This window comes from Rhopalosiphum padi, chromosome 4 (assembly GCF_020882245.1).
Source record: "Rhopalosiphum padi isolate XX-2018 chromosome 4, ASM2088224v1, whole genome shotgun sequence".
Classification (NCBI taxonomy): domain Eukaryota; kingdom Metazoa; phylum Arthropoda; class Insecta; order Hemiptera; family Aphididae; genus Rhopalosiphum; species Rhopalosiphum padi.
Window position 1 is genome coordinate 28,204,300 of NC_083600.1, and position 144,179 is coordinate 28,348,478.

Genomic DNA, 144,179 nt, shown 5'->3' on the forward strand with positions numbered 1-144,179 from the left:
ACCACATTTTTGAAAAAAACTCGTATGCACATTTTTGGGGTGGAGGATTTGGTTTTGGACTCTGAAACTTTTCAGGCGTTGTTAGTAGTGTAGTCGAAACACATTGCGAGCAAAAAATCGTGGAACTTTTGATATTTTTTTTTTATTTTATATGTCTTCGTTACCTTTTTTGTCGATTTTCGTCACTTTTTCATTTTTTTTGCCGTAAAAACTAGTTTTACGTCTTTTGAAGTACTTATACCGTACAGAAAGTTTCTGCAAACGATGTAGCGTGCACGAGGGACCATCAGCCTAAGTAGTTATAACAAAAAATTTGCGAAAATCCAAATTTAACATACTTAAAATCACTAAACACCACATTTTTGAAAAAAACTCGTATGCACATTTTTGGGGTGGAGGATTTGGTTTTGGACTCTGAAACTTTTCAGGCGTTGTTAGTAGTGTAGTTGAAACACATTGCGAGCAAAAAATCGCGGAACTTTTGATATTTTTTTTTTATTTTATATGCCTTCGTCACTTTTTTGTCGATTTTCGTTACTTTTTCATTTTTTTTGCCGTAAAAACTAGTTTTACGTATTTTGAAGTACTTATACCGTACAGAAAGTTTCTACAAACGATGTAGCGTGAACGAGGGACCATCAGCCTAAGTAGTTATAACAAAAAATTTGCGAAAATCCAAATTTAACATACTTAAAATCACTAAACACCACATTTTTGAAAAAAACTCGTATGCACATTTTTGGGGTGGAGGATTTGGTTTTGGACTCTGAAACTTTTCAGGCGATGTTAGTAGTGTAGTCGCAACACATTGCGAGCAAAAAATCGCGGAACTTTTGATATTTTTTTTTATTTTATATGCCTTCGTCACTTTTTTGTCGATTTTCGTTACTTTTTCATTTTTTTTGCCGTAAAAACTAGTTTTACGTCTTTTGAAGTGCTTATACCGTACAGAAAGTTTCTGCAAACGATGTAGCGTGATCGAGGGACCATCAGCCTAAGTAGTTATAACAAAAAATTTGCGAAAATCCAAATTTAACATACTTAAAATCACTAAACACCACATTTTTGAAAAAAACTCGTATGCACATTTTTGGGGTGGAGGATTTGGTTTTGGACTCTGAAACTTTTCAGGCGTTGTTAGTAGTGTAGTCGAAACACATTGCGAGCAAAAAATCGTGGAACTTTTGATATTTTTTTTTTATTTTATATGTCTTCGTTACCTTTTTTGTCGATTTTCGTCACTTTTTCATTTTTTTGCCGTAAAAACTAGTTTTACGTCTTTTGAAGTACTTATACCGTACAGAAAGTTTCTGCAAACGATGTAGCGTGCACGAGGGACCATCAGCCTAAGTAGTTATAACAAAAAATTTGCGAAAATCCAAATTTAACATACTTAAAATCACTAAACACCACATTTTTGAAAAAAACTCGTATGCACATTTTTGGGGTGGAGGATTTGGTTTTGGACTCTGAAACTTTTCAGGCGTTGTTAGTAGTGTAGTTGAAACACATTGCTAGCAAAAAATCGCGGAACTTTTGATATTTTTTTTTATTTTATATGCCTTCGTCACTTTTTTGTCGATTTTCGTTACTTTTTCATTTTTTTGCCGTAAAAACTAGTTTTACGTATTTTGAAGTACTTATACCGTACAGAAAGTTTCTACAAACGATGTAGCGTGAACGAGGGACCATCAGCCTAAGTAGTTATAACAAAAAATTTGCGAAAATCCAAATTTAACATACTTAAAATCACTAAACACCACATTTTTGAAAAAAACTCGTATGCACATTTTTGGGGTGGAGGATTTGGTTTTGGACTCTGAAACTTTTCAGGCGTTGTTAGTAGTGTAGTCGAAACACATTGCGAGCAAAAAATCGCGGAACTTTTGATATTTTTTTTTTATTTTATATGCCTTCGTTACCTTTTTTGTCGATTTTCGTCACTTTTTCATTTTTTTGCCGTAAAAACTAGTTTTACGTCTTTTGAAGTGCTTATACCGTACAGAAAGTTTCTGCAAACGATGTAACGTGAACGAGGGGCCATCAGCCTAAGTAGTTATAACAAAAAATTTGCGAAAATCCAAATTTAACATACTTAAAATCACTAAACACCACATTTTTGAAAAAAACTCGTATGCACATTTTTGGGGTGGAGGATTTGGTTTTGGACTCTGAAACTTTTCAGGCGTTGTAAGTAATGTAGTCGAAACACATTGCGAGCAAAAAATCGCGGAACTTTTGATATTTTTTTTTTATTTTATTTGCCTTCGTCACTTTTTTGTCGATTTTCGTTACTTTTTCATTTTTTTGCCGTAAAACTAGTTTTACGTCTTTTGAAGTGCTTATACCGTACAGAAAGTTTCTGCAAACGATGTAGCGTGATCGAGGGACCATCAGCCTAAGTAGTTATAACAAAAAATTTGCGAAAATCCAAATTTAACATACTTAAAATCACTAAACACCACATTTTTGAAAAAAACTCGTATGCACATTTTTGGGGTGGAGGATTTGGTTTTGGACTCTGAAACTTTTCAGGCGTTGTTAGTAGTGTAGTCGAAACACATTGCGAGCAAAAAATCGCGGAACTTTTGATATTTTTTTTTTATTTTATATGCCTTCGTTACCTTTTTTGTCGATTTTCGTCACTTTTTCATTTTTTTGCCGTAAAAACTAGTTTTACGTCTTTTGAAGTGCTTATACCGTACAGAAAGTTTCTGCAAACGATGTAACGTGAACGAGGGGGCCATCAGCCTAAGTAGTTATAACAAAAAATTTGCGAAAATCCAAATTTAACATACTTAAAATCACTAAACACCACATTTTTGAAAAAAACTCGTATGCACATTTTTGGGGTGGAGGATTTGGTTTTGGACTCTGAAACTTTTCAGGCGTTGTAAGTAATGTAGTCGAAACACATTGCGAGCAAAAAATCGCGGAACTTTTGATATTTTTTTTTTATTTTATTTGCCTTCGTCACTTTTTTGTCGATTTTCGTTACTTTTTCATTTTTTTTGCCGTAAAACTAGTTTTACGTCTTTTGAAGTGCTTATACCGTACAGAAAGTTTCTGCAAACGATGTAGCGTGATCGAGGGACCATCAGCCTAAGTAGTTATAACAAAAAATTTGCGAAAATCCAAATTTAACATACTTAAAATCACTAAACACCACATTTTTGAAAAAAACTCGTATGCACATTTTTGGGGTGGAGGATTTGGTTTTGGACTCTGAAACTTTTCAGGCGATGTTAGTAGTGTAGTCGCAACACATTGCGAGCAAAAAATCGCGGAACTTTTGATATTTTTTTTTATTTTATTTGCCTTCGTCACTTTTTTGTCGATTTTCGTTACTTTTTCATTTTTTTTGCCGTTAAAACTAATTTAACGTCTTTTGAAGTGCTTATACCGTACAGAAAGTTTCTGCAAACGATGTAGCGTGAACGAGGGACCATCAGCCTAAGTAGTTATAACAAAAAATTTGCGAAAATCAAAATTTAACATACTTTTTTTTTTTTTTTTTTTTTCCGTTTGAACCGACAGCAGAGGAGGATCTGTGTGAACACTACTACTCCTCTGCTGCCATCGTTTATTAATATTTAATAAAAACATTAATACATGCACATTCTTAACATATAACTAATTATGGTTGCTTCACCTTAAAAATAACATTAATACAATAGGTACAATACAATGTAATACAATGCGATACAATAATAAAGTCAGTCAGTTGGAGCGGCTGCCACTGGATTCGCTCTTCGTTCGGCCTCAGCTACCCTTTCATCACGCTCCTTGCAGCTTAAAATGTTGTCAACCATGTCATAAAAGGACTGAGTGGCACGTTGGGAGGCAGCCCGTAGCCGGTCGTTCTCGCTGAACGGGACATCAGAGGGGCCGCACAGCAAATCCTGAACGTCTCCCGGAGTTATATTTCGGTTACCAACAAACATCTTCACTGGCAGCCGAAGCGGATCCCAGTAAGCACAATCAAATATCGTGTGTTCCACAGTGTCCTCAGGGTGTTGGCAGTACAGACAAGCCGCATCAGGAGCGCGCTTCATCCTGTGTAGGTAATACCTGAAACACCCGTGTCCAGTAAGAGCCTGTGTTACATGAAACGTGAGGTCTTTGGGGCATCTTTTCGTCCATCTCATCAGGTCCGGAAGAATCGTGCGCGTCCAGGCGCCTCCAACGCCCCGACTCCATCTGTTCGACCAGGCAGCAAGCAAGATGTCTCGCTCTGCTCTCCGGATTTCATCCTTAGAATCAGCTCTGTCCGGGTCGTCAAGTTTACTTCGGACTCTTTTGCGTTCCAAAGCAAGAAGATCACCCGGAGGAGTTCCCGCCAGAAATAAGGCTGCCTCAGCCGAGACTGTGCGGTAGGCCCTCGTGACTCTGAGAGCCGCAATCCTCTGTGCCCGGATCATAAGGTTTCGACAGATAGCGTACTTGCATGCTCTTTCCGCCCACGTTGGACAGGCGTACAGCAGCCTGCTGTTCACCACAGACATTAGCAGCGTTCTCTTAGCCTGTGAGGGTCCTCCAAGGTTGGGCATGAGCCGTCCTATAGCCAGCGCTGCCTGGGACGCCTTCCCCGAAACAGTAGTGAAGTGTCCACTGAAAGTAAGGTGCGAGTCCAGATGGAGTCCCAGGTATCGCAATTTCCTTAACAAAGGAACTGTGTGACCCCCTACAACGAAAACCGGATCCCGATACGCCCACTTCTTAGTCAGCATGATGGCCTCTGTCTTGTGCCGTGCTAGTTGAAGTCCGTGAGCGCCCATCCAGCCATCAATAGCGTCTAATGTGGGGTTGACCACCTCTTCCAAGGTGTCTGAAGTCTCTCCAACTGCGAGTAGGGCTAGATCATCTGCGAAGCCGACAAGCTGAACCCCCTCCGGAACGTCCATCCTGAGAATGTCATCATAGAATACATTCCACAATGTGGGGCCGAGGACCGACCCCTGCGGAACACCCCCTGTGACCGGCCTGTCAATGCTGTTCCCATCGGTTGTTCTAATGGTAATTGTACGATCCTCCATGTATGACCGTAAAATTTTTAGGAGGTATCGGGGGACTCCTCTGCGTCGAAGAGCCTCATCCACGTGCTTCCATGGCGCAGAGTTGAAGGCATTCTGAACGTCGAGTGCCACTAGGACGCATAGTTCCTGATTTCTTGAGGGTCCATGATTGGCCCACTTAGCCAGGTCAAGAACCTTTTTGATGGCGTCCTCGGTGGAGCAACCCCTTCGGAAGCCAAACTGGTTGATACTGAGTCCACCAGCCCTCTCTAAGTGATCGTTAAGCCTGAGTAGGAGGATCCTCTCAAATAATTTCCCAGTGGTGTCTAGCATGCAGAGAGGCCGAAAGCTAGATGGATTAGATACTGGCTTGTCCGGTCCTTTATGAAGAAGTAGGAGTCTGGCCCTTTTCCACCTAACAGGAAAAACTGACTCACTTAAACATCTATTGTACATTTTAACAAATATATCGGGGGACCTATTGGCAATCAGCGAAAGCATCTCATTAGGAATCCCATCCAGCCCGGTCGCTTTACCCCTTGACAGTCGTGAGACTGTTAGCCTGGACTCCTCTGTGGTTATAGGTGGGCACTCATTACCATGATTTAAGTTGTAACCTTCGGCAGTGGTGGTTGGAAAGCTAGGATCTACTTGGCTATCCATCGGCACACATTGCCAATTGATAATTGGCATAGTGGGAAATAGGTGATCAGCAATCTCGTTTTCGCGTCCTATTGCAGCTAAACCTGGTGGCTGTCTGCCCAGCCGCCCCGAAACAATTCTGTATGGCACACCCCAGGGATCGTTATCTACCGATGCGCAAAGAGCAGCCCAGCTAAGCTTCTGTGACTTACGGATGGAAACGCGTAAAGCCTTGCGTGCCTCTCTGAAGGCAATTCTTTCCGCTGTACTGCCATCAGGGCCTTGTCTCTTAACCACTCTGAGATATATGCGCCTATTCCTTATGCATTTGGCTCTAAGGTCGGCAATCTCATGGTTCCACCAATGAACTGCTTTCCGTTTGTGGGCTCCGTAGACTCTTCTGGGCATACAAGAATCGCAGGCATTAACCAGATAGTTGTTGAGAACCTCTGCTGCGTCATCCACCGAAGCAGGCTCCTCCAAAACCGGTGGTCCCTCATCCAACTTTCGAGAGAGCGCAGCATAATCGAGCTTACGTGTGGCCCATCCTAGATGTACACCCCGTCCCATGGGTACGTTATCGTTAAGTGTTCGCGAGTAGGGAATGAGGTTGAATGTGATGTAGTTGTGGTCGCTACCGGAATAGTCATCGAGGACCTCCCAGTCCACTACCTCGTAGGGGCCCGGGCCCGAGAAGGTTACATCAATGACCGAAGAAGACGCCCCTCTCTGGAAGGTAGGGTGGCTTCCAACGTTGTTGGCCCAGAGTCCAAGACTTGCGGCAAAGGATTCAAGAGCTTCTCCTTTACTATCATCTACACTAGAGCCCCAGTACGTGGACTTAGCATTAAAGTCACCAGCAACCAGGAGAGTTTCATTCTCTCTTTCCCCCTGTCTTATAGCTTGTTCAAGACCATCCAGGAATCCCTTAAAGGCATTCAGGCGGTCCTCTGCAGAGTCGCCGTTGGGGGTCCAGTAGCAGCTGAATGCTCTAACATTCCCAAATCGGAGCCATGCAAAGCCCGGGCCAGAACCAGTCTCCTCCGCCACAATGCCCGCAATGGTGGTCAGTGCTATTGAGCACCTCCCGTCTGAACTAGAAGCCCAGCTGGGGTGGTTACATGGGGATCTGTTGTGCTCACTGAGGATGAGGAGGCCAATGTCCATGTTCAGCACGGTTCGGGAAAGTAGCTGTTGGGCAGCCCAGTCGGTGTGGAGGTTGATTTGCAAGCAGTGAATCATTGCTTAGAGCGTGATCCATCTCCGCTGGCTTCCCGCCGAGACTGCGCTTGCGAATTGTGCCCAGCAAGTATCTTGAGCGCCTCCTTCCTGGCTTTGCACATACCTGAACCTGGCTTATGTTCAAAACGTTCAATGCCTGCTCTCTCACATGCAACACATCGGTCCTTTTCCGCCAAACAGTCTTTAAGTTCGTGTCCTGGTTCTCCACAGCGTCTGCAATTCAACGATAAGTCGGGCCCGGAACAATTATCACTCCGATGACCGAATCCGTGACATCTAAAGCACTTTTCGGGTTCAGGACGCCTAGGACGAACGCGGCACATTGTCCATCCAATAGGGACGCGAGTTACAATAGCGGCAGAAGCTCTAGTCATTCTGGCGGTAGCAATTTGCTGGCCGGACATGGTGGACCAAAGGCCAGTGATTTGAACTGCCTGTCGTTCGCAAATTGCAGCTTGGTCATCTTCGGATCCGGGTATTGCCGCCCGCAATGCCGAAAGAACCTCACCCTCGGTCGTCACTGCGTCGAGGTCAACAATCTCAACAACAGTAAACTGGCTAAGCTGTGACACTCCTCCAACCGCATCACCCAGCCTGGTGGCTATGGCCGACGACAATTTCTGGGCTGCTACTACAGATCCCGCACCTTTGGCTAACTCAACCAGCAAGTGCCCATCCCTGGTTTTGCGCATGCCAGTAACCTGAGCTCCCAGCTCAACCAAGTTCACCTCGCTGTTATTCCTTACTGCACGAACGGTGTCAGCGTACGACGAGCCGGCAGCCACCTTGACTAAAACCGCCGGAGGCTTAGCCCTGAACTTCGCCCCAGTCCTCATAGGTATAGGAAGGCCCATTGCTCTTCCACTGTGCGGAGCTGCAGTTGCTTTCCTGCCAACAACTTCCCTCCACCCTTCGCCATCCGTCTCCATCGCCGAATCAGCTCCAGTATCGGCATGATTTTCCACTGCTGATGGCCCCCGTGCACCTGCCTTGGCTGCGCGACGTCTTGACGACTCCTTCTTCCGGCGCTCCTGCTCACTCTCCCACCAATTAGGAGTCAGAACGGTGTCAGTTCCGACGTCCACCATCTCCGGCCTGCTGAGGCCCTTGTCCACTGAGCCGGTCACTAGTACATCTCTCAATTTCTTAGCTGGGGGGAGAAGTGGTGATCTCAATTTACCCTTTTTTGTTAGCATCGGAGCCACGGTGTCATAGATATCTTCAAGCAACTTCATGAGTCGGTTGGACGCCGATTTATCGCCCCCTGATCTCACTTCGTTCATTGCTGTTTTTAGCGAAGATTTTATGTACGCCAGTCCAGCCTCAATCTGGTTCTCACTGCCCCCCACAGTGGAGGTGAGTGTGGGGATTGTGCACTTTCTTTTAATACCCATCACTGGTGTCGTTTCCCCGTCGGTACACGATCTAGCGCCCACCAGTCCGGGACTTGGTGGCCCAGCCATCCCGGCACCCGAGACACCAGATTCAATTTCCATGACGACATCATCGACCTCGAGGTTGCCGTGATTCATGCTCCTGCGGCTCAGAGCTTTCTAACTACGCGTCACCCTGTATAATATACAGTGTGCAGGTAGTCTGAGCGGTTCCGTGTGCTATTTGTTTATATAGCTGTTTCAGCTGCGCGCCGCCCGAAATCGCGATAACGAGCTCGGCGATAGCGGCGACGACCGTTCGCCGGTTGACCTTTGGCCGACCGCGGGCCGATAAGAAAAGTAGTAAATGTTACTCTTACCTTAATCAGTAGTCGTACAAACCTAACTTAAAACTGCCCTTATGGGGAAAGTTCTTATAGGACCGACTCAAAATCGACACCGATCCTCGCGCGCACTTTTCAGGCACCTCTAGGTACAAAAATCACAAAAAACTGTTAACAATTGTCAGCTGGAGGCGCAATAATATTAGAACAGTGCTATTACGCATGCTACCACTAAGACAGCCACCGCTGAACTGAAATTTAACATACTTAAAATCACTAAACACCACATTTTTGAAAAAAACTCGTATGCACATTTTTGCGGTGGAGGATTTGGTTTTGGACTCTGAAACTTTTCAGGCGATGTTAGTAGTGTAGTCGCAACACATTGCGAGCAAAAAATCGCGGAACTTTTGATATTTTTTTTTATTTTATATGCCTTCATCACTTTTTTGTCGATTTTCGTTACTTTTTCATTTTTTTGCCGTAAAAACTAGTTTTACGTATTTTGAAGTACTTATACCGTACAGAAAGTTTCTGCAAACGATGTAGCGTGAACGAGGGACCATCAGCCTAAGTAGTTATAACAAAAAATTTGCGAAAATCCAAATTTAACATACTTAAAATCACTAAACACCACATTTTTGAAAAAAACTCGTATGCACATTTTTGGGGTGGAGGATTTGGTTTTGGACTCTGAAACTTTTCAGGCGATGTTAGTAGTGTAGTCGCAACACATTGCGAGCAAAAAATCGCGGAACTTTTGATATTTTTTTTTATTTTATATGCCTTCGTCACTTTTTTGTCGATTTTCGTTACTTTTTCATTTTTTTGCCGTAAAAACTAGTTTTACGTATTTTGAAGTACTTATACCGTACAGAAAGTTTCTGCAAACGATGTAGCGTGAACGAGGGACCATCAGCCTAAGTAGTAATAACAAAAAATTTGCGAAAATCTAAATTTAACATACTTAAAATCACTAAACACCACATTTTTGAAAAAAACTCGTATGCACATTTTTGGGGTGGAGGATTTGGTTTTGGACTCTGAAACTTTTCAGGCGTTGTTAGTAGTGTAGTCGAAACACATTGCGAGCAAAAAATCGTGGAACTTTTGATATTTTTTTTTTATTTTATATGTCTTCGTTACCTTTTTTGTCGATTTTCGTCACTTTTTCATTTTTTTGCCGTAAAAACTAGTTTTACGTCTTTTGAAGTACTTATACCGTACAGAAAGTTTCTACAAACGATGTAGCGTGAACGAGGGACCATCAGCCTAAGTAGTTATAACAAAAAATTTGCGAAAATCCAAATTTAACATACTTAAAATCACTAAACACCACATTTTTGAAAAAAACTCGTATGCACATTTTTGGGGTGGAGGATTTGGTTTTGGACTCTGAAACTTTTCAGGCGTTGTTAGTAGTGTAGTCGAAACACATTGCGAGCAAAAAATCGCGGAACTTTTGATATTTTTTTTTTATTTTATATGCCTTCGTTACCTTTTTTGTCGATTTTCGTCACTTTTTCATTTTTTTGCCGTAAAAACTAGTTTTACGTCTTTTGAAGTGCTTATACCGTACAGAAAGTTTCTGCAAACGATGTAACGTGAACGAGGGGCCATCAGCCTAAGTAGTTATAACAAAAAATTTGCGAAAATCCAAATTTAACATACTTAAAATCACTAAACACCACATTTTTGAAAAAAACTCGTATGCACATTTTTGGGGTGGAGGATTTGGTTTTGGACTCTGAAACTTTTCAGGCGTTGTTAGTAGTGTAGTCGAAACACATTGCGAGCAAAAAATCGTGGAACTTTTGATATTTTTTTTTTATTTTATATGTCTTCGTTACCTTTTTTGTCGATTTTCGTCACTTTTTCATTTTTTTGCCGTAAAAACTAGTTTTACGTATTTTGAAGTACTTATACCGTACAGAAAGTTTCTGCAAACGATGTAGCGTGAACGAGGGACCATCAGCCTAAGTAGTTATAACAAAAAATTTGCGAAAATCCAAATTTAACATACTTAAAATCACTAAACACCACATTTTTGAAAAAAACTCGTATGCACATTTTTGGGGTGGAGGATTTGGTTTTGGACTCTGAAACTTTTCAGGCGATGTTAGTAGTGTAGTCGCAACACATTGCGAGCAAAAAATCGCGGAACTTTTGATATTTTTTTTTATTTTATATGCCTTCGTCACTTTTTTGTCGATTTTCGTTACTTTTTCATTTTTTTGCCGTAGAAACTAGTTTTACGTATTTTGAAGTACTTATACCGTACAGAAAGTTTCTGCAAACGATGTAGCGTGAACGAGGGACCATCAGCCTAAGTAGTTATAACAAAAAATTTGCGAAAATCAAAATTTAACATACTTAAAATCACTAAACACCACATTTTTGAAAAAAACTCGTATGCACATTTTTGGAGTGACGGATTTGGTTTTGGACTCTGAAACTTTTCAGGCGTTGTTAGTAGTGTAGTCGAAACACATTGCGAGCAAAAAATCGCGGAACTTTTGATATTTTTTTTTTTTTATATGCCTTCGTTACCTTTTTTGTCGATTTTCGTCACTTTTTCATTTTTTTGCCGTAAAAACTAGTTTTACGTCTTTTGAAGTACTTATACTGTACAGAAAGTTTCTGCAAACGATGTAGCGTGAACGAGGGACCATCAGCCTAAGTAGTTATAACAAAAAATATATTTTAAGACAGACGTGAGTCATACCACACCGTATGTATATACACACGGCAATAGTGTGGACAAGATAAACGCGCACATACAACTATACTGGTACACATTTTACATCTACTTAAGTTCAGATGACGACAGACGCGCTATATTGGTATTGTCTGCACTCCACTGTTCGCGCTGGATGCATGGAGGACAAATATAAATTTCAATCACGAGTTGCTAAAGGTCCGCGATTTAAATATCGGTCCGGTATCCTGCAGTGGAGGTTAAATTACTTCTTTCATGTGCCGCCCGCACTTGCAACAACGTCTGGTCCTTAACGGCGAGAATATAAACAAAAAAAATGGCAGTAGTTCTGAACAGTACATCTGCAATATAAAATGTTTTGGTCGGATCCACTTCGGTTGGAGCGAAACACAGCGAACGCAACGATAATCACAACCACGCTGGATGAACACGTCGTGATTGTGTGTGTATATTGTGTATGTATAGATCGTACGTATGATTATGTTATATATAATATTATGTGGATCATAACCATATATAAACCGTTTTGTTTGCTTACTCTTCGAATATACCTATTAGAGATGGTAACAATAATATATTTTGGAAATGTGTTGGTCTGTTGCCATCACATTGTTACATCATTGTTAAGTAACAATGTGTCAATAATCAAACAAATATCATTCACAAATCAAGATTAAATAATATATAGTAATAATAAGAAGAAGAACCTTTGCCATTGTGGATAAACAAACGAAATAAAAAGGCCCATAAATATACAATATTATTAATAAATATATTATAGTCATATAGATATATACAAAATATAGATAAATAAAACACGGATAGCGCGTAGTGTTTTCCGGTCCAAAGCTGTTGCCTATTAAAATCCAGATAAATTATTCGTTAAAAATATGATACCATTATAATATTACGACTTCACAACATTTGTCTGGTCGGTCATCGTGCCGTACTCATGTCTGTATCCGGTCGCCACCGATTCCGTGCACTCACACTGTACCCGGAATCGGAAACCAAGCTGCAGGATTGTCACTGCACGATACTTTTATTCCTTTAGAAAATCACCCGTAAAGTCTCTGCCATCAATAAATCACTATCACCATCGGTCATCGCTGAAATTTGTGAAATAGCAGGTTTGTGTTGTTGATGGCCTCGTCGGTACCGCTTTCGACTTTATTGCTGCTGTCTATCACGCCAGTAACATTATAGACGTTATTACTCTATCGGCCATTATATCATATAATCACGTGACAAAAGATGTCGAGCCATGGAAGTCTCTCACAGACCACAGTGATAAATGTACGTAACATTACGATCAGATTAATGCTTAATTTATTGTTTTTTAAATTATTATTATTAATATTTTAGTTAGTTTTGTATGCGTTGCACAACGAATCAATCGTTGCCTTCTCCGGTACAGGCTAAACGCGCGCCCTGTCGTCGTCGTCGTCGTCAGTCGTCAATCGTTCCTCCAAAGCTGCCGGGGCCCGTCGTGCCGCCAGAGGGTAAATCGCATCGACCACCGAACATTCGACTCCAGCAAACCCCCGTCGCGAGTGGTCGGAGAACGCGCGCAGGTGACTTACCGCCGCGCACCGTTCGTGCTCTTTCCAGTATCTTCCCTATCCATCATACGTCGCCGTCTTCCTATCCGACGTCTTCGGTAAGAGGGTGTAGCCGGTGTAGGGTTGGATGCCTGCTAATCGCCCCGGATGTAACACACGAACCGCAAAGCTCGCGGGACTCGTTTCCGCTCTGTCGAAAATCTTCGACGACAAGGAGCGATGAGTGGCATGCCGACCATGCCGGTCACACCCGGTTGAAGCTACCCGACCAAATTCCCAAGTGTTTCGGGCTTCTTCTCTCCTGCAGACCGGCATCGTGTCCATATCCTTCACGGCTTCACCTGCTCGTCAACACCAGCCAGTAAGTCGTCGGGCAACGAATTTTGTACTTTCGCCTGCTCGTCACCGCCAGCCAGTGAGTCTTCGGGCAACGCATCTTCTACTTTTGCCGGCACAATATCGGTATCCATATCCATCGCCTGCTCGTCACCGCCAGCCAGCTCATCGTCGGAAACGAAGATAGTCGTTTTTCGATCGAGTGTCAACTCGACCGACTGCACTGCCATTTCCGACGACGGCTCGTCTCCGCTGGACAACGGATGCAACAACAGATCATTCATCAAGCCTTGTACATTGTCATTAACGAAAGCTTTCAGTTCTTTTATGAATTCATCGATGTCTATATTTTGTGATGCAATTTTATCGTTGTACTGTTATGTCGTATTGTAATGTGATTGAAAGTGTGGAATGTGAACGGATAGTCCGGACTTAGAATCATAAATGAAATTTTATAATATTGTCCGATAAAGAGAAAATTGAAATCTTTTTTTAAATATAATATATTTCTTTCGATTTAACTCTAATAAATGACATATTGATATTTTTCCGATAAACAAAGTTTTTTTCAATTATTTTGTAATTTAATTTAAATAATGTATTGCTATATGTATAAAACATATATTATATTACGACTCTACAAGTCCAAACCATTTTACCATTTTTCTTAAATTCCGTTGTGGCATAAATAGCTCATAGCTGGAAGATGGAAAGATAAATGACAATCCATACACTCCTCATTACATCAAAAATATTTGAAAAAATTTCTAAATACATGACGAGATACGTCAGCAATTAGATGTATTACAATTTAATTTAAAATTGTATGGTTTTTATATTACTATTATTTTTTTTTTGTCTTCGCGCATCTTTTAATTACCAGTGAAAATTTTATAATATTACGTTTAAACTGTTTAAAGTATTGCAGGCATTGAATTAATTAATGTTGGTTTAGCCGTCAACTTTTCTGAAAATTAAAATTATTAAAGTAATAATATTTAGTTTAGTATTAATTTAATTTTAGTTATTAAATAATTTTTTTCTCAAATTATGTAGGTACTAGGTATAACTTGTTTTAACGTTTTAAAGTAATTATTAGACTTTTAATTGCTTCACCTTGTATACTTTTAAATGTCTTGTTTAAATTTATATTATGTGTATCAAAATAAAATTACATGCCTAAAATTGAACTGCAAAGAACCGAAAACCCTTTAAAACTAAAATTGGTCTTTTTTGATAGAAGTTTTATGACACTTTTAACACTTAACAGGTTCTTATTGATTTTAATAAATTTAATAAAACAGATTAATTTTATTAATTGCTTTTCGTAATCTCAAGCTGAGTTTACACTTAGGCCCGCCAACTAATATGTGCATAAGTATATAGAGTATAGACATTTAGGTACGATAGAGGCATAGAACTACCATTTCTATACAATAAGATATAGATAACTTAAATTTTATTTTTCGACTGATCAAATTATGAATCTTACAATTTTTTATAACACATAACCTACCCGGAATTTTGGCCAACTATTGAACATTAACATCTAGATCTAATAACAATTGGTATATGATAATTCCAACAAAGTATAGGTTGTGTTCTTATACACCATTAGTTCTGAAAGTTCTTATAATAATAATAATAATTTAATTCGGTCAAACAATATTGTTAAACAATCTGTAGAAATCCAAATGCAGAACTTAAATACAGTGGGTCAGAATAATTCACATGTGGCGCTGCACGCGGTATACATCAACCAACTGTGTATTGACATTGGTTAAAATGTAAAGCAATCACTAATCAGTATTGAAGAAGTAATTTTCTTGAAATGTATGTTATGACTTATAAGTTATAAGGTTATAACTATTTAAGTTTAATATAGGACATACAAATGTATTAAAATTAATTCCAGTCAAGTAACAATATTAATGAATATTTTCCATTTATTTTCTTCACCAAATTATCAAAGTTCTTTATATTTTATGTTATTTTCATTTTTTCTGTAATAACAACATTGATAATAATACATAACTTGTATGGATTGTACAGTTTTTAAGTAATGGAAGGTAGATGGACTACATAGTGAACATGTATTCATATACTTGTTTTACATCAACATAGGATAATGGTTTATATTTTGATAATAAATAAAATAAATAATTACTCAGTTAAATTTTTCAAAAAATATTTGTTTATAATCTGAAACTTATTTTATAATATTAAATACACAAAACATTATTTATTTTTGAACACAATATATTAGAACAATAAACGTTCACTTAATTTAAAAATAAGTTAAATTTTTTTTACAATAATATCGGAGTTATTTAAAACATATAATATGTATACTATTTACAGTTTAAAAATATAATTTTTCTTCTATTATTAATTGAATATAACATATTTTCATAAAACTTATTAAAATAATATATTAATTTTATTTGTATGCAATATTTTGAAAAAATAATTTAAAGAAAAAACTTTACAAGTTGGTAATTTACACATTAATTAGTATAGTGATTAAATTCATAAGGAAAGGACTTGATAATTTAAAATTAACCAATTTGAATTTACCAAATAAAATAAAATGTACATAAAATCAGTATTAACTACTTAATAGTATAGATTAATACTATAGATATATAACATAATGTCAATGTTATCATTTATCACTCATAATATTTATATATATTTGGATTTAACTCAGTAGTGATGCATGAAAGTAGGAGACAAGTAAATACTTATTTACCACTTCCTTCTACCACAATTATTGAGGAGAATCAAAATTAAAATAATGAGTGAAAAATAATTGTATAGGTGTAGTGTATCTAAAGTGTTATTTACTTCAATCTATGTAAATAGCAAATAGTTAGAATGTAATGATAATATTGTTGAACATTAATAGATACTAACCTATGGTACAATTAAAATATATATACACATTTTTTAGTAAACTAAAGACTTTCTTACACTTAGTATCATATTTACCTTAAAGCCGTTGTAGGTAACTAAAACTGGATTTAAATATATAAATACTCACGCTTTTCTATAAAATGATTTTTCAACTCCAAAAAAGCTCAATGTGGGATGACATTTTTATTTTTAGGCTAATTATGTTTATGGTATTTTAGAAACTAATGATTGTTATTTTAAAATAAATTTATATTCTTAAATCTCAATGTATAAATAAACAGATATTTATAGATATCTGCTAACTCCGTAAGCAAAATAAATAAGATAGGCATACAAATATACTATAATAAATTATTTACTTGAAGCATTTGGTTTTTTTTTTAATCTGTAAAAAAGAATAACATGAGAATTGTACATTTATAAAATTAATTTTATAATAATATAACTTACTTATGAGCTAATCTTGACTTGAGTGCACATGTAAATTTATTTGCAACTTTTTTATCTAATGTTGTTTTGTCTTCTAATACTTTTTTGCAATTTATAATTGTCATTGCCATTTCTTTACAGGTCATCTTAGGTGGGTCACGCTTCTTCTAAAATGATTAAAAATTTTTATTAGATATTTCATATAATAATCAAATTTTATTTTATTCAAACATATATAAATATATTTTTAATTACAGGAGGTGGAGTATTATCTGCATCAAAATCATCAATTAAATCAGATTCAGAAAGATCTTCCTCTTTTAGTATTTTCATGTTTAAGTGACCACCTAATATTTGAAGTAAAATTTTACTGTTATTCAAAACACAAAAATTCTAATAGTATACTCTGTCCAGCGAGAGAACGCGCCGCAGACCGACCAAAATCAGTTTTTCTGCGCATTCCCCAATGATACCCAGCCATAAGCAAACTAGTTTTGATAGCATGGTGACGTGGGGGGTTGCGCAGAATCGGCAAATTTTAACGCTGAACAGACTATAGATATCTGATAAATCTGTTAAATATTCATAAGTAAGTTAGTACATACTTTTATCATCTTTAATTTGATTAACCAATCCACCTCTTTTTTTACCATTAGTTTTTCGAAGCTTTGCATCTTGATCATGTAATCTAAATAAATTAAAGAAAATTAAAATATTAGGTATATAAGATATAACTTATTAAAATATTTTCTTTTTTCATATTAATATATCTAAGTAAGAAATGAAACTGTATCATATAACTAGTCTACAATTAACACTCAAATCTTCTCCCATTTAAATATTTTATAATTGTTTATTTTCTCAAATAAGTGATGAAATAGAGCTATAGTACGCCTGTCAACATTTTTAAGAGCAAATTACATTATAAAATTATTATGTACTCTCTCTCTCTCTCTCTCTTACTTTTTACAATGATTCTTTTCTTTTGCATATTTTAACAGTAAGTTTGTAGTAATATTCTGCACCCGAAACTTAAAAATTGAATTGGTTTATCAATAAATAAAAATGTTTGTCAGTTTCAAATCTACCAGTTTATTATCCTCTATTTACATATCTATAAAGAATAATATGGGTGCATTTATTACAATATTTATCTTATTACATTTTTTTGTACATTCAACTTTACTCTAATAAACAAAATGTGAAAATACATCAACCATTAAACACTAATTAATTGGGTAATTGAAGTATAAATAAAGCAATAAAAGGATAACATAAAACCCTCAAGCATTTTTAGTCAGTAATCTTAAACAACCGACAGAGGCAACTAAGCAACAATGGTCCCAATAACCAACATATTCTATATATTGTTATTAATAGACTTCAAAGGAAGTTCTTTAAATATTCAAATTTAATATTTAAATATGTATATTGCTAAACACTATTTTGCTTACTTTTTAATTAGTTTTCTAGCTAATTGATTAGCAAATTCTGTCCGTTCACCAGTACGTCGATTAGCCAAACGTTCTTGAATCAAGTTAGTTAACTCATCATTAGTGACAATTTGAGATGTCATGATCTTTTTTAAAAACCAATAATTAATTTTTTGTGTAAATTTAAATATATTGTAAATTATAAAAACATTAGTAGGTTACTTTTTTCTTTGATGGTCTGATGTATACGCCATCGACTAATTCGTCTTTCACTTTTGCTAAACTCATAGCCTTTTTTGAAGCCATTTAAAATATATTTTGAATTTTGATATATAAAATTTAAACTAGACCGTAGTTATTAAAGTTAAATTATTAACGTATATTATTAGTATTATAGTTGATAAAAATTGTTATTTGTTTTATGTTTAGAAATTTAAATATTTGTTAATAATTCTTTAATCTTTATCATGTCAATTTAATATTTATTTGTATGACATTATTGCATTGATTATACTTTATTGTGATAATATAATGGCCAATGAAATAACTTATTATTCATTTTGGAACATTAAATACCTATGAAAATATGAAATAGTTACAGCCCACAAAATATAATATAATCAGATTATAGATAATATTATATAATAGAATAAATAGATCAATAAATATTTTAATAATTATTAAAATAATTTTTTAATAAATAATAATATTATCTATAAATTGTTTGTGTATTGTTTATCTATTTGAATGTATTATAAATATATTTTTTACAGTGTGTCTCCACCGCAGATTTGACTATATATAGTTTAGTTTTAATAATAAAAAAATGTAAATACGTTATTAAACACAAATGGAATAAAAGTAAAAGAAAATCTAACTTTCAAATTATTATTTATTTTTACTTGGTTACTCTTAATATTAGTTTTTTGGTACACATAATTAGATGGGAAGCGAATACTCATTATTCGCCATTTTTTTTTATGAAGCAGCAGCTGCAACTGCTGCAAGCTTGCAACGTTATATACAATGCAATATGCATTATGCATCAGTTATACCACAGGATAATATGCAATTATGCAAAGTATAATATATTAAAAAATATCTAATAATTAATATGCCATATGACCACAATAGCAATAGCGCATAAACTAAAGTAATTTATTAAACTTTGAAGACCCTACTGCCCACTGATCTGCAAATAAGTAGCACGATTTAAGATTTATCTTTAAATTTTTCTTGAATATATCAGCTGTAATCGTAAGAACAATATGTGAACACTCACAAACTATATTTCTTGTTATTTTTTTATCGTTTGGTATATTTTTTTCTGTTAGGTATGATCGGAACAAAATACAAATTGAATATTAATCGTTCGCGCGCATTAGAGGATGGGATCTGTTGGTTGGAGACTTCCACGTACTTTGATCGGCTTATTTCATGATCTGAGGTTATACTTATAACCTAAATGTATATAGTAGAAATATCATACCACAATATCAACAACTAATGAAACGTAACGCGGCTGACTCCCACCATTTTTCAGTTCTTCCAGGTATTGCACTATTGCGTATCACAGCGAGCAGGCTGTGAAGATGTAATTTGTGTCAATTTTGTGATCATACCTCATGCCTATTAATTTTATCATGTTTAAAACCGCGTTATAAATTATAATTTTAAAACTTAAAACTGTTTATGACAATGACAGCAATAAGTTGAATTAAAGAATAATATAATAGACTTATTGGTGTTTGCCGTAGTTGGTGTTTTGGTGATACAAATTTCTTTATTCGATTAGTCGTCTTTGACATTGTACAATGTTAAACGCTCATAGTGTTTAGTGTTTACATTTTGTATTTTTGTATACAATTTCTTTCCAATTATGAATGACACGTCGTAGGTAGTAGCAAAATATGTTTGTATAGATGGTGCAGCTGCATGCCAGTATAGTGTATATACGTTGCCAAAGACAAACGTGTTTTAATTTTTAAAACAATAGTGATCTACAAAATTTGATACCTGAAACCTGATAAGGTTTATTATATTATTTTGAATATTTTACTGTTGCCTAAATATTAAATTAAATAAGAAACAACGTATTATTAATTTTTTTTTTATCGACTCTTTGGACATTGATTATTCATATCTGATGTTATTTTTTGTTATACCTTAACTGTAAGTTAAAACACGATTTCACTGGTTTGTCTTATAATCATACTTCATATCTTGTATTTTATAGATTGAGGAATTTCAATTCGTCAACTATCAATAGATTATTTCCTGAAGAGTCATAAACTCATAAGTCAAAGTAAGTTTGAAATTTAAATGTTCATATTGTATTTATTTCAAATTTGATATGAATATATGATATTGAATTAAATTATTCATTAAACTGTGTTTTTAGTTGACTGTTGAGAGTAAAACACTTAAATTGTCTTGTGATGGATTTTGCTGATGATGTTACCAATAATGACGAAATTGAAAAAAGGGTTAGAACCCTTTGGGTGGGTAATCTTCATCCGAAAGTGTCCAGCAGAGATATAGCCGAACTGTTTTACCAGGTAATTATAAAACATGTAAATTAACTTATAATTATACAGATTTAATTAAATCTTATTAATTGTTAGATTGGGAACAATTAAATAAAATTGTAACATTATACAAGATAAAATATTACTATAATATACACTTGTAGCTGGAAACAAGAGATAATTCAACTAACATAATCTTAATCAAATTTTAATTATGATATTTATCTACATATATTTATTTATTTTTGTGGCTTTGTTGTGATGATTGTATAATTTTTATTATTATCATGTATTTAAATAAATAAATCGATTATTTAATATCTGTAAAATTATAATTAACAAACTAATTTGTTCTTTACATTTCATTTATGATATGTGTTATGGCTAAAAATTAAATATCGGGTAGGTAATATACTATTACTAAAAATTATCTAACTTCCAACTACAAGAGGAATGTAAAATAATAGTTATCTTGTTTTTAATGTAACCTATTTAGGTATTAAGGTATATGCTAATATGGCAATATTATATTATCACGTTGTTATTTTAATATTATATTAGTTTTATGATTTTTTGTTAATTTTTCTATTTATAAACAAATATGTTGTTTTATTTTCTGTATGTTTAAATATTTAAAATTAAGTAAATGAATATGCACTTAAATATTAATTAGATTTTTTCTTTTGGTTGTTTTTAAGGTAGGGCCAGTTGAATATGTAGAATTTGCATATGACGAAAATGAAATATGTGAAAACTTTGCTTTGGTTGTGTTCAAATATTCAAGTTCAGTGGAAGATAGTTTAAAAATTTTTAAAGGCACTAAGTTGTATGGGTTGCCAATAATAACAAAAAATTACTCAAATCACTTTGAAGATCCAGTTTTTAATGAACAACTTAATTATTTTAAACAGTTAATTAAAGTCGAACAAAACTGTCAACCAAATAGTCCTACTGAATGTAAATGGATTGATCAAAGTTTAGATGAGAAAAACATTCCAGAAAGTCTGCCTCAACCACCTATGCATGAAGATCATAGTCATAGTAAAAATCATGATAATTATGATCGTAGAAGTAGTTCTAAAGTTAATTCAAGTAAATATAGACATCATACCCGTAATTCTAAACGCCAAAATTCAGTAAATAGTGGTGAATATTATCCAATCGATAAATCTCACCACAGTCAAAAACATTATAAAAATTCTGAACACAACAGCAGCTCTGGTTCAATGGAGATGTTTAACTATGAACGGGATTCATATTATAATAATCCAAATAATGATCGTAAACACCATGATCATACATCATTTAATCGAAAAGAAAGTGCATACCACAATCAGGAACCTATGTCTACGCATGAAAAACATTCTGGTAAAGATAATAATATGCTAGTGCGTGACCTAAGAGATACTATGTTTAGGAAACGTAATCGCTTAGATTCTAATTTTCATATTGATATGAATACTAATGCTGGATGTACGTCATTATTAGATCTCAGAGATACTATGTACAAAAATAAGAACAGTAGGGATCTTGGACAACAGAATTATGAATCAGATTCTAATAATCGATGGTCAGAAAGAAATCAGAACATACATGGTAATAGTTACTTAAACAAAGAACCTCGCAAAAATAACTATAATTCGGAGCGTTACAGTGAATCAAGTACTAAATATCAAAATAATTATGCTGATAGAAGTTATAACCAAGATAAATCAAACAATGGTATTCAAGAATATGGCAGTGAATTTCCTAATAATTATAATGATGGTTATAGACGCGACAAAAACTGGCGTAACAATAATAAGTACAACAATCCTCAGAACATGGAATCTAGCAGTCGTCAGCACAATTCTTACCATCCTTATAAACGAAACAATGAACACAGTGGTCATAACCGCAATAAAAGTCACAACAGAGGGGGTTCTGACCGATCAAGACATAATTATTATTCATAAAATTAATAAATTATTAATGTAATTTTATGAATAAGCTCATTGTACAATTTTGAAGTTAACTGTTAAGTATATATTTTTTTTTAAATTAAAATTACATTATATAAATATTTTTATATTTATCAAAATAATCAATTTGTACATTAATGTACCTGTTAGAAAAAGATCTCGAAACAGATTTATGATTATTCTATGTTCATTTAAAGTATATGCATCACATATATTATTATTTAGTAAATATTTAAACTTAAGTACAAAATCAATTTTTCAAAGTTAAAACTTGAACGATTGTTATAGTTCTTATTTTAAATTTTATTATAATAAAAAAATTCCGTGTAATGGAATATTTTTTTTTAAGTATATTTCTATAAAGTATATATAAAAAATTGTATTTTGTTTAATTTAACATTGTTGGTTAAAAATCTTACGATTTAATATAGAATATAAAAATAATAACCTAACATTTTATTTTAACATGTTTAGGTTTGATTAATTTTTAAAAAAATGAGTGAAGGTATTGGGTCACTTATCTTAGCCAGTATTGGGCATATTATAAGACTTTCATCTTAAATATAATTATAAATATTTTGTTTAAATGTATAAAACAGATATTATTTTTTTAAGCAATTTATATGTTTATTTGATTAAATTTTTAAAATAATTACTATTTGTTGGTTATAAATAACTAATTTAAAATCTTTCATCTTAAATAATTTTTTTATCACACAGTTATCACAAAATATACAGTTTCAAAAAGATCATAACTTACTTAAAAATAATAATATCAATAAAAGGCTACATGGGGCCCTGGATAATTATCTTACCTTTAAATTTTATAATAGGTCAGTTCACTCTAATATCAAAACTAACAGCATAATATTGAAAATGGTGAATGAAAATTTGGTATGTTGCACGTGTGTAAGACTGAGATAACACATGTGGGTTCTACGTCCTCTTAAGTATAACAAGGATTCATTGCCTACTTCTTTTCAATAAATTACTTAGGTCAATGTAAGTAAAGGCATGGAAAATTCCAGATTTTCTTTGTGAAAATGTTTTTTAGAGTTGATCTATTTATATTACTTTGTCTTGCAGATTACAATAAGTTTAAAAAAATATTTAACGCAGTGCTGACCTGTTGTTATCTCTAGATACAATAACAGAATTGAATTCTCAATAATTTCCGATAACCAATAAGTAGCAAATATTTGGTAAATATAAAAATAAAACAATTTCATTACATAGACCCTGAGGTGTCATATATTTTAATATTTATAAGTTATAAACATTCAATTTTAAACAAATAAGCCACTTGCTTAAATTAATAAATGGTAAATAAATATCTTTATATTATATAGCATTACTGCATTTTATTACTCTTTATTTTTCCAATCACAATTATAAAAAAATCATTTTATATATTATACAAAAAAAAAAAAAATTGATCAATTCATTATTAAAGCACAATCTTAAATACAATATATTTATTTAAACATGTATTTCTCTGAAAAGTAATTCATAAAAATAAGATTTGAAAAATAAATTAACATTTTTTATTCATTATTGATTTGAAGCAATTTTCACACATGAATTGTATTTACTAAAAATATTTAAAAACAGCTTAATAATATAAAAATATATATTTAAATTATATTTATATTTATTTACAAGTTAAACCATTAATCAAATAGTTTCACAAAGTATTAAAAAAAAATAAACTTTATAAAATAATAGTTACCAATTCAATGGTCATAGGAATCATCAAATGAAATTTTAAAAACATATCTTAATATTAAGAGTGTGATGTTATAGCATCATGAGGTTTTCCCATTTGTGTCAATACCTTATCAAGCCATTGTAAAGGTCCATGTAAATGTATCTCAATCCAACATGGTGTACTTGTTACATCTTGACGATGATAATCTGCCCCCCAGCCTTTTACAAATGACATACGTATTGTACACATTTTGGTTAATTCAAAAACTGCCTCAAACCCATGATTAACTGACTGTGATAAAAGTCCAGCAAATTCTTGATTGTTAAATATACGCAATGAACAACCTGGTGGTATTTTACATACTGTAGATGGATGAAAACCATGGTGTTGGTTACAATTACGTGATTGAACAAATATAGCAGAGTCAGATAAACATTCAGCAAAGACTTCACCTCCAACATAATACAGTTGAACACCTAAAACAAAATTAATTATAAATACTGAAATAGATTTATTTTGATAAACTAGAATAAAATATAGTAATACCTTTGCCTATATGTCGTCTAGTATTTTCAATAGTTGAATTGCGATTTACATTAGATAACTGACCAAGGCAAAATCGATTTAAATCATTTCTAGGGTTTGTAAAACCATCCACAACCACATGAGGTGAATGACATTGGTACACTTCACCTACTCTAGAATTGAGTTCGTAATATGCTATACTAGCCCAACAAGGTTGTTCCTGAAAAAAAAAGTAATAAGTATTAAACAATTTGTTATTATTCTTATAAGCAGTTTTAAATTATAGAATTACTGTTTAATACAATTTCTTGATTATTTATTTTAATAATGAATAATTTATAATAAGCATTTTACATTCATGACCAGGGAATAAATAAAAACTAAATAGGTTATATGTTCAATTTGTTATAATATTTAATTGTTATACTTATTTACTATTTATTTGTTTTTATAGTCAAATGGTTCAAATGTAATTAAATAATTTACTAACAAAAAATATATCTATTTATATTTCAAATTTTTAATCAATAATATTTGTTTTTATTTTAATATTAATAACTAAAACTATCATAGCTTAAAATATTTATACATAGCCTCTAAATAATAATAATTAATTAATAATAAAAAAACATATATTACTTGATAGACTATTGGAATACCATCAAGATCTTCTAAATTGGTATTTTTATCGATATTATTTATTTTGTTTGGATCATCTGCTGAAGAAAATGAAGTATTCTCTGAAATATTTATAAGTTAAAATAAGGTCTATATAATCATTTAGCTTTTGTTCTAAAATACTCTACCAATTAGAGAAGTATCCGAAAAAGGATTAATGTTATTTGTAGAAGAAATTTGATTAGAAACATTAGTTGTAGTTTGATTAGTAGTTAATACACTTTCAGGGAATCCATCAGTATTCATTGATACATTAATTGGCATTCCAACATCAATTGGTGGCTGATATTGCTGCAATGTCTGTTGTGGAGCATACTCACTTTGACGAGGAACTAGTACTGGCGGTAAAACTATCAAATAAAAAATGTTTATAAATTCATTAATAAATATTGTGTACTTTATGATTTTACCCGGACTTTCAACTCTTTGATAGTGGTATGGATTTATGCAAACATCTTTTTGTTTAGCAGAGAATGGAAATTGACAGTGATCAACTGCTTTAAGCTCATGGTGTGACTGAAGATCAGGCCATCGCCATACTCTGCAGTATATAACATGAGGTAAACCTTTTCTGTGAGATACCTAAGATTACAAGCTTTTAATACAAGTTTATGATTGTAAATAAACATAAAATAATATGTTCTTACTTGCAATCTACCATCAAGACTTCTAGGTATAGTAACACATTTACTTGGTTGTCCAGGTGAACTTAGAGCTTTTTGTAAATCTTCAGTTGCCCCTTTCGTTTTTTTTAACTTTTTCATCAGTGCATCCACAGCTTTTTCAGCCCATTTTTCTTCTTCATCTCCTTGTTTCCACCCTAGTAGTTTTTTTACAGATGGGCTGGTAAATGAAAATAAACTATTCAAAGCACCTCCTGTTGTATCCATTTCTTCAACCATTATTACTACCTATTTAAGCAGTAAAATACACATATTATACATATTAAATTCTATGTGCACTATTTGCTTGTCATACATTTAAATATTTAATAAATTATAAATTTAATATATATCTATATGTAAATAGGTAAGTTATAAGTAATTAGTATAAAATAACAAATACAAATAATTAATTGCATATAAAGTTCCTAACAATACTTACTAAGTTTAATAGGTACTTGGTTTATAAATCTACAATGTATAATATTAGTTTATGTACTCCTAAACGTGTATAAATAATTTATATATTTATGTTTTTTATTTATTTATTATACATATTACTGTGTAAATAAATAAATTACAAATAAGTTAATACACTTCACTATTTATATACCTATATGTTTTAGCTTTAAAAGTGAATATTATTCATTGAGCAAATATTCAAAAAACAATAGTTTGAAATCCGGCATTGAATATTGTAATAGTTTTCAAGTTTTACAGTGTAGAATGACGGAATTAGCGCGTGCGCATTTTTTAAATATTATAAAATCGATAATTATATGCACTATAACATCGATAATGTATTGATTTTTTACTACACGCATGCGCAGTACAGGACAGGATAGCTGATAAAAATTATAATTATAAACATGTATATATCTATAATATACATGTGTTAACTGTTAAGGAGTACTGTTCAGAATGTTCCGTCGTTTTGGGATGCCGATAACAGCAACACTTTTAAACAGAAAATAGTTTTTTTTTCTACTTATAGGCTTTAACCAATATAAGTACACTATAGGTACCTATTTTAAAACACATAATTGTATTTTGTATGATTTGTAATAATTTTTTTTAACATTAATTATTATATTACGTATAAATCTGTATTAGTTAACAGTAGAGAGCTATAATTATAGAGCCTTAGTTAACAGTAAATTTAAGTGAAGTGCCATTGGGAGACATGCATAGGATGATGACTTGTCAAAGAGGCCTTCCATTGATAAAACTTCAGATAGTAGTTATAGTCATAAATTGAATATTTATTCAATTAATAAATCTTGGCATCAATTAAATTTTAGACACCTTCAGAAGGTTATTTTGCAGTAACTTAAAGATTTTAATGACTAAGAAGTGTGAAGATTTCAGCTGTGAAGACTAATACAATTTTGGACAGTTTGATAGAGTACTTGATGAAGTGATCTTATTGATATAGACCTTAAGAAATGGTGATCTTAAGTATTTAATGGAGATATTCTATCTAAAAAGTTTGGATACAAATTTGCTATTAGAATATGAAGATTTGGTTAAGTCTTAAGTTGAATTCTGTTAGTCAATATGAGTTTCTGTAGTAGTGTGCAGAAGGCAATATTATTATAAATACGTAGATGTTTGAATATGAAAAAAAATTTTTATCAAATTTGAATACTTTTCGTTTTTTATTAATATATTATGCATTAAAACATAATTTTTATCATAACCTATCTATTTTAGAAATCTCTAATCTGCATTTTTTATATGATTGCAAGGTATTAATTAATTATAAAATGAATATAAATATATATAAAGTATTAATGATTATTTAATTAGATTTTTTCTTTTTATTCCTGGCAATTATAATTAAATAACTTCTTACAAAATATAAATATGTACATTTATTTTAATATGTATTTAACTAGTTAATAAATGTTTTAATTAAATTTATTTGTAATTTTAGTATAGGACTGAAATAATAAATATGGATATTCAATCAGTAGATTCTAGTCGTAGTCGATCAACTAATCGGAATGAAACCATTTCATATCAACATTTTCTTGATATGGAAACCCTATGTGATCGATTAATACTGTTAGATTATGAAACTTATGTGGTGAAGTCATTGAAAATGAGACCAATTAATAGGTAAATTAAATGAGTTTTAATTAATAAATATTCATCTTTAATTAAATAATTACTAATATAATTAATAATGTATTAGACATTATTTTGCTTTACAAACTAGTTCTGGAGAACAGTTTTACATGTTTGTATCTTTAGCCATATGGCTGTTAAGCAAACTTGGTAAAGATTTAAAACAGCCGCAAGAATATGATGACCCGAATTCAACAGTTAACAGTATACTAGAATCGTCTGCACAATTAGTATGACATTTATTGAACTATTGGAAAATATTCATAAAAATAAACATTTTTTTTTTTAGGAATTATCTGTTGATTTTCCCGTCAATCAATTAAAACAAGGTTTTGGAAAGCATGTCATTGACATTTTAAATGGACTTGCAAATTTAGCTTTAAAAAAAAATGAATTCACCTACAAAAAGTAAAAAAATAATATTTTAAAATGAAAAAATTACTTGAATAGTAACTTTATTTTTTAGGCCAATATTTCCAGTTGAAAAAGAAGAAATAGAAGAATTACCTGAAAATAATGCAGAACTTTTATTGGAACATGTTGAAGAAGAAATGGTCTGGACTGACTCTGATTCTGATGAAGAAAATATGCCTAATGTTAATGATTTAACTGTTTTAAATAGGGTAAATAATAAATATTTTGAAACTTAATATAAATTACTACGAAAATATTGATTCCAGAATAAAAGACCAACCTCTTTTAAAACAAATGAAAATTTAAAAATTTCATCTACTAATAAAGAAGAATGGAACCTAGAATTAGAACAAGTACTTCCTTCATTACGAGTAACAATCAAACTAGGTATTTAATTAGATCCTAACAAATAAATAACTTTAGTTGTATCTCATTAAATGTTAAAAAATGTAACTTAAGAATATTTAGTTTAATTTTAATTTTCATAGTATTTAAATTATTATAAATTCTTAATTTATATTTTTTTAAATAGTCTTTTAATATTTGCTTAAATGCTTAAAATAATTTTTACTTTAAAAAGTACATGTCATCAATTATAATAAATAATAATAAGTTTAGTAATCGTCAATGTTCTCGTATTTTTATTTTTTGATTCTAATTGAACGATGAATGTAGTGTATGTGATAAGTTGTCGATAAAATGCTTTTATTTTCAACTTTGAGGGTGGTTTTGGATACAAAATTATATCTAATCGAAATAAAAAAATCCAAGTACTTTTTTTCATAATTGGGGAATACAAATTAATTAAAAATAAAAATGTTTATACTTAAGTGACCGCTATACCAGCATTTGTTTTCTCCATCTATTTCCCACATAATATAGAAACACAAATACTCTGTATTTCCACGATTACGAGTCCCTAGTTTAGTTTAGGGCAAAAGCACTTATTATATATTTTATAATAAAGAGTATTTCCTGTGCATTGACCGGATAGATTTTTAATATTTACATTTTTTATAAATATAAGTATGTTTTAATTTAAAATAATTTCGATTATTTTTAACCAATGATAACTTATTCAAAAATGTAAATATTACAAATCTATCCAGTCAATGCACAGGAAATACTCTTCTTTATAAAATATATAATAGGTGCTTTTTCCTTAAATTGAACCAGAGATTCGTAATCGTGGAAATACGGAGTATCTTAATTCCTATATTATGTGGGAGATAGATAGAGAAAACAAATGCAGGTGTAGTGGCCCCTTAACCAAATTTTGACTAAATTGATTTCTTTATTTTGTTGGAATTTAAGAACCGTTTTTCGTGTTTAATAATATTTCATTGTCATTAGTAGTGATCTACTCGACACCTAACGTACAGTAAAGCAGTACCACTTGTTTACTTTTTTTATTAAATCTAAACAATTAATTATTTATTCCATTTAAAATCAGCTTAGAAAGTTATAATTTATATTTAGATTGTTCAATGATAAATTTTATATTATGTTTGAATTGATTCTTGAATTTGTATTTGTTAAATTTAATATTTTAAATAAAATTAGATTATAAAGATTGGCGAACAAGTTTGAAACAAATGAAGGAACATAAACTTATGATGAATGCATCCATAGAAAAAGTCAAACCTCTTTTGACCAATCTTTGTAGTACACTAGGAGAAACTATGGAGAAAGTTTATAGTAGAGAACAATATTTGAATAGTTCTTTAGACAACCTTTTAATAGAATACCGTAATTCTCAGGTATAAATTTAAAAAAAGATATCTTAGTAAACTTAATTTGTAATAACTGAAAGTATAATTTTATTCTTTTACTATTTAGGATGAACTGGCTCGAGTTAATGAACATTATAAACTTTTAAGTAATGGTATTGTAGAACGACAAGATACATTATTAAAAATAACTGAACAATTAGATATTGTAAAACAAGAAATGGACGAAAGAGGATCAAGTATGACAGATGGAAGTAAGTATACTAACTACTACCTACCATAGGGCATAGACTATGATAAATTCATGTTATTTTAATACATAATTATAATATTCAATGATAGCACCACTAATCAATATCAAAAAAGCAATAGCAACTATTAAGTCAGATATTATGGAAATGGATGTTCGTATTGGTGTATTGCAACATGGATATTTTATGTCTAAAGTACACGAAAAATCTGTTATTCAAGATCCTATGATAAGGCCAATATTTCCTAGAACTGTGTTGTAATAATATTACATACCTACATTTATTCCTTGTTTTACTTTTAAATTAATTCGTAAATATTTAAATTTTATGTCTTTATAATACATACATTTTGTAAATTATGTTTACATTAATATTTTTTTATTTCATAATTAAGCAAGATGTTTTATACACCTATTATAAATTAAGTGCAATAAAACACATTTCTATATAATAAAAATATAATATAATATAGTAATATTGTGAGATTTATACTTATGTTAACTCCTTACAAAAGATCTGCAAATTATCACTGGATAAGGAATTAACTCAAATCTGAGTCTCACATCTCATGCATATATAAAATTGATAGGATCTTATTATATGTTATATACTTATATAAAATAATGTGGTGAAAGGAGATTCTTTTAAAACAATAAAATTCATAATATTTACATGTAAATGCTTTTAGAGTCCATAAATAATATTTTTTTGAATTATAACAAAATAATTAACATTGTTATTTATCATATAAATATGCAATTTCATACAAATTTTAACTTCAAATGTCTAAAAAAAATTGTTTTTTTTTTTATTTTAATTTCAGTATGATCTTCTTGTCTTAAAAGGGACATTGTATTCATTTTTCAAACTTTAGTTATAAAATTTGAAAATGTTATATATTTTTTACTACAAAATACTCATAGTTCATAAAATGTAGTGATTTTGATAAATTTCGTCAAAATTTGAACTTCAAATGTTTGTAAAAAAAGAATTGTACTTATGTATTTTTAATATTTTTATACATATACCTAGGTATTATAATAACTTTTGTGGAATCTTGTACTGTTGTCAAGAATTTTGACTAAGCAAATTTTTTTATTAAATTTAAAAAAAACGAAACTAAAAAAAGTTGAATAATTTAATTGTTTATAAATAGTTCAAGTAAGTCAAAATATTTTGAAAACTTTGCCATGTATATTGTATAGTAAATAATTATTCATTTATTATTATTTTATGCCATATTGCCATACGTCTTTTACAATATAGTAATAATGAATACAGGTAAATATATTTATAGATAGGTAAATATATATATAAAATAGATAACAAAAAAAAAAATAGTTTTTAAATTAAAATATATAATATTAAATAACAAGCTCTTAATTGTTAACATTGATATTAATGTTGATAATAAGAAGGAGAAAAACAAAGTAAATAATTTAATAATGTTTATGTATATGTATATATTTATATTATAAAAATACAACAAAATAGAAACCTATATGAGAGGTCTATTATAACTTATTGCTTGACTGTTAACAAGAAACATAGCTTTCCTCAAAGGGTCATCTTCTAAACAATTTTTTCTGACTGGAATTAAGTAATAGGGGCAAACATTTGGTGAACATTTCTAATATCGACCATTATTCGTTTTGAATGACAATAAAGTATAAAATATTATTTGATGAGAAATAGTTATTTTATATTTCAGTAAATATTTATCTAAATTAAGATATAGAAAAAAAACTAAACGAAATTTCAAATTTCAAATGTCTATCAATAGCTCAAATAGAGTCAAAATATTTAAATAATTATATTATGTGTATGAAATGGTAACATATTAACATGAATATTTGGTAAAAGCATTGATTTTACTATTTTAGAATATAATATATATACCTATTATATAATAGTATATTATAAAATCAATGGTAAAAGGTTCAAGTATCTATAGTTAACATTTTTGGGTTACAAAAAAAAAATCGATATTTGATTCTATATTATATGTAAAATAGTAAAATACTATAGGTATAGGCTATACCTGGTATAGGTAGATATATGTCTGTTTTAGTGCCTGAATTTTAACTGCAGTGCGTCAGTAATAATGTATACCTAAGCATTTTGTATTTGTATTTACGACGATTGAAATCAAAAAAAATAGTAGATAGATTAGTATTTATGTTAATTTTGTTTTATATATATAATGCATATATATAACAATCAGGTCTAGTGTTAGTGGTTGGGGGGGGGGGGGGGGTAGTCACAAGTGGGGCAAATGTCCAGGGCCTCGCGCTTATGGAAGAACATTAAAAATGCATATTGGCAGGAAATAACTAAAATGTATACTTGTACTACCCATCTATGTATATTTTCGTTACCTAAATAATAATCGTATATTCGCGCGCGTTATTTATCATTTATCATTTACAATAATTTAATCTAGTGGATATTTAAGCGTATTTACAATTTTAAAATTTTGAATTTTACTACTATAAGTTCTGATGATTTAAGTGATAATGTATTAATGTCGAAAATAATTTCTAGATGTCTTATTTAAATGTAATGGCACCGATAGCTGCAGATGAGGCATTTATCTGCAATTAATCAAAAATTTACGCAAGTTAAAATCTCTAACGACGATTTTGGCTTTTTGTATAAGTATAACATTAGTACACTTATTATCGAATTTTGGTTTAAAAAATACTATTATTAACACTTATTATTAAAAAAACTGATTTAAGGGCTATCTGAAAAACAGAAAACAAATAGTTAAAATTAATGACATCATGGGTGAGGATATGAGAATTAATTGTGGAGTACCACAGGGACAGGGTAGGTAGTGTGTTAGGTCCATTATTGTTTATCTTATACATTAATTCTATATGATATATACTGATATACAAATTGATGGTCAAATAGTAACATACGCGGATGACACGTCACACGTGTCTACTGTTTTCATATGATACGTGGTATGAAGTTCGTACAATAGCTATATCTACAAGATTTAAAAAATGTAATAAACTAAGTACTTAAATCACAGAAAACTAACAATCAATTACAAAAAAACAAACTTTATAAATTTTACAATAAATAAGGATGATAAAAGTTTTGATAAATTAGAATTTAATATTTATGATAATTTTGATTCTTATAATGTTCTAATATATCAAAAAATATATAGAGTTTCTAGTATTAGATACTTATTACTTATTAGGTTTAACATTTGATAAAAACATGAAATGGAACTCAATAACTCATGTAAATAATATTGTGATGCGTATGCGTTTATTATCGTTCAGCTTTTAGTGCTTTTACAAACTACATTACTACTGCCATTTCTAGTTTCTAACAATACAAACTATATTCGTGTAATTTATTTATCACTATTTCAGGCAATTTTCCAATATGGTTTATTAGTTTGGGGGGGGGGGCTGAACCAAAATGCGTCTAGACCACTACAACTTTTACAAAGAAAAATTGTTAGGATATGTTTAAGTAAAAATACGTTAATTGGTTCAACTAAAAAATATTTTAAGTTATTAGATGTGTTACCATTTGAATCTGTTTATAAGAAAATAGTTATTGTATATATATACAATTAAAAACTTTAAACCGTATCTGGATATGAAAAAGGTAATAATAATTAAAAGAGAAAATAGAGCATTTGATGTGAGAATGGAGTATTCTAGAAAAGCGTTTGGTCAAAAATTCATAGACTAGGTCCAAAAAACTCCAACTTAATGCCACTAAATATAAAAAGGGAAATATTTTTTACAGAAGGAAATCGTATAATTAGGAATGAAAAAAAAATTCAGATTTGGTTATTTTTAATACTTGATTAAATAATAAGGAACTATATTTAACTGTTGTAATTTATGATTAGTTATAACTTTATAAGTATTCAAATTGTATGTATTACTACTTTTATTTTATTCTATTTATATATATTTTATATATATATATACATAGGTATTACATTTGTAACATTTGTTCTTTGTATTAGGTACTCAATTCTTGTCAGTTTTTTCTACTTATAAATAAATTATTCACAATATGTTATATCTTATATATAACTCTCTACCACCACCAGAAGCATATGCTTAAAGGTGGTAGATATTTTATTTAAATATTATTTAAATAAAATTACTTACTAAACAAAAACTTCAAACAATAGCCAATGAAGATATGAAACTAAAAAAAACAGCTTAAATTTGCAAAATTATATGAAAAGTAAGTATTTTGAAATGCAATTGATAAATATCGGTAGCCGGTAGGTATTAAACTACTAATATAGACATATACCTATAGTACACACACTATACGAATACTAACTTTTTTAAAAACGATTTAGGTACATTTCTTAATATTGAAATATCTCTACGAATATTATTAACATTTAATAACATCACATCAGTAACTTCAGCGTATGTCTGTAGAGTATAGACTATAAACTATAGAGAAGTTTTTCCAAACTCAAAATAATTAAAAACTACCTAATACCTTAGAAACACAAAAAAGACTAACTGCTTTGGTTACAATAGCCATATAAAAAGAATAGTAGCAAACATATTGGATTTTAAAAATATTACAGAATTGGTCGCGTCCCAAGAAGTCAAGGAAGACAATTTTTTCTTTGTTTAATTTAAAATTTGAAATTATTATATTAATAATGAGTAATAGATAATAATCAAATAGGTAACAAGGTAACAAATTTATACATTTATATAAATATAAAATATTGTTCTGATGTGTTTATATATGTATAATATTGTATGCGTATATGATCATAACTAATTGAAGAACCATTTTATAAAACATTAATCATAATATTGTATAGAATTTGTAGAGTATGTTCTACCCAAAATAAATCAAGAAAAATTGGACAAGAATTTAGAGTAAAAAGTAAAAAAAATAAAGGTCAGCACCTATACAAAAAATTATTTTAAAAAACGGGGTAAGACCGTAAGGGCTTATAGCATTTATAATTTGCACGCAAGGGCGAATCCAGGGGGGACACTGGGTGCAAGTGCCACCCCCGTTGGAAAAAAATAATACATATTAACAAACATAAATTTGTATCATATTGTTTTTTTTGTGGGGGGGCTATATCTATATTATATAATTTTTCTTATAAAGTGCCCTGACCGTAAATACATGCTGGATCCGCCCTTGTTTGCACGAGACTCGCACTACGTAACATCGGCTCTGAACACAACGAAATTCCGTTTTTTAATATTATAAATCGTACTAGGTAATCAATATTATATACACTCCAGTGAAGCGTTTAAAAAAATTATTGTTTTTCTAATATCAGTGACAGTTTAATTAGTATAATAGGTACACTACAATATAATCAACAAGAATGGATGGATAGGTAACTACCGAATAGGCACGTTTTTACGTGATATGTAGGTCGTATTACTATATACACAATATACAGGTACCTATTAAAAGTAAACAACGTATTGTAATAATAATAAAACAATATAGGTGTACTGTGTGTAGGTATAATAGTCATGCATTCAGGTAAGCTATTATTTCCAGTAAACTAGTTACTACCCAATATGTACCTATATAGAATATTAAAATCTTCTGTTATAATATTATATTATACTGGTTTGCATTCAATCGAGTAGACAGCACGACACGTACACAACCTGTTCATATAAGTATGTCGTACGATTACTTAGCATTTAATTACAGGTATGTACGAGCGACTCGGGTAAAACGAAAAAAAAAAATGAAAAAAACCAGAGCTTTAGTAGAGGGAAGAAATAATTATCCAAATGAAATAACCGCGTGTCGGGACACATAATATGATATTGATTTCTTTCCGTCAGCTATAGAGCCCGGCCCGTGCGAAAACGCCGCCACCGAGTGATTCAATTACACCGGCGGCTATGACCTTGGGACACGATACCAATGTTACGTATATGTATACAAATACACGATAGATAATACATAAACATATAAATATAGTATTATGTATCACGGATATGCGCGTTGTCCACTCGGCACTCGCGCTGTGGCTGATCGCCGATGTCAGCGGTGGCGACGACGCCGTCAGCTGATCGCCGTTCAACCCGTGTTAAACGAATTGTGGTGGATATATATATCGATACCGAGCGCGGCCGACGGACCACGGACGCCCACACACACGCTCCGAGCGAATGCGCGTCTACACTTCTACCTCTACCACAGTACCACCACGTCTGGTCACAGGTATTACCCTCCGGCTCCATCCCCGCCACCGAGGCTATACCATGTCTTCGGGTCGTGATTCGTGACGTCGTACGGCACGTCTTCGGCTCTCTCCGACGATGATCGACGACGTCGACGAGTGACGACTGTCAGTTTGCACGATTGCACGGGGAGCAGTAGGAATAACCATAACGGCGATCATCCAATACCCAAGTCCCAAATAATAATAATAACAAAAACACAGATCACTAGATCGGTCGACAGTCACTCAGTGCAGTGTCTTAGCGTTGCGTGAGGGCGAATCGTCGTTTTTTTTTTAATCGTCACTATAATATTAAATAGTGTATTTCGTTTCTGCGTCCAATACCGCTCAAACACCACCACCATGTCTACACACGCGTCTGGCAAGCTCATCATAGTGTCTAACAGGCTTCCGTTCGTTCTCAAAAAAAACGAACAGACGAAAAAATGGGAAAGAAAAGCCAGGTATGATTGGGTTTAAGTACTATTTTAGAAATCATAAAAATATTTACCCGCTACGGATAGTACCGTTTGTTTTATCTCAGTTTTTGTTAAGCAACCACAAAAATGATAAGAACCTTGTGTGTATGCCATTGAGTAAATAATCCTCTATGGCGCGAGTGTTATCAACATTGACAATATTTATCATATCGTTACCCGCTGTGTGCAGCTCATCGCACTCGCGTCTCGCATTGGTGTATTTTAACTATTTTTAAGACTACGCGCTGGATCACGTTTCTTATTCCGTTTTAAATTTTTTCATTTTGTTTCCAATATTTGATGATGCTTAAGAGATTTACAGCGAGCGCGCTATATGCGATCCGCCTGCCGATTAACTGGCAACCGACGTCTAACGTTTGTGTTTGTCGGACTTTGGAATTCAAGAAAAATAGATTGGAGATTGACAACGAAGAACCTCTAAAAAAGATTAGACCCAAAACGGTGCCGCAACCAAAAATTACATTGTTGGGATTAGAAAAGGATGTATCTGTAGTAACAATTGATGTAGCATCCAAGATGTGTGAAAGACGAGGCCTGAAATTGGTAAAAATTGTTGATATTGACACTAAAACACAGCGACCTGTATACCAAATGATGACAGCCAATCAGTTCCTCAAAGAGGATCTTAAAAATCATCAAAATAAGGATGAGAAAAATCCTAATCAACTCAAAAAGGAAAAAACAGTTCTGATAAATTGTCGTATTGGCCAAAGTGATTTAGAATCAAAAGTAAATAATATTCATAAATGGCTATCTAAAATGCATGAAGTAAGAATGACAATCACTGGTGATACAGCTAACGAGGTTGCTGATGAACTCATCAAAATGACTCAAGATTATTCAAGAGTTGTTCAAAGACGACAAAAAGGAGATACTGTCAAGTTTCAATTATTACCTCCAAAAATATCTTGATTCTTAATGTTTTAGTTATATGTGCCTATTTTTAAATAATAATTTTTTTTTTTTAATTTGAGATTACTTTTAAATTAATTTTAATTGTTATATTTAGATTATAAATGTATATAAATAAAAACTATTTTACATAATATTATTTTTATAATTTTTATAACGTTTATGGTATAGTTTCTAAACAAAGGCAAGTATTTTTTGGCTCAATATGTTGGATGATTTTCAAATATGCAGAATAAAAAAAATCAGGAATGACTTGCCAAATAAACAAAATGTGTTATGGTACAGTTTATTTATATGGAAATAGAGTAGGTTGCTAAACATATTTTATCATTGTTTATTATATTTTGGATATGCAATTAAAAATATGACGAAGAAAACTAATGATCTAATTAAACATTTAAATTATATTATTAAATAATTGATATGTCTTAAATTTGTTTTTTTAGTTAAGATTCATTCTAGACTGAAATATTTAATTATAGGTACCTCATCAGTAAATAATCAACTTATAAATATTATTACAAGTACCTACATATATACATTATGTAAGTTGAGTACAATAATAATAATTATTAAATTTAATAAGAAATAGCTGCTATTTATTATGTTAATAATTACAGTTTATTTTGAATAAGTCATTTATAGAATAAGTATTAAATTGTATTAAGTTGGTATACAATTGAAGTAATAAATAAGTTACTAAAAACTGTTAAAAATAAAAAAATGTTATTATCATTAATGAAAATAAAATATGGTTGTGAATTATTATTTATATACATATATTGGTTAAATAATAATTAACAATATACCTTACTTAATTTTGTTTGTGTAAAGGTTAAAACCGGTTCATTAATTTAAATTCTGAAAAGTCATTAAATTTAGTCCTTGAATCAAGAGTAATATAATGTTTATTTTTTTTTTTCTATAATTTAATGTTAATAAAAATTAACAAAATTAAGTTAAAGATTTAAAATACCAATTTTCACTCATTATATTTTTTAAAAATCAATATTTAGGTACTTAATATGCAGTTATACTTGTAGACTAGATGAAATAAATAATACACAACAGGCGTGTGCAGACCTGAATTTCGGGGGGTGCCTACAATTTTTTCGGGCCCTCTCTTAACAAGACATATACATATTTTAATAAATTATATAATGTACGAATAAACATTACTTACATTATATCACATATTAATCAGTAGTATTACTAGTAGCAAGTTATATAATATTTCATTAGATAGTTGGATCTAAAATCTATTTTCAAGATAATTGCAATATATTTTATTTATTATTTTTACTTTTGTAGTCAATAAAATCTAGCTGTTATAATCATAATAAGTTTTACCGCGCAAATTTAAAATATTTCAAGTTGTATTGTTTTTTTTTATCCCAAAACATAATTTTTATTCTAGTAACATTAGTTAAAATACGGACCCATATATATGCTATAGGACTTAAATTTTAGCGCCTCAATTACATGTCGGGGGGTGCCCAGGCACACCCGGAACCCCCCGTGCATACGCCTATGATACACAACATGAATGGCTTATTGGCTTTAGAGATTTTATGTTTATTAATATAGTATCAATACATAGTTCTTATAAAATTCCATAAGAATTACAATTTTAACTCGGAAATCACCGATATTTTAACAAACAATTATTTTTGCTAGTTATTAAATTTTACTTTTTTAAATTACAACTAAAAAAATTTCAAACGGATAATTAATTCATGAATTCAAAATTCAATTTTTAAACATTATTCATCAATGATCTTACGAAAGTATAAATTTAATGTATAATATTTCAGGAAAAACTAATAGTTTTTGAAATAGTGAATCTTAAAAAAATCACCAAGTATACATTAATTGTTACTGTTGCAATATGCCAATATAGTAGTTTGGTTCTGAATTTCTTACATAGCTAATCAATTTATGTGAAGAATTTTGATACAATTGATTAAATGTTTTATATACATTTAACTATATATTTTTTTTTATAAATTATAATTATAAAACGAATGTACATTTTTTATTAGGTTGGTACAAAATTTTTACGAAATTGAGACTTTTATTGACATTGAAATTGAACAGTACAAAGCTTCGTGAGTTTTCATAGGATAAACAAAAGATGTTATTTAATTAGTACTTGTGTGATTAAATGTAATATATAACATATCATGCATGATGTTTATATGTATGTTATCAATTTCATTATTTTTGAAAAAACTATAATTTTTAGACTGTAATACTATAAATTAATATTTATCAATAGTTTGACTCCCATTTAAATATTTATGCCGCCTTATTAATTATTTATCCATGGCACTTTGCATGCCTTGACTGAATGCAAGATACTCATTATTGGCCATTGTTTTTTATTTTATTAAAAATTTACTATTTTATCTGAATGATGTTTATATAATAACTTGAATGCTATTGTATTTATTAGGCATTACTACGTTAGAAATGAGATTAAAATGTATACTATGTTAATTATAGTTAAAATTATTTACATTGCTCATAATATAATATCTTTTAATTACTTTATAGTTATTAGTATTATTAGTTTTTACTATTGCTAAAACGGTATAAGTATTAAATAGTAAATACATTACTATTAGTTATTAATTATTATATAGAATATAGAGTATAGACACAACTTACCACGCTATTTTACAAAACTTTAAAATAATGTATAATGTCTCAAAAATGCTGATATCAATTTGGTGAAAATTTTAAATCTGGTTATTCTCAATTATTTTTTTTTAAATTATTAAAGAAAAAATATTGATAAAACTGGTATTTCGTAAATCTTCTCGTTTTCACGTAATATTTATTTTTATTTTTTCAATCAAGAAAAACCTTGGAATATTTTTCTTTTGAACACTCCTCATCCGTTAAAAAAAAAGTAAATCATTTTCTAGATTCTAGATCAGCAGTCCCTAGTATTTTGAATAGACTAAATATTAATTTTGAAAATTACTTGCGGGCCAATTAAAATTTATAATTTGAATTTGCATATGCAATACTGAACTAAAAAAATAATTTTATTCAACTTTATATATTTATACTATGATAAATTCTTTACCTCATCCGAGATGTTTATAATATTATTCACGAAGATCCAAACTTATAATTCTTATATTATTCTACTTTCTACTATGATTTTATCAATTCTCAGTATTACATACATGTTATGTTATACAGACATAAAGGCTAATTAGAATTTACGTAAATCAATATCTTTCAATGTGAATGTGTGTTTCATGTACTCTCAAGTCTCAATCTCATTGAAAGAATTCAATTTAATTGTTCATTTTTATGACGTAATGACTGATGAATGATGCTAATGATGGTGAATAGCAATTATAATTTGATAAACGTGTAAGGGCTGAGTCTCTGAGGCGTGGCCGCGTGGGGTTCAAATTTTTTGGTTTATATATATATAATAATATTAATAATATATCAAAATTAACTATTTTAACATTTAGAGATAAGATAAACATTAAAATAAATGACCTATATGTTATTGGTAGGTACGTTATATAGCTGTTTTAAGTGTTTCACTAGTTGGGTAATTTATATCATTGTTAACTGTTATTCAAAGATAAACAGTATGTATCTTATGTTTAAATAAATAATTTTTTATCAAAACTAATAACTATGATAAAATAATTTTTATGGTAATGGTTTTATTTTATGTTATTTAACATCAGAATATTTCATATTTACAATTTTTATTATTTTCAGTAATCACTATTATTTGTTGAAATTAATAAGTTGGTAAACTTATTCATTATTGTACATATATTCTAAGCTCTTATATTGCATATTATTATAATTAATTTAAAATATATATATATATATATATATATATATATATATATATATATATATACCTACATCATGTATAAGATGAGGAAAAAACTATAATTACTAATCACACCTCTTTATTCTTAAGTTTAAACTAATATAGAAATATATTAATATACTAATATTCTTTGTATCTATCTAATCTATCTGTCGTCTACTTTTAGTTATATTGCTGAATTACTTTAATAATTTCTGGTGTATAAAGTACCTATATCAATTCATCAATATGATTTATTCTAGTATTTTTTTTAGTTTTTAAAATTTTTTTTTATCATATTATAGGTTTTAGATTGGATATTAACGTATCTTTCCAAAACCCGCCACAAAAATAAAAATAAAACTAGAGAATGTTTTTCATTCACTATTTTATATTCTAGTCTATTTAGCTAGGACTTAGTTAAAGAGGGAGCAGAGAAGATACAGTTGCAAGTAGGTACTTAAAAACGAATACAATTTTACAATAATACAATCATATATTTATATATTTATATTATTATAAATCTCTGGATTTTGAAAAACAATTCTATATCAACTTATCTGAGCGAGTCAGATTTGACTGTAATTGGTATTTATCAAGTTGGGATATTGCAATTTGCAGGATGTATTAAAATACTTGTGCGATGTGACCCATTTTAATAGAGTATAAGTAGATTGCAATAATATTGGTATTTGTAGTACCTACCTACTTTGTAACTTTATTTTGATGAGCTTTACATCCAAAGCCTCAGAGAAGTTGCTAAATGGTTATATATCAAGTGTTTTTTCAAAAATGAAAGTGAGATGTAGGTAGATGGCTGTTTTAATTTAATTTTTTTTAAATAATGAGCTTTGAAAAAGATTCTTGCAGATTTATATTTATTTTCGACAATATTTTGAATTAGTTATTGTATTGCCCGTTTGGGATTTGGTTGGAGTGTTCTTGAATTAATCAATACTATAGCTGCTCGATTTGATTATCACTTTACTTTGATAAGTATTAATGTATTATACCTACTGCTGTTTCTTTACCATTTATATACATGTGGCAATATTAGCGACAAGCGTATTATGTTGTATATTTGTTGTTTGGAGGATATCGACTGCAGTAGTTACCTAATCCGTTGTAAGGTCTGTAGACGATAAACCGCTTCTTTAATCCTTATGTTCAACTACTATAATTTATATATTTATTTATATTGTATTATTGAATTACCCAATTCGAAAGGTTCGATGACATACAATATATATAATACATGTTGACATTATATTACATAAACGGTAGATATACATGAACTATCCTGCAAGCAGCAGTGCTTAAATGTCTTAAATTTTGTGCTATACTTTAAAATAACAAAAACTAATTTGGGTGTCGTCATTACGGTCCGTTAAAAATTAAAATGCAATTGGTAATTAACAATAACCCATGGTTTTAAATTATATTATAGTAGTTATGTATTAGCCACTATGTAGTTATTAGATATTAGTTGTATATTATAATGGTATTTTGTCCGTATACTAAACTAAAATCAATGTCTAATATTGTTTAATGTTATTTATAGATGCCCCCAAAGGACGGCGGGAAATAGTTTTGTTATGGTACATTTTTAAAAATTATCATAGATCTACATGGTAGATTCTACAGGATGTAGACTAATAAATATAAATATAATAATTATTCTTTATGATGCTGGGTGAAGGGGTTGTTCATTCGTTATATCTTAAAAAATTTATGTGTATAATGTTTTTAGGAATTTAGAAATTATAGAAATTAGAAAGTGCGAAATTCTCGATTGTATTATTTATCTGTAAATTTAATCAATTTAGGTTGTACGCTTATGGTTTATTTGGTTTTTTTTAATATTTTAGACACGGTAAGTCAGCAATGACTTGTCATACATCTATTATGAGTTTCAATTAAAATTGAAAAAAAAATTCTCGGTTCTTTGGAAGTATGTTTGTATTTGGTGGAATATTTCGGTATGATTCTTAAATAAAATATCGCTGTACGGTGGGTTGTAATTTTTAAGAACCTAATAATTTATTTTTATGCCGAATTAATTATGTAGTAATACAACTTACTAATATTCTTCGTAGTTGCTAGGTTACTTAGGCCTAAGTAGGTATACTTTTTTATTTTTCCGAGAAGTTTAAATAATAATAATAATAAAAAGGCATTATTTGTATTCCTGTGTTATATTACATACATTTTTAATGACGTTGAGAAATATTATGATTTTTGTAAAGAAGAAAAATATAATATTATACAAGTTTTAGACAGTAAAAACTAAAAATATGTGTGTTTATCGATAGTTTAATTTCCAATGAAATATTCACACGCATATAATACATGTGAATAGATTAATATTTTCCATTCAATTATTCACATGAGGTATACACCTGACCTTATTAATTATCCATGGCACTTGGCATGCCTCGGCTAAATGATAGACACTTATTATTTACCACGGTTTGTAAAGAAAATACTTTATTTGCGAAAATATTTATATAGCGATTCTTTTAACATGAATCAATCTTGTTTTAAAAACTTGTAAAACCACATACTTACCTATGTTCTGTATTTTTAATAATAGTTAATTATATTAACTACAGTGTGTACCTCCTTTCTTATATTTAGTTATTTATTAAAATAAATTATAAATCGATAATTCTATAATAAAATGTACCTATGTTAAATTTACTCAAATATTTTCAGAAACATACTTTTAAGGATTTATAATTAAAATTTTAAGTTTTGAAGTTGTAAGTTTGAAATTTAAAAAAATAACACTGTTCTAATAAATAATTATTATTTACTATTCATCTTGTAATTTAAATAGTTTTTATTTTAGTAGTAGAAAAGTATTATTTTTGTATTGGAATTTAGCAAAAACTGTGTTTTCTATGTCATAATGACCTAAATTTTAGGTTTTCGGCGGCTTGACTATATTAAATATATTTAAAGAGATGCTGTTGATTTTTTATGTATAAATTACTATGGTTTTAAAACTATTATTTTAATTATTCTGTTTTAAATTATTAGTAAGTTATTATGTTATAATATAAATACCATTAGTTGAGTAATGTGTAATCATCATTAATTATTATTATTCAGAGATAAATAAATTATTATGCTTAATAAAATAATAATTTTTTTTTTAATTAGATTAACAAATAATTTTAATAGTCAGCAATAGTATCACAGAATGACAGGATGTAAAAATTAAAACTTACTTGATAGTAAGTAAATATTCTAGGCTCTAATAGATATATTATGGACTATAGACAGTATAGTCTACTACTAATAATTACTATTCACTATAGTCTATAGTATACTGTCTATTTGAGCAACGGCAACTCTCCTAGTTGTGTAGTAGTATGCTTATACTTGTATTTGTTTTACTAATATTGCTTATATTGAAATATAGATTTAAAAGCATTAAGTTATAAAGAATTTAAATTGGGATGGAGTTAGTAGTAGTCAGAGGCCATCTGAGTCTGCAAGGTTCTCAAAAATTGTGCATCCCCCCAAAAAAATGTTAAAATGCGCTTATCATATTATCTAGTGCTCACAATAGGTATACTGTTATAAGAATATGTTTATATCAGGGAAATTATTTTTTATTTATATATGTTTGAATTTTAAATTATTAATGTATGCAATATGCAAATAAAAACTTAAAAGACAGTTACAAATGCAATTTTTTGAAAATAATTGGTTTATGATTAAGGTAGATACAAAAACTAAAAAGTGGAATTTAATGAATCTTTTTGATGCTTCAAAGACCAAAAGATTTTTTTAAATGTTTGTATGGGTGATCGTGATTTTATTTTTAGTGTTACAGTAAAATGTAACATTGTGTATGAAACTGTGTGTAATATTATATTATGTTTAAACAAAAATTACAATTTAATTTCAGTTCTATTGACTGAATTAGGTATTACTAAAAAAATTAGTTGTTTTTATTTTTAGAGTATATGTAAATCAAATTTTGTTTTTGTTGCACAAATTAAATTAGTATACATGATTTTAATACTGTTAAATAATATGTAGCCATGTAGGTATGTTATTTATTGAACCAATTATTAATATATATATTTAAATATAGTGGCACTATTATTGTATAGTTAATTGTATTATAACAAATAATTCAAAAGAAAATGGCTATTGTATTTTGTATTTGTATAATAATTTAAAATAAACTAAGGAATGTCAATCATGCTAAATTTTCTATATTTTATTCAGTACCTAATTAATAAGTTTATAGAAAAAATAATATTACAACTTATCTGTATGGTAAACACATCTAAATCATGCATAATAAATATTGACTGTAATATAAATTTTATTGAAATACATTAATTTATGCCATATTTTTATATTGTTGATAGATTAAATGACAAATTTTATGATTATATAGTGACATCTTATTACCTTAACATAAATTATAATTAATAAAGTGCAAAATATGAGCTTTACGTTTTAAAGAAATTATGGACAAAATACATTATTTTTTATAAATATTCAAAGGTATTATCATAATAATGTTATGACTGAAACAAAATTTGTTATTTCTATGTTAAAACTCCTTTACTCAGTTATGTTATACTTTATTATTGTCATTACTATACATTTTAATTTAACATTCAAATGAAATTGAAACAAATATACTGCTATTGCACGTTTGATTATTAATATATTTACAATATAACATAATGTTCCATTGAAAGACAAATAAATCATATTAATAAGCATCAACTGTATTCTGTGATTGTAATCATTTAAAAATAGGTCTTATAAATTATAAACCAATGCACGTTAACATTTTTATTTTGAATTTATTAAAAAATGTCATTTAAATAATATATTTTACAATTGTATATAATGTTTAAATGTACTTATTTCAGTGCTGGCGGTTTAGTTACTGCTGTAGCTCCTGTAGTAGTCCAAGGAAATGGATTATGGATAGGATGGGCTGGTGTTCACTTAGAAGAAGGTGAAAAAATACCAGAATCAGATCCAAATGATACAACACCTACTGCTGGATTACGTTCTGATAAAGTCAGTTGTTTATTTTAATAAGAAATTAACAAAATATTATTCATTTAAACTTTAAACTATATTTATTTTTTAATATACAATGCACCTCATAGGTTATTCCTGTTGATTTTGATCCTCAAACATTTGACAGCTATTACAATGGTTGTTGTAATGGAACATTTTGGCCTCTATTTCATTCGATGCCTGATAGAGCACAATTTTCTGCCGATTCTTGGAAAGTAATAATAGATGCTAAAAATAAAATATTATAATGAAACTAATTCAATATTTTTTGTTCTTAATTAGTCATATTGTGCAGTCAATAAAGAATTTGCATCAAAAACAGTAGGTGCCTTAGAAAATTTATCAAGAGAAGATACAGATTCTGGAACACCTCTTGTTTGGTTGCATGATTATCATCTTATGTTAGCAGCCAATAGCATTAGAAATGTAAAATGTTACTTTTATCAATAAACATATATAAATAGCTTTAAGTCAAAAAAATGTATTTTTAAATATCAGTACAACCAATTTAATTTTTACTTCTTTATTTCTGAAGTAAAATTAATTTATCTAAATATAAATGAGTTAATATTTAGAATATAATTTTCATATAAATGTCCAACTGGTTTAGTCTGGTAAAAAATTGAAAATTTTGTTCAAAACATAAATACATTTATACTTAGAAAAATTATTTTTATAATAGAAAATATACATTTATTATTAATATAAATATTATATTAATAAGTTTAAGAAAAAAATTATTTACCATTCATAATCTAAATGTCACAATAAAAATGTGCATACTCTTGATAATTTATTTATAGTATAAAATATTTTTAAGCATTTAAACGCTATACTGGATATTATAATTACATAAATTATTATTTATTTTAGGCAGCAGATGAAAAAAATTTAAAATTTAAATTAGGATTTTTCCTTCATATACCATTCCCTCCGTGGGATATTTTCAGGTTGTTTCCATGGGCTGATGAAATTCTTCAAGGAATGTTAGGTATGTACTTATCTAATAATAATTAATTGATTTGTTATAATTTGTACTAAAGTTTTCTTTAATTTCAAGGTTGTGATATGGTTGGTTTTCATATTGAAGACTATTGTTTAAATTTTGTGGATTGCTGTCAGAGAAGATTAGGTTGCCGTGTAGATAGAAAAAATTTACTTGTTGAACATGGTGGTCGCACAGTACGTATTCGTCCATTGCCAATTGGTATTCCATTTGATCGATTTGTAGAAATGGCAGAGCAAGCACCCACAGTTATAAGTACATCATTACAATTGGTACTTGGTGTAGATCGATTGGATTACACTAAAGGATTAGTTCATAGACTAAAGGCTTTTGAATTATTATTGGAGCGATATCCACAACATAAGGGTAAGGTAGCCCTTATGCAAATTGCTGTACCATCACGGACAGATGTTAAGGAATACCAGGACCTTAAAGAGGAAATGGACCAGCTTGTTGGACGAATAAATGGACGTTTCACCACACCTAATTGGTCACCAATTAGATATATTTATGGATGTGTCAGTCAAAATGATTTGGCAGCTTTCTATCGTGACTCAGCTGTAGCTATGGTTACACCACTTCGAGATGGCATGAATTTAGTTGCCAAAGAGTTTGTTGCTTGTCAAATTAAGGAACCACCTGGTGTTCTTATTGTATCACCATTTGCTGGTGCTGGTGAAATGATGCACGAAGCTTTAATTTGTAATCCATATGAATTAGTTGAAGCAGCCGATACTTTACATAGAGCGTTGACCATGCCTGAAGATGAAAGAATGTTAAGAATGAGATGTTTGAGACGTAGAGAAAAAATCCATGATGTTGATTATTGGATGCGATCTTTCCTTAAAGCAATGGGAACTCTAATATTTGAAGATGGAGATGATGTTTTACCAACTACTATGCAACCAGTCACTTTACAGGACTTTGATGATTATTTGTCTAAGTAAACAGTGATTTTTTATTATTATACATTATATATTTTATTTATTACTTACTTTATTTAATAATTTTTACTCTAGGTATATTGGTAACACAAACAAACTTGCATTATTATTAGACTATGATGGTACATTGGCTCCATTAGCTCCGCATCCAGACCTTGCTATATTACCTTTAGAAACTAAAAGTGTTTTAGAAAGGTTGGCTAATATGTCTGATGTATACATATCGATTATTTCTGGCAGAAATGTTCATAATGTTAAAGACATGGTTTGTTATTAACTGTTAAATTGTCTGATATGTACTCCAAAATAAATGGTTAAAATTGTTTTTATTAACATTAGGTTGGAATTGAAGGTTTGACCTATGCTGGTAATCATGGACTGGAAATTCTTCATCCAGATGGAAGTAGGTTTGTGCATCCAATGCCTAAAGAATATGAAGATAAAGTTGGTGATCTGTTAAAAGTGCTTCAAGAACAAGTAACTATCAAGTGATCATTAATTAAGTTATATTCAGACTTATTTGTTTTTATTTTTAGGTTTGCAAAGATGGCGCATGGGTAGAAAATAAAGGTACTTTATTGACATATCACTACCGTGAAGTGCCTGTAAATTCTCGACTTGAACTAGCTGCTACAGCACAGCGTCTCATCGAAGAAGCTGGATTTAAAGCAGGTCAAGCTCACTGTGCAATTGAAGCCAAACCTCCAGTACAATGGAATAAAGGACGTGCATCTTTGTATATTTTACGTACAGCTTTTGGTTTGGATTGGAGTGAACGCATACGCATTATTTATGCAGGAGATGATGTAACTGATGAAGATGCAATGCAGGTAATTTATATTCATCTTAAAATAAATAATATATTGGTTTAATTTTATTTATATTATTTGAAAGGCATTGAAAGGTATGGCAGCAACTTTTAGAGTAGCCCAGTCTCAAATTGTAAAAACTTCTGCTGAACGCCGTTTGCCTAGCACAGATTCTGTGTTGACTATGTTGAAGTGGGTCGAAAGACATTTTGGCAAACGATTACCTCGAGCCGATAGTGTTGGTAATTTAAGCAATAATCTACAAATGTCATTAGGATCAATGCAAATGGAGCTCAGTATGCCAGAAGAAAAGTCTCCACACTAATAATCATTACTAACAAATATTAGTGTCCTGAAACCCAAAGTTAGTCTTTACTCATTATTCACAGTGTGCTAGAAAAAAAAGTATTTTATATTGTGGTTGAATCAACCAATTTATGTAATTGAAGAAGTAAATGTTTTATTTTTATACATGTATAAATAAATTATATTCATGTTTATAGAACATAATGCCACAATCATGAACAAATAAATTATTTTATAAGTCAATTAGAAATTAATGAAATAAGTAATAATGTTGAATTAAAAAATATAATTAAATAAATGATACAAAAAAAAGAACGAATCAAAACAAAATAATACTAACAGGTCTTCTACATTCCTTAAATATTTTAGCTATTCAGTTTCTTATAATTTAATCAACATACCTACAATATAATTATCTATATAACTCAAATAAAAATGCATACAGTAGTTAATGATAAAACAATAAAATGTATCATTTGTATTATCAATATTGTACTTATAAATATTTTAAGTTATTTTGTAATCCTAGTCAATTGAAAGATTGAAAAAGTGGAACAATTTATGGTACTTCATGAAAAGCAAAAAACTAATATAGTAAAGGCGAAATATCAAAATTAAACACAAAGTAATTTATTAAAACTTCATTTAAGTGAAAAACTAAAATTTAAAAAAATGTTACAACTTTTTACCATCAAAACAATTGTGCCATAATCTAAAATTATATTTGTAATTGGGTAATTTTTGTGTAAAATCTTTTTGTTATACTTATGCCAGGTTGTACAAATAATCACTAAATATTTAATGAATAAGTAGTGCGCTAATGGTCCCTTAAATTTGATTTAGTGTTGATCAATATGTTTTTATGCAACCCGGCAATATTATTTTAATTGTTAAACCATGTTTTTACTTTTAATGGCGTTTCATAAATGTTTTATTTTATACATAATTATTTAGTTATTTAAGATAAACAACATTTAGTGTATTGTTTATTATAATATATTTTCAGTTAAACAATTATGCGTTTTATTTTATTCTGAATGTTGCACTGTTATTTTTATTTATTTATTGTATACATTTTGTTGTTATATAGTAATATATACTTATGATCGTTTAGTTAAACCATAATAGTTTATTAGTTACACTTTTTACTAAAATAATATGCAAAGTGTATCAGAAATCTTATATTTGTTATTAATTTAATGTGTTTTCACATAGTGATCAGTCGTTAAATAAAACATACATATTATTTAAAGAACATACCAATAATTGTAAATAGATACCAATTAAAAAAATTGCAATTTTAGATCATCTAATTCATACTACATTTTTTTAAAGCAATCCTTACAGTAATCTCAGTTAGAAATGTATGATGAATGCAGTTTTATTTTTCTCTACTTAGTAATAATAATTTAAATCACCTAATGTTTTTTATTATTTTTTGTACAATTATCTGAATCATCTATGAGTAATAATAATGGTGGTCAACATGGACTAAGATATATTATCTTAGTTTGTGGTGGTCAGTATAGTCGGATATTGAAGAGCTTAGGTGTTTACCAAAGATTCTTTATAGCCTCTCCGTTAGAAGGTTTAGTAAACCATAAATTTATAAAACAATATAAATACAACATAATTTATTTATTTACATTAATATATTATAACATGTTTGGGGGAGGTTAATTAGTTACATGAAGGTTGAGGCTTGCTTTATTTTGATAATAGGTTAAGCCCCAACATATTTTACCAAATATCTGTCAATGGTGGTCAGCATTAAATTATTTTATTTTTTCGTGCAGTGGTGGTGATCAATGTATATTACAATAATAGACATGAACCGAATATAAAAAAATGATAAGTAACTTAATAGGACAGATAGGTATTAAGCTTAAACAGATGTTGACAATGTATATTACAATTAAAAATTAATATAATATTATTTTACATTACAAAGTTTAACTATATTTTGTATTGTACTTGTATATAATATAATATAAATGTAAAGATGAGATTGAGTTTCTCTAAAATCTATCTGTAATTTACTAATCTTCTAATTCAACACTTTTGATGTTTATTCCAGAAAATATTTCACATTGTTTGTTGATCAGCAGTACGACACTGAAACAATAGTTTTATATGTAAATAAAATAAATTACAAATATATTGTGTAAATTATTGGAAAATGCAACTGTATTTACTTGTATGCTAGAAAGTAGTTAAAGGTAAGTTATAATGTAGAGTCAAATATTTTATCACATTTTGGTCTTACAAGTTCATTCAATGAGTATAATTATTGTTCATTGACAGCATTTAAAAATAAACCAAAAATACAGGGATTTGTAAGTAATAAGGCTTAATGGATATAAATTGATAATAACCAGTTTAATTATCAATTTTATCTTTGAATTACAATACAAGATGGCTTAACATGACCATCTAAATGTTTTACGCAAATTTTAATTTTTTTTTTATTTTTATAATCCACTTTAAAAACCACTTAAATGGTTCTGACAAAGACCTATTACTCGGGCTTCCTTGTGGCTAATTGACGTAACGCGAGTGTAGAAAAATCTGATTACCATTGTTTCATGAGATCCTGGTAGCTACCTACTCAGGGTCTGAATAAATTATTTTTCATACATCTACAATATTTTCAATATTAATATATTTGCCATTTTGCCATAGTACACTATCCTAAAATTATAACTATTATTATTTTTTTTAATGAGAGATTTATTTTAAAACAATAAAATATCAATGGTAAATGTAAATAATTAAAAAAAAATCTTGAGTTAATGAATTATTACACATTTAAAATAATTCACTAATAAGCATATTATAATGTATTCAACTGATTAAACGATATTCACAAATATAACAGTAATACCTATTGAAGTATTGTGAGGTCAAATCCCAATAAATTTCTTTTACTTAGTTCAGAATTTCAGAAGTCTATAAGGCATTAGGAAATCAGCAATAGCCATTAGTATTTTGGACATGAACTATGTTTCAGAAGAACCTGCAGGGAGGAGGGGATGGTTTAATATTCTATTAATAAAAAAAAATTATCTACACCATAATTATTGTCATGTGTACACGCCCACGGTACAACCGTCAACGGCGTCAACCATACCTTTTTGTCACAGGATCCACAGTGTGAACGACGCCTTTAGACGCGTGTTGCTGTTTTGTACGCACAACAACAGTTTTTCCGACGAATTCCAAGAGACTTGTCGCATCCATCGAGGTAAATGTACATAAATCACTCATTTCAGTTGGAAATTTAATTATTTCACAATCTAATTATCAAAACATTATTAATTATTAATTCCTATTCAGTAATCGACAATCGTATTTTTGATTTCATTATCATTTAACAATAATTTTAAGACTTCAATTTTTTTTTTAATTTTAAAAATAGGCGTTAATATCAAATATTTAAATACTAACCAGTAACCACTTAGCACTAGGCAGTAGGAACTAAAACCATTGATTATAAATACTAAAACAATGATAAAATCATTGCAGTAATGTATAAGTAGTCAACGGAATGGGCAATGAATCACTTGCTCAATAAATATTAAATACTAACTGGTGTCTGACGGGTAAAAAAGGTCAGTAATTACTAATTAGCAAATATGAAATAATCCATGATCCGTCGTTTAGCCGTTATCGCCTATCCTAATATTATTATCTATTATCAGTAAACCAGCATGGTCCAGAAAACCTATAGATGATAGAAAAAATCTCCCAACTGTTGTCGATATTATTAGCATCATTGATTATAGAATAGACTATTCTATAATCAATGTTAGCATATTATTTTGTAAATTTTAGCACAATATTGGTATAGGTACACAAGTTATTTCGTAGGATTTTCATAACTATTCGATGGATGTTTTGCTTTAATAGTTTGATGTTGGAAACGCGTCAAATGCGCGCCAAAACTTTTAATAGTTTAAAAAAAATCACTTCCAAGCGCAGAAATGTACAATAAATGCTTATTGTAGGTACATATCTATTATGTGCTTCCAGTATTCAACAATGTACGTTAAATTATTAAATAATAAGTAGAAAATATTAAGTTTGTTCTATAAATAGTCGAGACGGTTGTACACTTAGTGCGTCAAAGAGCTGGACTACTACAAAATTCTTAAATTCGTATTCAAGCCATATACTAATACCATTCATTTTTAATAAATTAAATCAAAAGTTTATGGCACATTTTATGTATTATATAAACCACACTAGTTAAATATTATATGGTCGTGTTTCGCGTTACTATCACATAATTATATTTAATTATAATATTATAAACGATCATAATAGTTATACGTACTAGCCGTAGCTTTGACTCGGGCACTCGGCGAACATAGATAACTAGGATATAATATAGTTGCTGCAGCCTAGTGACTACAGGGGCAAGATTCTTAGCAAATCAATGTTCAAAATAAGCAGTGGAGAACGTTTCGCCCCATCCCGACACACTATTTGTATGGTTCCAAATAGGGTTTAGCAAACAATCGATGGGAATCTTATGAAATTAAAGTTGAAAATGAGCAATAAAGTCAAAACACAAACACTACTCGTTATTAAAAATAACTAAGTATTAAAAATCAAATGTAAACAATATATTAAACATAAAATGTATTTAATATTTATTTTACGAAAGGGATATCAATAAATATTTTATTTCAGAAGCGAATTTTTTTTAAACATCATTATCTTTTTATGCTTATAGTTTTATAGTATAGATAAATCACAGAATGGATTTTTATAACGTGTTGATCGTCTATATGTTTTAATTCTCTTCGTTCAAGAAAAAGAACCTATAATATTTAAATATTTTATATTGTCGTGCGTTGTTACTGTACTTGCGAAAACTGGAATAACCAATATTGATGACATTATACCTACTTAGGTAATATTATATACTTATTAAATTACATGATAAATTTTAAATATACATAATTATTAGTTATTATATTATACACATTAAACACGTGATAATGATTTTTTTTTCAAGGACTTGATTTAAATTCCAAGGCTCGTGGAGAGAGCGGGGCTTAGCCCCCTTAACCACTTATATTGGCGCTAATAGCTTTGACAAAATTTCAAGGAGGGGGTAATCCATTGTGCAATAAGAGTTATGAATGTTATGATACACTCAGCAATGTATTTTTTTGTGTTGGAACTTAGGAGGTAACATTACTAGGTAAATGTAGTAGGTATATTGTATTGTTCAGTTGTTCCGATAATATAAAATGTTATATAGTTAGTTACTTAAAATATTTATGGTATGTTCTTATATCATTTGAAAAAACGTTTATTTATTTACAATATTAGAAGTTACAATGTAACTGTCATGTTTTACTATTTCAATGTATAATGTATAATTTATTTATACTATAATATTTATTATACGGTGTAGCTTCCATACAACGAAATCGAATAAGCAAAAAAAAAAATTCGTAATTTGGAGAAATTCGTTAATAGAATTACGTATTCATTAACAATGAAGATCATATAGTTCTTAAAAATATTTCGTTAAACAGAAAATGTCGTAAAATGGAAGTTCGTTATGTGGAAGTTTCACTGTACATAGTTTCACAGTAACTATAATTATTCAACGATAAAGGTAATACGAAATATTTTGAGCCCATAACTTTGAACTTAATCTAGATTTCTTTTTTTACTGCATCAAGGACTGAATATTATATCTACTTATTTTTGAAAAATTTGAATTAAATGTTTTTTTTTAATCGACTTTGACTTAAAAGTTTTTTCCTATCTTAAAGATTGACTTATATTGAGAGTGGGTTAAAGTTTCAATTTATGCACGTTAAATTTATCGTATTTTTTAATAGTAGGTACCATATAGGTACTATATACAGATAGACATCTGAATATTATTAAAGTAGGTACTTACCAGGTTTGTAGTGACTGGTGTAGCGATGTTTGTACACAAAGACCATTCGTTTTTGCGGTAGGATGATGAAATGTCTATTATAATAATACTATTATTGATTATATCGTTAAGACTACCTATTCAAATATTGGTATTGTGTAGACTAGGGGTAGAAGATATGAGAGGAAAAACATGCCAATGTAGAAGTATAGAACTTTTTAAAAAAGCTGGTTTTATATTTTCTATAGTGAAAATTTGAATAATTTTCAATTAAAAAATATAAAATTTAATGTTGATAATAGCTATGTATTTAAATATTTATACAATTGTTTAAATTGGTGGGAAAATCGTAGGATTGGGTTAAACTTCAATTTTCATGAACTCGAACTTGTTTTCATTTTTTACTCGAGCTTTTTGAACATTTAAATAATCAGGTAATGACATAATTATAAAACTGATAAGGGTCATTTAGGAAACAAAAATAGTATTTAAGAGTATATGCATGTATACTATGCGATGTAAATTATGTATTTATAAACAGTAGGTATCGATATCAAATTTTAATACTTGATTCATCTCAAACTATTCTAAATGTTCGAAGTATTCATGAGTTCAATAAGTTCGAGGATTCATCCTAAACAAACCAATGCAATAGAATTTAGATTTAAAATCCAAAAATATTTCTGTTAGTATTTAACTGACTACGTGTTTTGGCAATCTAATAGCTTTACCGTACCCATGCGCATGGGATATGCAGGGTATGCATTTGCATGTCCTGCGGGCTGAGGGTAGACATTTTTGTAGGTGGTATGTGGTTCCTATAACGGTCCCTTTTTCACATGTATTTAAAAAACGGATACACGTGTTCTTAACAAAAAAAGTGTTTATTAAGTCCGTGTAAACAAAATATACGGCAAATGAACGTTTCTAATCCGTGTACTCGTGTGACCAAAGTTCCAAAATAACACTTTTCAGAAGAAAGACAATAAAAATCATCTAGGTAAAATAATTGATATTTACGGTTGAATTATGTGACAATAATCATGAAATTGTATTCTTTTCAATAAACACAACTTACTAAAAATATGCTTTTATTTTTCAAAATTAAAAAAAATAAGTAATAAAATACCCTTTTATAATGTAATAAGAAACAGCAGATAATATTAATAATATTATTCATGAACATTTTTTTAAGACAATGGTATGGGAATTTATTTAAGGACATTTATATTTTTAGGGGCACATTTGGTTCGCTGTATGTCTGTACAGTGTACACCCTGCGACCTGCAGTCTACGTAGGCCAATAGTTATTAGTGTTATTATAGTATACATATTACAATTTACAAATAATACATTTATTATTTTAATTTCTTTAAATTGTTCATGTTTTTTAAATTGTACTTAAATTTATATCATTAAACTTCTATTATTATTATAATATATAAAATATAATTAATATTATTTAGCTAAGATTTATTACTACATCTACAAGCATACAAACATATTACATATATAGCAGTCATACATTAAAAAGTGTTGTTTTCAAAAATAAGCAGAATCTAAACAAATATATACACACATATATATATATATATATACCATGTTATATTATTTTATTGTGCTAGTACTAGTAGCACTATAAGTTATAAGTACCTACTTATATGTATAAATGCTTAAGGTTATGTATATTAAACTATAGTTATTAATATAGGTACTTATGTTCTATACACTTTTATACGTTAATACGTTATACTGTCACACTGATTACATAGAAAACTTAATAAGTACTTAATTGTTTTTTGAGTAGTGGGTGGCTTAATATATTTATCACAAAATAAATAGTAAATAGGTACTATCTTTTTGTTATGATTAATAAGCTATTAGCATACGCAATAGGTATAATATACAAGTTTATAACTATAAGTATTAGTATATTATATTAATATTATTTACAAACTTATTGTTACTATTAATATTATTAGGTAGGTACTAGGTTGTATATTTATGTATCTAGTTATAAACAGGGTAGCTCAAAATAATTGTTTGTTTTTATAGATTTTAAACAGAATGTCGTGTTATGTGTGGGAGTTATACCGATTTTCAGTTCTTAATATTTATACGTTATAATATTGTACATTGTACATGATGGTTTTTTTTTCGTCAGGTGGAAGTACTATTTATTTTTATATAACTTTGTAAAAACATTTGGTATATTACTACTGTTAATTGATTTAAATAAAACGAGTAATAAAAAATCATTGATTTTAATTTCCAATTTTATTATATACACTATATGGTACCTATCAATCTATTATATTTTTATATTCCTATGTACATATTTAACTGACTCATTTATTTTTATTCTTTTTAGTCTATGTACCTACATGAATATTAATAATTATAATAAATTAATGCAAATCTTATAAATATGGTAGATTCATAATAGATATAATTATGAAAATAGGTATTATTAATATAGGTACCTAGGTACTTAATAGTTAATTATATCAACATACATATACAACATAAATCAAACAACTTGAAATGTATTATTGATTTATGAATATCTATTTTTTAATCTTTATTATGGCTGTATACATTTTTTACTGATATATGCATATAATATAAAGACATTTGAAAAATAAGTTTATAGATAACTTACCTAATATCAAGGTTATATATACGAATATACGTACCTACCTACATCATACATTGATTCGCCAATTTTATATTATATTTATTATTATTTTATAGTAGCCCGTGATATGTATTTTTATTACCTAATTATTTGTAGTTATTAGGTATTACTTTTCTATAATATACATTCTACATATCTTCACCAATCCATCATGTACGATACAAAGTATCTTGAATAATTTAAATGTTTGTATTATATATTTTAATATGGTAGTATAGCGTAAATAGTAGAGGGGCTATGGTTCAGGAATTTGGCTCCCCAAAGTTATAACAGGCCCCCTCAAATAACTTACAAATTATATAGGTACATACTAAATATATTTTATATATTTCTCTTGACTCATACTCCTCCAGGTTTTTAGTTTATAAACTATTATTTATACTATATCAACAAAATAAATCGATACTAGTGAATGCAACCCTTGACAATAATATTGTATAATTTGTATATTATTTACACCTCTGTTCCATGGACTATGGGTATTTATAAGTTATAAATAAATAATTCAGTATAATTTATCTCAATTACCTACTTTAGAAAAAGATAGAATTAATAACTATTATAACTGTTTTTATAGCGAAAATGACCGAAAGTATTGAACAAACCGTTAAATGGAGAAGGCACGAGGTTGAAGAAAAAATTGGATTAGATCAATGTAAGTTAATTTTTAATTTATATAGATTTAAGTATGCCTATTTATAAGTACATATTATAACTGTAGGTATAATCATATCAAAAAGATTTAAGTTTTGTTATAGGGTGTTTGTTTTAGACGATTAGGAAAATACGACTTTTGAGATCTTCACTCTGGTCCACATATATAGGGCTGGGGAAGGTAGATTTAGGGATTGGGCCCTTATACTTTTTATTTAGATTTGGGGCCTTGTGTATGGAAAAAAATAGGAAAATTGATTTCAGAAATTATGGTATTCCATATTAACACTTAAAATTTTGTTTTATATTTATATAGATATTTAACAGTAGGGGATTGAGATTAGGTACTATCCCGAATTCCTGAGGTAAACTAAGCTGTGTGAGTTATAACAGTGACTCCAACGAAAAGAGAAAATTAAGTTCACGTTTGGATTAAAGAATTTCTACAAAATTCACAAAAATTCAAAATTAATTTCTTTTCATATTTAAGAGGTTAAGAAATTAAGTTAAAAAACTATGGCTAAAAAATGTAGATTGTAGATTGGTCCTATCAAACGAGAATCTAAAGTTTAAAGTGCAAAGCTCATTGCATAAATCAAATATCTCGTAAAATAAATGGGATATAATATGTATAACCTACCAATCTAGTTAAGTGTTGAAAGTGTGTGTTGTTTCTAAGGTGTATTGGTTTTATAATTTTACATTGTGCTGACAATAAAGCAATTGGTTGATAAGCAGCAGGAAATAATTAATATACATGGTTATTGGTTTGCAATATATTATAAAATATAATTTTACGTTTGTATTTTGTTTCTATTTTCAGTTAAAAACAATCAATTATGGACTGAAAATTTTTATTTTGTGATTGTTTCTGACAGTCAATTTGGTTACATTAAGCCACCTTCAGAACGAGATTCTAAAGATTGGAAAATAGAAATGGATAAAGCTATTTTTGCAATAGATAAAATTAATAATTTATCTCCAAGACCTCAATTTTTAGTTGTGTGTGGTGACTTAGTTAATGAAATGCCTTGTAGTTAGTTGAATTTATTAAGTTTATTGATCATAGTATAATTTAATTAATGTTTCATGTATATTTTTTATATGAAAATATATTCATACTTCAGATGAAGCTGGGCTAAATGAATTACAAATAAATGATTTTAAGAAAGTTTTTTCAAATTTACACCCTTCAATACCTCTGATTTGTGTTTGTGGAAATCATGATATTGGTGATATCCCAGATGAAAATTCAATCAACAAGTAACATTTTATTACAATTTATAGTTATAAAAAATTAGTTGATTAATATTTGTAGATAAATAATTGCAATTTTAGATATCGTGATCATTTTGGCCAAGATTATTTTTCATTTTGGTGCGGTGGAGTACTATTTTTAGTGTTAAACTCCCAATATTATAAAAACAGTTGTAATGTCGAGAAATTTGCAGCAGAACAAGATCAATGGTTAACTGAGATATTAAGTAAACATGAGGGTCAAAGAATAATTGTATTTCAACACATACCGTGGTTTTTGAGTAAAACAGAAGAGGAAATTCAAAAAAAAAGTATTGAAAAAAACATCAGTCACAAAATGCTTGAAAAACTGTGTAAAGCTGGTAAAATATTAATGTTAAGAAGAAAAACCATTTGTGTTTTATGTAAATGCCATTTGGAATCAAATGTTTTTTTACGTTTATTGTTTTTAGGCGTATCTCATGTTTTTTCTGGTCATCATCACATAAACTCAACTGGATTCTATAAAAACCTTGAAATAGTTGTTACTTGTGCACTTGGAGCCCCATTGGGAGAAGATCCTTCCGGACTAAGAATAGTCAAAATGTATGAAAACAATGTTATACACACATATTATCCTTTAGAACAGATACCAAGTTCTATTAAAAATTAAAACATTTAGTATTATTTTAAATGTTATAGCATATAAATCAATACAGATTTTTATAAAGAGGTAATATTAATTATAATATTTTATAATAGTGATCAATGATAATGATGATGATGTATGTCAATTAAATACCAACAAATATACTTAAATAATATTAATTTATTGTTAAATAAAAAAACAAATAATATTTTATTTTTGTACTGAGTCATTTTTTTTTTTACAATTATTAAATTGATCCCAAGGATGTAGTTCTTCATCAACAGTTACCTCTAATAACCATTTTTTATAAAAATTTTGATATTTTCTGTACCCTTCTTTGAAGTAATAACTTTGAATAAAGTTTGGAGTATCTTTTTCGTTGTTTTGCTGAAAATTGTACAGTTAATATATTTCATAATTTCATTAAACTTGTAATATGAATAGAAACACTAATCAATTGAACTATGAATCATATTTTGATAATTATTAAATTAAAAAACACGATTTGAATGCAAATTGTATAATTATGTTTGTTAGGTATCATCCAGTGTGATTTTAATTTATATTTAAAAGCCATCATAATACTAAAAAAAATATATAATATGCTAAAGATTTAATATGATTTAATTCTAGATGTTAGTGGTCAATTTTGAAGTTATCCTTTTTCTATTATCTTTAAAAGTTATTATGCTACTAAAACATTTAGTTAGTTGAAAAATAATTACATTTTACTGTAAAACAAAATACTTATGGTTCAATTCAATAACAGCTTAGTGCTTATACTTACTCTTTTTTTCATTAAATCTTTAATTGTGTTATCAAAACGAATTAAACGATCCATAAATATTTTATTGGGTTTAATTTCTTCATGTTTAATCATATTCATGACATATACTACATATCCAAAATTAAAATGGTAACATGCTTGTGCCAACATTGTGCCCAAAATTTCTGCATTCACTCTTAAATTGGATGAAAAAACAAATAACAATAAAAACATCATAAGTAGTTTACAAACATACCTAAATCCATGATCTGCTATAATTTTTATGAGGTTTTTAGCTTCATTTTTATTTTTACAACCCAATGCCAGAACACCAAAAGTTACAATATCCACACTCAAGTTTTCTGAGTTAATTAAGCTCAATACATTCTAAAAGTTAAAAGTAAAATTATGATAATTTGTAAAAAACGCATTTTCTATGAATGAAATAACCTTTGATTCTTCATAATCAAATCTAAGACTTCGTTTTTTAATGAGAATATTACAAAAATCAATGTCGACTCTAACTTTGTTTTTAAAAATTTCTTTTAATAAGACCTAAAAAAAAATATCATAAATTAGTGATCATGTTTTATATTTATATACTAAGTTTTTTTTTTTAAAAATAATACACATAAAATACATTTAGTAGTTGAAATTAGAAAATTGATTTTTTCATACAAGTAACTCACTTTTTCAGCTGATAATGTTGGCGGTATAACTTCTAAAAGCTGAGTAAATGTTTTAATGTCTGGTTTTATCTTATTGATTTTCATGTTTTTTAAAAATCCTGAACAACCTCCTAATAATATTAATCTAAAATACACAACAAAAAAAATGGAGCATTAATTAATGTACAAAAGATTATAAATATGTTTTACCTTTCTTCAGGGGATTTAATTTCAGAAATACCAACAATATTACCAAAATAAGGTTTAACATCCAATAGATTTGGTCTATTCTCCTCAATAATGGATAGATTATTTTTATTATCATTACATACTAAAGTATTAGGTATATCTTTTTCTGAAGGATTTGATTCTTCAAGTTTAGATTCAGTTGTTAATAAATGAGGATCATCAAGTATTTGACCAATAACTTTTCGTGTTTCAAATTCATCACCAAGACTACATTCTCTTGTGCATTTTAATAAAAGATTGTAAGTATATAATGAAGGACGAACACGTTTTGATATCATTTTTCTCCAAACCTGAAAATTATCAAGATATATTATTGACATTTTTTAAAAAATTATTCTATGTTTTTAACTAATTAAATAACATTTACCAAAGATTTTCAGATATAAATTACAATATAATAAACAGGATCAAACTTAAATTCAATTTATACTATTTATTTTTTTAATGTTATACAATAATATGAAAGAAAAATATAATAAGTATAGAACTTCTGATAAATCATGCGGCATTAAATATTATGTAGGCATTTAATTTTTGGTGACCAGTTAAATAATACTTTCTTTGCTTATGAAGAGTAGACCAGAATTCAGAAGACATCAAAGTGTAAATATCATTAAGTAACTTTTTGAATGATCATAATTCATAAGACTTAAAAAGATTGATAAAATATTTTAAAGGATCTAAGATTATAAGTTATTATGACAACTAGAATGTATATATAGATATTAATTTATTTTGAATTCAAATTTTACTCCTGAAAATATTATAGCAATCCATATATTTATTTAAACTTACAAGTAAGGCATGTCGAAAACCAGCTTCTTTATCCGTTATACATGCTTGTAAGAGAAAATTAAATGTTTCATCTTTTAATTTATATTTTTTTGTCAACATTTCATCAACCAAAGAAAATGCAGTCAATAAATCTCCTGTTCTTCCAAAAGCTTTTCACAACGAAAGAACAATACACATGAATAGTAAATAATAAATACATAATTTCTTAACACAATAAAATTAATTAATTTTTTGAAAAATCAATTTAACTTTGATGAATTTGAATAAAAAGAAAATCCTTAAATTGATTTTTGTTTCTTATAAATAACTAATAAGTAATATAGTTTTAAATACCTTTAATCATTGCATGGTAGATAAAAATGTTGGGTTCAATTGATTTTAAACTCATCAAGTTGTGTAATTTTTTAGCTCTCTTTAACGCATCATCCTTATATGGTGAATTAGCACACGCATTAAATAAACAAGTATAAGTAGCTGGTGTAGTTTTAATGCCACTTTTTTTCATCTAATTATTTAAAAAAAAAAAAAATTAAATAGTGTCTATTAAATAATCTTAGAAGTAGGTATCTAATTATAAACAAAATATACCTGGTTAAATAAATGAAAAGCTTTTTGAACATAACCAACTTTACCACAAGTGCCGATTAATAGGTTATAAACATAATAATCTGGTTTTGCTTTTTCATTTTTTAACATTCTTGTTTCAAGTATATCTATCGCATCTGCAATCTAAAAAAAACATAAGTAATATGTAGTAAAAATTGAGAAAATAAATGTTAGATCTTTAAGTTTTATACTTTATGCTGTTTAATGAGTTCTTGAATAATTGTGTGGTACTCAGTAATATGTAATCTTTTGTGTTGTTCATCTTTATCGTATTCTATTTTATCATCGTCTTCAGGAGGTAGACGATCTAATTTGTAATTAATTTCGGTATTTTCAGTTAATGTTCCAAAAGTATCAGCATCAATATTCTGCTCAGCATTAAATGAAAATGTCTCTGTTCTTTTTCGAAAATCTTTTGGTTGTAAATCTTTGACCGTAGACACACATCTTACATTTCTACAACAATGCTGATTGTAATTTGAACTTACAGACTTAATATTATTTAACTGTCGTAAAAAACGGTTGATCACAATCATCTGAAATTAATAATTATAAATACATTATTATAAACTATATATTATATTAGACAGTATTGCAATTAGATAATATTTAAGTAACATAAATACATTGTAATTTTTTTGTTAGTTGAATTTCTAACTCGCATTGGATTGATAACAAATATATTATTATTTATATTAAATTAAGTTTTGAATAAAATTGGATTTGTGCATTGTAAAAAGTATTATGTATTTACAACTGAGAATCGACTATTGAATCAAGTAGTAAGTACACGCTTCACTTTACACTTTTTTTAAATTTGAATACTACAACTTACAGCTTAATAACTAGACACATGTAGTCATAGATAATATATATTATCTACGGATGTGTAGTACCGGCGAAGATAGCGTAAGAATACCATAGGAAGATATTGGTATATACCATGATAAGGGATTTATTGATACCAGTTGTATTAAATTGCGTTTACTAAATGTATTAGGAACAATATTTAATATTATTATATTTACATTTAAAATAGAGTCTCCACGAATACATTTTTTAATTATTTTGTCTTGTAATTTGTCTTTTATAGTCTAATATGATTTTTAAGCATATACAATTATTAACCATGTAAACCTAGTACCTACCTACCTCAGAGTTGATAAATTATTATTCAAAAGTTACCCTAAAAAAGCCGGTAAAAGTACTTATATATAAATAGTAAATTCGAACAATATAAGCGCAATTTAAGAGGGCTTAGGGGGCTAAACCTCCCTTAAATCAATAGTAGTCCCCCAAAATGGTATGTATGTATCCCCTTCAATCTTTATGTATCTCAGGGAGCATACACACAGTACATAAATGCAAATTATAAATTATATAATAGCCCCTCCAAATTTAAAACTCGAATTGCGGCTATGAGTCGAACAATAACTACGCAGAATAAAAAATTAACGTGCTTAATAAATGAAAAAAAAATTGAGAGGGAAATACGGGCACCCGCAGATAAATGTACTTCAAAAACATATAAGCACAACTACAATCAGATTTTTTTTAGAGGGAGGTCTTATATTATATTATCTTCTTTGTATGGAAATTTTAAAAATATAATAAATCATAGTTTATTTTACATAACTTTTTCAAATGTGGTCATCATCACATTATATTATGTCAAAGTGCCAAATCGAATCATACAGGAACTATTTCACAAATTTGTGAATAGCTTGAAAACCAACATTTAATTTAAATATATCTATATAAAAGCTGTAAACAATAATTAATAGTAATTATAAAAGATATTATTATTATTAATTTTTATTATTGAATACATCACTACACTTTTTGATATTGTATGTACATAAATTATTATCATCATTATTCTACGAGCAAACGTGGTGTAACGCGTTTCATGATCGCGTATTTTATGCATTATTCGCTCCTCGTTCGATATTAAAATACTTGTCTACATTCTTTGTTCGTATCTATAAATATATATTTTAGATCACTCGCACCAAATGAGTTGGAAAAAACTTACATAAATATTGACTCTTCCGGTGAAATTGTGTTTGTTTCCACCGCCGTGAGGAATGGTATAATATACCATCGTCTTCACCGCTCCGAAATGGAACTACTATTGTCTATTGTCTATGAAATTTAAATTAATTCGATCGGAAAAAAATGTAAATTTAATTTTGCCATAGATTATAGCATTATAGGTATTATAATTTGATAAATCATAAGTTCTTATTAAGTTGTAAAGTATATTCAAGATTTTAGTGATTGACATTTGACCGCTTTCATTGATTACTTATATATCTAGGTACCCAACTATTGTTCGTCGTATTATTAAAAATTCAAAAACTTTAATCATTAAATTCTACTCGACACACTTAGAGTTAAGTTAGTTGTTTTACTCAGACATTACTCTTACAACTGGTATGGATATTAGTATACTAATATAGGGTGAATAAAAATTACTTACACATTTTGTTGTAATTCAAAAAAATAATAATCACAATTAAACATAATTAATTTTGGAAGGTATACTATTTATAAATAACTATTTTTTAAATATAATTACACTGATTGTAAAATGTAAGTTAAATATGTTGTTAATATATTCACATCATTTTATAATACATATTATAATTATAATAAAATATATAAGACGTTTTAGGCAAAAATGAGTTCAACTTACTGTATTACTAATAGAAAAAATATAACTATAGGTATTAGCATATAATTATGAAAAAATAATATCCCTAGAAAATAGAGGTTGACCCACCCCATCTGATCAATCATTTTATATTAATAACTATTAGCTGTTGCTTGTTGTGTTAAATAAATGATAAACACTAGTATTTGTTGTTATGGAGAGATAGAGTATTATTTATTTAATAGAAAAGCAATGGAATCAAATATCTAGAATAGTCAACATTTAAAAGTTACCTAAACTATTACATTTTTAAGGTAAATTTCGAGTAATTTTAATTCTTTACATTTAAAAAAATGATGGATCTACACAAAAAATGTGCCTGTACTATAACCGCGAGGAAATGTTCGTTTGATAAAAATGAATTATTCAAAAATTGTACTGTTAAAAATCATGTCAGGTATTATTAATAGTTTTAAATACAAAATATATTATACGATGGTTTTCTTTAAAATATTAAACAATACACACGTAATAGTGATGACACCTACGTAAGGGTATCAGAATTTTAATTTTACTAAAATACATCTTGACTATTGTAGGAGAGAGTTTTGTTTAAACTTTAAACCATTTAGTTTAACAATAAATTTGTTGAGAACCCTTTGATGCCTTATTTTTTAATTATATGGCTTATTATTTTTGTTAGTAATTATTAGAAGTTTTAACAGACTTTATACTTATTAAATTTAATGTGTTATATACTAGACCCGTATATTTTAAATTATTATTATTATTTAAATTATAATTACATTAAATTCAACTATGTCAAACCATTTTACTTGATTAAAGTTTTTAAAAATTATCAAGACTATGAATATGAATGAAAAATAATATACCACATTCAATAAATGTTGTTAAAATTACTAAGTTTTGTAATTTATTAAAGTGAACCTAAATCTTGGATGGTTTCAAAATGTTTGAAAAAATAGAAATATATATTAATATACATTTACCTATATAATAATAATTACTATACTGCAGTTTAGCAGTTACTTGACTAAATAATTAAAATTGAAAATTATACAGAAGATAATTTTGTTAGAAACTCAAAAAGTAATTAATAGTCAAACTGTCATAACTGTTTGGATAATAATTTCCGCACATAGGTATTATCTTAATATATATTATTATCATTGATCAGTATTAATGAAATATTTTTATTCTTTAATTATGTACGTTTAATTTTTTTCGTTACACACATCAATATTATATTTTTTCATAGAATTAAATTATTTTATAAAATACAATATACTGTCTGCATCTCCCAAATTCGCGTTGTATATACGGGATCTTGCAGGACTTGAGCGTTTAGTCATATTTACACCACATTCGGAGCCACAAACTATTCTCGACATTCATCGTCGCTTCTTGTTAATTGTACCTAGATATACGAGTACACGGCCAAAAGTCGACGTAGACATTAAAGTTTAGTTTAATTTGTAATACTAATTATGTTCTTAATGATTATAAACAATAGCAAATAATAAATACAAAAATAATCTTCTCATTACATTCAATTTTAAAATAATACCTATTGTCCTATTATATATTAAAAATATGTAGGTACTTAGAATTTTGATGGCTGGCGAAAAATTTTCATTTTCTTAATGTATTCCTTCAAAAATATTAATTGGTGGTCCCTGCACTAAACCGTAGTTAACTTTATTCATGTGACGACGTTTTGTGCGTCCCAGAGGTCATTTTTCTTTCGGAATTAATTTAAAAAACATACCCATAGGCTATAGTTAAGCTGCGTATGCTGCAATGTATTTGTGTAATATGTATATATGTTTCGAGCTCGTTCGTATTCACGTAGAAGTGTTGTTGCAGATATCTATGTATATTTTTGATTTTACCCGTGGAATAATTAAAAATAAAATACACCCAAGTCCTATTAGTGCATTATTAAATACATATTGATTGCATTTAATATTTCACATACCTACATTCAGTTAATTTAAGTACCTATACAACATTATTCTCAAAGTAGATTAAAATAAGTAGTGGAGTTATTAAAATTCCAATACTATCTAATATCTGTACAATATTATAATACTACTCCTTCTTAAAAATATTATATATTTTCTAGTAAAACTGTATATTATTATATTAAATTTAATGCAGTATTACTTGTATATTAGATACTAACAGTGTAAAATTATAATGCTTAAAGGGATATTAGATATTTATGATAAAATAAGATGTAAGATTAAAAATGTAAACTAAAAAGAGTAGTGACCATTAGGTTTTATTTCCCCATTATGATCTCTGCATTATTACAAAATATCTATTATTTACAAGCCATTATATTGCAGTATTCATGAATACAATACATATTACAAAGTTTTATTCGAATAAACATAATAAGCAATTTTATTGTTATATAACGTTATAAACTGTTATAATTTTTAAAAAAAATTGAAATTTTGATCATTGTTTATAAAGTATCTATATAGGTACTTATATATATGTCGTCCTTGTCGTAGTATATTTATTGAATTTAAATTATACCTACACTTCCAGTTTATTGATTTTTATTGGGAATATGAAATTTTTTTGAGTGGCCCAAGGAGAATTACCTACTGATTTAAAAATTATTTATGCTTTTGTTTTGTGTTCTTCAAATACTTATGAGTACCTACCACAATGTATTTTCGAAAGTTGAACCCCACAGATTTTATTCTTGTTATAACCGTTTAAACATATCAAATGTGAATTATAAAATAATAATTAAATAATAATAATTTAAAAATTAATAAAGTTATTAATTTACACTAAATATAAATAATTAATAAACACAAATCAACAAAGAAATATGTTTTATGTTAGCTTAGTCTTATATTTGTTTTTTGCTAATCTTGTAATGGCTTCTTTAATTTTATTTTAGATAATTAAAATTATAATTATAATTAGTCAAATTTTTGAATTGTTTAATCATCTTTGTTGACAGATAGGGAAATCCCGTTTCATTGTACAGTTATTTGCTTTGCACGAACCAATAGGGAGCTTTGAATGTATACTTAGCCTCTTAGGAACTTTTTTTGGAGAATTTTTAATTTTTAATCGGGAAAGCGGTAGTTCATTCGGAGCATGTGAAAGTTAGTAGAAGTCTTATTAACACCGTACTATGCAGTAGAGAGTATTTCATCAGCAGGGTTGAAGTGTGGTGTAATGGAGGATAAAGAACTTTTATCCTTGTGTATCTTTGGTTTAGTTTTTTTTTTTTATGTGAATTTTCCAAGTTAGTTTCTCGTCTAAGTGTATTCTTAAATAATTTATTGGTTTATTGTCTTTGCTGTTCCATTGGATTTAGTTATAATTTGTTCTCAGACCGGATTAAAGTATTTTTATTTTAGCTCTACATTTTTTGTGGAATTTAGGATAATTTTTCGTTTTGGGAATCCCTGAAATTATAGAGTTTCTATTGTCAACTCTAGGATTTTGTTTTGTATCAGCGCCGTGGAAGTAATGCTAAAGCAGTTCCCACGGCGTCGTCGGTTCAAAACTGAAAAAAAGGATTTTGATTTGTATAAAATAATTGTGGTGTCATCTGCAGACATAGCTAGCTATAACAATAATTTGGTGGTGGTATGTCATTTATATATTTATATACCTATTATTGTTTTGAAATTTAAGACAAAAATATTGTTCAATATTATTAGTTGTTAAAACGACAATATAGAGATAATTAGTGAGATAGATCCATCATAAGAACCGTTTAATCATTTTGTAACACTTTATACTAGTGCTGAAAATTGTTTAGTTACCTAGGTTTATGACTTTTTAGGAAATATAATATACCTTTTAATATAAAAAAAAAATTTTTTTTTTCAGTTTCTTTTTTGTTCTTTATTTATATGCTAGTCCGATCATATAATATTATATTGTTATTATTCATTCAGAGAGTATCTATGTTTTCAAAGTATTGTTTTGTGATTTATAATTATAGGAATATACTTACCTATATATATATATTTATTAAAGTTATGCATTATATTATATTTTACATTAAAGACATTTGCACATTAACATTTAAGTGGTCACTATCGATTAAAAATGCTGAAAATATCTATGTTATTGAATGGACATTTATTACTTTATTTATTCATCAGATTGTATTTAAGCCATTGGATAATCTTAGTACTAATGAAATTTTCATTGTAGGCCACATAACAAAGTAAGTAAATGTATAGTTTCGGTTAAACAGTTTCACGTTTGCACAGCATTATATTATATACCAGCTAGTGTAATTATAATGGCATAGATTGCGCTGTAAGTATAAGCTTTCACGATGTAGGAAAAAAAATATAATTTTACATTTTAATTATAAATTAATATCGATCTGTTGATAATATGAAATCATACATTCAATCTATTTACGACTCCCGTTAAAAAAAATTACAACAACTAAAATTATAAATAGTTTTATTTTCTATGGTTATGTAAATAACGATTAATGACTATTATAGTATTATTCATTACTTATTCATCACGTGCAGCCAATATACCTAATACGGGTATTTGAGTTAATGCAGCCATTTGATTGGTTCAACACAACAATCAACAAATATTTTATGTAATAACAATAAACATGGTTATGCCTTATGCATATTCGAAGAAAAAAGGTAGAAATTTAATTGATTTTAAAGTTAAACTCTCAAAATTGTTTAATTTATATTCATTTTTAATATAATGATTCATTTTTGTTTGTAAATATATTGTTATATTTTTTTTAACGACACAAGCTTTAGCCTATAAGTATTATGGAAATTAAAGGACAGAGGCCAATAAAGGTTTAGTGGTGAATTTTTTTAAAATCCAATCTCATTTATATTTTATTCATACACATTTACATAATTTAGTTCTACTCATGAGAATTATACAATTTTGAAATAGGCAAAAAAAATCTTATTTTTTGTTGTATTATAAATTTACCTTAGCCTAAAATATTATATATATTTCATATTTTACTGAAGTATACCTCAGTTTATTATTTGAATATATGCGATTTTAATTATTATTACCATTAATTAGTATTCTAGAGAAATTATTCGAATTAAATATTATTAAGTATTCAACACTGAAAAGAAGTTTCAACAACTATTGTTATATAAAATGTAGAAATAACTACTGAATATTTAATTTTGAAATTTTTACTTGTGTATTTTATTATTAATAAAATAAATTTTGCAGTTTATAGGTACATTCATTTTACATATTTATGGCGAGAGTCGTGAGATTAAAATAATAATTCTGTATAATTATAAATAGTACTCATCCGTAAAAAAAGTTGGGGGGAAATCTTAATTTATATGATACATAATTTTATTAATATTTAAAAGTATAATATCAAACATTACCGAGTTCGTGTAAGTTTAAGACTATTCTATACCAAAGTATATTATATTATTCATGCTGTTATTATATTATTTTACGTTTATTTCTTATTATCTAATTGAACATGGTATACATCGTATTTCATATTGTACCTACGACTTGAAGTGTACACTAATTGTTTTTAAAGATTTCAATCGTTTATAAAATGTATAAATCCTGTATATCATATGCTGTATACGTTTCAATTTTAGTGACGCAATTCGTATGCAGCTATAATATTATAGCATTATATGTATGTCTCGGTTCCGTGATGCGATCAAGGATTATTTATTTATTTTTATTTTGTTGTTTTGCGTAGGTTTAGGTACTCTCTCAAATGTCACAGCGTCGCCTTTATTTTATTTTTTGACAGGAGGAAAATTGTAGGATAAAATAAATTTTCCGTGACTAATGGTAGTGATAAATGATATGAAAAACCCTACAAAATCGGAAAACCCATTTTAATTATATGTCGCACACAACTCGTTCTTCACGAGTGATTTACTTAGCATTATAATAATATTATTTCTTAACTTTTAAATTGTTATCAGAGCAATTTATCTGATTATTAGTAATATTTTGAGTTGAATACATTTTTCGAAAACATAGTATTAATTATATTTAAATAAAAGTCATGATAATATAATATCTTAATATTATTAACTTTAGGTGAATAAAGACTTATTGTAGAATCGTGTGATTAAGTTCGTGGAATAAATAAATAATGGCTTAAAATTAATCTTTATTTTTAGAAAATTTTATTGTGTAAATAGTAAAATATAATAATATAATATGTAAAAGTATTCATAATATTTTTAAATTACAAAAAAATAACTAAAAATAAAATTGATTTTGTCAAATGTTAGAATTGCGTAAACATTTCAGTTTTTCTTATTATTGTTGACTTCCAATATGAACCAACTATAGATGCAATTTTCTACCAGATGTAGAAAGTTTAAGTTTGAAGCATTTTTCCCATTATAATTCGTATGTAAGCAGGCGCAAATAAGAAAAATAGATATGATAAACATCACGTATCGTTGTGAAATTGTTATGCATTCATCACTCTGTTCAGAATCTAAAAATTATACTCGAGTCATTGCGGCGGTAATAATATATTAGGTAATATATATGCAACGTAGTCTAGCGAATTTCGAATTTATTGATTGCTGCGCAGGGTAAACTCGTATACACCACACCTCGCGGCACCTACCAGCTATTATATATACAATAGGATGTATATATACATATTGGGGTACAAAGGAAGTATATAGTGATTCCTATCATAATATATACATATACGTTTAATACATTCGGAATTTAAAATGTCCTTTTGAGCTTTACAAAACAATATAATAATTTATTAGTAGTTTTTGTTGTCGACCCAATGGCCATGTATGTTAAATTGTCGAATACATTGCATACATACGACTACAGTGTAATTAATGTTGCATACCTTATATTTTTATTTTTTATTATTTGTATTTTATATTTGAAATATAACACTTTCGGTTTAGGTAACACGCCCACATGGTGTTTACAGTATATAATATATTTTTTAACATTTTAATTTGTCAAACTGGACAAACGCTGTTTACCACAGCGTTTATTAATGACTCGTGTTACATGATATATATATTTTAATTATTATTTAATTTGAAATCAACACCTTTGTTCAACAACATAGGTACGGTGATGTTTACACCGCGATTTTCGGAATTATGTTTAGTTCCTTTATTTTAAACCGTGCATAAAAGCTAGGTCATAGTGTAAAGTCGTTATTTATTTTATTGTTGATAGTGTGTTGTAACCTCGTTTGACATTCACACATTTAACCTCTAATAATAGGCGAACGAACCACGACTATATAACCGCGTACACTTTATAGATATTGGAAAGTATAAAGAATTTCGAATATTTATTTTTACCAATATGCGCCAATATATTTTTTTTCTCGTAAGATGGGATGAAATACGTACTTTTATGAAAATATGAGCCGCTCGAATTATTCGATTTTAATCTTATTTGAAAACACTATATACTATCCAATTTCTTAAATTGTGTACATCATGTTGTAGTCTTGTAGAATCATATTTTAAAATATTCGTCAGTCATTTTTTTCTTGGAAGCAGAATAACTTTTATTGATGAAAAAGTTTTTAACTCTAAATAGTGTACAGGTGGTAGACGGCGGTAAGAAAAACGTCATAACCAATTTTCATTATGAGACGTATTTTCATTTTTATTATGTTACAGGAAAGTGAATCGTCTTTAAATTAAATAACCATATAAAATAGATATTTAAATTGTAGATCATTGTATTAATTTTATCATATTTTATTTATTCTATGAAGTGGCCGTCGACTATTTTTTTCTAGAAATTCAAATTCAATCTTCAGCTCACTATTCTCATGCCCAATTTCTCTTTTCATATGGTATTTAGCAGTGCTATTATTGATTCTTTATCCTCTAATAGTCTCATCATAATTATTAAATCCATGATAAATTTTATTTTTCCTGTGGAATTTAAAATATAATACATAATATAGGCTTTTAGCTTTCAACATATGTTTGCAATTTATAATTTACATGTTTATTCTAATTCGTTATGGTTGAAATGTATTGTATGTATGTTATGGTATGTATTTTTGTTAGTATTTCACTAAAAAAAAAAAAAAATAATAAAAATAAATATCCAAGATATTAACCTATACATTGGGTTATTTACTCACGGAACATCACCAATTTGACTTTGTATCAATAGCTAAATTAGTTAACACTGTATAATATTTATAACAATTGTTATTTGCTTATGTAATATAATTTTGCCTTGATGGGCCACCAAACTTAATCCAAGGAGATCGTATTTTGAGTTTTAAAAAATAACCAATCATCCTATAGAGTGCACTGTGTTTTAATGAAATTGTTATTTCGTTGTTTATAATCCCGGGCTACTATTTATAATTCTAAAGTATTCTAATTTATTAGTAGTAGATTGAATTTAACTGTATGTACGAATATGTGTAGCACCTATATGGTCTAAACTTTTTACTTCGGAAAAAGTAATTAAAATAAGTGATTAAAATCTAAATACTTTTCTAGTAAAAAAACTTTGTTACTTGTATGAACAAATTATGTACCTTAATTATTTTATTATAATATATTGTACAAACTATATAGAACATCATACATTATATTATAAATATTAAATTAAGTTCAATTAGGATAGAGAATTTTACGTGTACTGTTTATAATATACATAATAGGAAATTATACACCTAATGACCTAACATATACAAGTATATGCTATATAGTTCCATTTTATTGAAACAATACCATACATAATGGTTACCTTTTTACCTTAAATTTTTTTAGATAAAACTATTACTATAAAAAAAAAAATCAACAAGTAAAATCAACATTTTCCTTTTTTTTGTGTAATTTATAATCAAGGTTGTTTTTTTATTTTAAGCGTTTTATATACCTACTGTTTATACATATCTCTTGAGATTATATTATAATAAACAGATTTAACTATAAACTAAGTGAAAATAATGAATATTTATAAAATAATATTATTGTTATTAATTTACAAATTTTTAGTACATGTTGTCTTGGTTACACTTCAAACAATCAAGGAATTGCGAAAGTCGATAAAGCTTTATTGTGTGCGTGTGAAAATGACAAGTTGATAACTTTAGACGGAGTAGTGGCCATGCGAGATTCGATGAAACCCTATGCATTTAAAAGGGTTGTCTGTCCACAGCCAACCATAAAGAAATGTTAATTGAAACAAGCAACAGACACTTTGCTGAATCGACTATGGAACTGTAATGTGACATCGGGGAACAAAATGAAGGTGTATTGTCATATCATATTATCTACACACTGACACATTTTTAAAATTATATAAAACAAAATCAAAAATAATAAATATTATCAAATTATAACCAAATAGGCATTTCTGTATATTTTTGCTCATCTTAAAATTATACTATAAAAGTGCCAAAAATGTAGACAATAGTCTAAGGAGTAATAATAAAATATTATATATAGTATATTTTTAAAATAAGTGATTTTATGATAATTTATAATACAATATAATAATATAATTGTGCTTAGCAGTATTAATTTTTAGCGCTAATATATTTTAATTTGATATTGCATACCCGAGCGAAATGTTTTCGGATTTTCGATTTATTTGAGTTTCGTATCAGTTCATTGTATACGAGTATTAACACAATATTGTTAAAAAATTTGTTGAATAATCATTTAAATGAATATTAATCATTGAATATATACAAATAAATCGTGAAAAATATATAAGGTATTAAATTGACTAATGACTTAATAATACTATTTATGAAATAATTCAAATTAAACAAATCTCGAGTGGCATACAATTTTGTTTTGGGACTTATGGAGATTTTCGAATCTGAACACCATGCAGTAGAATCGGTGAGGTGAATAATTGGGAAAGATTAAAATTTTGTTAACATGTATATTTTGAAGGATTTAATGGATTTTAATAGTCGTTGATTTTGATGTGCGGTTATTTATAAAGCCATGACTTTGTTTTGATTTTCAACTGTGGCTATGTGTAGAGTTTATGTTTATTGCGGGATGAAATAATCTCACCTATCACTGTGATTATTTTTTTAGTCCGTTATCCATCATTAATCCATCGGAATATTTTTTAATAAGGCAATTAAGTAATAATTGTCACGTACTGTATATTGCGTGTCGTGTATTTAAAAACCAAAATAGAATATTTGCATGCAAAGAATAAAAAATTTTCAGAATTGTCTACAGTAATAATAAAAATATTCTCGTTTTGGTTTGAAATTTTGAATATAATTTCATTATATTGTTTGAATGAAACTGTGTTAATGACTTTTTGTATTACACATTTGAATTAGCCACATATATATTAAAATAAATTTGGAATATTTATTAATATCTTTCAATCGACACATTAGGTTGGTGGAATATTTCGATATTAGTTTTATCGATAATTTATTATTTTTTAGTTGAAAAAAAAATGGAAATAATTACTTGTAAATTATAAAAATGTTGTCTTATGAATCTATATCGTCATAGTTTTTTGTATTTTAGATAAATCGATACATGTTCTTATGTAATTAAATTTCTAGAATTTCTAGAAAAAATGAATAAGTATACGTATTACATACAGACTACAAACATAAATCATTGAGCTTTATAAAAACCATATTAGAGAAAAAAATGTTGAAATAAAATGACGTTTGAAAATGTAAAAAAATATATATTTTTTTTATAATAGATAATCTCAGATTGCTTTTTAATTTGATAAGTTACATGAACTTATATCAATTTTACCTCGTCGATCTTATTTTTGATTTCAGGTCAGAGTAATAAGAAACAGTACATATTACATAATTTCTTTTATTCTAGCTATTCTACAATAATTCTACTATTCTACTATAGTAAAGTGGTATTATACTTAAAATTGTTTGAAGATGAGGATAATTAATAAAATTATAAATAATATTATCTATAGATTATTTACATTCTGTAAAATAAAAATTCATTAGTCTGGGGTGCAATGACAAGGAAAGAATGTATTTTGAATTTTAATAATATACAATGTACTATTTTTTATGATATACTATTTTATTGAATATATTATTGTATCTATTGGTTTAGTATAATAAGTTTATATAATTTAATTTATCAAATTATATTACCTATGAATTTAGTAATACTAAGATACTAGAACGGAAATAATTGGGCAGTCGTAGCTCATCCTAAGAATTAATAAGTTGTATGATATACCTACTGACACGACTGATACTTATCGCTTTTATATAATTAATTTGTTTACATTATTATATAATATTTATAATACATCATTACGTTCTATATTTTCAAATGAATTTATGTGTACCTCATAATCGTCGTAATAAACAACAATTAATGTTTAAAATGTTATTAGGGAACAATTTACAGATGTTGACTGGCTAATTTCACGTCAAGGATGTACTTAATTATTTTTGTATATTATGCTTATTATTTGAGTTTTATTTTTTATGAGTATTTACTAGTAAGGTATACGGTGTTTATTTTTTGGTGATTATGATTTGTGTATAATGCTTTATATAAATATTAATTATTATTTATTAATGTATAAATATTATTTATTCAAATTTATTTTATAGTATTTCAATTAAAATATCTATTATTTATTAAGCTGTTCATTTGTTCATATAATTATTAGGTAGATATGGTAATATGGTATGTATAATGTATATGTAATATGTAGTTAAATATGTTTATTTAATTATATTTAATAAAAAATTGAAATTATAAAAAATAATATATATTAGTTTATTTGTTATAAATTATTATTATACGTATTTTATCATTTTTGAATACTATTAAGTTTATATAAAAAGAAAACCATGTAAAATTCATAAACTTTATTATTTTTTATCGAGTGGTTGTTTGCTGGGAAATAGGTCACATAGCTCTTCAATTAACCTACATTCGACCATGTTTAGGCCGAGGGTAGTTTTTATTGGTTTTTTTTTTGTTGATAAATATGCGTGGATTGATGATAACCAAATTATATATTCTTAACTAATCTGGTGTAGTTATAACGTACATAATAAATGTAATAATAAAAATTATTTAGCAGTTGTTATAGGTATTGTTATAAAAACACCACTAATTATTTTGTACATCTACAATAATATATTAATCGTATTCGTGACTAAGATATTTTAACATATTTAAGTATAAAGGCGTGAACCTTAATTTTTTTAAATTTACATAAATTTAATACACTAGGTAATTGAACTGAATTTATGTGAAAATAAAAATCTCATCCTTTTAATAGCTGCAGAAATTGTATTTGTTCAACAGAATAATATCTAGATTAAAAATTTGTAGATATTATAAATTCAGTAAAATATATGAGTATCATAAAAACACATATATGATTTATGTATATATATATATATAGGTACTAAGCTAGAGCTGGTTTTCGACCAATGTGTCACAGCTTTTGAACGTTTTTTTTTCATATAATAATAATAAAAATAATATATATATATAGTAAAATATAAAGTAATTCATATTAATTTATAATAAAGTATAATTTTGTTTTTATAATTTGGTGTAAAAAATAAAATGATTAAAAAAAAGGTCTTCGTTGAAGAAAAAGTTATTTATGATTGTGATATGTACTTAGTAAAATTTTTCAAGTTTATAGTGTGCCGTTTTTTTTTTATAAAAAGGTCGCAAAATACTGTACTAATTGGTAGGTTACTAGGTTAACCATTTAATACTATAAACGCAATTTTAATTATTTGAAAGATTTGAATAAACTAATAAGAATTAAAATATCTGATGGAAAAATTACGGATCAAATATAAAATATCTAATCGATATTTCGACTATTATGTTGATGACCAAACACAGTGTTTTAAATATTGATTCTCTACTGATATTTTTTAATATATGTTTACTAATAAAAATATTTTTACAATTATTTTGACGTTAATATAGTTAGATCTTTGAGCTTATTGATAAATATATTTTATATTTACACTAGAAAAATATTTTAGCTATTAGACAAAGTATAATGAGAAAAAAGTAAAAAAAAATTAATAAGAATAAAAGAACAAAATATCTAATTCAATTAAATGTCCATAATAACTATGATATTTGACAATGATACAATTTAAATTATAAAACAATATATTGAATTATTTGAAATTGAAATTGAAGTTGAAAAATAAGTGTATTTTTGACTTTATGCGTTAGTCACGTAATTAATTTTATATTATGCATGCCTGTAAATAAATTAACTAATATATATATATGCCAGTAAATATATTAATAATTATACGACTAATTAATTTTAATTATTTGCAACGTATTATTATAATCTACATAATTTAGTACTTATTTATTACGCCGTTCTGCGTTTGAGTATTTCAAAAACGGTTTCGGATTGCACTTTATTCTTTTGTTTAATAATACCATTATTTTTAATAATATAATATATACTTGAATAAGTTTTAAAACAATTTTTTTCGTTATGCTCTGATATTCTGTTTGCCGTGTTATTTTACCAAATATGTTTCGATACATATTTTACCATTGTAATGCTATATATTGTATGACGCATTCTATCAAAATATGTGATTTAGTTATCCTTTTTATTTGCATTTTTTTTTATAAAGAAAGTGTATGTTCTTGTTGTATATATATTTTTATTGAAAAAAACATCAATACATGTCTAATGAATTAAACATTTTCTTCTATATAAATTATAAATTAATTTTTTGTTGTTCTGTAAATAATATTTTAGATTGGTTTTATATTTGTTGAGTATATTGTTTTGTTTCGTTCAATGCCAGTACCTATTATATTATTAGTGGTATTCTCAGAGTTTTAAGATGGTCGGGTATAGAAAAAATAATTAAGAAGTTAGCCATAGGATTGGGGTTGTAGCTCTCATTCCCCTAGACACCGTTAACAATAAAATATAATATACAAAATCCCGATAAATAATATTTTTACTATGCCTAAAGTAAAAAAAAATAAAATATAATGGTCATTTATCAAAGCATAATATCAAATTTTATTTTTAAGCTATATGACATTAAAACGTTCTTCCAGTATATAGTTGACGTAGATATTAGTATGGTACATAATAATCATTGAGTATTGATGTAATAATAATTAATATTATAATATTTTAGCCAATTGTTAAATATATTGAATGACTATATAAACGTAAAGCATTTGCGGTTGTTATAGGAAATTTAAGATTAATTGCTTTTAGTCTTAATTGCCATATTGTTAGTTAAACGATAGCAGCTTGTCTTAAAGAAAAATGTAATACATTGCATAAATGGTTGATATTATTGATGTATTTTGTTAATTAAAAATATGAAGAAAGATAATGAATCAAAACTTATTATCAAAAATCACATATTTTTTGCCACTATATTATCTATAGTAAAAGTTGATGAACAATACTTTAAACGTTAATACCCCAATATTCTTAGTATCTGCTATTTGGAATAATAATAAAAAAAAAAATGTTTTGGAATATCTGACTCATTTATTATCCTTTTCCCAGCCAGGACACTCATTTACATAATTACTACGTACTATATTTATGATTAAATTGAACTTTTTTCATTAATGTTTTGTGCTTCACAAAGTATTAATAAAAATTCGATATTAAATACGTAGTATTGTAGTTACGTAATACCACTATTCGCAATAACTACAAAAACCATTTACGCGCTTATTGGTGTTACCACCACCGTGCACTGATTCTATAACCGTACTCGAATCGAGCTTAGACAAGCGGAATGACCATGATTATACCGCGTAAAGCTACAGGGTTTATCTTGTTATTGAACGAAAATTTCGCCGTTTAGAGGTAATGGCTTGAAATGTTTACGTTACTACTGACCATAATTTGTACACGAGAGGTAGATATAGCTATCTATAATAATAGCTTGTTAGGCATTGTAAGTATATAAATGGTTTGGTTTACTCACTGTACCACCCGTGACTAATGATTAAATATGAATTGATGTTCCTATAGTAGGTAGGTGTAGGTACTGCAGACAATATTTAGACAACATTTATGACTGTTGCTACTAAAATGTGTTTATTGTTAAATATTAATTGTATATTTATAACACTAATGCGTGCGATGTTGTAGAAAACGATTTACTGTTTCTGTTGGATTTACGCAGCATGTACTGTACACGGCGATAAAGCGTAAAAAGTTATTCGTCTGCTACGGTTATATTCAAGGGGTCTAGTGACACTGGTATTTGCAGGGTTAGTTTCCTATCAATCCTATCGGGAATGAATACGGCATAATATGCATTTAAATCAAATTCGATATACTCGTTTTCGTGCCGGAATCTTAAATAATGTTCGCTCGTGGGAGGTATATACTCACTCCGAGTGCCGATGGTGTGTTTTATTTTTCGGTCCGGATAATTGCGAGGTGATCAGTCACGATCGTATATAGAGCTAAGTCTCGTCACAATAACGGTAGACACACATCTATTATGTAACTCGTTTATTTCGTTCACAAGTGTATACGGACGATAATTTAATTAATCTGAGAAAAAAAAAGCGATCGAGTTTCTTGAACTCTGTTCAATAATATAATATATCGTATATATATATCATTATTATTATTACCATGCTTACGTCATATCTCCGACAAACTCGGGTATATAAAGTCTGCATAAATACTAATAATAATAAACGTTTTAATTTATCATCACGATTAATAATATTGCACACGGCGTTATGATACAATAATAATATTATATAAATAATATTATAATAACAACAACAGTATGCCTAAGAGCTGCCGTCTCGCCGTCTCCCGAGCACCATCGCATTATTATCATTATCGTTCGGGCTCGTCTCGCGGAGACGGCGCGATAAAGGCGCGTCGCCGCCGTTCATGGTGATAATAATATATACGCGCGCTGAAACAACCACAGCGGGGCCCGCGCAAAGCTCCGCACGCCCACAGGGCATACACCTGCAGCAGGTGACCGCGGTGGCTCGAGCTTTCGGGGGGTGGGAGGGGGGGAAAGGAGCGGGTTTTTATGACGTATTTACCGCCCCTTTTAAGACGGCGGCGGATAAAACGATATCCCTCGCCCGTTGTCCGTGCGGCGCACGCGAGCTTACGTATATATATATAGGTACACACACAATAACGATGTCATATATGCGTTTCGAAACCGAACGGAAAGCCAATGGCGCGCTTTCGCTGCGTCCGCTTGCGCGTGCCTGCGTGTCCGTGCCTGCGTGTGTGCCCGTGTGCGAGCTGCGCGCGCGCACTCGGCCCTCCGGAGGACCCTGCGACGCGGCCGATCAATATGACGTGACGAGTTCGGCCGTCGTCGGGACCGTCGTACCAGTCTGCCTTGCTCCGTGGCGTTAGCAATAATAATTAGCGAGCATGGCGACCGCACAGTGATAAAAAAATAAGAATTTTATATTTAAAAACGAAAAATTAATTTAAAATAAAATAAAAAAAAAAAAATAAAGAAAAAAACCATCCATTGCCATCGTGCGTGGCGCTTGAAGCACGTCATATCGTCATAGAGGTGAGTTCGAACGTCCAATAATTATTTACCTGTATCGTCTTTATATTAATATGTTGTATGTGTATGTATGTATGTATAATTATATGTCGACTTCGTTATTGTTATTAGTTATTACTTAAATTGTAGGTACATGGCGTAAACTTTTGCAATAGCTCATCGTTAACCGATCGCGGGTTAGCTACCTTTACGGCCGCCTTTTACTGGACGCCGAAGTCCTTAAAAATATTTTGGTTTTTCGTACATCTTTTAACTCGTTTGATAGTTTGACTATAAGATATAATGTGTTTTATAATACCCGTGTAATTTTCTTAAACAGAAATTTGATTAGACAATACGAGTATATGGTAATACACGAGTCATGCTCCAAGTTAGGTTAGGTTAGGTTAGGTTAGGACGGCTAGATCCATTGAGCCTTGGAACATCAGACACTTAGTTAGTTATTTTATTTACTAAAATTTCAACCATTATCTTTAACAAAATTAAATTACTATTTTTATAGTTGTATATTTAATTGTTTAAACATTTATTTTTTAAATTTAAAATAATAATTAAAAAATATGAAGACTTGCAAAACAATTATCCATATAATATGATAATATTATTATGAATGATATTTTTACTATAGTACTCATAACCGGAATTATTGTTATGACACTATTATTAGATATTGTTATTTAATGCGAATATATCAAAAACACTATCTCAATTCGTAATTCAATATAATTTAATAGCATAGTAAAACCTTAACATAAATTAAATTGTTAACAACTACTATACTCATTTATTTAAAAAGTCTATCACATTATTGTATATCAATGTATTTTATATTTATCATTTATTATTTTTTAGTTGTATGACCATTATTTATTTTGTTTTTTTTTTAAATTTCTTTTGAATGTGTACAATAAAAAACATTTTGCAGACAGACATGGGTACCGCAATCGTGCGTCCTCCACACACCACTCTCGATCAGGGCTTGGATATTGATATCCAAAATGGCATAATGTAAGAATACACATTTTAGGTTATGCGTTATAAAATACTATACCGCAAACAACATAATGTACACGGCTATCGATAAATTACATTTCAACTGGTTCAATTTGAAATGCAGTGGCGTATAATTAATAGACAATTTTTTTTTTATAAATATATACACCAAACGATTCAATCATAAAACGATTAAAAACAATATTGAGTAACAATGATGACCTTAGTTATTCAATGTTATTAATTTCAAAGATATAAAGTAGTAAAATTTAAATTATCCAAATCCAAACGTAATCTACACCTGACTGATATGTTATATAAAAAATATGGAAATTGTAACACGATGTATAAAAATATGTAATATATCTTACTATTTATCTATATATACAAAATATCTAATATATTCTATATAAATATGAAAATTTTTATATTGGCAGTAGAATAGAATATTATTTTGGTTTTTATCGGATACATTTATAACCGTTATCCATTTCATTGATATCTATTGAGCCTTTATCTACACTAAACATGCTGAAGCTTTTTACTTGTAGAATTTACTAATTGATTTAATTTAATAATTTTAAATTATATAATTTTGCTAGGTAATTAAAATAAGATTCTGCTGTATAGTTAAGTCGATTTATTTTTATACAAATGAAGATGTTTAGAACAATGATAATCCACTATATAAATTCGGTTTTGGATTCAACTATTTCAGACAATTATAAATACTTTGAAAAATTATGTAAATATTAGTTTTAATAAAATCGTATGTGGAAGATATAATTGGTTGGTACAAATGTACAATATTATAAACGTCAAGATAAAAAATTAATTCTTTACTTCTGAATTATTTAACGTGTCATTAATTTAGCAAGTCGATAATAAGCTGCAAGAACTTATTTCAATTTTCCATAAAAGGCTTGATGTTTAATAATATAATAAGATTTTTATACTTTAGGATGGTAAAATATTAAGATAAATGGTAATTCGTCATTCGAGTTCATATATGAACTATATATATATTTTATAATTCTGTAACAAATTAACATGACATTATTAATAAATTCTTGAACGAATTGAGTGCTTGTATAATGCTTAAGATCTAAAAGTTTGTCGTTCCATAGTTGTTAATTACTATCAATTTTCTTAGAATAGAATTCAAATTATATAATACAAGTATCTAGTTAACGTTTAAAAAGTACGCATTAGAAGTAATGATGTTAAGTATTCGGTTATATTATTAATACTGTAATGCCTATGCGGGCCATATTTGTTAAGAAATAAGGGTTATTATTAAAAAATATATTATTGTTCCCGCATTATCGATTCTGATGCATATTTAATGCCGTAAAATATACTACATATTTTCATTCACAAAACATTTCAAATGTATATTTAAGTTGTGCGTGATATATTGTATTTATTTGTACAGATAATTTTCGTTGAATTATATAACATAATTTGTGTTTGCTGAACAAGAATACATGATGGGGGCTATCATTGTAAATAATTTAAATGTCTTTTTCAATTTTTATTCATTTGATAATAATAATTATCATAGAAAACACGGTTATTTCTTTTAAGAAAATCAACAGTAGATGTTTAGACGTGATATACATGCACATTGTACATACATGGAATTGTTTTATTTAAAACAGTTTTAAATCTATTAACTTTTTGTAAAAGTTCATAATATTATAATAAAAAAATAACTCAAAATCAAATACACTGAATATTGCATATAAAATATTTGTTTTTCATAAAAGAAACCATATTTAAACATTGAATTTTTAATTATCAAGTACATACTATGTGTATTAAATCTAAAGTGTTTGGTTGTTCGGATATCTTAAGTGGGTCTCTTTAGAATTTAGATCTTTTTCTTTAGTTCAGCCCTTAAATTGCCACTAACTTATCAAATTTAGAACGGGTTTAAAAATAATGGTCAGACGTGCAATATGGTATGTTTATGGGTAGCCTATGTCAAGGGGAGGGGGGCTGAAAATTTAATGATATTACTAATAAATATATTTTAAATACCAAACAATTTTAGAAAAGACTATTGAGTAAATATAAATAACACAACAAATTCAATTAAATACATTTTTTATTTTTTAACATTTAAAAAAGTCTTAAACACTCGAAATCTCTTTGTTAAATGTAAGTAAATAGGTATGAAAAAAACGGAAGATACCACAAAAAGGTAATATACGAATTTATAATAATAAATTATATTTATGGAACGTATCAAAATCTCGGTAAAGATTTTTGGGCATCGCGAATAAACTTTAAAAATAGGGACATCTTGACATTGTCTAGGAGTTCATATTATAGCCACACCTAACATATAGGAAACTCAAGGTATAATTTATAACTGTACGTCAGAATTCATAATAGTAATTAGCGAATAGATAGAAACTAATAGGAAGCTAGCTATAAGCTATTAAGTTAGTGTTGCCATGAAGTCCCTGTTTTGAATATTGCGTCTTGTTGTCCCGACAAAGTGGGACCGTTAGTTGTTCCAAAATCAAACTTAAAAAATTAATATTAATAACAAGTTAATAGTTTATCTTTTGTTAAATATTTCTAGTAAAAAAAAAAAATGTTTTGCTAAATGATAATATAACCAAGTTGATTACTTGATATAAATAATGTCATTGTTTTAAAATTATTTTCCCGGCTTGGTGACGACCATTATTGATGAATACGGTCACTGTTTTAGCGTTCCTGTAGGACATTTTTTTTGTCAATTAATAATGCCGATTTATAACATTGAGTAAATTTTTTTCATATAAACGTATGTCGTATATGACCATTGTGCATACTACTCTAGTTAGTGTCGAAAAAATATATTAGAGCTGATGATTAACCGCGGAAGAGCGGTAAGATATTGTTTCATGAGCATTAATTAATATATACAAAAATGTTTGTCCTGGTTTAAGCAAAACATATCATAAAAAAACACTATACTAGGAGGTGTATATTATGTGAATATTGTGTGTGTGTATGTACTATGTAGTAATAAAATAACAATAAAACCTTTGTTTGGCTTTTTATTCGATTTTTATTTTAGTTACCTTACTCTCCACAGAATCGAATCTAAAAACTATTTTAAAAAGTTTTCTCAGTAAAATAATAACTGAAAAAGTGTAATTTTTAACATTTTCGGTATTGAGTTTGTAAGAGAGAGAGAGAGAAAGAGAGAGAACACATCTCTCACGGGTACGAGTGGAACGACGCGACGACCTCTTAAAACGTGATATCTGAATAATAATTATTAATTAGTATATCACCATTATAAGTTGTACATTTTGTCGGATCATATACATTTTTTAGAGTCTGTGATAGAAAGCCACACTTAAATGTGAGTCACCCTACATAAATGTCGATCACTGTTATTTGTAACATGTCTGGAATGAAGCTTGTTTTACTATAATTATTATTGTTACTTGTTAATGTCTATAAAAATAAATTATAATTATATTATGATTTTTAAGATACATTAATAAAATAGTGGTATAAATATAGACCTAATATATTGCACATTTTAATTGATACTATTTAATTTTAATATTTAAAAGGCCATAATTAAAAATGTATCATTTAATAACTAAAAATATTACATCTGGATTATAAAATAACATACAAAAATAATATTGTAAAATTAATAAACGTCGAAATAATTAAACGTTACACACATCTATAATATTACATATCTGTTTTCTAAGATGTTTAGTCAATATTTTGGATATAGTTACTTAATTTGGTACTAACTAATTTTAACTAAATAAACGATTGTCTTTGGATGTAGTTTTAAATCTAATAAAATATCTGATAATATGATAGATAATTGATTAGGATTAATTTTAAAACATAATAATGCATACCGTACTAATTATAACAACGAAAGTTCTCTAATTCGGGTGATAAAATATTCCACAATAGCGAATCAACGTCTTTATATAAGTTCTGCTTGTACTTTATAGATGACTAATTATATATAAGCTTTACTTTTAAAAATATAAACTTTTATATACCGTTTGTATTGATTTAACAATGTGTTTTTTTTTTACATAATTATTTTTATATAATTTTTAAAACTTTATTTTGCCTGTTATTCATCTTTTTCAGCAGTAAAAAGGCAACAATTTTTAACTTTTAGTGTCGTTTCTGATGACAAATTTAATGTAGTTAGTATTGATTATTATAATAAATTGATTGGTTACTAACTTGATAACTGTATTTTTAGTATTTTAGAAATTCGTTTTATTAACAATTTTTTGATTTATTTTATTTCTAATATAAAAACGAATGTAAACAATACTAAATATGTTATGATATGTATAAACATAATTAATAAAATGATAACTAACTGCTTTAGATTTCTACGGTATCCGTATTAGTAGTACTTTTAGGTATTGGGAAAAACAAAAAAAAAAAAAAATATGGAAAAACGGGAATATTTCAAAAACCATTTTTCTACAAAATTTGTTTATTAGTTAAAAAATGAATAACCATATACATGACATTTTTACGGAAATTTTATAATGTATATTTAAATATTTTTTTAAATAACATAAAATATTGAATTGTTTTGTTATTTTTAGTTTTTTGAAATTTTTATTTTTTGAAACTGTTTTGTATGAAGTATGTATGATGTTTTTTTTTGTTATAAAATCTTGAAAAATGTATATGTTATTTTTACAATAATTAAAGAAATATTTAAATTACGTAGTCACTATTTTTTACGATTTCGTTCAAATCACAAAAATAAATCAATTATTTTGTAGTTAAGAATGCATAACATTTTCAATTTGAATAACTATGGATTATTAATTTAATTCAATTAAAGTTCCTCATAAATTGTTTTTCAGAAACATATAAATCTTGAAAATATATATTATGTGCAATTTTTTTTATACATTTATAGCTCAAATTTTTATGAAATTGGATATTTAAACGTAAAATAAAGATTTTTGTAATTTTCTTGTAATTTAAAAATATTATTCGTAGAAACATGAAACTTTTAGGCACTACGTAAAGCGGTTTCCTGGGATTTTTTATTTAGAATATCATATCATATTGGAGTAAACAGAGTGAACATTTATGAGAATATAATAATACTTCTTTAAAAATGAATTCAAATAGATATTTTTACGTATTTTGTTCAATATCAATTTTCTTAACCATTTTATTTGTTATTTATTCAAAACATTTCGAATACTTCATCTCAAATGTATTCAAAATTGTATTTTAACATAATAAAAGTATTTAATTTATTATAATCGAAACATTTATAACATAATTATTATTCGATGTTATATCTTATATGTTTATAATATATAGGTAATATAGTTAATATATTTAATACCTATCCATGCAATATAGCACAATCCTATAAAATTCTATTTTTAATCAGGTTCTGACCGATGTCGTACTTATAAGGTTTCTGAACGAAATTAATAAAACAATAATGAATAAAAAGAAAAGAAAATCAATGTCTACAATTATACTAGTTCAGAGAATCGATTGGTTGATATACTTATATAGCTGAACTGATCAAAAAAACAGCTTTAAAATTGTCTGTAGAATTATTTTATGTCTTGAACATCAATATTGTTTTACAACCAACTCCACACAATAGTAATACTTTTATCTACACATTCTTAGACAACTCATTTATAGGGTATATAATACAGTAGTTTGAAATTAAATCTTCTGAGTATAATTCTTCTAATACCATCATCGTTTCCCATCGGAAATGCTTCGTTGTCTTTAAAGCGAGCATTGAAACACGTCGTCTAGAGACGTTTCCAGGACGCTATTAATTGTTAACTCTGTGTGTTTTTTTTTTGAAACATTACACTCATTATTCGCTATACGATATATATTTTTTGGTGTTTTTATTCACATTCAGTCTACCAAATCAGAGTAATACGTTTTAGATTTAAAACTTAGGTTTGTGATTTTTGATCGATGACGGATAATAAACCGTTACTAGCCTTAACTACAATACATTTTATTTTCATTTGTTTTTTTTTTCATTTAAAGTGAAAATTTCTTATTATTTTTAATTGTATACGTTGTTTGATAGTTATTTCTTCAGAGAATATAATAATATTATAGAAATAAATGAAAAATGTTTGTATTTTATATGAGATGGAAAATAAATACCTATTTTTTCCCTAAAATCTGAGCCAATAGTGTTGTATTTTCAAAATATATTTTACAATATTACTTTATATGGGCAATGGATTATTAGCAAAAAAAGGAAACTTTTGGGATATTAGATTTTTATTTTTTATAAATCTATTTGCGTCTTTTTTTTTATGTTGTCAATGATCCATATAATGGTTTTTTCATACATAATACATTTTAGTACATTTTTTTTTTAAAAGTATGTCTGAGCGCTTTTGATTGGTATTAAAACCGAAAAGACTTTTTGTTGGTTACGTATTTTGATTATCCAAAAATAGAGAAAATATTCAGTTTCAAAGTTTTTTTTAAATTAATTTCTTTTATCCTGATTTTTTGCTATCTATTTTATTTTTTAGGATTTACGCAGCTATTAAAAACGAACAGACACATAATTATGTAGAGATTTTACTGAATTTTATTTATGGTCAAACTGAAATATAATTTGTTCGATTTGTTTTGTTTTATCGAGGTTTAGGTTTATATTTTTGATCGGGTTTTGTAAGGATTTGGATTTTATTAATTTTTTTGTTAAGTAAGAATTATAACGGATTATTGTATAAATACATAAACCTAACCTAATCGTTAGACACTTATACGGCTTATGTATTTACGGTCTACTTGTGGTTTTGTAGTAGGGTTACAATCCCTGTTTTTTATATTATTTGGCCACATTTAGGTATACGAATACTAATATAATAATTTATATACTATACATTTGGAAATAAACTGCTTATTTATTTTGGCGAGAAATTTACAATAGATATTGGCTTGGATTTTATAATAAAAACCTATGCATATTTAAATTGAATAAAACAGTATATGTGTTGATGTTTTAATTGTCATGTATTTTTAAGTAAGAAATAAATTCCTTAAAAATGTAATGATTTTAATGTTTTTATTAATGGAAATAAATGTGTATAATACATTGAAATAATGTACTTACACATAGCAATATACGCATGTGGGTACAAACGTAGAAAAATCTTTTTTAAACACATCAATAATTAAAGCATAAACATATTAAAATAAAATTATCATGTAAGGTACATTCAACATAACACACGTATTCATACATTTCATATACGTTGGTCAGGGTATATGTCGTGTTAACTTTGCATTACAATTAGGGCAAATAAAACTACACAATCATAATAAAGTAAAATTATGTCCGATAAGAATTATATGTAGTCATTACATTAGGTACCCTTTTTTATGCAGCTGTAGTATATAATATTCTTTTAAACCTTTTTTCCGATAAAATAAATTTATTTTATTTGGTAAATAAATTATCCAAATATTGTTGAGATATTTTTTATATTATTATACATAGGCATTGTGAATATCATGTAAAAAAATTGTGACTTCGAATAATTGTATATCTGAATAATTTATATTATCATCAAATTGCATCTAATTAAAACGTTGTAACTATTTAAAATTAAAATTAGGATAATTTGTTTTTTTTTTTAAAGAATATATAAAAAAACAACTAATATGTATTTATATTCTTTTTTTTTTTAAGTATTATCATTTTTATTGAGGGAATCCAAATCATTAATTGCATATAATTGTATATAATATTATATAAACTAACGCACTAACTATTTTATGATAAATTTAAATTGGTTCAAGTACTCATACATGATATATACACAAAATGTTAACATATTTGTTTATTATTTTTATATTTAGGGGAGCTTGGATCTATTTTAAATGTTCCTGTCCAAGATCGAATCAAACAATCGGACTGATGTGCAGCCTAGGGTTCAAAACACGAAATAGTCCATCGCAGAAAACGTCATTGCGTTGGGGCGATTGTTGTCCGCTGTTTTAAGCCAACTGCACTAAAAGCCTAAAGAGAACTAAAATCGGCTTACATTTATTTTTATTTTTGTAACTACGAGCCAAGTTTTCCGTTTCATAAGAGTTACCTTTACTAATCTGTTAACAAAAAGTATTTCGATATACATATCCTATATTTGTTTAAACTTTGTTAAATACATTTTTATTGATATATTTTTGTTGTGTTGAAAAAATAAAAAATACCTAACAAAAGCAATTCGTTGGTGATATTGTTACCGGAAATGTGTTATTAAAAGCTGAACCAGAGAGTACTATTTGAACACAAAAACGAAAACAGTCGTTCAGAGGACAATTTAATTACATAGAAAACCACTCGTCCAATAAATCCATCCGTGAGTGTTAATCGGTTAACCCGAATAATCGTTTATTATACGATATAATAAACCAGGTACAAAAATTCGCATACAATATTATGATCGTTTTAACGTTGCAATTGTAGACGATGAACGTCGTGGGTATCATATCCATAGTTTTCTTCTATTGCCTAATCCTGTCGGTCGGACTATGGGCCGGCAAGAAGAAACACACCGGGAACTCGGAGGAAGAAGTAATGTTGGCTGGCAGAAACATTGGACTTTTCGTCGGAATATTTACGATGACAGGTGAGGTTTTTGCTTGCTATAATCAAAAAGTATTATAAAATAAACAGGACGATTTTTTTTTTCTTTATCGCAATACCGCGTGTCCGGGTATTATACGATTTAACTTTTTAAATTATTATTTATTAAGAGTACATGCTTTTCTACACTATTCTGTGGTTCAAATATGATTGACTTTAACAATTATTTTTAATAGTATAATATTTAATATCCGAATAAAATATTGACCAGTAAACTATAGCGATGAAAAAAAAAAATGAAAACTGCACATTTATTATTTATACGAGTGTATAACCTAACGATCTAACGTGTGCTATTTACACACTGTCCACGTTTCAGCAACCTGGGTCGGTGGTGGATATATTAACGGGACGGCCGAAGCGATTTACACGTCAGGGCTGTTATGGTGTCAAGCTCCGTTCGGATATGCTCTAAGTTTGGTCTTCGGTAAGTAATACATTTTAGATGCAGTATTTTAATGATATGCTTTTGCAATAATTATCATATTTATACGTTGTTCATGAAACTAACTATATTATGTACCCAAAAGTATTATATTATCCGTTATCACTTTATTTATAAAAGGTCTTCAACCCTCAATATTATGCATAGAATCTATGATGCTTTACCATATATAGTTAAAGAAATTACTCTGGTTTGACAATTTATTCAAATTTATAGTGATATTAGTGTGCCAAATACTATTTAACTGTTCTATCTATTTTAATCAATGTTGCGTTAATACTCGATAAAATATTATCTCATTTAAGTTGATCGTATAAGAGTTTAAAGTTTCTAGGGTGATTATATAAATTTGCTTTTACACATTATGCATAGTTGGTTCGTATAGATATATATTTAAATCGAATAAAAAACAAACAATTTGATTACCCGTTTCATTATACTTAAGTCCAGTAAAATGTATTATTGGAATGCCAATATGCTGTACAATATAGTGTGATGATTAGAATATTTATGATAAAATTGTATATATAAAAAAAATCAGGTGGAATATTTTTCGCCGATCCGATGCGCAGACAAGGGTATGTCACCATGTTGGATCCGCTTCAAGATTGTTTCGGAGAGCGTATGGGAGGATTGCTGTTTTTACCAGCTCTGTGCGGTGAAGTGTTTTGGTCCGCCGGAATATTGTCTGCTTTGGGTACGTATATCGTATAACAGTTTATTAAAATATTAAATATTTAAAAGTGCACGTTGCACGTTATTTGTATGGGTTATGTATGTAAACGTTTAGGTATTGATGTACGTTATTTTCTGATATCGTTTCATCTATTATACATATATTACAGGAGCTACGTTGAGCGTGATCATCGAATTGGACCAGGCTACTAGTGTGATTTTGAGTTGTTGCATTGCCGTTTTCTACACCATTTTTGGAGGACTGGCCAGTGTTGCCTACACAGATGTCATTCAACTGTTCGCCATATTCATTGGACTGGTATGACACATCAATATTTTATTTTAACATAAAAATGATAACACCAAAAATATAGCTTATATATAATAGATTTAATATAACAGTAGCGATCAAAGTTTTTGGTTTTATCCAATGAATATAATATTATGCAAATTTAAATTATACGTTCTTCATAAAAAAACTATTTTTTGTTCATTAGTTTGCCCACTAATTTAATATGGTATATATAATTTACAATATAAGCTACAAAGTTTTATGTATTGGAAACTGTTTGCTCTCCTAATGATTACTCTTCTGTTCAAAAAGCTATACATCTATCTTCTCTATCAGATTGAAGACGAGATACTTATTTAAACTTTCAAAGAAAATTTCAAGCAGATAATATTGATTCCCGTACATTGTTTTCCAATATTTATTTCAGATTTTTCTCTCGTCCAACGATAACCAATTTTCTTTTCTATGTTCCCTTTTGCTTTCCTAATTATTTAGTAGACTCACTATGAAACTAGAAAATAAGGAGTTTGGATCCTGAATATTCTTTTTGAATTTTAAATTATTAGCTAAGTCTTATTGTTTACTTCATACATTTTACCTTTTATTATGGTTATATTGTTTCATTGGGCTTCTACCTGTACAGTTATAAATATGTATGCAAATAAATAAATATAATGTCGAAAATGTTGCACTTGCACGAATATAATAAAAAAACTTATAATTGTTATGATAATTGTTATAGTGGTTGAGTGTGCCGTTTGCGTGGTATAACAAGAAAGTAGATTTTAACAAGCCCGGTTTGGATATGGTCGGAGAGATTCAGGGAAAGGATTTGTTAAGTTACATAGATTACGCTTTGCTCTTGGTGTTCGGCGGAATCCCGTGGCAAGTCTATTTCCAGAGGGTGTTGTCCAGTAAATCTGCTGCACAAGCCCAGATACTCTCATTTGTCGCTGCTTTTGGATGTTTCATCATGGCAATACCACCGGTAATCATTGGAATGGTAGCAAGGGCTACAGGTGTGTATATTTAATTCAATACAATTTTAAATGTCAGTATAGTTGACTGAACAGTACAATGTAGTATCGATAAATGTTTATGCTGACTATTGATTTGACTACAGCATGAAAGATAATTAAATTTTAGTGTTAAATTACTTAATTAACTTAATTTAAAAACTAGAGATTAGCTGAACTTTAATTTTGCACTAATTCGAACAGCTCAAATTTCATAAAATTCAATGTATTCGGGGGTTCAAAGAGTCTAAGACTCATTACCCATTAACCCTATTAAAAATTAAAAACAATTAGTTAAAATATATAATTTTATCCGTTTGTGCTATAACTACAATCGTTTATTTTTATTTTGTAAACAGACGTAAACCTTAACAGACGAACTTTAGGTAGCATTTAAATTTTTGCACATTGTTGTATTCGAGTATTCGATCTTAGATAACGTGTTCCTTGTTTATTAATGTCGTTGAGTCATAATATAAAAAAAAATGTATCACTTTTTATATTATTTAATCGTTTTGTTTATTTTGTAAATAATAATAAAAAAAACAATGATATATCATGATTAGTAAGACATACATTATGTTTTGGCCCACGTATAACAGATTGGAATCAAACACAATACGATGGACCGATGCCAATGACTCAGAAGGAAACTAGCATGGTGTTGCCAATGGTTATGCAGTATTTAACTCCGGATTGGGTGGCGTTCTTCGCATTGGGCGCGATTTCTGCAGCTATAATGTCTTCGGCCGATTCCAGCGTCCTGTCAGCCAGTTCTATGTTTGCGCGAAATATTTATCGAATGTTACTACGACAAAGCGTAAGTTTTACATACACGTATTTTTCAATACATAAATATTATACATTTTAAAAGCATAGATTGTATTTTATACAATATATTAAATTGTATATTGCTGGAGTATTTCGTTTCATAACACCATGCCTAATAATAATATAACGAACACCGTCCGAGCCGAATAATTGGCCAGTACATATGCCTACATATTTTTGCAGCAATTTTCAAATGCCACTACTAAGTTTAACATGATTATTATAAAATAAAATATGTTTATATGAAATACCTATATTTTTACCTATTACAATAATTTATATATATATATATATATATTGTGATCGGATTAAATTCTGAGGGCGATTAGGTTGTAAGAAATATTAAAATACGTGCTATATCGTATATGTATCATGCTAATAATAAAATATCGTTTTAATCATTTTAGGCATCAGAAATGGAGATTGTGTGGGTCATGCGATTATCTATCATAGTCGTCGCTATTTCTGCTACGACTATGGCAATTACTATCCCGTCCATTTACGGCCTGTGGTCTATGTGCTCTGACCTAGTTTACGTTATCCTATTCCCACAGTTAACTATGGTAGTCCATTTCAAACACTATTGCAATACATACGGGTCACTAGCCGCGTACATAGTCGCATTTTACATACGTATAGCTGGCGGCGAACCTCTGTTGGGCTTGTCGCCAATGATATACTTCCCTGGATGGGACGGTAAAAAGCAACTGTTCCCGTTCCGGACCACAGCTATGCTCTGTTCGTTGTTTACACTGGTGTTCGTCTCGTGGTTTACAAAGTGAGTATATTACTATACAATTGTTATTATTGTATAACACGTAGGCACTTCCAATATCCATGATCAGTGCTATACAAGATTTAGAGGGGGGGGGGGAGAGATTACGCGATAAAAATTATTTATTGTAAACACTAAATACCGATTTGACTAACTAAAAATTTCTTTCCGACGTTTTATCCAAAATGTGTTTAGAAATTTCCGATAATTATAAATAAAAACAATATTTGTCATTTTGTTTTTCAATTGTTGCTATATTACACATTTAATATACTTATAGATGGTTGAATAAGTTACTATACTTATCTAAGTATCATACCATAATATAGCCTTATATTAGCCTTATTAGCCTTTTTTTTGTATGCGACATTTATTCATCAGTATGGATAATCGTAAAAAAATTAGTCCTTTTCAACATAATAAATAATAATATGTTGAACGTGCATGAAATTATAGTCCTAATATTTTGTAAAATAAAAATGAAAATAAAAACTGGAACTCGTGAAAAAAAAAATCATCTATTTAATGAAAGTTTAAAGTATTCAAATTTTACAATCTTTACACGTACTACGAATAACATGGTCAGACGGAAAAACCGTTAAAATTACATATTATCATAGTTACGCATAATAAAAATGATTGAATTACGAAAAAAACATTCATAACGTTGTATTTAAATTCTTCGTACTTCAATCCCCGTATATGCATGTCACTCTGTTCATTACATCTAATGCGAATACATCATCATGCTTGAATTTTGCGCCTTCAGGTGGCTGTTTATCAACGGAAAGCTGGCACCACACTACGACTGGTTCCATTGCGTGGTGAACATACCGGAGGATGCGGTGCGTGTCGGAGAGCCGCACGAGGGCGAACAGATGACCACGCTCACGTCGGGTAAGATCGGGAATATAATAAATAATTTATCGTCGTGGATTCGACTTTCGTTTACCGGTGCAGTCGCTTATTCGCATGCTTATTTTGCAGGTCCGATGGGAGCACAGTACGGCGCCGCAGTGACCACCGGTCTGGTCGGCAAGGACGAACGGAACGGCAGAATCAACCCGGCGCTGGATATCAACGACGATGTCACTAATACCACAACCGCGGTTCAGAGGAAAGCCAGCGTCGTGGGAAAGGTGTACAAGCAGGGGTATGAGCAGACGACCACCGGGTTTTGAGTCGGTCGTACCTCGGTTCTGGTAGGATCACGAGTATTATCGTAGTAGCCCTCTATTCGCAATTTATTGTATAACCGAAAACCCTTTAAGTCTAATACAACCATATCATCTATTTATTCGCAACAGTGGACCGACCGCAACACGTTTGGGTACTTATGTGATTGGTACGAATAAAAAACAAAAATACGTATATATCGTACGGATACTATTTCGAGTACTACATATTGAGCATACGACAAATAATTATTAGCTACACAATACACACTATAATTAAACAACACGGTCAAGTACGATTTCGTGCAAAAAGTTATTAAATATATATTTAAAATAAAAAAAATTACCAACTCAGACATACATATATATATATATATGACATTAAATCATTCTCTAATGATACGAAAGATAGTATAAACTGAACTTTCAAAACATTTCAGGAACGAGAAATAATATACTTCAAAATATTTAATAATTAAAGAATATTAATGGACATAATTCCAAGTAGGCATTTAAGTAAAAACTTAAACTTGTATTACTAAATCAAAAAATGAATCTTTTATAATTTTTTGCTTGGGTTATTACTTATTTCATAATAAATCTGGAGTGTACTAATACTGTTAATAATACTGCCATCATAAAATCTTTATGATTCTAAAGTTGATAATTATAAGAGGAAATAACAATAAAAATATAAATTCACATCATAATTTAAGAATGAGAATTGATAGTTATTTATAATTCATTTTTCAACCATTCGTATGAAAAAAAAAAGTTTGAAAATGTTTTGAAATTTTTAACAATTTAGTGTGCTCAACGATAATAGTGCAAAAAAAGTAATTGGAAAATATAAATATGTTCAATCGTATAATTTTACCGATAAATACAACGCTTGGGTACACCATGATGCTCGACAAAATACGTTATGACTTATAGCGTATTATAGAGCTGATGACATATTAAAGATTAAACTATTTATTAACTTATCACGTATTAAATATTTTTCTTTCAAACAATTATTTTTTTGACTTTTGATATGAGATGGTCAATAATTGGTGTTTGGTAATTGGTTAACTACCTATCTCTACCAATAGGAGACACCACAACCATGTTGGCTTTGTATCGTATGACAAATATTTATTCACTCGTCATATCTTTAAAGTTAAAATCTGTACTTGATTTCTTTTATTTATTATACATATTTTTTTTAATTATATTGATTTTTATACATTAAAGTATGCAAATGATGTCATATTAACCATCCTATATTGTGTAAACGTATTGCATTAATGCGTATCCAAATATGTAACGTGTACCTAATCGTTTTTTAAATTGGTTGGTATAAATTTGTTATGTACCCAAATGTGTTGTAATCAATATATCATAATAATATAACTGTGTCCAATTCTGTTGTCCTAAGCTACTATATATCCCTGCGTGGTTTTTTTTCTTAGTGAAATATCATGGGCACTACAACACTTGTTGTTTGACTGTTGTTTAAAAATATAGAATTAGAAATTGAATACCTAATGTATCAGTATTAGAAAACACTGTACCTGTTACACGTTTGAGATCTATAAGGTTATATTATAATATACTTTTATTGTTGATTCTTCCAAAAAAATTAATTAAAATAATAACTAATATTAAATGATAATAATTAAAATAATTATAAAGAATAGAATAAACACGATATATAGGATTATTAAATAAAAACGCCAATTTATAATGGTCTGTAGGAAATAAATTAATTGGCATTTAAATTTAACAAGATAAATTTATATTACACTATGATATTAACGGTTTTTTTTAGTACTAGTATTTTAGAACTCGAATATGTTAATTAATTAATTGATAAAGTTGTTAATGTGATTGTTGAGCTTTTTTTAAAAACGTTTAAATTTAATCAGAGATTTTATGTGCTTTTATGTATATTTTTAAGCGTAAAACTTAAAATTCCACTATTATTGTTATTATCGGGAATTTGTTAAAGGACTTGTACAATGATACATATCATTTTATCTTACTGTTAAGATTGACAATTACATATCATTATATGTATTCAATACATGACTGACCTTTAGAAAAATAGTAAAAATAAAATAAATACATTTTAGAATTATTACATCTTTTATAATTAATAATATTTTACTTGGTGATATTCGGTCGGTTTCATTGTTCATCACAACATAATATTATAATTAAATAATTTTACTGTTGTTTGACTTTCAAATGTTAAATTAAGCCAAATTAGATGAACTAATTTATAGTTGGAAGCGACCGAATCCTCAAATCGATAATTTATATTACAGTTTTAAGTAACATAAACATATCAGCACACAACGAAACATTTTGTTATATTGCAGTTTCGTAATACTTTAAGCCCCCCATTTGTATTTTTTTTTTAGTGAAAAATATACAAAATATTTATACATATTTAAATATATTATTATATATTATGTATATCGTTAAACAGACAGACAATTTAGCGTAATATTTACAAGTAACAAAAAAGTTGTTATATAATATTATAATTATAATAGAATGAAATACTAAAGTGGAATGTATTTACAATGGAATTGTCTAGTCGATATGTAGTTATAAGTAGCATAATACAATTTATGTCATGTTAAAAGCCGATGTTCTTACTGTAATGCGTTGATTAAAAATTGTGGAACATCACAAACTACTTAATTTCATTAAATGCTATAAATATGTAATATTTTTTTTTTATGGCTGATAAAAATTATTCCTTTAAACAGTCTAATGATATTGGCAGACTAGATGGTGAACTGCATCCATGTACGCACACTACCAATTCGTGGTACGGGTTAGAATTTACTCTCAGCCGTACGTGGGTTGCGGCTGTGATTCTGACTGTGGAGCCGCAAATTCGTCAAATCGTATTTGCGTCGGCTGTTGTGTTTGCGACCCAAAGCCCGCTAATTGGGCCTGTGCGCTAGACTGGCCCGGTTTCGCCGTTAAATAGCTGCTAGACGATTGTGACGGTGATCCATTCGGTTGTACCGTAAGCTGCGACGACTGATAGCTTAAGTTCCGACCATTTGGTGCCACAATGGAAGGTGAGTTTACAGACGCGCTGTAAGTTTGTGTTGGCGAAGACGTCGTGAACGTCGGCAATGGAGACTGCGTCGGTCCGCTATACGGGAATTGTAACTGGGAATTTGCTTGCGAGGTCGGCGTTGGAAACGGTATTGATGGAGTATTATAGCTGTATCCTCCTGGTCCTGCTGTGGTCTGCTGTGGTTTAAATTGCACCTGAGTAATCTGAATTTGAGTTGGACTATAACTATATCCTAGCTGAGGTGGTTGTGGTCTTGGTGTACTCGATACCGGAACACCAGTATAAATATAACTGCCTTGTGGCCTTGGTTGGGCTTGTGGCTTGGGAGGGCTATAATTATTTGACGGAGGGGATGTTTGAGGCTGTTGTGGTGTCCCATACGTTGGTTGAGGTGGTGACGATGAGGGAGCTTTTGCATTATTTTGTTGTGTAGCTGGTTGTGGTGGATTGTATGAATAACCGACCTGTTGAGGTATATTTTGAGGTTGTACTTGGGATGTAGTGTAAGTAAAACTGGGCTGCTTGGGTTGCTGTGGCTGTTGTGGCTGTTGATTTGGCCTCGCACTTGGTTGGTTGTAAGAATAACCTTGGAATTGGTTATTTTGTTGCTGAGTAGATGGGGGGCTATAAGAATATCCATTCTGATTTTGTGACGTTCCCAACAATTGATTTGGTGTGTTAAACGATTGTGATGGTATTCCAAAACTGATTGATTGTACTACAGTTGGTTGATTAGATTGAGGAATATTAGTATTGGATGGTTTTGGTTGACCGAAATTTTGTTGAGGAGTTATTGTACTTGGTCCTGGGGAACCATATGATGTTGAAGGTTGAGTAGGCTGTGGCTGTGGAAGTGGCTGTTGCGGTAATCCATAGTTTGGTTGTGGCTGAGGCAATGGTTGTTGCTGCTGCGGATAGTTACAGTTCGGTATTGGTTGTTGCTGTTGGATTGGTGGTCCATAACTAGGTTGTGGTTGTGGTAAAGGTTGTTGTGATGGTGGAGGCCCATAACTTGGTTGTGGTTGCGGCAATGGTTGTTGTTGCTGAGGAGGACTGTAACTTGGTCGGGATTGTGGCAATGGTTGTTGTTGTTGAGGGGGTGGTCCATAATTGGGGCGAGGCTGTTGTTGCGGTGGACCATAATTCGATTGCGGTTGCTGCTGTTGAGGTGGTGGTCCATAGTTTGGCTGTAGGAACGATTGGGGCTGTTGTACTGGTGGACCATAATTTGTCTGTGGAGGTTGCTGTAAGGGAGGACTATAACTTGGCTGTGATTGTGGTAATGGTTGCTGTGGTTGTGGTGGTGGTGGTCCATAACTTGGCTGGGGCTGAGGTGATGGTTGTTGTTGTGGTGGTCTATAACTCGGCTGGGGTTGAGGCGATGGTTGTTGTTGTGGTGGTCCATAACTCGGCTGAGGTTGAGGTGATGATTGTTGTTGTGGTGGAGGTCCATAACTTGGCTGAGGTTGTGGCGATGGTTGTTGTTGTGGTGGTCCATAATTCGGCTGGGGTTGAGGTGATGGTTGTTGTTGTGGTGGAGGTCCATAATTTGGCTGAGGTTGTGGCAATGGTTGTTGTTGTTGAGGAGGTCCATAATTAGATTGTGGTTGTGGTTGTGACACTGGTTGCTGTTGTTGAGGAGGTCCATAATTTGGTTGAGGTTGGGGTTGTGATACTGGTTGTTGTTGTGGAGGAGGGCTATAACTTGGCTGAAATTGAGGTGTGTTGTAACTTTGTTGTGGTCGTTGCTGTGGCTGCTGTTGTTGTGGTGGTCCATAATTAGGCTGTGGTTGAGGCGATGGTTGTTGTTGTGGTGGTCCATAATTCGGCTGGGGTTGAGGTGATGGTTGTTGTTGTTGTGGAGGTCCATAACTTGGTTGGGGCTGAGGCGATGATTGTTGTGGTGGTGGTCCATAACTTGGTTGAGTTTGTGATATTGGTTGTTGTGGTTGTGGTACTGGTGGCTGTGTTTGTGTTGGTGCTCCATAGCTTGGTTGCGGTTGCGTTGCAGGTTGCTGCTGTGTTGGTGTTCCATAGCTTGGTTGCGGTGGTGTTGAAGGTTGCTGTTGTGGTGGCAAGTAACTTTGTTGAGGCCGCTGTTGTGGCTGTTGTTGTGGCTGCTGTTGTGGAGCACTATAACCTTGTATTATCCTTTGTATTTGAGCACTGTAGCTTTGCTGCTGTTGAGGTTGTGAAGAGGTATATACTTGTTGAGATTGTCCATAGTTCTGCAATGACTGCAACTGTGCTTGAGAAGAATCACCTTGGGTGTCTTGTGTGTTAAAATTTTCAAAATCAAAAGATTGTCCATTACCAGCTGTACTAGTTGATATGCTAACTGTTGGTTGACTTTGAAAAGGAGTTTGAAGTGATTGAGTAAACGATGATGCTGAAATAAATATAAAATAATTTCTAATTAGTAGGTTAGGTTAGGCTAGGTTAATTTATATCTATTTTCAATACAATATTTTTTATTTATATATAAAAAAAGTTATCAAAATTATTAATTATTGCGTTACTTCAGAAGTATTGGGCTTATCAAGATAGGTAATTAAGTTTCAATAAAACAATACATTTTAGACTTTATAAAGACTATTGAAGACATTTTGTATAATTAAGTTATATTTGATTTAAATAAATTCTCGTCATTGAACATAAAAACAAATAGTAGGTAGTCATTTTGAAAATTTTCTTTAAAAAAAACCAGCTTTAAAAGTAAGAGGGATATATAAGTTTGTATAAAATACCATAATATTTAACGACTGAGTAGTGATTGTATTTTATAATTAAATGTGTTTTAAATTAAAAGTTTATAATAATCATAACTCAAAGAGATATGATTATATTACGAAAAATAAAATTACGAACTGTGAAGAATCATAAACTATAAAAACTTGTTTTATCTAGGTATGGCCATAAATGTATAAAATGATCGATTTCATTTATCAAAAACCAACACGTCATAATATAACTTCTCTCAGTTTGAAGATATTTTAGAAGTAAAAGTTAAACTTAAAAAAATTGCTTTACTATACACTTTTAAACTATAGTTTTTCAATTAGTATGGTATTTAATTAAATATTTAATATAACTATTTATATTTAAGTTACCAATAAGGAAATATAATTATTGATGTTTTATATTTTAAATTATATTTGAGGGTTTAAAAAAATGTACGTCTTAGAATTAATGAAGTATTATTTTTAATATAAATACATAAAATCATAAAAAGTAGTTGTACAGTTTATTGGATTAATGATTGCTATCTATATTTTATAGATAATGAATCACGAATGCATTTTTAACTGAGTCATTTACTGTTATGAATGTTAAGTATAAATTTAAATTAAATATAGTCATTATTGTATAACGTTGGTATGAATTAACCTCGATTGATTAAATTTATCTAATTTAAAATTAGACCTGTACGTTATTAATACGTAAATATTGCGTGATTACGAAACTCAAAGAAAATGAAAAAAATAATATAAATTATTATACGTTAATTTTGAGTAGGTCGTCTCACGGTGTTTGCACTTTTGTTTTCCTTGGTAGATACCGTGAAGTTACCATAATCCCCTTCTCCACCTACAAATACACTTGAATTATTCCAGAGACGGCGGAACACAACTGGGAAATTAACGATCACTGGCAAGTAGGTAGTGTTTTTCTCACGTAACGACATTAATTATTCAAAGCCTGTATAGACACACTTATTATACGTATACACTCGTATTATACGTTATATTTTGTTATTTTATATTTGTACCATTTACATTAAAGGTATGTTTGTGATATTGATTTTTTTTTTTAACATTAGACTTGCGTGCTTTTCACTGCAAACACTAATAATACGCTGTTTTTTGGAATGGCTATTGAATGAAATCATACTTATAAGTATAATAGATAGGTATGTATACGTATGTTATGTGTTATATTTTATTACTTGAACGTGCATAGAGTGTATCTATTCACGTGGGAGAGAAAAAAATCATATTTTTAATGAATATATAGACGCACGCACGATCATAACACGGAAACCATTAATCCAGAAGAAACTGGCGATGAATAACAGCAGCGCAGAGGACGAAAGAAAAATATTATAAAAGATACATATGAAAATGAATAGTACATAATATTTATAGTATATATAGTAGTATAGTACTATAGTAGTAAGTAGGGCACTTTGACTAGTACATTATGACGGAATAAAATATCGTATAGTACAAAATACAGGATACTTTTTTCAGTTTTACGAGTAAATAAAAGCGTAAAACTAATAAGTATAAAACGAATTTATACTGAAGTTCAGCTTAGAAATGTTGTCAAAAAATTTCGTTCACACAAAATTAATTTGAGTTTTTCATACCGTTTACCAGATAAATAGTATAACTTTGTACACAATGAGCTAAACCTATCAGGCTTATATAATCAATGGTTGTACCTATACCGGAACAACATAGCAAGCAAATCAACCGATCAATACAATGCTGCTATAAATAAAAGACTGTTGCTTGAAATACGAAAATATATGTTAGGAATAATAATCACATTACATTATAATAATCTACCGTTGCCGGTAGACGATGACTTTTAGTAGTTGGACAATAATTATATTGTCATGGATGAATTAAAATCTAAAAATGTAGAAAATTATATCACATTGAAGATAATTCATAATATCGATTTTGTCAAGTGACTAGGTTATAATAACCAATAGGTAATATTATACCGCTTGAGATTGATCGACCGATGGAGAATCGTGCATCATCATTGAACAATCATTATATAAGTTTAGGTATCTTATAATATAGTATTTATTTAAAGTATGACAAACGTTTGCTATTGGATCAGTCGAGAAAATGCGGAACGTGCTGTAATATCGATCAGTGGGCGGAAAAAAATGAAAAATCGAAAATTAACTGTATATTATAACATAATATGAAATTTCGTACAAAACACCATGAGTCACCCGAAATGCCAATAATTACTAAATGTGTACGTCACCGCAGACATGCGGCATGCTATAATAGTAAACACAAAAATATAAAAATGATATATCATGTATGAACTCAAAAGGTAAGTAATGTTATATCTACTTTTAATACGACAAATTGTAAATAACTAATCGCGGTTTTTTTTTATAATTGAGATAAACTATGAAGGTTTTAGGTGATTTTTATTTAAATTATATCATAGCGATGAATGTCACTATAAAAATTCATTAGTAATTTTGATATGCAATTTTTATTGTAATTAATTTGGATTAATTTTTATTGGTGACATAAATTATCTGTATCAATACTAAAATGTTGTTGTTCTCATCCAACAATAGGTTTTGTAAATTGGTTTTTTGATAAACAATATTTCCTACAATAATTTTGTATGATAATATCTATAACACTGGTCTTATGAAATTTATTGATTTAACAAAACAATTATTTAGTATGATTTCGTATAAAAGTTAATACATATCATCATTTAGTATTAGACTATACTATATAATATTATATTCAATGATTTCAATGGCATTACTTATAAGTTATAATAAGTCAAACCATTTATATTTCATAGTTATCGATCAAACTTTGACCGCTAAAAATTCAAATAGTTATAGAAATGTAATTTTTAAATAATTTTTACAATTAGCAAATAACTTGTTTATTAATATTAACAAAATATTAAATAATCAATCATATTCGTTCTTCGGCAAACTCTAGTTAAGATTTTAGATCGTTTCATTATTATAATAATATTACGTGCATCGTGAATACATCATTTGACTTTAAAAGCGATTCAGTCGGCTTGATGGATAATTTAATTTATCGTATAATAATTTTGCCGTATTCTGTATGATAGTCACAGAAGTACTGAAATGATGCAATTATAATCGTAATCACCTGCTATAATCATATAACGCGTATAGACGTATAGTGAAACCTCCTCAAGCGGATACCTACAATTGCAGACCTTTTTTTTCGAGAAAAACAACTCCTCCAAACCCTCCGAATAGCAAACAAAATTTTGGCGATAGAGAGTTTCCGGTATTTAGAGGTTTCGATATGTATTGTAGTGCCGGTGCAGTTTATCGTGTTTCGACTCTCTACCGAAAAATGTGCACGCGTATTATATTATATTCTAATTTACATTATTATAATCGGTCGTAATATTTGCCTTCCGACCGCGTCGGACGTTACATAGTATGTTATATTATTATTATTATATTATAAAATAGCACCTCTCTTGGGCGACGGACCGTGACTGGCCGATCGGCGGCGTGTGACCCGCTTAGACGACAGTCCAGACGACGGCGCGTCTCTTCGGGTATCGCGCGCGATCGCGACGGCGGTCAGTTTCCGGCAATTGAATTTTTCAGCGGCGGCTTTCCGGTCACCGATGCCACCTTATTATTGTTTCGTAAGACCAATTATTATTATTAAACTGACGGGTCGGCATCGTGTCACCGTCACCGTCGTCGTCGTCGTCGCGTATTTCGTGCATTATTGTCACGTTTAGCCGGTTCACACACCAAACGAATGTAGGAAGTGACGCCGCCGTAGCGATCCGTCCCGTGTCAAATCGTACAGTTCTCACAATAATAATAATATATACACTTGCACTCGTTATATATATATATATATATATATATATACACACCTTACTTATATGTAATACGTGTATAATACATATATAATATTATGTATGTATAGTATATCAGATACCTAATATATATATACATATATTTATTATGTATATCTAATATTTATGTATAGGTACGTGAAAACGCACAGACTGTTGTCGCAGTTGTCGTGACGTCTATTGTGCATTAAATATGGGTAATAAATGGGTTACAACGTATGCACATTATACACGTTATTGTCACGTTGTCATTTGTCCGCCCCGAAGGCGAAGATTACATAGCTATTATTATTCTTATTCTTATTATCATCAGGCGTTATTATAATATGTATTTCCACGTCTCACGCATTGCGGCGCGGTACGTCCTCAGAATTGGAAAGTCTGTAGTTCACGCTCGCCTTATCGACGCACTGCAGTTGGGAAATTAATGGCTTTTCTGCATAATCTGTCAAAATACGTATGATATGTTCCGGAAAACCCGCCGGCCGCCGTTTCAAACATCAAAAATCGTTTTGGAATCCAGCAGGTTTTTTTTACAATTTTTTAATCTGATTTTAATATTGAACATAGTAAAAAAAATGTGAATAAGTCACGGTTTAAATTTAACATTACAACTTGGGTCGCTCAGAAAATTACTCATTACACTCCTTTAACGTAACCTAACACTGTTTTTAATTTTTCGAATCGTTAACGGATATGGAATTAGATTTCTTATCAAATAACAAATCCATACAAATATAAACATGACAGTACTCACACTTAGCTTAATTATTACAATCAAATATTATCTTAAATCGATTTTATTTGTCGAATCCAAGCCACAGTGAGTTTTTCACTGACCTTTAAATGAATCGAATAATTCAAAATAATAATTTTCATTGAATAACGGACTGATGTGTTGTGGTTTTTATTAAGCTTGCAGATGACTTAATAAAATTGAAATTGTTATTTTGAAATTTACGAAATCTTCATTTTGATTTTTGAAATGGTAAGATAAAACAAAATTAAAACGAAAACTGAGGATTAAATACAAGTAGCTAAGTTTCCTGAAATCGATTTAAAGTGTAGATTTCTCAACATAGTGCGACTTTCCAATTGTGTGACGTATAATATTATGATAGTAACGCATCGTGAGATGCGTGTTATATATATTATTATTATCATGCATTTCATTAGAGCGAACAAATATTTGTTGTCATCAATCACAAGATAGGTATATATAGGTATGGAGAAAATAATTGCAGATGATTTGTATTTTTACCATCGAATTTTTGTATTATATTCATTGTTAATGCTATAATATGGTATTATGATGTTAATAATTTTTTTTTCGCTGTAAAGTACGTTAGCATTCGGTTATTATTTTATACACATTCGGATTTACGCTATTTTGTGTCAATCACGACAATAATTAATTTAGCTGTTAATCGACATTTTGCTTAAATTTACATAAAATAACGATAGATATAAATTATAATATAATATAGTCTACATGTTTTTGATTTATAATGGTATATTATCATTGGTTAGGTTGAATATAATAATTAAAGTAATAATATTCTAGTACATGTTTTTCAAACAACTATTGATGTTAATATTAAATGAAAATACTATTTATGTAAATTTTAATTCAGTTTCAATTATTACCTAATCTATCAACACTAATGACATAATTCACACTTTTTTTTTTTACAATTTTCTTAGTGTTTGTGAAAAAAAAAGAAAAACTATTATAAATGATAATAATTCACATTAAAAAGTATGCCTATATATAAACTAAAAATACAATTTAAAAGTGATTATTAATAAAAGTAAAAGTAATTACATTTTTTAAAACTAGTTATTTAGTATAAAATCTAAGTAAATATATTTCAAAAAAGGCGGTTGGATTTTCTTTTGAGAGAGATAAGAAATTCGATAGTTAAGCAGTTTTTTAAACGGTTCTATGTACTCACCATCACGTTTGTTCGGCAAAACAGCTAAACCCAAGTTCAAGAAAATCGCACATGCCGTTGCCAACAAATACGCCCTCATCTAAAAATTTAAACAAAATTAGATTTAGTTGAAGTGAATATGTCCACTTTGTAGCTTCCTAAATCTACACTAAAATCATTCGATACACTTAAATTATTCAGTAATTTTTTTAAACAAATTTTTGTTAATGTGACTTACATTTTAAAGAACATTTACGCACTTTACTATACAGTATAAAATAATAATTTAATATTTATCGATTGTTTATCTAAGCATGATGATAATACGAGTAATGAGTAAGTACCTATCGTTCTATATTTTGGTACTAAGCAGAACAATTTATTAAAACAATGAGTTTTGTCATTTATTTCATTTTAATATAATATTATAACAATAATAATAATTATCATCATGTTTCATTTTAATTTAAATCAAAGCGCAATCTCACAAGGAAGGTTGATATTCGATTAAATGTGAACGTGAGTTACTGACAATGAAAGCGCTTATATCTAACCTCCTTTTTGATTATATAAAACTTGGATTTACTAAAAAAAACCTAAAACGATACTGATTCAAATTATTTATTGGACCGTATACAGAAATAATTATGATATAATCCACAGATTATCCGTTTCCGAACGTCATGTTGTGGTGCAGTAAGCTACGAGAATTGCTGTACGATAATATTTAGCAATGCAATTATGTTGTCAAATATTTAATTTATGTATTAGTTTCGAGTTGAATTGAAAAACTGTCGTGTTAAATATTTTTTTGGTTACACTTCACTGCTCGAATTATAACGTTATAATTATTCATAATAAATTTAAAAATCAAAATAATAGATAATTGCGTGTAAGTAATATTAAGTTGATTGTATAAAACTACAGTATGTCTATATAAGTACAATTTCTTTACTACTCCTAAAATAATAAAAGTCTTCTGATGTAATAATAAAATAATTGGTTAATTAATGTCTTACTTTAATTTAATTTTAAGTTATAACTTATCAACTTATGGAATATTTTAATATAAAGGCTTTATAAATGTAAATAAATCGCTTTATATTATAAATGTAAGTGAGATAATATTAAAGTATTGGAGTGATTTTTTAAATTCATTAAATTAAATAAGAGCAAGTTGAAAATAATTAATTATTCAGTTCTTTATGCATCATAATTAATTTTCACTTTTCCCTTTTAGCCAATTTTTTAATAAATCACTCATTAATAGATATTTAAATTAAAAATGTATGAAAATTAATGAATACGTTATATCAACGAATACATTTTTTCCAATTTAAAAATATAACTTTGACTTGTAATTATATTTCAATGTAATAGTATATTAAATAAAATGATAAATTAATAGAAAATTTTTAAGTAACTAATCGACGTATTTACCTATATTTCAATAGATTAAATTTATAATTTAAAAAACATTTTGCATTTACTATTATAATTGTTGAAAATAAAAAATAATATACAAAAGTAAATTTATAATAATATTACTGTCAGTTTAATATGAGTAAAATATTTTTGGCTGTAAAGTAGTAATAATTAATATTTTAAACAAATATCAAAAAAGTCTTGAAATCTTCAAAAAAAAAAAACTTTTAGAGAATCAATTCGTAGTCGATTGTTTAAGTTTAAAGTATATTATCATAGCAAGTTTACTTATGTAAGTCTGAACTCAATAATTGTATACTCACTGTAAATGTCTAATCCAAATTATTGTTAAGAATCTTTTAGGTTATCCTTGGTTCACATTAAGTATATTTTAACTTCGTAGACGCGAAAATTAAACAAAAATCAAACAATCATTAAAATGCAGAATAACGGTACGTGTTGTACCTATTTGAGTTATATTTTTATCGTTCGTTACGACACTGGGCAAACGGTGAGCGCGACGCAAACGAGAATGAACATGAAAAAAAAAACCACGAAAAACAATCAAACGCTTTTGGACGGCAGAGAGAATTCGACGGTTTTCGATCCCGACATAGTGGCTACAAATGGATATTAGACAGGTGACGGTAGGAAATTCGTATTATATAGAAAGATTTTGCGAGGGACGAGAGGGAGAAGAAAGTGATTATGCTGGTGACGGCGGTGGCGGTGTCGGTGGCGACCTTGTTGGGAAAAACGCTAACACTATAATATAGTTACAGAGTTACGTGATACAGCTTGAGATCATGTATATACATATATATTATATATATTATATTACTAAAGGAATACAGGTATTTGATATAATTCTCCCAGACTGTTATCACTATATGTAATGCACTATGATTTCCACACAATTACTTACAGTACATTCTGGCTTCTCGGTGTTAGATGGTAGAGAGGGGGGAGGATACTGTGGGGTATTGTTATCCAGTTACTAGATATTAAGAAAATCAAAATCAAAAAAAAAAAAATATGTATATTTATCCCTGATAAAGACATAAATACGAACACAGCGATATGTTAGTATGTTTTACGACCGTTCATTTTAATTTATCACAACGCGTGTTAATATTAAAAATTCTATGTACCTAAGTAGTTGCTGCATTTTCTTATTATTCTACTTTTTTTACTTTTCTATTGCAGAGGGCTAAGTATAGTTGTACATTTTTAACTGATACCATTGATTTTTTTATATGGATAAAATATATGGAAATATCTTAAGCTATGCGCCAACTAATTTTATAAGCTGTATCTAATTTCTGGTCATCGAAAATCATTTAGCAGCATCTGACAAAAAAAAAAAAAAATGTTATCATCCATGAAGTATTTCCTAATCCATACCTATTTTAAATAATTTCAAAGTATCATCATTATAAATACATCTGTTCCTGTTATTATTCTAAAAATTTGATTATTATTATTTATTTTAATATTGTATATTAGGCTTACTCGTGTTGTATAAAATAAATAAATAAATCGAAAGTGAATTTGTTTACATGTAAAAAAATCCTTTTTTGACATACTATCATTTGTCATTAAAAAAACAGACCAAGGACCAGCGACGGTTTACAAATTCGAGTCTTGTACGAATACAGCACCAACGTAATTTAACCAAACAAAATGAACCGTATTGTACATGTTTTTAGCAAACAAGTGTTCAGCACATTATATAATTGTACCTATACATGTTTAGAGTGCAACAACGCACCGTAAATTATGCGTGATATAATTTGTAAATTAAAATTAGAAATAAAACTAATTAATTTATAGGCATGAGAGTACCTAATCTCCCTGTACAATATCATAGTTACTTCTATTACCGTTGTTAGAGTGGTATTTTTAGATTTTAATCAACGAAATGGTGTAGGATAATAAGCCCCAGTGGTTTTGTGAACGTTATGCTGCTAGTTAGTACCCTCAAAATGTCATCTTTATAGTTGTGCCTCTAAAATAATATAATAATGTGTACCTACTGACTGTGTAGTCGGCAGATGTAATGTTTTTGGACTTTTCGTGTTATATGCATTTGTAGTATAACAGGTATAGCATAATATCATAAACAGTTAAATATAATATTATTATATCAATATCGGTCGATGATAGTATAGAACTATTGTGAATTGGATACGGTAAGACGTTATAAATTATAACATTGTGATTTATAGTACTCGTCGTTATTTTAAATAATTCAGTACAGAATTGCATACGAATATACGATACCAATTATTGTTTTCCGTCGTTCGCCATCGTATTTAACCGAATACGTCCATCCATACTTAACCCGAGTTTCATCTAATGCTCATTATTACTACCTATCTAATAATATTTACCGCAACAAGAAATAATAATGATAAGTATTTACTGCTACTGTCTGCAGTACCTTCATCCCAGATACGGAAAGAATTGATTTTTAAAGACCAATGTCTTTAAATTGGAGTCAGAGAAAAAAATCAAAGGGCTCGAGATTTTCATCGGTAAACGGAAATAATATCAACAAACTAATATCCGGTAATAAGGTAACCAAATGAAAAAACATCCAGGGAAATAATATCCACATACAAAATATTAAACAATAAAATGAATATTAAATTCATAATCTTATTTTTTAAATAAGAAAGCTTGTTTATGGAAATGTACTTCTTATTATTATCATCTTTTATTTAATAATGTTAATATATTATGTGTATTATTAAAGGGAAGTAGTATCTATTTTTGCCAAAAAAATGCATTGTTTATGTAATTTTTTTTACAAAGTTATACGGAAACATATTATTTATATTTTTAAAAGAAAAATATGAAATAAGTATTTCATATATATATATATTTTTTTTTGTATTGATGCCAAAAGACTTTAACGTTAATTTATCTTAGACGAGTATCATTTTTAGTTATTACTATTTATTATTTAAAAAAGTAGATATATTAAATTAATGTTTTATTTTGTTATCGAATAATTTTCGTTTACTCCGAGAAAACGTAATTTTGATGTAAAAAACAAACAAAATGCATAACGTTTTTCACGTTATAAAATCATAAACCAAAATATATTAAACACGAATAAAGTTATGTAAATAATATATATTTTAGTAAGCTATACATAATTTGGTTCCGAAGTGATAATAAAAGCAAAGCACATACGGATAATACGTGTGTGTATAGAGTTAGTGATATACGCTAATATCGCCCATATTCATATTGTGTTTTACCGAGGAAATCATTCCGTTTTAAACGATTTCAAAAATTATATTCGTTGAATTTTAAAATTAGTTTTATTATTCTGTCTTTTCTAAAAAAAGACAAATTAGATGCCTAAGTAATAAGTATATTATATACTTTCAAAACTAAAGAGAGACACGCGCACGGCCGGCGGGCGCCTGTCTACTTCCCATTAGTTATGCATGCACGGTTATATGATGATCTTCCCCTCTTTGTGTACTCTTATTTATCAATCGAATATTGTATTCAATTTACTCGCCAGGTGAATTACGAATAATTGTACTTATTGTGTCCACCTATAAACAGAATATATAGGTACACCGAGAGTACAGTAATTTGTATAAGTATTCGAAATTCTTCGTGAACAAATATTGTAAAATTAAATGTTTTCTATTGAGTCATAATGCGGCGTATACAGTGATTGCAAGAAAAAAAAAATAGTCATCTTGCGAAAAACGAAATACATCGCTATACCTGTATGATATATAGTGCAACATTTTTATCCGTCTCAAGTATAATATGTCTGCGAATAGCTTAGATGATGGGTTTTATTTATTTATTTATTTATTTTTTAATATTTCCGGCTGTTCTCTTTGGTTCGCCCACACGCCAAAATAACAAGTGAAAAGGTTCAAAGCATTCACTGTGTGTCGTACAACACACATTCTGCGCATTTAATTTTCCATTTTGGGACGCGAACCGTTATTCACTGCGTGCGCATTATCTCCGTAGTCCGTTCTGCACTCGTTGTTGCCGTTGGAAGACAAATTAATCTATTAGTGTACGACGCGATTGCGCAACACTCTATACACAACCACTGCACGCGGGACATTGCTTGACCATCAAATTACCCATTGACTCGGTGTGTTCTGCCCAAAACCGTAAACCATATAATAACATTAAAATATATATTATACACATACGCAGCGCTGAATTTGAGACGGGCCGCGATGAAAAATTCATTTTTAATCTCCCGTCGTTTGAATGGGTACCGTTTCCGCCGTGGTGGTTTTGTCGAGTTCCTCGCCGCCAATGCCATTTCCGTCTTATATATTATTATATTATGCGTCTTGATTTTGTTTCGTTCGCGTGGACGACGAAACGCAATTTAACGACGCGCGACTGTAGCTTATACACGCTGCTGAATACATCACCAATTAATCTATTATACACTATTGGTAAATATTTTACTTCCGGCGATAGTGGTTTAAAATGTAAACAGAAACAGATAAGCGTAATCTGGAATTGGCGAATCTCGATAACCTATATATATATATAAGGCCAAAATACAAATACCCCACTACCCTCTAGCAATGATTAGTTAAAATGTGTATGGTAAATACGACTTATTGATGTATTACAACAAGCTTGTTAATCATCATCCAAGTTACAGATTTTTATGTTTAATCACTTTAATTTAAGCATTCTCGAAAAAAATTTTAACAACTGGAACAACTCGAAACACGGACCTATAATTACTGTCGTTCTTAAAATATAATTATGTAGGAAATAGGAAGAGATTGTATGCTATAAAACGAGTACCTATACCTATACCTATACTCTACATGTACATAAGATATACCAACATTGTTTTTTTAATTAATATCATTGTGATGATTAAATAAGTTAATAATTTACGATTAAGTCAGAAACCTTCATAGAGCACACGGTTTAGGTACTTAATTACTAAGTTAAAGTTGATTAAAATTTACTTAAATTAAACATTAAACATTATGAAACATTAAATCAACTCATTTTTCATGGTGATAAAAATAATAATAGTGCATACTCACGTTATAATTGTTGTAAAAATGATGACAACTTTGTTTTATTATCAGGCATCATTAAAATGTTGCTTGAAACTCACCACTCTACTCGTTTAATAAGTAATTTTACTAGATATTAGATTTACCGGATATAGGACATAAGTACTATACTTACCTATATTATACAGTATACAGTATATTATGGAGTATGGATATCGTATACCTACCCGCTACTTGGGATTCATAAATTGTCATACACACTCGTACACCTACGACCTACAACTAATACTTACGTTTTTCTTTAATCATAACGTACTATTATACTATCGTAAATAAGTTCATCTTTTCAAAATTGAAAATTATACATCATTACTTTAAATTAATAGAGTTTTAATTCCTGAGCTACAACTAAAGTTTCACATAATAATATTATACTATGAATAAAAACTTTTGACTTGCTTATATTTTTTTCACTCTTTTTTTTTTTGTACCATTTACGATTTGTTATTCGAAAACTAAGCTATTTGGCGCCGTGAACATATTCTGACCGTTATAAAAATGACCTTTTTTAAAGTATATGTATTCGATATCCAATCTATTTTGTAGTTGCATAAAACTGTTTTGAGTTGAGTTTTTTTATGAACCCAAAAAAGTTTCAATCGAAAAAAAAACAAATAAAAATCATTGTAAAACAAACTTCATTGTTAGTGTTTGAGGAGGGGGGAGGGGACAATTTCTAGCTCACATTGCACACCTTTGCAGTTTGCTCGTAAATACGCTATCGGCCACGATTGCTGATTCTATTTTCTAAAATGAAGTCAGGGATCAATTGTTTTATATTTCGATAAAAACCGTGATGGGTCGAATTTCATCGAATCATTTCACGTACCTATTGATATTATAATACTATCTGGTTTATTTATAAAAACAAAATTAACTTTTCCCACGAGTGGCTTGTCTGTCGTATTATATAGCAAAAATTACTTTTCAAGCCTACGTTAAATTTACATATTATACATTTTACATGTTATCAATAGGGTTCGGAACTATTTGCATTAACATATATATTTTTTTTTTGTGGTGTTTGTAGAATACTCTAGAAAAGACAAATTTGTCTTATGAAATGGTGAAATTAATACAAATTTTGACTTGATATTTCGTTACCTCTTCACAAAAGAAGAATTTCTAATCATTATTTATACTTAATTATATTTTAGTGTTTATTTTTAAATATCTACGTTTTAAAGGTTTTTCTGATAATTTATTTATTTCAATTGCATATTTCAAACGCTTTTAGTGAAATAAGCTCCAAACTTTGTATAGTAATTAATAAGTATGGTCGAAAGTAGCAAGCGTCATCTGTGTCTTGGGACCGGTGAAAACAGTATTAAAATTTAGTATATCTCGACCTATTGTAGTACGTGTCCGAAATTTGTAATTATTATTTAAGATAATAACGGGATTCGGGGCGCTCACATTAAAATGCATGGTGCTAAACACCCTTATTATTTGCACACCACTGCAGCGATTTGCTAAAATGCCTATAAATGTATAATATGTACCTACACATATATAATAACTATATAATATAATAAACTCGCATCCGTATTTCAATAATATACAATCGCGATGTTATCCATCGAGAACACAATTCGATCGGCGTCGACTGATTTTCACTCGAAGATGACTACGACGGGTATATAATATCGAGACGTGTGTGTGCCGTAATGAAGGAAAAGCGTCCCAAACAAACACGCAGTAGTCCGCAACTGTGCCGATATATATTATATGCACAACGCCATAGCGCCTATACTCGCGCATCATTGCAGCGGGACATCGTACGATGATATTTGATGTATAAAAGATACATATATATATATATATATTAATATATTATATTTCTCAGGTACGTCGGTTACGGCCGTACTACGATATATTAAATTTGTTTACGCCGACGAAAATCGAGCAATTAATTTCACGTTTTTCACGAACGGTATTACAATAAACACTTGCGTATATTATTTATATATAATATATATATATGTACATACGTGCAATATTACTATTCGTGATGTAACGGATAGGTGCATACGGATACATAAATATACATATATGCACACGCGTAGACCACATACGGTCAGTGCGGTACGTTATTTTTGTGACTTTTCCTTTATGTAAAACGTATACAATGATACATGAAACGAATCGGATGCCATTCGGTTGTATGTATTACAATATGTGTTATGATGATAAATATAAATAAAACAGAAACATTTATTATTATTACCCAGCCGCGGCGGACTGACATGAGAATCCTTTACACAATATCGTTTGATTTTTTTTTTAATATGTTAAAAAATGTCCTGTATAATAACGCGCGAGATGAATAATAAATGTTATATGCGAAGAGAGAAAAAAAAATGTGAAATTCAATACCTATGAATGTGTATGATGTATTATACAATTGCGAAAATTCTTCCTGGTGTTTGGAGTTATCTCACATATTTTTTTCACATACCTACACCTATGTCATAAATATTAAATATCGATATAATATAGAATATAAATAAGAAGTATCGTCATAATATTTACATTGAAATTAAACGTTTTGATCAGATGCATCCCGAGATCGAAAACGAATAAAAATATACATACATTTTTTAAATAGTAACGAGTTTTAAGTATTTAATTTAAAGTAATTATTGTTTATTTGTTTTTTTGATTGCCATAATAATTATTTGATCACGTGGAAAATAAAATAATATACAAATATTTAAAGAGATAATGTGATTATGTAGGTTCCATCATGACCTAATTCGAATTGTGCATAATGAATAATTTAATATGACAATAGCTTTATTTTATTTTTATTTCAATAATGTTTATTAACGTAGATACTAAAAAGTAAAAATAATATAAAATGTTTATAATGTAAAAATATGTAGATAATGTACTATATTAACATGTATAAGATAGCATAGACTTTTTTTTTATTTAAGAACTGCCGATTTTTTGTTTTTGTATTTTAGATATTGCAGATTTTGTATTTATTTGACAATATGTGTTTTTGTACATAAAAGTAGTTAAAAAAAATCTTTGATTTTCAACTTTGAGAGTGGTTTTGGATTTTGACCTAATTTCTTCAACCTACCGTATTACTAATAGTAAAATATAATATGAAATATACTTTATGATATAGGCTAATAAACCATCTCCACTCACAATTATCTTTCGTATGCAATGGTAATTACTAATTTATCATTGAATACAAAATGAATACATCTATTACAGTGATCCACTCAATACCTACAGCATAGCAGATCGGTACCAATAACTTGTTCACCTTTTTATAATTGAATGAACAGTCGACGTAGGTACCTAATATATTTTAAATTCTTATAAATGTACTTATTGTACCGATAGGGCTTATACGATGTTGTTATAAGTTTTTTTTCGTGTATGTGTCTATAATAACTATTTAGAGCAGTAAAAGTTTTTCAACCTTCAACTTTGAGGTTGATTTTTGATAACTAATTGGATCTGGTTGGTGTTTTGAGAGCCGAAAGGACACAATTAAAAATATTTAGTAATTTTTAAAATAACAGGTAAATTATTTATTTCATAATTTTTTTGCGAATTAGTACAAACGTACGCAAGAAAATTTAGGTGAATCATAAATTGTTTTCTTAGTACACGTGGAACATGCTGACTTACACTTAAGTCTTCTAAGTTTTATAATTAACGTGGGTAAGTTTGTAGTATATTGTCTTACTTATGCACTGAAGCAATTATTTATATAACACGAGACTTTGCCATATAATACGTATCTACTACAGTAACACTTATGAATAGTTTCCCATAGTAATATAGAATATAGAAATAATTACAAAACGTTCCATTTTTTAAATTGTGTATGATAATTTGAATTAATTGTACTGTCGTGTAAATAACCGTTTGCTTTTTAAATTGTATTTGTTATCATTTTCTTTCAGCATTATTATTAATAACGAAAAATAAAAATGTATTAGCTAATAAGTTGTTAAAGTTATAATATATATATTATTTACTTAAAATAGTAGTAGATAATTTTGTTAAAATATATGTGGTCATGAGAGTGTTATTCGACGATTAGATAATATTTTATCAGTAAAATAATATTATGATAATTCAATTAGATTGTTATTTTATGAAAACAGTTTTATTAGTTGATGAGTACAAATACTGTGATGTGATAAGTATGATATGATAAGTATTATGGTAGTCCTTATAATATAATTTAATAACTATAATATAATAACAATAATATTGTTATCTGTCACCTTTAATTTTCTACGCAAAACTTAAATTGCGATTAATTTTCAATGGTAGGAACCTTTTTTTAAAAATTATTTTATGGTGTATTAAAATTTGTGAACCAGACAAAAAAATGTATAATAATGTTACTTAATATGAAGAAAATAATGTGTGCAACGCTTAATTTTGCATTATTATAATTTTTATTTCTGTAAGCAAATTATTCATCATCGTGTTTAATTAGCAACAGTATATATAGGTAGGCACGCATCTAAAGTTACAAATTTTATCCACGTACATTGCAGTCATCCTCTTAACCCAGATAACCAAGTGCTATTGCTCTTTATTTTTTAATTATCGCGTATTTTTTAGCTTGTACCAGATATTATAATAAAGATGACAACTACTTTTCAGATAATAATTTCGTATATAATACTAATATTAATAATAAAATTGGTGTAGTTTATCGTGCGAAAAGCTAATATTATATTCCTTGAAAATATCATATAATATTGGGAATGTTTAATATATTAGTCAGGAAGATATATTACCAGGAATTTTGTCCGCAGACTTAGATACATAAAATAAATTATTAATAATACAGATAATTACGATTTAATATACGCGAATATAATAATATGTTCTCCGTTAGCTATTATACATTTACTTTATGTATGAAGACATTTTATACATAATTTATAGTAAACGAATGTGTTAACAATACTTAATTACTAATTTGAAAGATCAGACAGCAATAACGAAAAGCCATTGCTCGTTATTATGTAATGTAGAATAATTAAAAACGAGTCAATTAGGAGTTGAAATTAAATTGAATATGAGAGCAGTCGTGTTTTTTTCCTAAAATAACATAACACAGTGTAATACATTTAAAAAAATGACCATAACAATACGATGAATATATGTATAGCGTTTTACAAAATGTTTACAATACCAGTTGTACTATTTTACTATTTGTTCACTAGTGAATTTATGTTGTAATTTGAAAAAATATCTGAATTTGTTTTGTATAATACAATCATTTGTATTCATTCGTTTTAAAATCCTGAACTATAAAAACATTTCAATTGTTCTTGTATTTTGTTACTGCGAAATATTATCCCACATTGTGCTACATCTTCAATTTTAAATCTCATAGCGTAATTAAAAATACTAAAACGCAAGACTTAACAATGGTTAGTATATCGTATAAATGACGTGTACTTAAATGTTAACAGGAATTCTTATAAATTATTTTAAACTAACATTAAAATCTACGTTATGTAAGCTCTTTTAGATTTTAAAGGCAGTTTGATGTAAATATATTATTTTAAAGTACTATTCTTTGAGAACCATTAAAAAATCAAAAAAAATCCTTAGTTTAATAAGAATATTGAATACACTATAAAGGTAATATATAATTAACTGACAATAAAAATGTCAATATAGACATGAAAAAATAAAAATCATAGTAAATATGTTATACGTATGTTAATATTCAATTTGATAAAAATAAAAAAAATGTTAGTATACACGTTTATGATAATTATTGATACAAGCATGATTATTTTATTTAGAAACTTATCAATTATAATTTATGGCTTATACTACATGTATATATATACATTTATTATCAACAATATATATAGTTTATTTCTTCTGACGTATTGAATCGTTTTTTATGATTTTATGTAGTAATATTCTGTACCCCGGTACAGAAAATACCCCCTGTTTTTTTTTACAGCTTACTGTAAATTACCATCGACGGGTTTACTGCACACAAAAGCCACGATCATGATATTTCCCCAAGGGATAGGTCGTTTAAAACCTTGTCTTATTATACGCTTTTGAACCCGGTTTCAGTAAATCGGCAATTGCAAATAAAAAACACGAGGGCGAGTAATATACGGAAACAAGAACAATGAAAGGTTTTCTAGATAAAAAAAAATAAAAATAGAAAGAAACTGGCGAAAACTCATACACACATGTGCCGCGTTTAATGGTTTTCGTTGCTATTCGACGGCGTACGTATAATGGCCAATAGGTGAACCCTGTACAGTACTATATTGTTGGTACCTAAATAAAATATTATACGTTGCAGCCGCGGAGCTAAAGATTATTCGCATAATCGAAATCATATTTTTAATCAATATATCCATTTTCGAGTATTTTAATGTTTACAAAACTATGTATATGGTTCTCGTAGTCTTACCCATATAAACTAAAATATGTTATACTGATCACGTGTAAACTTATCCATCTATACCTACTATACAGAGGACCACCAGGTGGACAATTCATCAGTTGTACACTTTAGACTTTCCAAATTAAGTGTACGCTCCATATTATTGGCGACAATGTAATATCGACACAGGACAGATTCTGTGGTATATTCGTTCTTTGTTTTGTTTAATGCTAATTTCACAATTTTAATATTATAAATACATATCGATTGGAACATTAGGCAATGTAATATAATCAATTATTCGTCGTAATTAATTGTATTCTCACAAATTACGTTCATGTATGAACTAGTTTGCACACATAGACCGTATAGAGCGTGTGCTAAGTATAGTCACTTAAAAACGGATCATTGTATACGCGCTACACGCAATACGCTGTGTTGTGTGTGCAATTTTTATCAATTATAAGCTGTACGTATCTAACAAACAAAACAAAGTCCACGAAAAACACAACTGAGTTTCAGTTATAACAATCGTCGTCGTATTATTCCAAAGTATACACCTATAATACGTATGCACTTGTACAGTTGTACCGTACAACTCTGCAGTACTTTATTATATGCGTCTAAATCAGATTAAAACATATAATGAATGGATTCGTTTCTTTGTACAACTATACAGCTCTGAAACGTCTAATTCAATGAACAATAATGTTAAAAATGTCTTGCTGCTGATTAAAGGTGCGTAAAAAAAAAATCTATCTCGATGCAATTAGCCACGGATCTTAATTAATTCTCCGCGTTGTATATGTCTCGTGCAGTAACAGCATCCGACGCGTACAATGATATTAGAGATATTTACATAACTGCAATTATCGAGACGTGTATAGGTATAGTGTATATTATATAAATTACATACGGTGGAAAGAAAGTACAAAATGTATAGAGTTCTATAACGCGGCACGGGGGATCGGGACCAATAACAATATAACCGACGTTATTGTGATCGCATTATAAATACATTAATAAATTTATTACTCGGCTGTTTGATCGGATTAAAACTGATACGAATAATGAAGCGGTGACGGCGGCGGTGCAAATGTCGGTATAGACGGTCGTAGTAGTAAGTTGTTCGGGACAGAGTAAACGATATACGCGAATTTCGACATAATTCAATAAATACCCCAAACGTATGCAATTATAACAACACGGATAATCATTGCATATTATACCACTAATTAGATTTATATACTCAGGTATTTATGGGGATGTATACGGTGTGTTTAAAAAAGAGTTCTAACCGACCCGATACATTTGTGTACCAAATATTACCATATTATTATATTATAATCGATTCATAATTCGATGTACACTGCAGCTAAGGGGTATTAATCATTTATCGCCACACGAGTGTTATCAGAATATGTTCACATAACAAAATCTCTAATTTCTACACGTATGTGCATATAAATGCGATACGTTATACACATATTGTTAATATAGTAAATCGGATTTTTCATATTTCTCGATCAGTATGCTACATGCAGCAGCAGTTAAATCTTATTTTTTATTTGAATCATAGGCGGATAACAGTAATAAAATATTACCTTCATAGAGGATATATCGGCGCACTATTTGTTTTATTATTCTGACTCATGCGAAATACGACAAACTTGAGTTCAGCCGCACGTAAATTGTGTCTTTATCTTTAGTATTAGAGCAATTTGACGTATTATTAATCTTAAGGTCGAGAACATTATCTGTGTTCTTATTTTAGCATATTTAAATTTGTATACGAGTTATATAAAATATTCTTATGTTGCTTTAAAATTGAAGTATCGTAAAAAAGCCATATTGTTCTTAAATTTAAGATTAATTTGAGATAATAGACATTAATTCCAATACTAAAGCTAACAACACAAAATGATGTACCGTGAGTTGCATGTGGGTCAGCGAGAGAGAGAGAAAATAAATAGTGCGCTAAAGTCGTCTTAAAAAAAAAAAATCAAATAATAATTTAGGTGACCTATATACTTACTATCATAACATCTTTTAAGATTAATAATTAGTTATTTGTTCAGATTTCAGATAACACGATTTGTAGTGACTCCGTAATTTGTTACAGAAGGTTAAATTAAATTGAATTACAAAATACGTGTTAAACATCGGTATATAAATTACAGTCTATGTTTTATAACTGAACAGTTGTTATTCTTAACACGATGCTACATCATTTAGTTATTATAGATCAAAATAAACGAAGTGATAACATGCAGTAGATTTTATAGATTTTAAAACCATCGTACTTAATATGGTCACATTTAAAAAGTTATACATAGGCACTGTCTTGACCAACTTGGTCGATAAATATATCGTATTTTATTCTGTAAAATATTTTATAGCTTCACAGAAAAACGAAATGATTTAATTTATTTTCTAAGGTTCAATAATATGAAAAAAAACGCCAGACGAGTTTACATTTTGAATTGATTATGCGCCGTTGGCGCCATTTTCTCTTTTTCCTTTACTACATATACAGTCTCTTGAAATCAAATTAAAGTGACTGAGTTATGGCCCAGGTGGGACGTGCGTGTATAAACAGAAGATATCTTTGATGAACAGTTTTTAAAGATTCACCTCGGCTATAAAGTATAAAGTATATGTTTGAGTTAAGCCGTTCGGGTTATGAACAGTTTATTTTGTTCGCTGTAATATACTTCAACGGCTGCGTCCTGGAAAATGCCGGGGAAGGGGCAATGGCAAAGTTCAAAGGTTGGCAGGGTTTTTCGATCGATATTATGACAAACCTGGCATTTACGTCGCCCACGTTACGTAGTATATTTTACAGTTCTACTACTCTTCCCACGTACAACATATATCGTTAAGCAGCCATTCATAGACCCCTGTGGTTTATTTAGATATGAATTTATAATAAGCGTTCGCATAATTTCCCCCTTCGCAGAATGGAAAATTTACATTGTTAACGGTCGATTTATGCGAAAAGAAAAGAAAAACGAAAAACTTGTCGACATTAGTCGTAGAACTATTTATTTTAAAACGTTTAAAACAGGATGCAACCATTATTTTTACGAGTATTTAAAACACATTAAAAAAAAAATACTTAGTTTTAATATAAATTATAACAATAACTCCATTGAACACGATTCAAATGTCTTGTATTTTTAATGCAAATATGTTGCCTTACTTATTTAAATATTTAAAAATATTACTTATAAATTATTCACATTTATATTGGTTCACCAATTTAAATATCTATGTCTGTCTAAAATAATTATTGACAATAATATTGTAGTACCTATGCAAACCTGTAATCACGTGTGTATTGTGTATATTATATGTTTATTGTTTACTTATAAAATGTATTAAGCATTATTATGTAGGTACGAAATACATATAAGTCCTTTACGTTTCCAACAACACAATTTATTCAGACATAAAATTAAAATAAGCTTACGAAGAAACGCTGCTACATACAACCATATTATACCAGCCAAAATCTATTAATACGAAATATTGCAATCTCTTCCATTCCTGAAAATCCTCTCAGACGTCTCAAATGAAAATTGTGACATGATCTACTTAACCCCTAACCCTCTTCACCTCAATCTAAATAAGATTAGGTTCAATAAAAACAAATTATTAATAAAGAAACAAATGGTGAGTTAATAGATGATTGTTCACATCAAAACTTATTACGACAATATTATATGATGTATTTCTTATCATCATTTGTTCGTCAGCGTGATTAATTAATATTGATATGAATATGTATCCTATCTTTAACATAATATATTAATTGTGTTATTTAGTTATAAATCGTATATTGAAAATTAACAAATAAAAAAAGGGTAAGTATTAAGTAGACACAATTTAGTAATTGAAACATTTATTGATTTTCTAATCTTTATTATTTCATATTTGAACATAAAATATAATTTGGTGTACTTTTTCTTATTTGTATGAAATGAAATTATTTTAGTTAAATAACATGCCATTGAAATGATTTATTATTTTAATTCACCTTTGGATTGTTGAAGCATTTAATTTTTTTTCAAAGTTCTACTATATTATTTACTAAATATGTTTTTATCTTATATATTATGATCTTTGAATCATATTTTGTACATTTTAATGTATTTTTTTTTAATTAGTATTTCAGTCTTCATTTAAGTAACTAATTTATTTATATTAATTGCTTATTTGTAGTTTTTGCTGACTATTTGTTGTTTCTTTTTATCAAATTACTTTTTAATATTATGTTGCCAATAACTTTGTATGTAGTATAAATAAACCCAAAATTAACGCGTTACAATATTATGAATAGAATAATTCCAATTTCTGAAAAATTTGTTGCGATTTAAAATATTAAAAAATTATTCGCATGTTCATTCATTTTTTATTTTTGTAAAATATCTATAGGTTATAACTATTATATTTTACAAAAATTAAACTCAAAAACTATATTAGGTATAATATAGAAACTTACAAACAATTCTTTTAAAATAATAAACTAAAGATATTTTTATATTCATCCAAACTAAATAGAATAGGTATTTATTAAATTGTCTTTTTTGAAATGATCTACAATACAATATATAAAGTTAAGTATTCCCAGTGTGAGCTATCTACGTCTTGATTCCAGAGGTCATTATTGACTTCAGTCAGACGTAATACTCTTAATAGTACATATAGTTTATTATAAATTTTAATCACCAAGCTTGTATACAATTTTATTTTGGCGATATAAAATGATAATGGTAAGAGCTATATATTTATTATAGGTTGTATAAATGAGGTAGCTTTCATGCGGATGAGATAGCATAGCCCACAGGCCACAGGTAATAAAATGGTTACCCAAGTGTGTATATACATTTTATTATGCTGCTTAATAAATTGGTTTGAAAAACTCATTTCTATTTTACTTGTATATAAAAATATTCAATAATTTATTTATTTTTACTGTTAATACATCTTCTTTTTGCACAATACATATATTTTCCTGGTATTTTCGTTTGTAAATTGCTTGTTCTTTCACGTCACTCAGATGATTTCCATAAGCCCGAGTAAATATATTACCAACTATTTGCACCCTTCACGGTTCTGTAATTATTATTTCTTCTTCTCTTAAAATAAATTGCTCCTTAGGAAAATAAATGTTAAAAATTACACATCTACTAAATTAATACTAAAACACCACACAGAAAAAGTGTAATTGACCAAGCGCAATTTAATTTAACATACAAAATAATTAATATGTACATTTTCTAGATAGAATTTATTCGTGTAAAATGTCTGTTTATATGTTAGAATTTAATGTAAATTCAGTTAAATGTTCAGTTTATTTTTTTCACAAAACTTGAAAAAAATATAAATCATTATTTGTTTATCTTGTAATAAAATGATTACATTTTAAATAGTTTGAAAAAAACATTAATGCACTTGTGTTGTCTGCCAACGTTTTCATAGCATATCTATATAAATTCCAATAATTTGAACTATTAAAGTTTTCACATTTAATGAATTTCTATTTATTTTCATAATTTATTACTTTGATTGTCAATAACTAAAACGTTAAAATTATATATTATGCCTATATTTGATGATGGTTATATACATATATGTACCTACAATTTATTTGACAAATTATTTTTTTCGTTTGGTCAAAAAACAAAAATGTATTATCCTTTCACAAATTGATCCCATTCTGTATTCAATAATACTTAATATTGTATACATATTATATGCAAAACATTATTGTTTAAAACAATACCAAGGGCACACTACATACCAAAAAAAGTATTATATTTCTTTGTGCAAGTTATATAAAAGCTTTTCACGGTAAACTTTTTTTAATGGTAGGTTTAGGATGATGACGTGTATATACGTTTAGTATATTCCTTATTAATAGAATACAAAAAGTAGCTAAGTATGGATTTAATAATTACGAATTATTTATTAAGTCCTTGTAAGTTGTAATATTATTTTATAGTTATAAATGTTGTGTTATGTAAAATATTAAAATCGTAGTGAATAGTCAATACAGATTATAATATATGATTATTATTACAAACGCAGGTGTAAGTGCATTGACGAATATGTCACCTTCTTTTTTCAATTTATTATGCGACGTTGTGTCAAATTTCCAAAACCAGTTATATTTTGTACGTAATCGGTGAATTTAATTTTACGGTCATGTAACGATAGCTAAGTTTTAAAATAATAATCTGGATTTTTTATCCTCTAACATCGTTAGACGCGATGGAATTAAATAGTTGCAACACTGTTAGCCATAATATACTTTAATATTATAATATAACGCACATAAGCTTAACTATAGGTAATAATATGTATCCACTAAACTATTACGGACCACTATATAATATATATTCACGATTCGTTAAGTCATGTGCCGGACAGTGGACACCAAAAGAATTGTAATGTTGATGATTGAAAATATCAAGTTATTAAAATGGCTTAAAAATCAAACGTGTCAACCTATACCAGACAATATCGTTTATAATATGAAAACATATAGGTGAAATGAAACCACAAACGGGCGATGCAATATAATGACGATTCGAAAATCGTTTAAACAAGAAATATAACACGTTCGATTATAATATATATATATACACATTATATAGTTGAATTTAGGTATCAATGAAATATTTTACACTATACCTATGATCAGTTATATATATATATATACATGTATCGTTATATAATATAGTTCATACTTTTATTCTATTGTACGCGTTTATAAATAATTGTTATTATTTATGTCGCACAATTTCCTTTACGCGAAAATATCTACATATTATTATATGAATCAATATAATACAAATATTATGCAATCGTGGAACTTTATTTTCTCATTTCAGATTTTGAGTGGAACGGAGAACCTGTAGCTATTGGCTAGGTATGTAGATATTGTTTGGTTTTACAATGATATGGTTTTATGTTGTCTGGACATTTTTTTCGTTATTCTTTGAATTTAATTTAAACTTGGTGGATTTGTAATACATTCACGTTTCTATGTATTACTTAAGAGGACGCGCCATATCCGCATGTGTTGTCCCCGTCTTATAAATATGGAATATGTTCGTTCAGAAGAATCAATTTTGTGCATTTAGCTTAAATATTAAAGTGAAATAACCTATTATTAAACTTAAAGCTAAGAATACTATTTAATACCTACTGTCAGTTTTTTTACGATACTTTAATATTTATGTGAGTTATGAGTATTTTTAAATATTAATATTTTACGTACGCATAACTCGCTTAAAAATTAAAATTCCATAAAAAAAAACCAACGGGAAAACACAGATGTTGTTCTTAACTTTAAGTTTGATCATAAATATTTCATTCTAATATTTAAGTTAAACACAAGAAATTGGTTCTATTGAACGAACATTTTTCTTGATGTACATTTGTAAGACGGAGACAACACATTCAGGTGTGACGTCTTCTTAAATTGTTAACGAATGGCGAAAGGTAAAGGCATTTGTATTTGAGTGGAATATAAATGAAAATATAAAATGTTAACTAGTTACGGAAACGATAAAGGGAAATAATAATACATATCCTTTAAGTTTAGTTCTTGATATCCACCAATACTGATGTTTGAGTGAAAATTGATTATTTCTACTGCAATACCTACTTTATCGGTGGTTCACGCGTTCACTGATTTGCAATGTCAGATATGATACGTATTTTATACTCTATAAACTACAATGTATGTACCTATACATACCTATACACATGCATGCATGCAGGGATGGTTTGAGGAATGAACAAATGGTTGGGTTAGAGTCCTTGACAACAAATAATTACCTTAATAAGTAATATAAATTAAATACACAGCTTTTAAAAAAAAATTATATAAAACATAATACAATATTGTAAGCACTGTCAAAAACTATAAGATATTATTTATTAGGTAAATATTTTTTAAACTAGTTAATAATATAAACGAGATGAAAGACTCTATATATCCTTTGAGCATAGCTACGTCATTTTTTATTATGGAGAAATACTGTTATGTATACGTTAAAAATGTGTTTATTTATGCTATAAACATATTCGAATGATAATGATTGATAAATGTTGTTTTATAATGTATTTTTCTGTTGTAATAACACTAAATTCAAATTTAAATTCTAAGAAGATTTTTTTAATATTTGTGTTTGATTTTTTCTTGTGTACATCATATATTATAAATGCTATGACAAACATTTGAAATCAGGTAAGCCTCAGGACATTTTAGTACTACCCTATACTGTGGGTGGTTTGGAGTTTTCCCGAATATACATTTCGATTGAATTCATATTATCAAAGAAAAATTAATTACACTTCGAATTAGGAGGATGAAATAAAAATGTTACAAGACTTATAGTTAATGACGTGTTCACTACAAATTTCAAGTATAACAATGAATAATTATATCGATCATTAAATGTTGATATGGTGCAAGTATGAAATAAGTAAGTAAATAATAATAATAAAAAAAATAAAGTTAATTTAAGTCTTGTAATAAGAGAACAGTTAAAATTCATTGATCGTAAAAATAGTAAATACAATACTTAGAAATATAGTTATATTGAATTGCCCGAGGATTATACATTTTAATCAAGTCCTCTATGAATCGTTTGTTTATACTACAGGATATTACACAAATATATAGGTAGGTAATAATATATTGATAAGGTTGTGACACAATTGGAGGATGTTATTATTAATATTATTATAACGGATACAAAATAAACAATATATTCATTGCCACGAAGACGGAATCTATCAAAAAAAAAAACGAAAAATAAAAAAAGCCTCCGATTGTTCCAGCTGAAGGACCTTGTTAAATATTTTGTAACTTGTATAGGGGGATTCCGAACAAACCGACGGGATACCTATCTTTACGTTAGGTAAATCCGCTTAAAAGGCCGTGAAAACGAACAAACAAAGTAACATGCGCTTTCTCTTCGTATGTCTTACGTGTTACGTGGCCACGCAATAAGCGATAATGACGCGTGAAACAAAAATCCATTAGCGCCAATTGCATCTAAACGCACATATTCGGTATAACAGTGCGGGTAACACGATGACACTACACGTATAATTTATCAAATTTATGTCACTCGAATTTCGTTCGCAGATAATCATAGTGTTTGTTTACCTAGTGGAAAACCAATTATAGTAAAGATATTATATAAAAATTGGTTTCATATTTTTATTTTTATACAAAATGAAAACCATACAATAACTGTTATTCCCTTTGCTCGGATTTCCCGTTAAGATAATATAAAATTCGTCATCGGTTTACAATACGTCGGATTAAATTGCAGTCATGATCATAGTTTCTTACATTACATGCACACGACAGATTGTATCGTATTTAATGTCGATGAAAAATTTATTTAATGCATTTTCAACTAAGTGTACCTTAAAATTATTGAATCAAATTTAAGTTATATATAAAAAAAACATGGATAATAGTTTTAGGCATGGACTTTTTTTCCAAAAACCTAGTTGTTCCCAGATCTAAAGATAACCCGTTACCGCCAAAATCAATGTTTTTGAAAAAAATGTTTCTGCTAAATATTGTTTGGAAACAATGTAACAACTTTATATATAATGTGAATAATAATACAAATGCAGCAAAACTAACAAAGGCCGATTTTGATCAATTAATTTCGTCATGAAGATACTACTATATCAATAGCATTTTTATTGACGACATTTTTTGAAAATATCTTGTCAGTGTTATATAACGTAAAAATCATATTATTCGCGGATCATACATATTTAGTTTTAAATTTAATCACATTTGAATTTATTGATAAAGCTTTTTCATAATATAATCTACATTCAATATTGATTGAAAATATTACATTTATTTCAATCTACCGCTAATTCAAAGTTATTTTATTGAAACACACTAATCGTTTGACTATAATTCGATAGAGCTGCTACCAACAACGCCTTTTTAGTTGTTTTTTATATAGTTATTAGTTATTAATAGTATAGTATTATGTATTTATACATATTATAGACCTATTACAGTAACATTAATGTTGACCCGAAACATATAACATTACCTTTAATAACAGCCAGGTGACATTGAAGTACGTATTAAACATAATTAATATTATTGACATAATCAAAAGAATATTAATCGTCTTTTTTATTGTCCATTATAATAATTAAATAATTGTATTATTTATATGTACCCAACGAATACCTACTGATTATACTAGGCAACACCTAAGATAATTTGAAAGAGAGGATATACAATAAAGTATTATCCTGAATAGATTATATTGTTCTTGAGTTTTGGCTTTAATTATCAATACTTATATATAATGCAAATGTAATTTTAATAAGAAGTATTAAGGACTGTAAAATATACATATATGTACACAATAATCAACCTATCAACCATACGATTTGTTGATAAAATAACCTAACCTTGTTAACAGTTTAATTTCTCTTATATTTGTTAGAATACTTACAATATTAAAACATTTGTTTTAACAATAAAGTTTCATCCATCAGGGTTTTTAAAATTGTATACAAATACATTTTAAAATATTTATTATACACAATCAGTATTTTAGTACATTTAGGTACCTACTTTATAATTATAAAAAGAGTTCTTTAAACAATACAAAATATAGGTTATTGTTATTAATATAATTATGACTACCTACTGCTTATGGCGCCAATTAATTATACCTTGTAATATTTAAAAGTAATATTATACATCTATACTTATATGTAAAAATCACGTGTCTATTACACATTTTTTACACATAATTTTTTTATAGGAGTAGTGTAATATGTTTTATATATTGAATTATTGAAAAGTCATAATAACTCATACTATATTTTTTTTAAATAGGTATATATACATTATTTAAAAGAGATTTTATTCTCTACAAATAGAACTGCTATGAGTTGACGTATTTTTTTTATTGAGTAATAACATTATAAATATTACTATGTTAACCAAAATTATATGATTTATTTAAGCTATCTAAATAAATTTTTAAGTGTTTTTTTTCTCCCCCGCAGTAAATAATAAATTATTTTATATTTCCATTCATTTTGGCATCTTTTGACATAACCATCTTATAGAGTCAACCTACACAGAACGCTCCGCAATAACATTAATTTTTAATTTAATTCAGTAATTTCTATAATGTCTTTAACCCATCTTCATTTTAATGACACTACTTATTATGCCATATTTTCTTTGTTCTCTATATATTATATTTATTTTAGTACCCACTTTGTATTGTAATATTGTAAATTGCCTTTCAGGCATAGAATTTTTTTTTTTTTTTTTAAATTACTTACCTAACAAATTCGGTATAATCTGTATAATGAATTTGGTGAGAAAATATATCCTTATAATTTAAATACTAAAAAAAAATATTGACAAGACACCTACTAATCTACAAATTAATAATCTTTTAGATTCTTAATGAAATAAAAATCTACTAGTTGGTTTGAAGATGATATATAGAAATATTTTTGTTTTATTAAATTTTTTTATCCTTTATGTACACTGCTCTTTTTATATATTTTTTTCATAAGTAGGTATATTTTTAATAAGCTAATTTTTCCACCAATATTATGCAATTATATAACAAAATAATGCTGCCGAAAATTATATTTACAATAATTTAAGAAAATAGTATGTAGGTATTATTTATTATCTTAGATAATATTTTTGATGAGCATATTTAAAAATAATTTTGAACATTTCTATTTATTTCTAATTTAAGTACAAAATAGCTATATGTTGCTACTAGTTAATATATGATAAATTGGAATTGAAAAGATTTAATTAATATTCTTGGATATAAAAAATTTTAAATTATAGATATTATCTTACTAAAAAAAAAAATGGTATTAGTGGTTCGTGGTGGTATGCATTTGAAAGAATTCAATATAATTATTCTATTCCAACTTCTTGTATTTGTTAGATCAACAACTGCAACATTTTTGATATTTTCTACTGTCCATTAGAATAATGTGGGTTATAAAAGTTGATTTCTTATATTTTAAAGTTTTTTACACAATTTTGATATCTCTAAGATTCGAAAATATCCAAATGGTTCAAAGTAGTTTTTTGGTGTCAGCCGAATATCTATAATATTTATAGGTACAACATTTATTGCACATTTGTTAATTATATATTCGCTTACGCTTATATTATTATGGAAAGCAAACGATTTTCATGATAAATATTGGTATATATAAATTTAATAAATATTGGGCGGGGAAAATAATAATAAATAGAAGAAAAAAACCTTATTTAAAATTTATTGAAGACGGTGGTCAATTGATTTTTTTTTATTTTTTTTTTTTTGTCATGCTACTGGGTTCAACCCTTCATATTATTTTAGTTTAACAAAATGCCTTTAGCATGCGAAAACCCGACTGTAGCAGTTGTTATTTAATTTGAACACATCATTTTTTGGCTACATTATACCTGTCGTTGCAGCAGAAAATGGCCGAACAGAATATAGTAATATAATGTAATGTATATACGAGTATACCGAATTACTGACCAAGTTTTATTCGATACAACACGCGTTTTAATATCGAACCGAATCGCGGGCGGCGTTTGCGTTGGTATAGGTATATCCACGATATGGTGTGACGAAAACCCGACGAGAAAGTATTATATATAAATACTTTAATATTATCGTCGCACCTATAGGTATACAGGTACCCACGTATATGCCTAATGCCTATTACATTATGTTCGGGCGTTTGTGTCGGTTACGATTTACTGTCGTGGCGTACATAACGCCATTTTCTATGTTTTCCGTTTTCGAAAACGTTTGCAATTTATGACAAATCCCAACGATTTAAAATAATTATATAAGCTGCGTTGACCGACCACCAAGTATTTTGTTAATAATATAAAATAGGCAGATAATAATACCTATAGGTAATTTGCAAACGCCACGTGTCGTATACGATTCGAAAAACATATGACATGTATACTCCACAGGTATTAAATATGAGCTGCACCCAAATAACATGCCATATTTCAATGGTTAATATGTGTTTTTGAACAAAATGTTCTCATTTAATTTCTGTTAGGTATGTAGAATTACGTCGTGTAAGACAGTATATTTTTACAAAAATAATTATTTTCACATCTTAACTATCAATATGTTTTTTATTCATATTACACCTAGCCACTTAGTCACCTAGGCGGATTATTGTTCAACAAATGTTTAATTATTGTTGGTTGTCAGGAAGGGTGGAGAGTAGGGAGAATTTTTAGAATAAAAAAATATTCATATAATTTTGATATTTGATGATATTGTACAGCAGTACGTGGTAGTGTAGTAGGTTATTGAGATACCAGATAATATTGAATATACCAAGTTAACTTTATGTTTTGATAGATACACAGTGATTGATTAAAAAGAATCCAAGTAAAATCATAGAATTGTTTTTAGAATATTATCACTTCTATAAATATTTGGTGCCGAAGACATGTTGATTTTATTAAAATTATATTAAACACACATATTCAAGATATTAAAAATTTAAAAAAAAATTATTTCTGATAAAATATAAATTTATTGTATTACGTGATTGAATAATACTCAATGGGTATTGGACACTGAGTCAAGGAGTTCGAAATTTACAAGAATTTAAAAAAAATAGGTCAATTTAGCACAGATATATTGTTGAAAAAACGGTATTTATAGAAAACAATAATTATTATGTTAAAAAAATATCATCCATTGTATTTTGTAATATTTTTATATTTTTTTATATTTTATAATACACTGTCAGATATTCGGATAGTAGTTCGTATATCAAAGGCCTGCACTGGATCTTATTAGGTAGTCGTTATAACAGTATTATGCGCGTGGTTGACCCGACCGACCGAGAAGTTAATAAACTGTATTAGCCGGCAATAATAATTAGTGGGTAATCCTATACAAAAAGATAAAACGTGTAATATACACCAACACCGTAATACAGCGATGGTGACAGCACGAGAACTACTGGCCTCGTGCGAGTAATATCTCATTTAATAATAAGTCTGTCTGTATACATTATTACTATTATTATTTAACTATTGGTATGTATAGTGCAGTGTTGTTTGATATTGTATATTATAATTAAATTTTGCGAGTTAGCGACAGCTGCTTGTATAATATAATATATGTGAGCGTGTGTGTGTGTGTGTATGTGTGTGTGTATGGACGGGCGAAAGGGGTTCTCCGAGTCTGAATAATAATACTTAATAGTAATAATAATAATGGCAATGATAATATAACGCATTAGAAACGTCCGCGCACAATTGACAGTTGTAATCGCTGTAATGGAAGCTGCGACGAGTGCCACAATGAACTACACATAAACACCGAGTATACCACTATACCTGTATATTATGTATAGGTAGTAGGTACACTAATATAATAATAATAATAATATAAGCTTGTCGAGCCGAATAATGACATTTAGAATATCGGACGGAAATCCTATTGGTCACGGAAGTTTGAAGATCGTTTAATAATAACAGCTGCAGTAATTACTGTTATATTACTGTATTATATTATTGTCGTATACCGTCGGGATTTCGTTATGGATAATAATAATATATATAGGCAGTGGTGCAATTGTTGCCGGAATGCATTTCTCAGCGAAAGCATAAGTAAGAGGTCATAATACAATAATAATACGGCAGTTGAATACAACTTGAATACATTTTATATATATGAAATTGTAGACAATTAACAGGACGGTAATTATATAGAACAGTTGTAATGTAATCGCCGATGTAATGAAAAAAATAAATACACACGCGATATGCCGACAAATCATATTATACCTATCAATATTGTTATCACGGTATAAGTTTCAAAATAAGATACTTGATTAGGTAATAGCTAGTGGCAGTGTGGTATATTAGCGTCTATACGAATTGTTACCGAAAAAAATATTACCCGTGATGTATATAATTGTAAAATATAAATCATATGTATAATTAAAATACGTACATAATAATATCGAAAATAATTGGTTAAATGTGATGAACTATATACTGTTTATATTATGACTGCTGAACAAATTACAGTGTTTGATAATTTCATGGCACATTCAAATCATTCAATTCATTTATATAATATATTATGTTATATAACCAAGATAGGATCTACGAATGATAAAAGGGGTGGGCTAGACAAAAAATATAGACCTATGCGAATCATATTTAATTACTAGGATTTAGAATGATGAGGGGATATGGGGTCCAGGGATCCGGATGTTCATAATATAGGTATTAAAATATCCGGGTCTCTATAATAACTAAAAATGTACTTCCATTCACTGTGTACATGTATACTAACTAGTAATTAATAAATTATCAGTAATAAAAACAATAGAAAACTACTAATTATTTTTTGTAAAATTACTTTGTTTATCATAAACATAATATTATTTGACTGTTTAAAATAGTATACACTAACATAATAAATATTTCCATCGTGTCCAAAACATTGACAATGTTATCATAATATATATATATATTAAAACTATATTATTTGTGGTCATAACAATAGAATATGATTTTGCTAACACATAATTATAAAATATATATATATATATATAGGTATACAGGGTGTAACTAGTCTATTTGACATTTTTGCATTAATTGCACTATTATTGAATTTGTAAAATAGACGAGTTACACCTTATATATATGTACATAAAACGTGGCACAAAGAAACTGTTTTGTATAAAATGTCTGCTAAACAGATACTAATCGAAAAAATTAGCTATACTGTCGACAAATATGGGTCCATGCAGAGACCATCAGAAAGCTATAGCTGGCCTTGAATATAAATATAAATCGAATAGGTAGTCATAAGAAGAAGCTTTAAAGAGTAAAAACCCATAACATATAAACCCATAAGTTATATTGCTAGCACTGATAAAAACATAAAGTATAACTTACACATATTATTTGTTATACATTGTTTGATTTCGTATTACTAAATACTAATGTATAATGGCCCAATGGCTGAAACCGAGTTTATTCAAGGTTAATAAAAAAAACAAGAGTATAATTTTATATAAAATTTTATATTAAATATTGATAATATTTAATTTACCTAATCTTTAAAATTGTATTCAAGACTTCAGCCCACATAACTCCACTACCTTTTTGTATCTATACAATGATGATGTAATATTTACTTTAACTCTATTTTTCGATTGATAAAATAAATGATTCATTTTACAAATAATAAATATAATTAGATGCTGCGTTTTATATCTCTTTAAAAACTATTATGACCAAAAATATTTGAAAACTATAACTCTGGTGAGTGGTGACAGGTATTATTTATTTTATACGCGATTCTCCACACGTATATTTGATTTCGTTTTAACCGCAATAAATAATAATATACTTAATATGTTAGTTTTGATTGGAGTTTTATTGAAAACATGTACATGAATTTATAAGGTTTTATCAAAAATTATTTCTACCAAACATATTAACACTTGAATTTCATTTCATCAATTGTATTTTAATATTAATATTTCCATATTAACACGTCATATATTTTAATTATAATAGTCGTATGGCAGATAGTTTTCATTTAATACAAGTTCATAGTAAATTAATTGTCAAAAATATTGAAATATCAAAATATTTTTTTTATTAGTCTAATTCATAATAAATATATTTAATTAACATATTTTAGTTATTATAATATTGTATCAACAGTAAATGAAGACATCATAATTACGGAAAAAATTTAAAAGTCAAACATATACCTAAAATAATAACGTTTTATTCATCTAATATATTTCTTGACAAACATTTTAATTCCACGAGGAATTATTGTTGTCACATCATATAATTCATAATTTGTTTGAAGTATGTTTTATACTTTTCCATTTAGTGGTTTCTTTTAATTATATTATACGCAGTTTAAGATACAATTTAATTTAGAACGTAATTACTAACTACGTATAATTTAATTTATTTTAAGCTTATATTTTCTATCGCACCTATATTAAATTAGTATTGCACAGATAATAAAACAAAATAATTAAATTAATATAATATTTTATTGAAATAATAACCATTAAAAGGCGTAATATAATCATAATTTTAAATTAAGCACTAATTATTTTATATAAAATAACGTGTTATATGTTATAAACTTATAACTTTATAAGTTATATATCGCTCGTACAACATATATATTATGTACGACTCGAACTAGTAATCAGATTAGACAGTCCGAACTTCGAGGGTTATGAAAGATTATAGTATTATACCTGTTGCCAATAATTAAGTCAAAAACGAAAACATTTATAATTCGTTAAATAAGAGTATAAACAGAATTATGTTTGTATAGTGTATCATGTAAATTAAACTAAAAATATGTAATACCTCTAATACTTATTAAGTTACAATAATGTAATTGTTTAGCCTACTGGATAACTTGTTGTATACTAACAGATATATTGATTTTTACTTTTCTTTTATTATCATTCTCGATTGTAAATAATATTGATAAGTTTTTATTCGTCTTAACAATTCAGATGGCATATTATGATGCAATAGAAACTTTTGTACGTCACTTTAAATTAATTAATATAAATATAAAAATACAATGTTTTATTGCCATATAGTTTTGAATACACATACAATAGATAATATATGTATATATTATATTTCAACTTATACGATTCATATTGCATACTGTCTACTTCTTTATTAAAGTCCCAAGTACTAATACATTTTGAGTGTGAAAGTATAAATGATAAATATTATACATAGAATTTTTTTTTTCATTTATATAAATTGTATTTAAAACCACAAGAACAAAGAGTATTACACAAATACTTTCAGTGTAAAATATTAATTTTTCATATTCAAACAATAAAAAATAAACAAATTCGTAATAAGTATACTCTTTACATCATTCTTATTGTACAAGAAAATACATTTAAAAGTCATGTTTTTTTTTTTTTTAATGTTAATTAGCAATCGTATATTTTCTATATTGTTAAATAATATAAATTTATTTCTTAAAAAGTAATTTTCATAGCGATAAAATACTAATACAAATAAATCAGGATAAGATGAGTTTAAATAAGTATCCATTAAAGTTGTCGGGCTGTCATTTAAAATTTAAAATTGACGGTGAATTCATCTTTATACGCTTACTGCAACATTCAAATTGAAAAAATAATACATTTTTATACACACTCTAAAAATATGGGGATACAAAGTAACAGAACTTTTCACTGTGTATACTCATGTCATTCAAGTGGAACTTCAAGGAATAATTGTATGAAAGCTTATTAGCGTAAAATGTACCTACCTTTATTTAAACTTTGAAATCTAAATAATAAAAACCGTATTTCGCTAGAATGTAAATCTTTTTTCTTCTTAAAATTGAATCTTCAATACTTACAGAATAGCTAATAATTATTACCAAATAACAAATGTTAACATTTTTATGGGAAAAAATAAATATATTTTTTTAGGATCAGGTTTGATCATTATAAGTTATAACTGTTATAGTTAACATTGCCTCGCATAGAAATTAGTAACAGTTATATAAGAATAAAACAGAATGAATGCAAATATAAGACATAACAATTTCTTATTCGAATAATATTTTAATAAGAGTTTATCGCAGACATGAACTACATTCAAAAGATTCAAATATTGAACACATGAAATAAAGAGAAATAATATGACATTAACAATCATTATCGTTACACAAAAAACTAATTATACTTATAGCTTTATGTAATTTTATTATTACACTGTTTTAATTAAAATTTCTTGTGTACGCTGTAATCGTTCTACAAATTGACTTGGTTATAATTGGTTGAAATATTATATTTTAATGAATTAAATGAAAATAAATCACTTCGAAGATGCAAAAACATTGTTATTGTTATTTCTTTTTTGTTTCAGGTAAATAATAAAATGATATTATTCAATAAAATATATCATAGTATTTGATTTTCATAATACAATAATAAATTATATATAGGTCTAATTTAACTTTTTGTATTTTAATTTGTTTTATAATTTTTATTTACATTTACAGTATAGACAGAAATTATGTTATAATTATACGTTACCGTTAGTCATACAGCTTATAGTTTAAGTATTTCCGTACTTACTTACCGATTTATGATGTACCTATAAACTCAATTTTAGTTTTAAAAATATTATGCTTTGCAAGTTGTTGCTCAAATACTCAATATACGAGTATAATAAACATATATTATTATGAGTCAGTCGATTAAATGAATCAGGAAAAATATTCCAGTATTATTAGATAAATTAATATTATTTGAATAAACATAGAAGGTACTTATTTACCTCTTATTTATGTTAAACTTATTTCGATCATACATATTACGTATATTAGTATGTATATTGAATATTGATCGCTACGATTAAAACTGCATTGAAATTTTATCAGGTATTTTCTTACGTCGTAGTCTATATATTTATACGTGTAGAATCATATTCAATTTTCTATAAAACATTATCAGTTATTTTTTCTATACTTTCAAGTACTCAATAGACATGTTGATGTAATTAAATTAATTTATATATCTTAATATTATATTATATAATATAGTTCATGTTAGGTTAGGTACTTCAAAAATTACTTTTTAAATACGTATTTTTCATTTATTATTAATTATTTATACTAATTAGTGATATGAATATTATTATTCGGATTGGTGAAACACAATTGCATATACATACACTGGGCACTGGACGTATGGCTTATCAGTGTTACTTTTTGCACAACAAAGCGATTACGTTCAATAAATTTATTCTATTTCATACGACGTCGTCAGGTGAATTATTTCAATACTATCAAATAAATTAGACATTTTGAACAAAATTTATATAGGTACCTATACGGAATTTATGCATACTTTTCTAAAATTCTCAACAATACATTTTTTCTATTTAACGGCCATATAATATAATAGGATCCATTAACACTCAGAATTGAATTTTTATTTAGTAATGTGCTTCTGTAATATCTTTTTAGAAATACTAGTATCTACTTAGTACAGTGAATAGAGAGATGATTTATCATATGCATTGAATTAATAGTGTTATTCAATAATTGGATTATTATTCGAAATATATATAACGAAAAATTTTAACTAATATATTTTAATAAGGTTAATTAAATTGTGAATACAACTATAGTCCAAAAATATGGTCATTTTTTGGTAATTCATAGTGCAAAGAGAATACAAAATAAATAAATTTGTTTTAGATTCTGTATTTTTATAATTAATCAAGGGAATTAAAACCCATATTACACAAAGTTTTGAGCTAAAAAAAAAGAGTTATTGAAAAAAATTTTAAAAATTAGATTCAAACTACATCTTAAATGTATGACATTGCTTATTATTTGATTTCACATAGTTGTTTAAATAATTGGATTTATAAGTCATTAAATATAATTACATGGTATAATATAGGTAGGCTTGTCCTGTCCCGAAAGAGTAAAATCAATTTTATGTAAAAATTATCAGAAATGTATGGTAATAATGTTTGAATTTTTGCCAGATACAAAAAGTATGCTTCAATGGTCCAAAATTTTAATAATTTATCATTATTGTGTATATAAATCGTTTTAGAGACACATTTTGATGGAAAACTTTTTAATCCTGATGTCTTTTGTTTAAATAATTAGATTGCATAAAATGAATATGATTGTAATATATTATACCACCTTTTTGTTTTTCATAACACGTAATATTTATATAATAGCCAAACGACATTGTAATATATGAGTTTATAACTTCACGTTATTTGGTTAGGATTCTAGAGTTGTGACTTGAGTTATAGCATGGGTAGTTAGCCACGTAAAGAAGACAAATGTGTGACAAATCATGTTTATTGTTTACTGTTAAATAATTTTTGTGAACAATATT

At 28.3% G+C, this 144,179-nt stretch overlaps 10 protein-coding genes and 1 long non-coding RNA gene across 21 annotated transcripts; 6 read left to right on the forward strand and 5 right to left on the reverse strand.

The window, feature by feature from the left end:
* Positions 1–15,923: 15,923 nt before the first annotated feature.
* Positions 15,924–18,491, reverse strand: LOC132930654 (uncharacterized). The gene is made up of 6 exons (XM_060996636.1): positions 18,234–18,491; positions 18,033–18,157; positions 17,184–17,266; positions 16,834–16,925; positions 16,600–16,745; positions 15,924–16,534 (listed from the first exon to the last, which is right to left on the reverse strand). Exons 1-6 carry the CDS (start codon positions 18,315–18,317, stop codon positions 16,501–16,503), a joined length of 564 nt encoding a protein of 187 aa, XP_060852619.1. The 5' UTR covers positions 18,318–18,491; the 3' UTR covers positions 15,924–16,500.
* Positions 18,492–19,296: 805 nt separating this feature from the next.
* LOC132928987 (GATA zinc finger domain-containing protein 14-like) lies at positions 19,297–22,622 on the forward strand. 2 transcript variants are annotated; one of them, XM_060993982.1, is made up of 4 exons: positions 19,297–19,563; positions 20,248–20,316; positions 20,413–20,569; positions 21,238–22,622. In XM_060993982.1, the coding sequence occupies exons 3-4, from the start codon at positions 20,450–20,452 to the stop codon at positions 22,492–22,494; spliced, it is 1,377 nt and encodes a 458-aa protein (XP_060849965.1). In that variant the 5' UTR covers positions 19,297–19,563; positions 20,248–20,316; positions 20,413–20,449; the 3' UTR covers positions 22,495–22,622. The 2 variants fall into 2 exon arrangements, with proteins under 2 accessions (XP_060849965.1, XP_060849964.1); XM_060993981.1 differs by lacking the exon at positions 19,297–19,563 and adding an exon at positions 19,570–20,183.
* A 1,568-nt stretch (positions 22,623–24,190) lies between these two features.
* Positions 24,191–26,801, reverse strand: LOC132928988 (protein mothers against dpp-like). Of its 2 annotated transcripts, none has more exons than XM_060993984.1 (7): positions 26,687–26,801; positions 26,059–26,322; positions 25,822–25,993; positions 25,540–25,761; positions 25,373–25,473; positions 24,755–24,953; positions 24,191–24,684 (listed from the first exon to the last, which is right to left on the reverse strand). In XM_060993984.1, exons 2-7 carry the CDS (start codon positions 26,311–26,313, stop codon positions 24,284–24,286), a joined length of 1,350 nt encoding a protein of 449 aa, XP_060849967.1. In that variant the 5' UTR covers positions 26,314–26,322; positions 26,687–26,801; the 3' UTR covers positions 24,191–24,283. The 2 variants fall into 2 exon arrangements, with proteins under 2 accessions (XP_060849967.1, XP_060849966.1); XM_060993983.1 differs by having other exon boundaries at positions 26,516–26,795.
* Positions 26,802–28,009: 1,208 nt separating this feature from the next.
* On the forward strand, positions 28,010–30,963 carry LOC132928986 (intraflagellar transport protein 57 homolog). Its single transcript, XM_060993980.1, has 8 exons — positions 28,010–28,194; positions 28,271–28,433; positions 28,493–28,611; positions 28,670–28,826; positions 28,884–29,004; positions 30,181–30,377; positions 30,457–30,601; positions 30,690–30,963. The coding sequence occupies exons 1-8, from the start codon at positions 28,031–28,033 to the stop codon at positions 30,857–30,859; spliced, it is 1,236 nt and encodes a 411-aa protein (XP_060849963.1). The 5' UTR covers positions 28,010–28,030; the 3' UTR covers positions 30,860–30,963.
* Positions 30,964–36,842: 5,879 nt separating this feature from the next.
* On the forward strand, positions 36,843–51,236 carry LOC132930504 (uncharacterized). Its single transcript, XM_060996421.1, has 10 exons — positions 36,843–37,288; positions 47,000–47,153; positions 47,246–47,371; positions 47,439–47,582; positions 48,030–48,147; positions 48,217–49,105; positions 49,182–49,371; positions 49,446–49,583; positions 49,643–49,936; positions 50,001–51,236. Exons 1-10 carry the CDS (start codon positions 37,188–37,190, stop codon positions 50,238–50,240), a joined length of 2,394 nt encoding a protein of 797 aa, XP_060852404.1. The 5' UTR covers positions 36,843–37,187; the 3' UTR covers positions 50,241–51,236.
* On the forward strand, positions 37,295–38,370 carry LOC132930508 (translation initiation factor IF-3, mitochondrial). Its single transcript, XM_060996432.1, has one exon. The coding sequence runs from the start codon at positions 37,604–37,606 to the stop codon at positions 38,234–38,236; it is 633 nt and encodes a 210-aa protein (XP_060852415.1). The 5' UTR covers positions 37,295–37,603; the 3' UTR covers positions 38,237–38,370.
* A 604-nt stretch (positions 51,237–51,840) lies between the features above and the next one.
* On the reverse strand, positions 51,841–53,901 carry LOC132930510 (uncharacterized). Its single transcript, XR_009662236.1, has 3 exons — positions 53,669–53,901; positions 53,352–53,517; positions 51,841–52,336 (listed from the first exon to the last, which is right to left on the reverse strand). It is a non-coding gene; the product is annotated as an uncharacterized LOC132930510 (long non-coding RNA).
* Positions 53,161–61,576, forward strand: LOC132930507 (serine/threonine-protein phosphatase CPPED1-like). Of its 8 annotated transcripts, XM_060996429.1 has the most exons (8): positions 53,348–53,465; positions 54,960–55,139; positions 55,245–55,433; positions 59,402–59,479; positions 60,302–60,514; positions 60,606–60,741; positions 60,817–61,097; positions 61,188–61,576. In XM_060996429.1, the coding sequence occupies exons 4-8, from the start codon at positions 59,407–59,409 to the stop codon at positions 61,385–61,387; spliced, it is 903 nt and encodes a 300-aa protein (XP_060852412.1). In that variant the 5' UTR covers positions 53,348–53,465; positions 54,960–55,139; positions 55,245–55,433; positions 59,402–59,406; the 3' UTR covers positions 61,388–61,576. The 8 variants fall into 8 exon arrangements, with proteins under 8 accessions (XP_060852408.1, XP_060852407.1, XP_060852412.1 ...); XM_060996425.1 differs by lacking the exons at positions 54,960–55,139; positions 55,245–55,433 and having other exon boundaries at positions 53,161–53,465; positions 60,817–61,110; positions 61,188–61,388; XM_060996424.1 differs by lacking the exons at positions 54,960–55,139; positions 55,245–55,433 and having other exon boundaries at positions 53,186–53,465.
* Positions 61,526–65,306, reverse strand: LOC132930505 (pentatricopeptide repeat-containing protein 1, mitochondrial). Its single transcript, XM_060996422.1, has 11 exons — positions 65,074–65,306; positions 64,639–64,983; positions 64,430–64,570; positions 64,175–64,346; positions 63,842–63,990; positions 63,008–63,336; positions 62,819–62,942; positions 62,580–62,684; positions 62,386–62,516; positions 62,151–62,325; positions 61,526–61,750 (listed from the first exon to the last, which is right to left on the reverse strand). The coding sequence occupies exons 2-11, from the start codon at positions 64,981–64,983 to the stop codon at positions 61,574–61,576; spliced, it is 1,848 nt and encodes a 615-aa protein (XP_060852405.1). The 5' UTR covers positions 65,074–65,306; the 3' UTR covers positions 61,526–61,573.
* An 18,154-nt stretch (positions 65,307–83,460) lies between these two features.
* Positions 83,461–101,287, forward strand: LOC132931073 (high-affinity choline transporter 1). Its single transcript, XM_060997279.1, has 11 exons — positions 83,461–83,685; positions 92,569–93,071; positions 93,179–93,341; positions 93,678–93,785; positions 94,345–94,500; positions 94,649–94,797; positions 95,513–95,789; positions 96,389–96,606; positions 97,025–97,395; positions 98,162–98,289; positions 98,380–101,287. Exons 3-11 carry the CDS (start codon positions 93,182–93,184, stop codon positions 98,571–98,573), a joined length of 1,761 nt encoding a protein of 586 aa, XP_060853262.1. The 5' UTR covers positions 83,461–83,685; positions 92,569–93,071; positions 93,179–93,181; the 3' UTR covers positions 98,574–101,287.
* On the reverse strand, positions 100,992–112,271 carry LOC132931072 (uncharacterized). 2 transcript variants are annotated; one of them, XM_060997277.1, is made up of 4 exons: positions 111,974–112,271; positions 110,247–110,325; positions 103,118–104,041; positions 100,992–103,069 (listed from the first exon to the last, which is right to left on the reverse strand). In XM_060997277.1, exons 2-4 carry the CDS (start codon positions 110,323–110,325, stop codon positions 101,412–101,414), a joined length of 2,661 nt encoding a protein of 886 aa, XP_060853260.1. In that variant the 5' UTR covers positions 111,974–112,271; the 3' UTR covers positions 100,992–101,411. The 2 variants fall into 2 exon arrangements, with proteins under 2 accessions (XP_060853260.1, XP_060853259.1); XM_060997276.1 differs by having other exon boundaries at positions 100,992–104,041.
* Positions 112,272–144,179: the final 31,908 nt, after the last annotated feature.

Bases quoted from the DNA above. Each gene is read 5' to 3' on its own strand.
- LOC132930654 (XM_060996636.1), bottom strand. From the start codon at position 18,317: ATGGCTTCAAAAAAGGCTATGAGTTTAGCAAAAGTGAAAGACGAATTA. The intron at 16,926-17,183 runs GTATGTACTAAC...TTCAAATATTAG, and splicing joins TCAAATTAAAGATGATAAAA to GTGGTCACTTAAACATGAAA. The intron at 16,746-16,833 runs GTAATTAAAAAT...TAATCATTTTAG, and splicing joins CAGATAATACTCCACCTCCT to AAGAAGCGTGACCCACCTAA.
- LOC132930507 (XM_060996424.1), top strand. From the start codon at position 53,216: ATGAACTATGTTTCAGAAGAACCTGCAGGGAGGAGGGGATGGTTTAAT. The intron at 59,480-60,301 runs GTAAGTTAATTT...TTCTATTTTCAG, and splicing joins AAAAATTGGATTAGATCAAT to TTAAAAACAATCAATTATGG. The intron at 60,742-60,816 runs GTAACATTTTAT...TTGCAATTTTAG, and splicing joins GATGAAAATTCAATCAACAA to ATATCGTGATCATTTTGGCC.
- LOC132928987 (XM_060993982.1), top strand. From the start codon at position 20,450: ATGGATTTTGCTGATGATGTTACCAATAATGACGAAATTGAAAAAAGG. The intron at 20,570-21,237 runs GTAATTATAAAA...GTTGTTTTTAAG, and splicing joins TAGCCGAACTGTTTTACCAG to GTAGGGCCAGTTGAATATGT.
- LOC132928986 (XM_060993980.1), top strand. From the start codon at position 28,031: ATGGATATTCAATCAGTAGATTCTAGTCGTAGTCGATCAACTAATCGG. The intron at 28,195-28,270 runs GTAAATTAAATG...ATAATGTATTAG, and splicing joins AAAATGAGACCAATTAATAG to ACATTATTTTGCTTTACAAA. The intron at 28,827-28,883 runs GTAAATAATAAA...TATTGATTCCAG, and splicing joins ATTTAACTGTTTTAAATAGG to AATAAAAGACCAACCTCTTT.
- LOC132931073 (XM_060997279.1), top strand. From the start codon at position 93,182: ATGAACGTCGTGGGTATCATATCCATAGTTTTCTTCTATTGCCTAATC. The intron at 93,786-94,344 runs GTAAGTAATACA...AAAAAAAATCAG, and splicing joins TGCTCTAAGTTTGGTCTTCG to GTGGAATATTTTTCGCCGAT. The intron at 94,798-95,512 runs GTATGACACATC...TAATTGTTATAG, and splicing joins TCGCCATATTCATTGGACTG to TGGTTGAGTGTGCCGTTTGC.
- LOC132931072 (XM_060997276.1), bottom strand. From the start codon at position 110,325: ATGAGGGCGTATTTGTTGGCAACGGCATGTGCGATTTTCTTGAACTTG. The intron at 104,042-110,246 runs GTGAGTACATAG...TATTTATTTCAG, and splicing joins TTTGCCGAACAAACGTGATG to CATCATCGTTTACTCAATCA.
- LOC132930508 (XM_060996432.1), top strand. From the start codon at position 37,604: ATGATGCTTAAGAGATTTACAGCGAGCGCGCTATATGCGATCCGCCTG.
- LOC132930505 (XM_060996422.1), bottom strand. From the start codon at position 64,983: ATGATTGTGATCAACCGTTTTTTACGACAGTTAAATAATATTAAGTCT. The intron at 62,517-62,579 runs GTTATTTCATTC...TTTAACTTTTAG, and splicing joins TTGATTATGAAGAATCAAAG to AATGTATTGAGCTTAATTAA. The intron at 62,326-62,385 runs GTATGTTTGTAA...ATCCAATTTAAG, and splicing joins ATAGCAGATCATGGATTTAG to AGTGAATGCAGAAATTTTGG.
- LOC132930504 (XM_060996421.1), top strand. From the start codon at position 37,188: ATGTCTACACACGCGTCTGGCAAGCTCATCATAGTGTCTAACAGGCTT. The intron at 48,148-48,216 runs GTATGTACTTAT...TTTAATTTCAAG, and splicing joins AATTCTTCAAGGAATGTTAG to GTTGTGATATGGTTGGTTTT. The intron at 49,372-49,445 runs GTTTGTTATTAA...TATTAACATTAG, and splicing joins TTCATAATGTTAAAGACATG to GTTGGAATTGAAGGTTTGAC.
- LOC132928988 (XM_060993984.1), bottom strand. From the start codon at position 26,313: ATGGTTGAAGAAATGGATACAACAGGAGGTGCTTTGAATAGTTTATTT. The intron at 25,474-25,539 runs GTAGAGTATTTT...TAAATATTTCAG, and splicing joins TTCGGATACTTCTCTAATTG to AGAATACTTCATTTTCTTCA. The intron at 24,685-24,754 runs GTATTACTATAT...ATTTTGTTTTAG, and splicing joins TAGACGACATATAGGCAAAG to GTGTTCAACTGTATTATGTT.